Raw genomic sequence first — 144179 nt, 5'->3', positions numbered from 1 at the left:
CCCAAACTACAATGCATTCTGAAACTGAAAAGACACTTTGGGGGACAAACTAAAGGCATTTTCTTTATGTAAAAGATAAAATTTGTCAATCTAAACTACAGTAGGTAGGTTTCATCAGTATGCATGCCACCCAGTAGCTTTATAAATGAATTCAGCTCACTGGTAATGTCCTTGACTAGAGGCTCACTGTACTTCACCCCGTTCCTTGGACTTTGGCCCCAACTACAGTACTCCTCTTCATTCCCAGGTCCCACACTGCAGTGCTGGGGTTGCCCTGTGTTCTCCTGAGCATGATGCTCCTGTTTCTGCCCCTTCTTTCCACCACCTCCCAAGCCTTCAGCTTCTGCCTTCTCTCACCAGACTCCCAGGTGGAAATCACTTATAAATCACTTGTCTCAGAGTGGAGCTAATATACAGTTGCTTATTTCATCAACATTCTTGGTAGGTAATGTTCAAGTTTTGGGAATTTTGTTTGACACCTTTGTTACAAGTGTTACTCATTTTCTGGAAATATCTCCTGAAAACTTTAAACAAAGGGAAGGAGATAGCTTGGCAGATAGCAAAAGAAGTCATTGAATCAAACAATTGCTTGGGTAATCTTCATAATTATTTTAAAATAATGCATACTTTATTTCAGATGATGACCATAAGACCCACTTATTTTCAGGAAAAAAATATCTCTGAATATATTTCAGCAATGCTGTTGAAGAGGCAGAAACTAAGTGCTGGCTGTGATCTCCTACTCTTTTATAAGGACACAGTTGGACAAACTTTCTGGCTATTGATGAGAACTAGAAAGTGTAATTAATTCCTCGACACCTTGCTAAGGTTGGAAGATATAAAAAAAAATTGATACCAACCTAAAGAAGTGAACATGCTCCAGAAGGTTTGAAATGACCTTTTAGATTTCACAGTGAATGTGTAAATAGACTTTGCATAAGATCAGAGTCGTAATATAGGAAAGACTTATAAAACAATAAAAAACTATTAAAAAATTGCTGTCCTCATACAATTAACTCTTTGAGAATTTCCTATTTTACTTTAAGGTTTGGATCTAATTGTGTATTATAAACACAATTAGAACTTTTTGGTGTTAAAATGCAGTATTAACATATTTATCTCATCTCAAGCAAAATATTCCTAGACAACCAGTAGAACTTAAAAATTTTGACCAGCCTTGAAATGCCACCTCAGAAACCCTTGGAAGACAACTATCTTTAACATGTACCCACACATGTTCGTGCATGTGCTTTTTACCAGCAGGCCTAAAGCCTTCATACTAGACACAAGGAAGGGAGAAGACAGATACAGGAAAATGACAGAGTTCCTTTAAACACACTGGGTGGACAAACAACCTTCAAATCACTCTTGAAGTCTAAACTCTAACTCAACAAATAGCTAGAAAAAAAGAAAAAGAAAACACAAACAACAAAAAAAACTTGTGACCAGCCTGGGGACTAAGCAAAAATTAAAAGGCCCGATGCTCTAGAATGACATCAAGGCCGAAGCGAATATATTCTAGCGATACCATTCTTTGTCGTTTCTAGTGTATTGTTAAAAGGACTGAGGGGACATGCTTGCGACTCTTGATGGCCATCTCAGGAAACAGTGGTTACAATCCTTCAACAAATGTAATGCATTCTTGTAAAAGATAGACTTATGGCATATTTCAGATCTGTCATATTTTTTAATTCACAAGAAAAGCCTATCATTTAAAGGACTCCCCCACATTTATATATTCCTATGTTCTAATTTTGGCTTTTAGGATGTCTACAATGTGCAGTCTATCTATACACTGTTCCATTTCAGAATCGGTGAATGGGTTTGCTGCACTAGAATGTCAGGCCTGAGCATATTACTTTAGTATTTTATCTTACATCACAATTCAGATGCTCTTTGTGACTACCTATCCATCTCCAACTTGAATTTTTCTGGGTGGTTTAAAGCTTTTAAGTCCTTTGCCACCAAGTCTTTAAGATGCTTAGCTTAGCATCTTGCATCTCTCTGCCACCCCGGGTTTTATTTGTGCATAATTCTTCAGCACCCCAGGCAGCAGGCTCTGAAACAGTTGTTGGGCTTTGTGTGGACCCAAACAACCTCAAGGAAGAATAAGGGCAACTTGGGAGCATATTGAAGGATCTGGTGCCTGGGGTAATGTGTGCTGCTTGTTTAGTAAATTAGCACCTCAGAGAAAGATTGCAAAGGTGTTCCTGATACCATGGAGTGCAAGAATTGGAAATCGGTCCAATCTGTTTCAGCTGTATCTGGTGCTCTGTCAGCAGTATCCGAATTTGAGACTCTGATTTAAAATTGATAACCTACATGATGTATTTGGACAGGGTTTACAGTATTTGAAGATACTATTTGCAAGATGTTAGCTGGAGCCCATGATCTTGGAAGAGTTTTCAGTAAGAATATAATTTATTTGGGCATGGAGAACCTAAATGCCTTTCTTATTTTTTTGTTTAGAATCTTCAGATACTTCAATTCTCATGTAGATTTTTATGAATTTCATACTTTTGTAATAAGTCCGTGATAACTCTTTTAGGATCTGAATATATGGTACTGGTGAAAAAGACCCTCGTATTATGGTAGCAGCAATAATAGCTATGCTAACTAGGGCACTGACACAAGAACAAGCTGTGTACATGCAGCTGGCCTTTATCATAATGTTACAACTTACATTCTATTACCTGTATTCCAAAGATGATTGAAACTGAGCCTGTACATAGATACAAATACATCATCTTGTCCCTGAAATATAAGTTTTTGACTTCTGTAATGCATTTAAGTGTACTTTGAAAAGGTGTAACAGTCTTTATAAATGTTACATGGTGTTGACACCATGGCCACTGAAAAGGAGTTTGAATCTTATGCATATCTTACTGCTAACATCCAAGAGAGGCAATATTTAAAGTGATGTACATGGTACAGCCTTCCTTGGGAGTCATTTAAGTGAGTGTAGTTATACCTTAGCAATTGGGCACAGTAACACTTCAAAACCATTTTTTTATAATTTCAAGAACTCACAATAAGGGGCCATGTTACCAGAAGCTGCTCCTATCTATTTTTGAGTGGGAGTTGGAAGAGCTTGACAAAAAGTAGCAAACAAAACAACTCCTTCAAGACTGATGCAGGCCTGCCTGGGGTACCTACATTTTCCTGCTGCAGTTACAAAGAGAACGTTTGCATGCAACAACCCTTCAAACTGAGTTCATTGATCTGCTTCTTGGAAGACACATATAAGCTGAGTTTTATAAATAAAAAATTTTTTAAAAAGCTTGGTTCTGTGACACACAAGTTAAAGTTATCTGTTTCCGTTATCCAGGGCTACTATTCTGAGGTGAGATAGTGATTGCAAGTCGAAGGTCAAGACTCCAGAAGCAGAAAATGCAACCAAGTGTTCAGTACTTAGGAAACACTGATACAATCTATACAGATATAACATCTCATAGTTTTAGGTTTATTGTTTCTGATATGTTTCTATGAAATAATATTATTTGTCAGTCTTCTCTGAAATACAGTTAACACCACTATTGAAACATGACATTGCTATTGCTAACAAGTTCATGATTTGGGCAGCAGTAAGTAATTATAAGTTATCAATAATTGCTTTGTTAAGCGAACAGTTTTCAGTAATTTCTCTCCAGTAAAATATTGCTTTCATGACATCAACCTTTAGCTGAAAAAAAGGAATTAATCTGTTGTTGATGCAACCACAGTGATCTTAATTACATCTGTGGATTTGTGGACTCATCCATAGATTAGGAGAATGATTTTGTTGATCTCAATGGATTCTTGACTTTTCAAGCATTCAAAATCTCTCTCTCTCTCTCTCTCTCTCTCTCTCTCTCTCTCTCTCTCTCTCTCTCTCTCTCTCTCCCTCTCTCTCTCTCTCAAAATTATGCAAGAAGCTTCAAGCCTGAGCTTAGGTGATACACTTCTATTCAGGAATTCAAATTAGGTATCCTCACTACCATCATTAATAAACACTGCTTTGGAGCATGAACACAGCAAACAGCCTCTCTCAGTTGAGAAGGAATTAGGTAAGATACCTGTGATCACACACCTTCAGGAGGGAGCAGATGGGGAATGTTGGGGTAAGAAAGGTGAAAAAACAAGCTTGGTGACCATCCAAGCCCAGAAGAACTTGAGGCCTGCAATAGGAACCCAGACTGTAGCTATGGAACAAAGCTGGCTCCCACCGATTTCTATTTTTACAATTTTTATTAGAGAACAATGGAGGAAATGCCCTTTTAGCACTTCTATTTTTCTGTGCCCCAAGGAAATCTAATTTATTGTTGCATATAATTCAGACTTGTGTCATCACTAGTTTGTCTTATTTTATTTTAAATTGACTCTAATTTGTTATAAAGAGGAAACTTTTAAAATTTCAGCCTTTCCAAAGGGACAGTGTGTGGAACATCCATGGTAAGTTTTATCACCTCTATCAGTCCGTATTGAAGGATACAGTTGAGAAAAACCACAGGATTTTACATAAATTATTATCCCTTCTTTAATGAAACATTGGCTTTGAATGATGAATACATACTTTCTCAACTGTTAAACAAGATGGAAAACTCCTTAAAAGATTTCTGACAAAAAGTAGGTAAACCATGGTTCTGTGTGTGTGTGTGTGTGTGTGTATGTGTGTGTGTCTGTGTGTGTATAATTGCAGACAAACAATTGTGTACATTCCTTACATTTGGGATATAAACCAAAGTGAGATGTAAAAATTAAAACAAATAAGCAAAGTTTTCAGTTTGAATCTTAAAAGATGGGACTGAGTGGTTCATATTCTACCTAAAATGGTTTGCTCATAAATAATGAATGATAGAAAAGTAGCTTCTATACCAAAAGTCCCTTTCCATCCAAAAGAAAATTTATGTTCCTTTCAAAATTTTAAATCATTTCAAACCATGTAAAAAGAATACCTCTAGGTATTATTCTTGACCAAAACTCTCAGGTGACTTGCTAGAATTATATTCCATGTGCAGCAGGGTTGCTGTACCTCAGCACACTTTGGATCAGATAATTTATTATTCTAGAGACTGTCCCTGTGAATCATGGGGTGTTTAGCACCATCGTCAGTCTCTATCCTCCAGATACTAGTAGCAACCGCCAGTGCCATTTGTGAGATTCATACATGTCTCCTCCAGGTGCTGACAAATCTCTTCTGGGGTGATAGGGAGAAAATCCCTTCAATTTTGAAAATCACTAATCCAATGCATAACTGTGTAGTGTGAGTGTGCTTTCAGGAAGGCAGAGGAGGAAAGGTTGGAGTTCCTTATTAAAGCAAGTGACCTGAGAGACAAATTTTTACAGTGGTATTGTACCTTAAAAGACATGACCACAGCATTTGGCAATCAACTCCAAAGAGGTAAACTATCCCTCTCCTCTGCCTTGGAAAGAATGCTGGCAAAAAGCGTGTACAGAAATGATATTGTGTTACTTGTGAAGCTAAGCCTCAGAAGGCTTTGAGGCTACAAATGTGTTGTCTTGTGGTGCTTTCCTAAGCATCACCATAGCCTTCAGGGAAGTCATGTTGGCTTCCAAGAAGATGAGACGGCATCTAAAAACAAACCAAAGGATCCCAACCTAGAATGAGCACCAACTGCCAGGTGTGTGGCCACTTGGACTATGTAGGCCTCTGAAACTGCAGCTAAATCAGGCCCAAGAGTGAACCCAGGGGAAAATAGCAAAGGAAATACCCACTCAACTAACAGAGTCACGAGAAATAAGGAATTGTTGTTTTAAGCCTCTAAATTTTGGGGTGATTTGTTACACAGCAGTGACTAACAAACAGATGGTTCCCTGGGTTGGCCTCAACGTGTGTTGCTATTAAGGGATTCCGATATGAAATGTTGAGGATCAGATACAGAGAGGTGAGCCAGAGATTTCATTCAACTTCTCAAGAGCATATTTATGAACAAATTACTAGCTTTTTAGAACCTCACTCAATTCAGTTAGAAAAACATGTATTTAGAGCATATCAACAAACTGGGTGTGGTGGCACACACCTATAATCCCAGCATTTTGATGGCAGAGGCAGGAGGATCACTGCAAATTTGAGACCAGCCGAGGCTGCAAAGTGAGCTCAAGACCAGTCTGAAGTGCACAGTCAGACCCTGTCTCAAAAATAGATGACAGATAGATAGGAAGATAGAGTATATCAACAGTGTAAGAAGTACATAAGGAACAGAGGGGGAAGGCTATGACTTTTTACTTGTTCTTAGGTACATTAAAATAGAATCTTGGCTATTAGTATAAAAATAAAACACAAGGTCCTAGAAAAAATAAAAATATATGCATCAGGCAATCATTATAAAGGCTTTATACTGGCTATAGTGCAAGAATTTCCCCAGAATTTCTCTTAATTTGTCTTCCAGAGTACAGTTGCTTAAAAAAAGAAATTTGCATAAGCTTTTTCAAATGTGGAGTTGAAGCCATAGCTATTATATTTGTCTCTGTGTTTTTGCTTTTGTTTTTTGGCAAGGTCTCTAGATGGCCTTGAACTCACTTGGTAGCCCAGACTGGCCTCAAACTCACAGTAATCCTCCTGCATCAGTTTCCAGTGGGTTGAGATTACAAATGTGCACTGTCATGCCCAGACATAGCCGTTTTATTGTGAAGGTGTTCACAGTTAGACGTAGCAAGGCCTAATGCAGGGGTCTGATGGCTTCTAGCTTGTCCTCACGCTCCCCAGCATCGGCCTTCGACCTGGTGTTCTCCCCCAACCCCACTGTGCTGCTGACCAGCAGCTCCCCCAGACCTGCTAACAAATTAAGAAGTGGTACTATCCGGGATTTCCCTCCCAGTCCCCCTTCCAGGCACAACCTCGGCACTTTGACATGGCTAACCTCTCGGATTTTCCTATAGCTACTGCTTCTCTTCATATCAGCGTGTCATCTGGACTGGTTAGTGGTTTTTACCTGATCTTTCGACTCTTTTGGACTTTAACTCTCCCATATTTGTGTATTTTGCATTCTATATACTACATACTCACAGTGGTTCTGTGTGGTTCACAGTTCAACCCTGACAGATACCACAACCCAAGAGTTCAGAGGACAGGTGCTAAGGATTAAATTTTGTTTTAGCATTATACATCATCACAAAATATTTTGGGGATCCAATGCTAGTTTGATTCCTTAGCATTGTTGATACTGGAAAACATCCTCCAACTATCCCATTCACACGATGCACTCACTATGCCTGTAGTTGTGTGAAATAGCTGCTTAAAAAAACATTAAAGGCATTCCTTACCCTTGTTTAGGACTCAGGAAGTGTTTTTGTTTGTTTGTTTGTTATTTTGTCAATAGCAAGGAAATTAAGGTATTGTCTAAAAGACAAAGATCTAATGGGCAAACAATGGACAGGAACAGTAATCAGGAGCATTTTTTTAAAATCAAAGATAGGACAAAAGTAACATTGGACATTTTGGTGAGACAAGGAAATGTTTATGGCATTTGAAGAGAAATGTATCTCAGAAATAATTTAAATAGCTTTTACTACCTGCCATAAATACCAAAATACCAAAAGCAAAATCCGTAGGTAAATGTAACATTGAGGGGCATAAATCAGTAAAGAAAAAATTTTCTGTGAGACAAATTGAAATGTGCCAGAGAGAAATAAATGATTTGAGCTCCATGTCTGATAAAATTGAGATTTGAACTTCTGAAAGTATTATGTGTGTAAAATCAAGATATAATGTCCATGTGCATTCCATAGTCATTAAAGGAATTTTCAAATTATGAAAATGATGCTATAAGACTACAGTTCTGATCTTTTAAATATATCTGATAAAATACAGATATTTTTAAAGCTCAGTGAATCAAGTCAAACAAACATATGCCACTGAATTTCACTTATTTTTTGTCCCTAAATGTTTAGCCCTGATAAAAATAGATTAAAGATCTAATACTTCTCCAATTCTAAGCACCAGAAATCTCCTGGAGACCTGCTGAAAATATACTCTTCAGATCCACATAGACCCTAAACTAATAAATCTGGAACCAGGAAATCTGTATTTTCTCAAAATGTGGAAGGTGGTCTTCCTGACCTACTTAGCCCAAGATGACATCACAGGAAAGAGTTATCTGGACCCAGTTGACTGAGTTCCTCACAGTTCTGAATGCGCTGTAAGAACTTGTGAAAATGTTATTTGAAAAGTATAAAATTTCACACGCCACTTTGTTGAAAAAGGAAACTCCAACCGAACCGAACCACTTGAATTTATGCCGCTGAGAAATGGATACACACGGTCATTGTCAGTGAGAGCGAGAGTGAATTCGCATGTGAGAACATACAATTACCTTGATGTGGTTGGGAACTTTGCCTCAGATATGAAGATGTGCTAGCAGGCCCAGGAAACAACTCCAGACAAAAGCAAAATTTACTCTCATCCTCCTATGGCCAAGTCCAAATAAATGCATAAAATCGCATTTATTGGTGCAAGGAAAATCTACATTTTCTTTCTAATACAGTATATTCAGAAAATTTTGTTCACTATGACGTTTTCTTCTGGCAAAGCAAGTAATGTTCAAACATCCAACTTTCAAAAACATTTTGTGTTTAAGGATTTCTCAATAATTCCGATGTGAAGTAGGATATCAATCTCCCCAAACTTGGCATCTTGATTTTACTTATTTTTCTGTGAGTGAAAATGGCATATCGGAAATGTCACTGCATTTAACGACGACGAGTGCTTCAAATGTTCTCTCTGGCACCTCTGCTTTGGAGACTTTGTTCCCAAGTGTAAAAGGACCCACCACCTGCACTTGCCCCACCCACATACAATCACTTTCCCTGAGGCTTGGGCTCCAAATCCACCCCCTCCTGGGCACCTCGGAGAGCCTTTCCTGACATACCTCATCCCTTCCTCTGTCCTCCCCTCTGCTAGACTAGACTCCCTGATCGATGCCGTGCTGTGAGGACTCTGTGCCCGCTCTGTCTCTGCAAATAACCAAGGGTGGTTCCATGAGGTCAAAGCTTCATCTTGTTTGTCTCTGAATATTACTATGATGAGCAGATAGTAAGAGTTAAAAATATCCATGTAGTGAATGTAGTTTAAGAATTGAAAATTCCGTGCCTTCTAATAAAGCTTAATAAAGCTTAACTTTAGTACTTGAGCACTGCATGGATTAAAAAAAAATCAGGTCCTTAGTTGTAAGACGTGTAACTATGCCAAGAAAAGCAAACTACCTATCTATAACTGTATCACACAACCACAGGCAGTAAACATGTACATCACCATATAACTGAGAGATTAGCATGATATGCTAGAAGTGTCAGAAGGCTTGTGTGGCTCATGTGTGCTTTCCCCATATACCACTCATGCATGCAAGCGTGCACACACACATGGAGAGGCAATGAAGTTTCCTGACTTTTTTGTTTGTTCTGTATACCACTGGGCACAGAACTGAACAATGACCCATTTCTTTTCTGTTTTATTAATAGACACAACAGTCCTGTTCTCTGAAATAAGTGTACAAATTCTCACCAGAATAAGGACACAAATAAGTGCTTGATTTTCAAAGAAAAGACATTGATTCATTTATTTAAAGTATAGTTCCATCACTGAATTAATATTGTTTATTTGACTATAATTTTACATTTGTTTTGGATTGTTCAAAACTTTTTTATAAAAGTAGGGATTGCTGATTTGCATTGTATTCTTTTCAAAAATCCCTCTGCAAGTTGAGCTATGCAATATCAAACAAACTGTGATTAAGAAAATGAGTTTTCCTTTTAATCAATTAAATTAGAAAGTTGGCACATGAAACTCATAACTCCTTAAATAATGACTAAATAAAGCAGAGGTATTTTAATATTTAGCACAGTGAGACAACAATCAAAAAGTAATAAAAACAGATGTCTTTAAATAGATAAAAGTGACAAACATATATAATGTATAGGTCTATTCCAATAACCTCCAAAATTAATATCTTTAGAAAAAACGAGTGCAAATCATTGCACCTTTTTCAGTGCAATCAAATCGAACCTGTCACCTGACTATAAAACTATCACTGCAGAGACATTTACATCCTCAGCAAACAAATACTGCCCGGATGGAAAAGCAAACACACATGAAAGGGAAAAACACGTACATATTTCACATCTAAACTGTTTATTGAGCTAAATTATTTTTCAAATACTTTAAGCTTGACATTCACTCAGAAATCCCTGTATCACTTTATATAATTCTTAGAAATCAAAAAGCTTTATAATTTTAAGGAGAGAGGTGAATAGATTTGCTTTTAATTGTTTTCATTCAAGTTTCCCAATGTGAAATATAAGGCATAAGTCTCAGATCCTTCTTTCCTTTCTTTTCCTTTTTTTTTCTTTCTTTCTTTCTTTTTTTTTTTTTTTTTTTTTTGTAATGATTGAACCGAAGAGCTTTACACTGAACTATAGCTCTAGATTCCCCTTCTCCACGTTTCTGACACAAGGGCTTGCTAAATGACTAATTATCCAGACTGCGCCCAAACTTGCAATCTTCCTGCTTCTGCCTTCCAGAATGCTGGAATAATTGAAGTGTAATACCTGTTTTTTGATAGATATGTCTTTAAAAAAAAGATTACCTCCATCTTGGATTCTGAGAATAAGCATGAACTAATACACATGAATTAATATAAATTATTTCAAAAGATGCAGTTAGATAATGCTGTGAAAAGAACTTTAGTATATTTGAGGAAACGTGCTGGGGTAATATGAATTAGAGATGTTGAGTAATCAAAAGAATTTGCCAGTTTAAGTGAAAGTTAAATCCAAATTTCCCTATGAAAACAAATTTCCTTTTGTAGGATACTTAACACAATATTTCATAATCATATTCCACAATTTTACCTCCTTCGTGCCTTTGCTTAAATGTTTCTTGCTCAATGAGACCTAATGTGAAGACCTGTTTAAAATTTAAAATTGAAATATCTCACCCACACTAATTATCCCCTCTGACCTGTTTTTTTGTTCTGATTCTTCATGACTTTTTTTTAAACTATTCTGTTTTTCATAACATTTCTTTCTAACTTGGTTTCTGTACAGAGTCACACACTGTATAATATGTTTATTGCTTAATCTGACCCCACACCTCAAGGAACATAAATCCCTCCAGAGAGGCGCATTTTACCTGATTGCTCAATGGTTGTAACTCAAGCATCAAGAACACTGATTGCTATGCAGTCAATAATCAATATTAATTTCACTGAATTTATATATTGCTATATAAAGTTTAAAATGTTTTTATGAAATCCACTTTACTGACAAAGAAACACTGAACGTTAAGTATTATTTAACATCGATTTATGGTACACAGCAATTCTTAAACTGTAACATTCAGAAGGTTGGTCTGAAATATAGTTTTGTAAATACAAATATACATGAAATTTCTGTACATTATACTGTATTTTGTTTGCCTTGCTTATAGACTTAGACACATGTACCTATGGGGAAATACATGTTTAGCAAAATATCTTAACAAATCCCAGAAGTATGAAAAAGCTGAAGACCTGGGTTCATTTTAGAGTCAACTTTTTTTTTTTTTTTTTTGGCCAGCCATAGTGCTGTACACCTGTAATTCTTGCACTCGGGAGACTGAGGCAGAAGGATCACTGAGAGTTCAAGGCCAGGCTGGGCTACAGGGTGAACTCAAGGTCGCCCTGAAGTACTCAGTGAGACCCTGTCTCAAAAAATTTTTTTAATTTATTTATTGGCATACTTTAGATATACATCATGATCACATTCATCATAAGGAATTTGTACCTGTACATGATATAGCTTGATTTTTCTTTTTTCTCAAACATCCTCCCCTCCCTTCATCCCCTGAACCCCTGAGCCAGGCATCAAGAAGCACACCTGTAATCCCTGCAACTCTGGCAGGCAGAGGAAGGAGGATCACAAATTAGTTCAAGCCCGGGTAACTGAGAGACTTAGTGTTCCAGTGACCTTGTCTCAAAATTAAAAAAAAAAAAGAGTGGAATGTAGTTCAGCATAAAAGGCTTTAGGTTTGATTCTCAGTACCAGCAACAAAGAAGAAGGAGAAGGGTGAGAAGAAGAAGCAGAAAAACCAGGAGGAGGAGGAGGAGAAAGAAAAAGAGGAGGAGGGGGAGGAAGGGGAGAATTATCTGAAAACTCAAACTCTTGCTTTAAATCTGACATTAGGAAACTTTTGAAAGAAAATAATTAAAAGCGATTTTCCATCACATTGTTTTACACCCATTTCCTTGACAATCTAATCTATCTCTTTTACTGATCTATTGCTTCTATATTACTTATTCATCCAGATTCTAACACCTACTCTATATCTGTCTGGCCAGGATAGCTTCCCTGGTTTGTCATCCACAGAATTTTGAGTGGAGCAAGAATATTTATTACTTTCACTAGTAAACTTTTATTAAATATTCCCAAGACCTACTTTTCCATCCTGAGACACAGAGAGAGAGACAGTGACAGAGGTTAGTGGAAATATACCTGTCTGATTATCCAAACCGGAAATAGACAGAAGTAAAAAGTAGAGAAAAAGTAGATTAGTAATTTATAAAACTTGGTATTGGAACAGAATAGTCAAGATGGGAGTGATTGGCAAAGAGCAGTATAATGTATTTTTAAAATTAGTACATGTTTATGGTACATGCAGTTTACAATCATCTTCTCGAGTGGGTGTATGTACACACTACAGCTTGGTTTTGTTTTTAACTTTCTTCCCTTCGATTCTCCTCCTTCCTCCTCTAAATCCTCTTTCCCCAATTTCACTCACTGATATTATTATTCACCTTATCTCATGTTTATGACATATAGATATGGCATATACAATTTTCATTCTTTGAGGCTAACAGATTCCTCTACAGTAAGTCCCCGACTCAGGAACAAGCTCTGTTCTGGGAGGATGTGTGCAAGTTGGATTCATTTGTAAGTCTGACAGAGTGAGTCGTAAACACATTTGACACAAATATATAAATATGTGAAGCATAACAAACGTTATGTGTTCCACAATCTTGTCCTTTGTTCTTTAGAATTGTGCCAATGGTTGAACAGCTCAGGTTATAAGAACAAGTGATAACCAGGCGTGGTGGCTCACACCTGGAATCCCAGCACTCGGGAGGCTGAGGTGGGAGAATCCTTGTGAGTTCAAGACTAGCCTGGGCTACAAAGTGAGCTCACGGCCAGCCTGAACTGCACAGCAAGACCCCATCTCAAAAAAAAAAAAAAAAGAACAAGTGATATCAGTCCAAGGATTTAGCTCAGTGGCACCAGTGCCTATCTAGCAAGCCCAGGGTCATGAGCTTGATCCCCAGTCCAAAAAAGAAAAAAGAAAAAAATAACAAATAATATCAACCATCTTCTCACGTTGGCTCAATCTCTGCTACTTTCTCTCTCTTTTCTCATGGTAATTGCATTGCAGTGTCTAGCAGTACCCTCCATGTCACCACTGCCCTCCCTCTTGCTTGAACATCCTGAGCACCTGAGCTGCCCCTGTGATTTGTTCATATCTATGACGTTCGTAATGCAAGGTCCACTTGCATCTGTGAAAGTTCACAACAGAAAAGTTTGTAAACTGGGAATTTACTGTGCATGGCATGTCTTTAGTCTACTTATTTCCCCTTTCCCAGCCCCTCTCCTTTCATATATGTTCTCTTGAATCCTTCCTTATTTGTAAGGGATCCTTATAAATCCTTCTATATATCTTTTATTGTGCTGTTTGTACATTGCTTTACTTAAATAGTAGATACTATATAGTAGCTAAGCTTGTCCATATGATTTATTTCACTCACTATTATATTGCCCAGGTGCATCAATTTTCCTACAAATGCCTCAGGTTTGCCCATCTTTATAGCAGTGTGGTATTCCATCATGTATACATGCCCCATTTTCTTTATCCAGTCATCTGTTGATGGGTACACAGGCTGCTTCCAGGATTTAGCTATTAAGTACAATGTATTTCTACTATGGAATACTATGTAGCAATTTAAAGAACAAAGCTCATCAACATGCACTATACTGAAAAACTCTGCCATATATATTGTTGAGTTAATAAAGGAAAACAAGATATAGAAATGTGTGTGTGTGTGTGTGTGTGTGTGTGTGCACTTGTGTATTTTATCAAACAATGCAACTTCAGGGAGAAAAACTTACAATTATTACTTTACTTTCCTATGATTTGAGAGTTCTACACCTACTATACCTACTACACATTATAATTTAAAACATCTAATAAAACAAAGCCACTGCCATGTTGGAAAAAAGTTATGAATAATTCCATTATGTAGAGATACTACTGCTAAAACTTCTGTTTGTTTTCATCTAACATTTTTGATACAAATTTTTTAACAAAATGGATCACATTGTACAAATCAGCTTTTTAAATCAGCTTTCTCCACCTTTGCCATGGAACTAATATTTTTCTAGTATCATTTGTAATGACTGAATAAAGCCTGGTCATTAAGTATTTATGTTTTATCTGGTTCTTGGCACTGCCAAAAACACTTGCATAAAAATCTTGTAGTTACAAGTTTGTAGACATCTATAACTGTTTTCTTAGCATGCATCTCGCAAAGTAAAAATTCTGGTTTAAAGGTTTTATGCAATAGTCTGTGGCATTCAATAGTTGTAACCAAACTGCCTTCCAGAAAGATTTTAAAAATTTATACTCTCACCAACAGCATACAACAGTGCTTCTTTCTGCCTGTTTTGCCAGTGCAGAGAATATGATTGCTATAAGTCTTAAAAATCTAGGTTTTAGTAGCTGGTTCCTAAATCTGCACTTCACCTTGAAGTCAGCTTCAAAGTTAGCTAAATTACATTTTGTACATTCAAATGCTGTAACTATAATGATTTGAAAGCCATTGGTTCGCTTTTGTGCAATGTCCAAATCAGGAAAATATTTGCGTACCAGTTACAGACTTCCTCCCTACGTTTTCATTCTTTTCTCATTGGTTACAATAAAAGGATTAGATTTGAGCATCTAGTTCTCACAGCCTCCAAAGAGTAAAATTATTAAAATTTAAATATAACTTTAAAAACTGTGCATTGGACCTTTGTGCCATTGGAGGTCAAGTTCAAGACCCTTATTTAAAAAGACCTCTCCCTGAGAGAGCGCGGAAGGAAACCTATTAACATTGCATCTTTCTCATTTCTTTTCTTCTTTGTTCATTTTAAAACACAGCTAACACTGACTGAAAGCTACTGCTGACTCAGAGCAAAAAACAGCTAACTTAAGAGTACATGGATGTGGTATCACACTTGTTCGTGTTCCCACTCAATTTAGTGGACAGGATTATTAGTGGAAATTCTTGATGAGTTATCTGTCTAAATAAAGCCTGTGTTTTGTTTGTTTGTTTTGTTTTGTTTTTTACTAAACAACAATATCGTCACATTAGGGATTTTAGGTTTTTACTTTGAAACAAGAAATTTGGAGTTTGGTATGGTTGGAGTTTGGTTATTAAACATTCGATTATCCCTATAAAAGCCGGAGACTTAGCCAGAGACTTAGCTCAGAGCACCAGCTTCTGGAAAGCATAAGGATGTGATTTCGACTCCAAGTATAAAAAAAGAGTAAGTCCCCAAACAGTAATGTTTGAAACACTGCAATGCTAAATGTTAGAACCATGAAAAGTTCTCAAACCTTTTTAAATTATTTTGAACTTTTAAAAATGTCTTTATTTTGAAAATATATTTTCTCACCATTACTATAGTTGTGCTATATACAAACCAATAAAATACTCTATGAGAAAAAATGAAGGTGATGTTTGCAAATGAGTTTGTGGTGTAGACACAGCCATACTTTCAAATTAATTATAATGACAGCCTTAACTTTTATTTTTCATTCTCTTGTAAAAATTTCAAATATGCTACAAGAGTAGCTGAAAGAGATCAAAGAGGATCAAAAACAGTTGAAATCTCTGGTGTCTTAGTAGTTATCAAAGGAAATCATAGCTTTCAAGGCATTCAATATGTATTTATTTCATTAAAATACACAACTTAAAGCCAAAAATGGCAAGGGGGGGGGGAAGATACCATAGTAAAACAATATTATTGCTCTGGAGTTTCAGCCAGGATCTAAATGATCTATTTATCTTATTTAAATATAATTTTATAAAACCTTAAGACTAAACTTTTGCTTTCTTCACTATTTTCCTCTATCAAAATGTTAAGTTGGTGGTTTCCGGAGCCTCACGCCACTAGAATAATGACCTGGGCACAGGTGGGGCTGGACCTTATGAAATTTACCAAGGTGATGTGCAGAAACTGTTACAAACCTGCTGGAATCCCTTACCCACCTCAGTTAGGAATATGAACGTCAGATTTGGCAGACCAAAGAAGAATCTGTGGGAAGAATAACTCCCTAGGGGAAGGTGCCTCTGTGACCTCTCCCCCAGGGAAAGGAAAAGATTTTCTATAGGACATCTTATGTGGGCGGACCTGGGATCCTCGCAATTGGAGTGCCCCAGAGAGCTTGGCTTGACTCCCACGTGAATGAAGTGGAAGCCTGGGCAGCACAAAGGGAAAGGGTCCTGGCTGGTCCAGGAGGTAGCTACAAACCTAATAGAGAAGATGAGACAGAAAAGTAAGCCAATCAAGTGTGTATTATCAGGCCAGTTACCGCTGTGGGCACAGGGAATACAGAGGAGCCCAGGGAAACGGTGTAAAAAAAGAGATCCCAACAGAAATCAGGTAAGTCAAGCCAGTACTTCTAAATTTTCTAGCAGCCACATTTTTAAAAGCAGCAAAACAAGTGAAATTAATTTTAATGCTATCTTTCACTTAATTCATTAAATCCAATAAATCACAGTTCATCTAATGAATGCAAAACTTATGAGCTATATAAATTATTTTTATTCAGTCTTTGATATCAGGTATGTGTTTTACACTTACAACTCAATTTGGACACTCAATTTTCATCTTTTTTTAATTAAAAAATCTTTGGCCATGTGAATCAACTTTTTAGACTCTCAATTTTATGAAAACGTTTAGTTTTTTATTAAAGAAAAGCAAAACAGAAAAAAAGGTAAAAATGATACAGAATTTCAAAAAATAACATTAAGAAATCATCACTAGTTGATATATTACATATTATCTTAGAAGTAGTTGGTCGTTACAAAATCAAAGAATTAAAAATGAACAGACAATCAAACAATGACAGCACAAACTATTCTGTTTCATGTCCTAACAAAAACCTAGTAGTATGGTTATCTCTCTTGCACACTTTCAAGGTTTTATCAAATATAGTTTTTAAAAGTTTTCTAATAACTGACACAAGTATCATTAAAATTATTTAATTGCTTAAAATTAAGTCAGCTTTAAAGTTTCACCTTTCAGTGACACCTGTCACATTCTACATGCCTAGAAGCCATACGTGGCTAGTGACTGCTGGACTGGGTGATACAGATGTAGCGCATGCCTTAGAGTTATTCCAACATAAAGGGAAAGAAACTGGGCGCTTACCAGCGTCGTGGACGATTGCTAGTTAGCGGCTGTTTCTGGGGCCTTTGGCAGCTGTGCATGTGACTACACTTGCTTACCCCAGAAAGAGCTTGGTGTAGATGGCGCAGGTGTGCACAGTGAGAAGCCTTCCCACAGAAGCCAGTGCAGGGTGTGGCAGAGCACTGCCAGGGTCTGCTGCAGTGCATGGCCTCCATCGTTTCGTGCATTCTCTTTTAGCAAGTGTCTTCCTTTGATCTCTTAGAAGCTTGTGACAAATCAGTCTTTGCTGTTTCAGATGTCTCCACAGCCAGCTTTCTCATCACTGCCATGGATGGTCCTTGGTGAGGCCCTGGCTCACCCTACAGCAGCTCTCTCCCTAGCAGCTGCTTCCCAGTGAGTCAGGCACACTGCTACATCTGGGGGCCAGGATACTCACTGTGTGGCCAATGCCAGCCTGATGTCTAGAGTCAAATCTAATTTGAAGAAGAAAGAAACTCCAGCCTAGTTCTCTATAGGACTTGATGTTTAAATATTTCTACTCCTGGTTAGGTTCAGAGCTTGATCCTCAGACCATAACAATCATAAGATTCAGTCAAATTTCTACCACCATGTGATTGATAATGTTTGATCTCTTCCCAGAGTCCTGGCTTTACCAATGCCCTAAATGCAAGCAGAGTATAACCCAGCCAGCCAACTTCCCAGGTCATTGTGCCTTCCCTGGTAACCCAGCATTCCTGCAGGTAGCTTGAGGCTCTGTTCCTTCCCCTTTATTTCTCAGAGCTCTGCACTCTGTGATCTTCCCAAGGCTCTCTGCCCATGTGTGTGAGGTCAAGGCCCTTGGACAAATCTCTTGTCTGCTCCCTCTTGGCTTGAGCTACCTAAGGGCAAGATCTTATTCAAGAACCCTGTGTCTACCACCTTATCCTTATACCATTGCAGTTAACCAGCTCCAAAATAGGATAGTGTCTGCCTGCAAGCCTAAATTAATGCATATAAGCTATTATTATTCCTCTAATTCATTCTGCACTATAAATTCAGATTCATTTCTTAAAATCCTGTACTTGACATGTCAAAATTTGCTAGAGAAATAATTCATAACTGTCCTACATGGAGTCAGGTGCCAGGGAGACAAAAGAAGTTTGTGACAATTTTCCTAGCTTCAAGTAGTTTTCAAGTGAATTTGAGAAGCAAGATTCATATGCATGATAGTGTTAGAAATAAAATAAAACAAAGATTTAAAGATTGGCGAATCTCATTTTAAAGAACCAGAGAGTAAATATCACTCATTGCTGGCCATGTATGTATTTTCTGTTATATCAACTCTGCTTTAGCACAGATGGCAATATGTAAATGAATGGGCATAACTGTGTTTCAATAAAGCTTTATAGACACAAGGGGGGGCACTAAAAATTTGAATTTCATATACTTTAAATAAGCCATAAGTGCTCTACTTCTTTTGACTTTAACCATTTCAAAATAAAAGGCTAGAGATTTAGCTCAGCAAATGTAAGGTCGTGAGTTGGATCCCCATGCCCCCCACCAATGCAGACATTATTCTTATAGTTTGTGGGCCATACATGAACAGACAGTGGGCCAGGCTTTGTTTGGCTTTTATAGTTTCCCAATTCTTTGGTTGTTGTTGTTTTGGTTTTTAAGATAGGGTTTCACTACTGTACTCCAGGCCAGCCTTGAACTGACTCTGGCATTCAGGCTGGCCTTGAACTTGAGGCAATCCTCCCGCCTCAGTTTTCTAAGTGCTGGGCTCACAGGCGAGCACCACCCTGCTCAGCTTATAGTTCCCTAATTCTCCATGTAGGATATAATTTAGTATTTAGCAGGGTGGTTATCTGAATGAGAAAGAAATGAGAAATGAAGGGAGAAAGAAATATCATTAAAATCCTTTCATAAAAAGTCTACAGTACTTAAACTGAATCTAAAAGGTAGTAGGACAGTGAAAGAAAAGCTACTGCTGACTGGATTGCTGCTCACAATCCAAGAAATAGTCAGAGCGTAGGAGTTGGCCAAGTGATGACATTACCCTAAGTACAGCAGATAGTGTTTACTGTTCAGCTTCTGGCGATATGCATGTGTCCATAAATTTGAACAGATAAAATGTAAGCACTGCTTCTCCACTCTATGCCAGCCTCATAGGATTGCTTCTAGAAAAATACTGCACTCTCTTTCGGCCTTCAAGACTCTTAAATTCTCTGTGCTTTTTTGATATTTATTCTAGATGAGTTTCTCAGATTTGATTTTTATTAATTCTTGTTCTCCACTGTGTCTAATCTACTGTGTAATATTTCCACTGAGGTTTTAGTACCAATAACTATATAGTATTTCTAAAGTTCCAATTTTTCCCAAATCCTTTTCTAGTCTCATACAGACCTTTTTTTGAAATACATTTTAATAATTTCATTTTTCTTTTTAAACAAATTAAGCATAATTCAGTGTATTTTAAGTTATTTTGTTACCTCTGGTTTTTACAGTGCTGATCTTCTGGGTTTGTTACTCATAATGCTTTGTTTCCTTGGTTTATAAGTTTTCTATAATAAACAAGCGTTTTTACCCATGAGACCCTCAAAATTATAAAAACATTTCTAAAAGGCGGTTTTGCATTTGCCCCTGCCAAGCCTTCAGGAGTTTACTCAGTCCGTTAACAATTTCTACACTGGCTTCTTAGCCTCCCTCCGCATAGGTAGTGTAAACGCGGATCTCACAACCATGAAGAGTGGAGGGCTGATATTTACCAGTGACTCCTTTCTCATTCAGGGCCTGTAGTGTGGCACACTTCCCTGATCCCTCTCTGCTCAGGCATTTGTAGTTCTCCTGGTCCTCTGCTAGGAAGGATTGTGGGGACTCTGATTTCACACCTGACCTCACTCAGGACTGAGCTGTGTTCCCTGGCCCTGCAATCACATCACAAGTTCTGCCCCTGCCCAGAGGCCCACGGTTCTCCTCTGTCCAGCTATAGTTGAGTTCATTTATATATTTTGCACATTATTAAAAACGATATTTGATCTGTTATTTCTGTACATTGAGGGCAAAAAGGGATGTCAGCATTCACTTTTATCTAGTGAATTATCTGAAAAAAACTGTTTAATTTTTAAGATAAGGAGATAAATGTGTATGAAGACCTAGAAGATGATGTTTTAAATGTGGGGAGGAAGAGTGTAAAGGTTTTAAAATGGTAGAACATTCAGATTTCTCCAGAGACATTGAAGACTAACAGTTTTCTCTCTATAGATGCTTTATTTGTATTTTTTACTTTTATTTTGAAATCATTTTATATTTACATAAGAGTTGTAAAGATAGTACAGAATTTCCACATTCTATCCACTTAGTTTCTTCTAATATTATCTACAGTGATCAAAAGTATGATATGATCAAAAGAAATTAACATTGTACAATATCATTAACTAAATTACAGCTAAGATTTTTACCACCTTTTCACTAATATTTTTTTCCTGTCTCTGCATCCAATCCAACATTTTACATGGTGTTTAGATGGGTTCCTTAATCTCTCTTAAGGTTAGACAGTCTCAGTGTTTATTATAGCCTTTCATGACATTCTTTAAAATTTTATTTTTTGCAGTGCTGGCGCTCTACCACTGAGGTACATCCCCAGCCTTCATAGCATTCTTTATTTTTTTGAGGAGGAGCCTCACTATGTAGTTCAACCTGGCCTTGAACTTACCATGTAGTCAAGGCTGGCCCTGAATTCACTGTAGTTCTGCCTCAGCCTCCCAAGTACTGGTATGGTACTTAGGTATGTACCACTAATACCTCAGTACAGTATTCTTGAGGAATACTTGTCAGGCATTTAATAAAATACCCCACACTTTGCATTTGTTTGGTGTTTTCTCATGATCAGAGTGTAGTTATAGCTAACAGGAAAGATCCCACAGAGGTGAGCTATCCTTTGAGTGCAATGTATCAGGGGACCTGTTAGTAGGTCTACACATGTTAGTAGGTCTTGTCAATGGTGGTGCTAACCTTGATCCTTTGGTTAAAGTGGTGTCCACTATGGTTTTTAGTTACTGCAAAGTTACTTTATTTCTCCTTTGTAAATAAAAAAGATTTAGGGAGAAGTACCTTGGGGTTATCTCATGCCCATTTGTTCCATAAAATTCTGCTCACTAATTAAAGCATACACAGGTTGATATTCCCTTCCAGAATTTCTACCAATGTTATGATGGTCTAATGATGATTTTCTGTTTCCTTCTTTCCTTTTACACTTATGAACTGGAATTTTTCTGTAAGGAGTCATCCTTTATCCATTATTTTTTGCAATTACTTATTTATATCAGTATAGACTTACTTGATTTTGTTTCATATTCCAATATCTTATTTTGTTGCTGAACTTGTTCTAAATCTTGCTGTCTAGAGATTTCTTAGGGTAGCTCCTGTGTGACCCTTTTTATTGAAGTAGGTATATTTCCTCATGTATATCACAAGACACTGTAGGTTCATCTTATATTATCCTTGCCCTGGACCAACACTCGGTCACTTTTCCCATGAGCTGTGTGGATGATTTAAACCACCGTGGTACAAGTTTAAAACCCTTTACCCTTATCCACAGGATGAGAACAAAATCAGAAGAAACTGAAAGCACCTAAGAATAAGTCCAACTTTCAGACACTAAACAGAGAAAAAGGGTTTGGAGCCAATGAAGAAAGAAGAGAAGGAGGCATTAAAGCCATAAGAGGAAATGCACAGCATGTCTTCAGAGAAAGCAACCCTCAGCTGAAACTTCAGGGTGCCCTCGTGGGCTCTGCCATGACCCTGCGACCTTTGTCTTGCTGTTTGCTCATCGGGAAAACTAGAATCTTCTATCCAGCCACTCTTATTGTCCTGGGCTAACCAAAGCTCCCAACTGCCTGAATTTCCGTAAACACAGCCACAACTCACACTTAGCCTCTGGACTTTTCCTTTACTGCTCCAACTCAATGAACTGTTTCTTTCCTCTTCTACACTGAAACCTGGCTCACCTTTCTAAAAACAGGGCAAGGTGCTTTTTCTTCAGTCTTTTCCCAAACCATCAACCTACATTTATCCTTTCTTTCTATAAATACCTTAGTTCTTATCTTTTCAGTTTAGAACTTGGATTATATTCGTTTTTGAATTTTTTCTATTTGTTTCATATTATTTATTTCTCAGCAATCTACAGTTCCTTCAGGTCAGAGACCATACTACAGACTCTCTTGATATGTTGAGTAGTTAATAATATGTAACTATTAATAGAAATATATATAATTCAGTCTAGTGTTCCTATCAACAAATCAACCACTATAGTCATCAAAGAAATAGCTGCATACTGGGAAGATTCCAAGAGTTATCTTATCTGTGCAAGAAATGTTAAAACCTACTCCTTAAGATACAAAGTTGGAATAGCTATGCAAACAGGTTATGACTCTGGTGGCATTCCAAGAAAACGTAACCCTAAGCCAGAGCAATTATTTTTCACCAGGAAATAATTCATCAGGATATTCACAGATTATCTATTAATTAGTTCACAATAATATTTAACAGGACAATTTTTGCTTTGTTTTAGAACAACTACTTGGTCTACTTCTATGTTCAACTACCTGTTTTTAATTATTAGTATATAAAGCTATTGAATTTCAAAGGACAACAGGAGCATATTAATGGAATTCATTTTTAAAAAACATCAGTTTTCCTTATTATTTGTTGAAAAGTCAAGAAGTTGTAGATAAGCAAAAAGAAAATAACCTCAATACTTAAAACCAGATACTGTTAACATTTATTTTATTACCTACTGTATGCATATATAGAAGGAGTGCATGTGTATGAGTGTGTAAGATTATTTTATACAGATTATTTTGTAATTTACTGTTTTGGCTATTTAGTATCTTACATTATTAATATTATTAAATCTTTTCATTGTTTGGGGTAGTAAAGGAATTTTAGATTATATGTATTATAACTTTTGAAGTACTCTATGTTCAAATATTAATTAGGCTTGAACAACTGTTTGTAAGAGGACAATATGTAATTATCAACCAGTGATTTCTTACTGTTGTTTTTTGAAATTATGTATTTCTACCCTTTTACTGTTTTGTTTTCTTTAAATAAAAAAATTTTAAACCAAATATTAATTAGGGTGTGTCAAAATTTCATTCAATAAATGTTATACTGAGATAAATATGGTTATGCTTAATTGTGAACACACTCATAATTATTTCCTTAGCACAAATTCTTAAACCTGAGTGTCTATGTAGGAAGAGCTTTATGTAGATTTTTTTAAGTGACCATTGTCCACCTGTCTTAAAGGTTATGTTAATCTACTATCCTAACATTGCTGGTTAAAGCAATTTTCAAACAATATATCATTTTATATTTCTAAAGGAATCATAGAACCCTCTAAAGAGTTTCTAAAAAGATGGTATAAAAAAGCTATACTCACTTTTATCTATTATGGAAATATCCCTTTCCTCTACAACTTTTTATTAATTTTCAAATAACTTGGTTCCTGATATAAAAATACAAAACAACACACATTATCTAGTGTGAGGTGCAAAGAAAAAAGGTCCTCTGAAGTAATGCAGTCAAGGGACCATGACTGAAGCTAAGAACAATAATGTGATTTATTAATCAAGTTCCTATTTATAAATGTCTTCTAGAGAAGTAATTTTAAAGAAAGTTCTGTTTTCTTTGTATTATTAGTGTGTACATAAGACTTAAATATAATACTTTATTCTTTATTTGAGATTTGCCAATTTTTCCTTTAAAAAAAGAATAAAGATCAGGCAAACTATCATGTGTATAAATTTAAGATTGACATTGTTGGTACATTTAAAATAGGAGTAATGATTTTTCCCAGTAAAAATGTGATCACTGGTTACTTATTTATATTTGTATTTATTGACAAACTCAGATTTACACAAAACATTCAAGAGTATAATGTATATTTTAAATGACAGAATAACAAAATAATAGGCAAATCTATTATTTTAAACAGATCAAGTCTAAGAAAAAGCAAAATACAAATATTTAGACATATTAGCAATGCTTAAATTTCAAACTTGGTTTCATGAAGTACTTGTTATTATTGGAAACATATGTCTTTACTGCTATGCTGTGTATACATACTGGGCTTATTCCACATAAAACATTAACATGATAATTTAAAACTGTAATTATTAATACATATTTCAAGAGAAATACAAATTTGAGTACTTAAACAAGTAGCCAGTATGTATGCTTTCTCATTTCTACAGATAAAATCAGAAGAACAGTAGAGGCTAAAATAACTTTCAAACAAGTTTTCAAACAGTATGTATCAGGCTGCAGTTTAGAAAAAGTAGCTCCCTTCACCATCAAAGATATAAGAGGATAAAAATCATCCTATTTTTGTTTCTGCTTGCCTAACGTCACACGTGACTGAATCTTCAAGTTTCATTTAAATCAAATATCCCTTTAAACTAATACTGTATTCTTAAAAGGAGATGAAGATGGTATTTAGGAAAAACAAAACATTTTAGTGATTCCTGAAGAGACACTGAGCAAGCCAAAGTTCTCCTAATCAGTCCGTTTGGCAATGGCCATGGCACAAGGAAAATCTATTACCAAACATGACTGTGCCCACTAGGATGCAGGGGTCTGTACACATAATTTCATTTTGTTATCTGTAATATTATTAATATTTTCTGCAAGTTGGACAAAATATATTTGGTAAAAGCAGCAATGTTGCTTCTTCATCAAAGAAATAAATATTGGTAAGTAATTAGCAAAATTATCCAAATTATCAATCTACTTTGGCCAGGACCATCACAACACGAATAAATCACATATAAGATTTTCAAAGTTGTCTATAGGGTTTGACAGTGAGCAAGACGAAGGATTCTACAAAAAGACCGCACAGTTTCAATGCTAAGAAAGTGGCTCTGAAAATGTATGCTGTACTCTGGAAGCTTCTAATAATATAGACTAAGCAAACGCATACCCATATATGGCACTTTATTCTCTGCCTGTGAGATTTTAAATTCTAAAATGTTTTTCTAGCTTAAAGTTCTTTGCTATCATTGTTGTTGCTTCGTATATTAAAAACGTGATACATTGTTTTCTAGGGGCTATAATCATTAGAAACTTTTGGAGGAAAGAACACATTCATATAAACTAATACTCTGCAACTCAGTCATTCTGGGAGCATTAGTTTCTTCTTTATAGGAACTGTTGAGTTTTCCTTTCTAGGAAAGGATATGACTAGGTACAATGATTCTTGTTAGAGATTTAAAATTAAACTTCAAAAGCAGCTCCAGTTCAACACAGCCAATGCCTGGGTAGCCCATCTTGGACTTCATTCCATCTCAGCATGAGTAATAACGTCAGGTTTTGGTTAATGCATTCTTCTTTGTTGACTAGTCTCATCGAAGTATATACTGTTTATTTCTTGTTTTCCTAAACCTCTGACCAGGAAGTGCTTTTCTTTTGCTGAATATATAGAGAGGAAAGGAGATGAGTAAGAAAAAAAAATCCTAAATTCTTCCCATTCACAGAATAGCAGCTTGGCATGCTCTTGTTAAAGAACAGAATACTGGCACCCATTCCAAACCTTCTGAGTCTGAAAAGACCTTGAAACAAGATCCTCCACAGATGCAAATACAAACTGAAATTTAGCAGCATTATCCTATAGCAACTTTAGTCTTCCATGTCAAGCACTTTCTTCCTGCCTAACCTCCTGTCTGGAAGAACATGCAGCATTGTGAACACTGACCCATTTTCAGAGACATGAAACAGAGGTGAGGCTTTTAGTTTACTTTAATGTACTTTCTGGATAGACAGTCACTTGCATTTTCTGGAGACGTGGATGTCTTCACAAAGAGTGACTAGGACTCTTACAGCAAGACTGTAAAGAAAAAAGGAAAGAAAGAGTTAAGTTTCCACCTAAATGGAATCTTAATTAGCTCTGTTTAAAATATAACTTGTTTACATTTAAGTTTGTGTCATTTAATGTTTAATAATGGCTATTTTTAACAGCTGGCTGGCAAAATTCCTGAAAAATGAATGATCGGTTAAGGTATAACTCTGCATTTAGCACTCCACAGCTTCTGGAAAACTGCTCCATTGGCCCAGTACCATACCCTGTGTCACACGGGTATCATACAGCCCAGGAGAGCGTTCCTGTCTCATCATGGCCTGTGTGGAGGATGTGAGGCCCTAGGAGTTTCTCATTTCCTTGTGAAGAATGACAGTGATGGTCAAAATGGTCAGAGCTCCTGTCAAGCAGAGGTCCTGGGACCTCTTTGATACCAGTGGGAATGTTCAGGACCGTGGCAGCAATGGTAAGGACCAGCACAGACCATCCCACAAGATCAGGTGGAGCCTGATTATTTTTCAGTGGTCCCAACGCCAGGGAAAAGATGAACTCAGAGAACTGAGCATGCTTCATTGATGCCACCAGGATCCAAGACCAGGATCCACAGGACCAGATTCTCTATGAGCAGTAAGAAGTGACAAGGAGGTGGGGAATCTGAAAAAGACTACGTCTGTTCCTGGGTTATCCATAACATGTCACTCAGTACGGTCCAGGGATCAGTGCCAGTTCCCAAATTGCTACTGGTCTGAAGTGAGACAAATATAGTTGGGAGTTCATGTTTAGAAATTTTATTTTTGATATTCCCATGACTTTCCAGTATTTGACCATTGGATTTTTCCTGTTGAACAGGCCATAGACCAGTTTAGGTATGCTGAACTGGCAAGGTGAGTTACTTGTGGCACAAGCTAAATACTGGTCACATGACAAAGGACTATGTATTCGGTGGGTAAATGACTGGAAAGATCAATCAGTTGAAGACCGTTAATCCAAAAACCTTTAAAAACTGTCACCTTTGGATGGAAACTAACCTCTGATTAGTATGAATCAGAAATTCTCAAAGCCAGGTCTGTGGACCAACAAAAGCAGTATTACCTGAGAACTTATTAGAAATGCAAATTCTAGGGCCCCACCCTATGTGTACTAAATTAGGAACTGTAAAAAGGAGGGTAGGCCCAGAAATCTGTGTTTTAACAAGCCTTACAATAATTTAAGAAACACTAGATTAAATTTACCAAATTTTTAAAGTAACAGAATTATGCTCAAAGTACAGAAGGATGAAACAGCATTATATGTAAATTATCCACACTAGACTGTAAAGGTGGAGCCCCTGGAGATGGTAAGACTATGTAAAGGAAAAGAGAAGAAACTAAACTTTGCACACTTGATCATATGCAAGTAAGCAAGGCAAGTTAAACACTTTCAGAAGGCAATCACTTTTCATTTTTCTCTATGAACTTACCCCTACTGCTTGTGGCTCCACATTTCCAAGCATAAACCATCTCCCCATCAGATTATAACTGATAAAAATAAAGTCGTGGTATTAATAACAAAAATAGTTCTATAACTTTATGCACACCATACAACTAACTGCTGAGCTCCCGGCCACCCTTACAGTCTGCATGACCGCTCCTGTTCACAGTTCAGGAGGTCCATTCCTGAGGAATTTGTGTCATCCTTCCTTCTTTTTCTCTGTCTTGGCTCTGCTCCAATCTTGGTGCCCCTTTTGGTGCTTCTGCTCCTCCCAGTTAAGGCTGGTTTTAGCGTAGAGTATGTCTGACCCTGGATATTGGCCACATTATAATTAAGAAGAAATTCTCTTCTCTCCACCTGTGCCCCAGTATCTTCCTGGAGGACACTAACCAGGGCTCACAGTATCTTCTAAGGCAGTCATTTGCAAATGTAAAGCACACAGCACAAATCACTCAGGGATTGCTAAGAAGTTCTAAAGTAAAGCTGTTTATTGGTTACACACCACAGTTTAATGTGTAGTTTTGATTTAGAGTAGGACCTATGCAGCTGCATTTCTAACAAGATCGCGGGTGAATCCTATGCTGATGCTTTGTGTACAGTATTTTGAGAGCAAGGATCTTCCTACTTTCATCATGCCTTGTCCCCAGGTCTCAGAGGAGGGTGGACATAGTATGGGGGTAACCAACTGTCCTACTCTGACAAGGACTGTCCTGCACTATGTGGACAGGATAGTTCTTTCTTGAGGACTGACCAGGATGCCTGTCACTCTACAGTCTGGATTGGGGACTCAAACAATCTGAGCAGCTCATCCTTGCGGCCTGCCCATCTCCTCCACAAACGACTTACAGTGCTTTTGTATCTTGATTTTCTTTTGCTTAGGGTAAGTATTTTCCTTGAAACGCTTTCTCCCTTTGGCATCTCCTTGGGCAGATGTGGATCTCAGACCCGAAGACAGAGCTGTGTTTATGGGCAGCTAGTGTAGTTGGTACAATCCTACAGCTGTCTGCTTGAATTAGTTTGGAAGGTTTCTTCACAGTTGACCAAAACTAAGATACCTATACTACTCGCTCTGCAAAGAGTTTAGGGCCATGCCTGACAACTTGCTATCATATTTCTACACTGTCACTCTGATCTTGCCAGCTCTCTGCAGACTGAGCGGGATCCCTAGGAACAGGGAGGAATACCTCCTCTGCTTTGCTTATGTGATTATGTGGATATTATCCAGAATAAAATCTTAAGTCTGTAGCTTGATAACACAGTGTGTTTTCTAATATTTCCAACTGTCCTTTTTATGTTGGAAGTTAGAAAATCTTTCAGGCACAACCTCTTGCTTCAGTATCCTAGAAACATTAATTCTGATTATATCCATCCATGGTTGAAAAGATTAACACAGAATTTACAGCAGAAACACTTTCAAATTTCCTACATTAGAACATAGTGGTGGTTCTCAAACTTCTACTATACATCAGAAAGAGCCAGAGAGATTGTTAAGAACAGATTGCTAGCTGGGCGTGGAGGTGCATACCTGCAATCCCAGCACTCTGGGAGCCTGAAGCAAAGACATAGCAAGTTCGAACTCAGCCTGGGCAACAATGCCTTAGTAAGACTTCAGCTCAAAATAAAAAGTAAAGGGATGGGGAACATCAGTATAAAGGCCCTAGGTTTGCTCTCTAGTTAGGAGGGGCCAAAAAAAAAAGCCTAGGTTACTGGCCCCACCCTGAGATTCAGATTCAGTAGATCTTGAGTAGAGATACAAGAGAATTTTGTACTTCTTAACCAGTTCCTAGGTGACACTGCTTCTGCTCCATGAACCACACTAACAAATGAACCCTTCCAGTCAGCCCCATTCACAGTCCTGATTCCCAAGTCTCATCCACGCTTCCAAGAACTCCCCATTTCCTGTCCCTAGTGCACATCTTCCTAAGGCAAGCCTTTATTTTGGCCACTTATCCACTCATTGTGGATTCATTCAACAGGCGGTTCACTATTTCACCATGTTTAAAGGTCAAAGGCCATCACAGGGCTATGATACAAGGAAGAAAAGAAAAGAGTACCTTTTTCATCTACAGAGTACTTCATAGTTTCCAAAAGCGCTTCCACATGCAAAGCCCCATACAATCTTCCCCAGAGTCCTGGAAGGCTGACAGGGTGGTCAAGGTTACAAGTGAAAAGATGCAATACCAGAGAGAAGCAGCTCTTCCAGAGTCTGGGCAGGGAGAAGCCAACTCATCATTCCAGGCTAGCCAGTGCCTTCCCACCCAGTCACCCAACTGACTCACTGCATCTTCCCTTTGCTGTTCCAATTATCCCTTTTCTCTAAAGCCCAAATATTGCTTCCTCTGTGAAACTTCCCTGGTAATGTTGGTTGAAATCATTTTTCCTGCCTACTGTTTTTCTGCTGGTTTCTTTTTAAACTCCCTTTATAAATTCCAGCATTCTTGAGAATACAACCAATACCTGACTCTCCCTTTTGTTTCCCACTGCACCACTGTGAGTTTATAGTAGAGATCCAAGCAAGTGCTGAAAAATCAATGAAGGCATGATGAAGTGATGAAATTCTCACACTTTCCCCCAAGTCATTCGTTTATTCATAGATTAATTAATGAAGGGCACATTTAAAGAAAAAAGCAAAGTTTATATAACCCCTTTCTCTCTTAAATAAATGGAAGTGGGGAAGACTAGAAGCACTTAATTAAGTGCGTACTATGTGCCAAATGTTTTAAACTATTATATCTTCACTTTGTATCCCATTAGATAAAGAAGAGATAAACACTGTGGTTCACATTTTCAAGTGCAGGTTTTAAAACTTAGAACTCTTTAGCAACCAGTGTAGTTCAGACACTGAGACACGCTGAAGAGGGCACCCCAATTCCAATTAGCCTCATATGGCACCACAAAATCATACCTAATTATATTAAGAATTTGCCCAGTACCTGCCAACATAAGAAATTAATTCATGTTCATACGTAAATATAATTATAATCATCTTGAAATCACCTTTTGATAACTTTCTTTCTCATCTTGTTACCACTGCTTATCATTGACTCCCCACTGGATGTCAAATATTTTGCTCCATTCTTTCAAGAAGAGAAAGGAATTTCATTATGCTCATACTCTTTTTCAAATTCTCCATGTGACCAGTTATCACTGGTTAGAAATGATGGCCTGAGACTTAGATGGTAAATCTGCCTTAACAAGCAGAACTATGTCATGACAGAATGTGCCCTAAAAAATGTGTGAAAGGCTGGGGAAAATGCTGTAAGGTTATAGACATACCCCAAAATTCCTCATGAATAATCTTCAAAGGAATAAAAAATTAAGGAAAAAATGGAACACTAAGTCATTTAGGCAACGTATTCAACATGTACCATATGATAGAACTAAGAACTGTGTTAGGGAGTTTAACCAAAAAAAAAAAAAAAAAAAAAAAACCTTTACCAGTAAATGTCAGGTATATCTGACAGCAACCAGTAAGTGTCAGACAGCAGAGACCTGGTGGACTTACCTAGGACAATTCACATGGGAGTTCTGCAGCTACATTTAACAGAGCGGAGACCTGCAACATTCTGAAAAACACATGCACAAAGGTGCTCTCACACAAGGATGAACTAACAATAGTACCCTTTCTTTCACAGGTACTGCAATACTCCATCTGGTTAAAACCCATTAGTTTAGTTGGCTAGGGTTATTACAAGGTCTTACTTATCATTTCATTAGCCATTAAGACAGCTCATCAGAAAGATTGGCATCTTAACATTCAAACACATCTATAATGTTTACAATTTTAATAAAACAATTTCATGTAATGAGGAAATTCTACCAAAAGTTTGCAAAGGTTTTAGATCTATCAGGTGGGGGTTACAAAAAAAGTTTTAAAGCACTTTTTTTTAGGTCCCCTGGGAGGGTCAATTGAAAAAAAAATACATTCACAGTAAATACCCTACTTTTTAAATAGCTTTCTGTTGTTATTCAGCCTGTCAGTTCAAGGCACTGATGAAACGTCAGGTAAATACAGTTAGGTACAAGTAGGGAAGTAGGTATTTTCTCAAATTCACTACTAATGATGCTAATGCAATACAGGCCTTGATGGACAATGCAATGAATGTGAGCTCAGATATGAGAGATGGAGGAGAGAGCCTGGGCCTCTTTTGTTTGTTCGTTTGTTTGTTTTGTCTGTTTGTTTGTTTTTGACCAGGGCTTCCCTGTATAGTTCAGGCTGGCCCTGAACTCACTATGTAGCCCAGGCTGGCCTTGAACTCCCACTGATCCTCCTGCCTCAGCCTCTTAGTGCTGGGATTAGAGGCAAATACCACCACACTCGATTTAGCCTGGGCTTCTTGAACATTAAGACACATCACATATTTGATTTCTATAACTATTTCTTAGAAAAGTTCAAAAGCAACATTTCAACCAATGGTAGTAGACTGGTTCCTAGAAACCTCTGTGCTGGGGAATTCATAGTAAAGATGAATTAAAATACATATATAGAAACAAAACTTTTGCAAATGCGTGTGTCTCCCGGAGCACCAGCTGGGGTATGTGTGTGTCATTTTGTGTGGTTACCAAGGAGCACCAAAACAATGAGGTGTACTTGTAAAATAGCAATAACAACAACAAAATAATTTATGCTTGCATGTTTTCTAAGTGCCAGAGAATTTCTAGGTAACATTTTAGTGTTGATTTACTTCTCATAATTGCCTTTATTAGGTAGTTACCATCATAACCCTCATTCTACAGTATTTACTTAGAAACAAAAGTTCAATTATTTGCCCAAGGTTACATACCTGATAGGTGATAGCACAGGCAGTCTGATTCCTGTCTGCTCTTGCTCAATGTATTCCACTGCTTTTAAATGTTTAATAATATATTTTTCCAAGATAAGAAATGCATATTACTAAAATTTTGAGAAAATGAGAAAAGAAAAATCTTAGTGATACTAACATTAACCTTAAATAATTGCTGATAGTCTACTGAGATACTCACATTTACATTTTATATGTATTTTTCAATTTTTAGCTCTTGATCTTTTCTCTTTATATCTTAAGCATTTCCCATGCTCCTCAAGGTTTTAGAATGCCCATTTTTAACACCTGAAAAATATTACATAGATTGGGTATACTGTGCTTACTTAGCAGTGTAGAGTTGCTGGTTATTTAGGCGCTTCCAAATGCCTGGAGCAGGTCAAAATGAATATAGAGCCAGAAAGCCCAGTTCAAATTTTGCTTCTTTACTCACAAGCTACATAATCTCGAACAAGCTACTTGACCTTTCAGTAGTTTACTTTTTTTCATCTGTAAAATGAGCGCAGTAATAGTATTACCACCTAGGGTTGTAAAGATTAACTGCATTAATTGAAATGAAGCACTTTGAACAATGTTTGCAGGTAGTCATTACTATCCTAAATAGTATGTGAGTGACCATTTCATCACCTCTTGATGATATATTCACAGAGATAAGAGCAATTGGTCAAGAGACATACATCATTTTTGTTCACATAATTGATTTATGTTGCTAAACTATTTCCCAAATAGTATTGGGAAACTATTTCCCAAACCAACAGTTCTATAAAAATAAGTCATTTTCCAATGCACTAAATTTTCTGGTTCACTGACATGTTCTTTAACTGTCTCTAATGTGTTCAATTTCTGGGTGTTTACCGTAGTTATCACTAATCATTAAAACTTTCCTTTTATTCAATATCCTTAATTTATTATTCCCAATATGATACAGGCTGTTACTTCTCTATCTGGGTCTCTTCTACCTCTGTTTTTTGGACATTTTAACTTATTCCTTGCTTTCTGGGGTCTTTACTTCTCAAGCTCTCTCCAGTGCATTTAAACAAACTGCCTTTAAAGAAATGCTTGCCAGATTTCATTCAGCTTTTCCACTTTTTCTTGGAGCATGAGTTAATTTAAGTGTGATAGCTAGGAGTGTAAGTGCTTGACATTAATTTTTAAGTAAATGATTTAAACCTAAATATAAATTATTTTGTCATAATGTATATTTATTTATTATGAGGGCTGGATATTTTCCTACATTTGCAAATATGTTTCAACTTTTGTTAAATGTGATTCTATTCCGATGTATACTGGTTAATTCTATTCATATCATAGACACTTGTTAGGTATTGAATTTATATACCTATATATAAGGACGCTATTAACCCTTGCTGTTATTATGTTCAAATAACTGCACCTAGGTAACTGTTTGATGTATTATTGTTCTTTAAATACAACAACACATAAAATTTCACTTTGAAATTTGCTACAACATTCTAAGCTTACACAATAGTTACTTTAATTTTCTACAGTTTGAGTTTTAGTAATTTATTTTATGTAGACAAATGTAAAAATTTTTTTCAAGTTAGAACATTTTCTTTCTTTCTTTCAGACAGACTCATGATAAGTAGTTCAGGCTGGTTTTGAACTCACTATGTAGCTCAGGCTAGCCTAGCGGTCACTCTGATATTTCTGCCTCAGCCTCCCAAGTTCTGGGATTCTAGGTGTCCACCACTGTGCCTGGCAATCAGAAAGTACACAGCAAAATATTTTCCTTCGGATTACTTTGTACTTTTGTCATTATCAAATATAAAATTTATTTTGATCATATACCTTGCCTCAATAATCTAGTTTAGTGTCAGTATCACATGGTTTTAATTATATCTTTATAATAAGTTTTAAAATATGAAAAACAGTCTGCTCTTATTACTCTTCCTTCTCAAAACTGAGCTTTGCTAGGCACTTACCTGGCAAGCACAAGATCACGAGTTCAACCCCGGGTACAAAAAACAAAAAAGAAAGAAAAAAAAAATGAGCTTTGCTACTGTTGCCTCTCACTAGGATTTATGATAAAATAATGGTCTCTTCACCATTACCTCAAAATATATGAAAAAAGAGAATGTTATTGGATTTTCATCAAATATAAATTTGGAAAAGAGTTAACTACAAAAATATTGTTTTAAACAAGAAACCAGCGTTCTGAGTAATTTAAGATTTTTATAGTTCTCAAAGTTTTGTTTAGATGGTTCACATATTTCTGACTAAAATCTGTGACAAAGCTTTGTATACAGTATTTCGTTGCTTTGTAAAGTCAGTCTTTTTAAAAGTTCATGTTTGAGTTAAAAGTAGCTGATTTAGGAATACAGTTGGTTTATGTCATATCTTTATTGTCTTTTAATATTCTACTAACTCATTAAAGTTATTCAAATTTCCATTAATTACTTTGGGATTTCAAACTATCTAGTATTTTCCCAGTGCATGAGAGGTTGTATTTTTTTTCTTCTCTTTATAGGTTTTTCTTTTTGGTCTGTTTTATTACATGATCAGGGGTTTAAAAATTATTAAGTTAATTTATTGTGGCAAAATCTTTATAGCAATTTGACAAATTTTAAACATGAACATTTCTAAAAATGTTACATCAATTTTAAATATCGACAGCTAGTGTAAAATATTATATTGATAAAATGTTTTTCTTCTTTGTACCTGTGTCCTTTTTATCAAGGATAGGTATTAAATTTTATTTAATGCTTTTAAATATAATGTACTGAATTATTTTATTTTCTTCATTAACCTACTACTATTAAATATTTCATGTATTACAGGTGGTGCATGCCTGTAATCCCAGCACCTGGAAGGCTGAAGCAGGAGAATAGCAACTTTGAACTCAGCCTAGGAAATTTAGTGACTTTTCAATGCACTTTCAAAAAACAATGCTTTAAAAAAATTTTTATGGTCTAGCTTGAAACTCCAGTATTAGAAGGAAAGAGAGAAAGAGAGAGAAGGAAAGAAAGAGATTCATTAGTACTCTTTCTAATTCTGTAAACGTCTATGTTGGCTTGAATACACATTATTTATTTGGTAAGTTCTATTTACATTAAATAAAAAATATAAAAATTATTACTTGTTTAAAGTTGTGGACATGAGATCATTTCCCGTCATTGTTCCTTCATTGGTCTTGCACTATTAGTGATTGTAAAACAGTCCTTTTCATTAGCTGTTTTTCAACAAAAATTCTGCTTTACTTGATATTCAAATTGCCATATCTGATTTGGATGTGTAAATTTTAGGCTGAAAAACATTCTTTGCCGTTAAAAAATGTCTCTGTGTCAGTCTGACCCTTTTAAGCAACACTGAGACTTTCATTTTAACTTAATTGAAGGACCTTAACATTCGAATAGAAAATTTAGGCCATTGATGCTTGTCATAATTTTTAAGCTTGATAGACTTATTTTATAATTTTTTTCAATAGTTCCTCGATGTTTTCTTACCATCTTGTCTTTCACATGGACTAAATTTAGTTTACTTTTATAGCACCTACAATTAGTGGTAACTAGTATCTGAATGAACTTGTTCACAATTATCCTAAAATGTATTCTATGTAAAGCAACAACGAAAACTTTTGTTTTACTCCTCTCTTCTTTCTGCATTCTGTGGATTACAGACGGTTAAAATTTTACCACCTTTTGGTATATTGAAAGCACTGTTATATTGAAAGTAAAATCTATCTAGCTACCAGCATCAATTCTTCATTCACTTGGATTTAGGTAATTTACTCATTTATTAGCCATATATCTTCAATGTTTAGCATTAATCTATTAAAATTTCGCATGAGTTTTTATACTATCACACACACACACAGCAGTGATCTGGACAATATCTCTCTGCAACTTTTGGAAAAAAGATTCTTAGTTGTTATGCTTTCTGATATCTGGTCTATTTAAAGTTTTATTCTGTTGCCTTTAGAAATCAACCAGTAACTAAGCACATAACATGCAGAATCACACTAGTTTCTCTTAAAAGTAAGGGAAATTTAACGTGAAGTCTTTTGTTCTTGTTCTAGGAAGTATGAGGGCAATTAACAAAGGCATGTATGTTTTTCTTCACATATATATGCAAAAAAAACATCTTTCCTCAAAATTTAGCTTACTAGCTTATGACCGGTATTTATCTCTATTTCTTAATATTGATTGGTGGAAACCTTAAAATTCTGACGCAGTTTTTAACACATGGACAGTTTTCTTCTGTTCTAATTTTGACTTTTTCTTCTGATCTACTGTCTATATTCTTAGGGAAGAACATTATTTTACTCATAAATTCAAAATACATTTATTTATTTAATGCTAATAGTATATGTTACATGTGAAGTCTTTGGTTAAGGAAGGATTATAATAATGTTGATTTCCCTTAAGGAATTTACATTCTAAACTGGAAAACCTATAATTTGATTAGTCATTTTATCTTTTATCCTTTTTCACTTATTTCTCTAGGTGTTACCTTAAGTGTTCCTTACATAAGCTCTTTCCCTTCTGTATCTCTTTTTATTTCTACAAAACAAATTTTATCTACATCTTTTTAATCCAGTCATTACCTATTATTTTGACTTGTTCTTGTTTAACTAAAAATAATAAAAGTCTCTCCTGCTATGTTGTTATCATCAAATTCCTAAGAAAGGTCATATTATCAGACGTTATTATAAAAACAGTTATTTTAAGAGGGAAAGGGGTTAAGGGCTAAAGCACTTCAAAAGTGCACTAATAAGATTTTTTTTTTTTACTATAATAGTCTCCAGGATAACTGTGTTTTAGATCTCTAACTGCTTTTAATTCAAATTACAAGTAATAAATTTATCTATTAAAACCAGTAAATTAGTTTTAAACATTACTGATTAAATAATGTAATACAATGTAAAGCAAGAGCAGTTCTTACACAAGGAGTTTCTAGGACCATAAGGTAAATTACACTGTAGTTTCCGTCTGTCCACGGTAAAGACTCTAGTACTAACTGAGCAAGCAGCCATTTTACCAAATCTATTCTGATATATCTATCTGCTTATCTATCTATCTTGGGAGCAATTTTATTTCAAAACAAACAGTTCTAGTTCTAAATATGCCATCATATTAAAACTATTAATAGCCAGTACAACGCAAATGATTTATCATCATGTATTTATAGTGTTATCTCCAATTCCATCTAAAAAAAACCTCAGGTAGTAGATGAATTCTCTTAAGGAAGCACCTACAGTTTTCAGTCCACTTCATATACTGGGAGATATTAACTATTTCAAGCTGAAAAGCTGCGAGGAGATCCCACACCATAGGAACCCAGGAGGACAAGCATTCCATGCTTTCTGGGTACTTCCTGTGAGCGGGACAGTCTTGTAATTTAGCACCAGAGAGCTAAGGAGTAACCAAAAAAATCAAAAAAGACTTTCATGGTGCTAACATCTTTCAACACTGGTGCATAACTCTAAAGAATGCATCAGAGGAAGATTCTGTATTCAACAGTTAAAATATAGAAATACAGTATGTTCAGAAGCAACTTTTCCTCTGGTGACACAGGAAATTCCCAAAGTGTGTCAGGGTCAGAAGCACCAAGACCATAGCAATATATTAGGTGGTAAATGGAATCTTCATTGCTTCTGAAAATGGGATTATACTTACTTAATATATTTATTGTTGTTGGTACATAAAAATTAAATTTCAGATGGTTCCAAAAAAAAAGTAATTCAGTGGAAAAGTGTTCATAAATGGTCCCTAAATTGGTGTCTTTCAGAAGCTCCTCAAATTGGAATATTAAAATATGCTTATTGGGGATGAAAAGACAGATTAAAAAGAGTTTTGTCAAGTGAGTCTGTTTTTTAATTCAATGAATGATTTTAAAAATTAGCTTCATTGTTTTTTAATTTACCATCTGTTAACTCAATAAATACGAGTTTTTAAAGTTAACCTAATTGTCTTGGAATTTGCTGGTTTTTGAAGTTGATTAAAGTTATTTAAATTAATTTTATTGTATATACAGACTAAAACAAACCATGTCTGCATTTGTATAGATCTTGGCTAATAATTTACAAATAAATGTGCCAGCTTGTAAAATGAACCATTTATGTTTATGACTCTTAAGAGATATTAGTCAATATGTGTATATGCAAAAAGAGACACTGATATTAGGTCATCAAAGAGGTAGTCTTATCAACACCAAAAACAGTATCTATTAGAAACTGTGACCAACTCTAAAATTTTCATTAACTATGTCTCTACCTATTGGTAATATAAAGTAGAGTGCAAGTTCTTTTCATTCTACCTCTTCATCCATGAAAGGAACTACTACGTTTCTTTAAATACTGTCCTGCCTCTGGTCACAGTGTTGGACTGAGAGTGGACCTAGACCTTAGTGGTCAATCAGATTCTTTCCTGAAAACTGTGAAAGACAGAAAAATGGTCCTTTCTCCAGGTGGTTGGAATGGTACAGCCAGGCTCAGGAATAGCTGGCAACCATGATTCATCATGTGAACTAAGAGGAAACTAGACCATCATGAAGAATAAAGACCAAGATGAGCTATGGAAAGACTGACCAGGTCCCTACAGTAATCTAATCCTTCTATTCCTGAAGCCTTGTTGCATCCTTGATACTGGATTGCATGAAAAGCCCCAAAGTATTTTCCCTCTTCTACTTAGGAACCAATGCTTGAAAATATAAAGTGCATAAGAAAGCAAATCTTTCTCATACTAATAACAATTTAATCATAGATTTCTAGGCTTTACTTCTCACCCTGCTCACCTTTAGATAACTTTTTAACTGGTAATTGCACCCCCCCTTTTTATTTATAGTTTCCCATGGTTTATCTAAAAATGTTTGTCTCCAAGTTATGTTACATTTTCCTCTAAAAGCTTTGTGTTTTTAGCTTGTTTAATTTTATAATCCACTGCTAATTCTTTTTGTGTGTGTATGGTGTGTAAGGTAGGGAATCAAGCCCCAACCCCACGAATATCTACTTCTTCTAGCATCATTTGATGAAAGCACTTTCTTTTGCACACTGGGTTGCCCTGGTGAGGCTGAAAGTATGGTGGTGAGAGAGGTATGGAAAAGCCTTTGGAATTTAACCCAAGGCTTACAGTAAATTGAAGAGGGAGATATACTTCACTACTGAGTTTAAGAAAGGGATAGCAGCTTCACTTAACAAAACAATCACTTAAGGATTCACTCATAAAATTCACCTTCCCCATAAATTCACTTGTAATTCACCTAAAACATATCTGATAGTAAATCAGTGTTTGGTTCTACACTGTGGCCCACAGTAACCCTCTTCACTGTCTGCATAACGTGTATTCATTTATGTCCCCAACATTGAAAGGAACCAGGTGTGCTGATATCCAGGCTGGGGCTGCATCTATTAAATATAATAGACCACATCTGGCCAAGATTTAGTAACTAAAACTAAACCAATGATCAAGTTTGCTTGTTTGCCTCATTTCTTTGTACTATAGCTATAGCTTTTGTTATCTTTTTGACTGCAGGTTATCTCATGAAGATACTTGAATACTGTTATTATGGTATGTTTGAGATGACCTCAAATTGAGAATGATTCTCAAAATCCATAGACTGGCAAAGCACAAATCATCTGCATATTAATCACCTTCATGATATATACAAAATGCTTAATATTTGCCCTGAAACATTAAACAGATGAGACAACTGGATCAGGGACTATGACAATTTTAGGAATTTCCTAGACCCTGACTGGCCTAAAAATTTCAGCATACCGTATTTTTGTAACTGCATTTTGGGCCATTTTTATTTAATATTTTTAAAAAATGGAGATTTATAGTTTTGGTTAACAAGCATCCATTTGCCAGTTGCTGGAAAAATTCACCCACTTTATCCTGAAAAACTACTCCTCATTCACATCCAGCCTTCCTGTTTGGAGTATTGGGCTTTCCATAATTCATGGGTGGGCATTTGATCCAAAGCTGCTGAGTTACAGAAGCACGGTTGCTGCCCATGGAGATGAGTGCAGGTAGGGATATGTGACTCCACCTGCTGCAATCACAATCAAGGTGCCGTTCTTGATCTGGAAAAACAAAGATATGCTCTTGTGCTGGTGTTTCCGTGTCAGGGGAATGAAAGCTGGGAGAAACTTCGGACTAAGAGTAAAGTTTAAGACTTCAAAGAGAATGAAGTTCTCAAAGGTAACCCAGACTAAGAATAAAGTTAAAACACAAGTCAGCGCAGAAGGAAACAGAACCAAGAAATGACTGCTGACATTGGTTAAGCAGCTAGATCCAAGTATTCTTTAACTTGTAGTTACATAGTATTTTTCCAACTTATGTGGGGAGAAGGAAAAAAGGAGGAACAAAAAGTTAAACAGTAAATAAAACTTTCTTTTTTGAGTTGGATTTCTGCCCCTTTACCACCTGTCTTCCAAATCCACTTGGATGGGTGGATCCCATCTGGTTCTACTAAACCTGAACTTCTGGGTATGAAGCAAGGAATCTGCATTTTCAACAAGCAGTCTGTTTAAAAACTAAATGCACTAAAATTTGCGATCTGATGCAATCTATTTATTTTATGGCTGAGCAAACTGTAACTTACAAAGATTAAATGTCTTGCAAGATCACTGCGCATCACCTATTTAAGTGTGCAAGCATAATCAATGGAAAGAATAAAAATCTTTGCTCCCATGGACTTCACAGTCTAGCTATGAAGAGTATTTAGGTTTAGCTCCTTTCTTCATGGTGACTTGGTGTCTCTAAATTCATTCTCTAAGTTTTCTTCCTTACTGCAATGCATTTTTGGCGTAAAGTGGGAAAGTAGCAGAAGGAAGTAAATGCAGTACCCACCTACATCCTATTCTCAAGCAGCCAAAAGGTCGTTAAAGACACTTGTTTTTGTTTAAAATGGTACATTCAATTTCCCTGCATATGTGTTTTAATAGAAAAATAATTTATTATAACATTTTAAGTAAAAAATAAATATTCCAGAAATAAAGACAATCATTATCGTTTGACTTGTGTACTCCAGTGCACCATCAACTCATCCAGGAAGCACTTACTTCTAACCAACTTATATTACATTCATTTTTCTACTCTTATTTATATCTTACATGTCTTTTTATTAGAATAATAATGACAACTGTAACATCAATAACAAAAGAAACAACTGTTAGTCTTTACTGCGTACTAACTCATGTGCAAGCATTATATAATATACTAACTTCCGGAGATGGGTACTATTATTACCCAACCACGTGGATGAGTGAAGTGAGGCATGGAGAAATAAGGAGACTTACTCTAGGTCACAGAGGTACGAACTAGTTGAACTAGGATCTGAATCAAGGCAGCTGGACACCTAAGGCTGTTATGGCTATACATATTTACTTTAAAGTTCACTTGAAATATAACTTTCTGCCCTTTTGTATTCAAAACTCATAGAACACATAAAATGGATGAATTTCATTGTACATAAATTACACGATAAAAGTCCAATTTTAGTGAAGAATGTTGAATAAAAAATTATGGTCTGTAGAACCAAGTTGTTAACAATGTAAAGACCTGACTGTCTAGTAAATTGAATGGCTTTAAAAATACGGATGTGTCCATGAGACTAAATGTACAAGATGTAGTTCCAGTTGCCTTATGAAAATATACCTAATAATTCCAATATTTAACGTTTATAAAACGTGGGGTCACCTCTGACTGTTGAATGACACGCAAATATGGCTTCAAAGCAGACTAAAAAGAATAAGCAAGCAACTAATGGGACTCAATTTTTAAAAAACAGTGAACAGTAACTCCCGTACAGTGTAAGGACATGGCTGTGACACAGATTGAATTAAAATATTCTATTAATTGTATCTGTAGTTTGGCCCTCACTACAAATATATATACGTAAGTTACACAAACCATGCCATTGATTGAAAGTTTAAGGATACTTAAAATGTGGGCAAAGTGTCAAAATTTAATTTCAGTTTTTCACATAAACCCAAAATTTCACTTTTTATCTAGAAACTGGAAGACCTGATATTTGGCACTATTGGCACTGTCCCACATAGACACAGACACATTTTTCAGATTGTGGTAGTCCCTGGCACTGCCTATGGTCTCACACTGCGCTGCTCACTTACACCCATGTTCCGGCCAGAGTAAATGTAAGTCCGCAATTCTTGGTGTGTGGAACAATGTCTCAATTACACAGAAGGTCTTGAAAGTCCTTCCCAGTTTGGAGTTTGGTTTGAACCTTTATGAAGACCCTGTGATCCACTCTCACTGAATCCCCTTCAGTGCCTTAATCGATATACTTTGCCATTCTCAGTGTCTCTGTCCATGCTGGACCCTTTTCCTTTCTGCCTGGCGGAATCTCTCCTACCCTTAAGACTTAATTCAAGTGGCAGTTTCTCTATGGAACTTTCCTAATTCCTGCCAGCTAGCTATTTGCATCTTCCTAACCATAACACTGCCTTTCTATTAGCATTAGCACAGTGGTAACTTTTTATGTCTGCATATCCGCAAAATTTGTTCCTTATGGAGAACTCTGACTTATCTCCATATGTCCAGACTTTTACAGTGTCTGCTATCTAGATATGAAAGGAATATTTACTAAATAAACAAAAATAGCCAATAAATGAATAAACAAGTGCCTCAAGAATTTCTGTATTACAAAACTATATAAAGCTTTTGATGTTTACAATAAGGGAAATAACTACTCAAAATCAACTTTCAAATTTTGATAATGATTGTAATGTCTTCAGATAACAGTTGTTAAAAGTTCCTGTTTGTTGTACCCTTGTAAGGAACACATGCTTCTCAAGAAAATAAAATGTATGTAATATTAGTAAATATGAGTAATTGAAAATTAACTGGGTCACAAACTTTTGTGGGGAGTGAATATTGTAGTGCTGTATTCAAAAATAGTAGATGGTGAAAGAAGTTACATCATGTGTCCCTGTAGGCTGGTGGCCGTCTTGGCAGTTCACTCTGGAATATAGAAAAATTGGGCTATGGATTGGCAGAATATACAGTTTATGTGGCAAGCCATCACAGGACAAGGGTTTACCCTGTAACCCTATACTTTGGCACAAGGTAGGCTGTACTATCTTATGATGATTAGGGGTTGCCTGCAACTAATCCTGGTATACTAGTTGTGAGTTCAAATGATGTATGTCTCTGCTTAGCCCAAGTACTTAAATGCCAGCAAGAAACCTTTCAGACTGACCTTTATTTCTGCAAGAGAACATGAAACAATAAATACAGCCTGAGGCTTGGACTGAAAAGATATGCAACTGACCTGCTGATATGCCGTGGACTCATTGCATGACCAAGAAAACAACTTTGCTGTTGCAGGCCACCAAAAACTGGTACTTATTTGTTGCTTCAGCATAACAAAACCTATCCTGATGGATACAACGTATTTATTCTGTTTTGATGGAAATGTCAGAACTAAGACTTGGAATTTCAGGAAGACTGGGCCTGTGAAACATTAAGAAAAAATGTAATGACGTGCACAAAGATGGAATGAACTACTCTGGAAATTATTCACTCATGTACAAACTACACACTGAACTCTATTCTGTGGTTAAAATCTCCATAAATAAAAGGCCTACTATAGTGCAAGTAAGTAGTAAGTTCCCCTTCACCCAAGATTTCTATATTGAATGGCCCTAAAGATCTCCCTGGCACAAAATAACTTTTAAAAATATCTTTTGTGTTACCTCTTTGGTTGATTGTGTCAACTTGAGTAAGAAATGCCCAACTAAATTAAATCAGCATAGTTTTTAGTGGCTGAAGGATTTATTGAAGACAGAAAACCTACCCTGGGTGTGAGTGACACCAACTAGTAATACTGGCTTACAGCCTGAAAGGCATACAAGGGAAATGAAGCTCCAGTCTTTGTCTTGGATGTGCTCTTCTGGCTTCCAGCGCAAACTCTACAGCCTCCCAATATTGACTCCCATGAGACACTGCGGTGTGCTTCCAGGCCTTCAGCTGGATCCTTTGGGTCTCCAATGCGCAGACAGTCTCTCTGCATGCTTCCTCACCTGACTATGGGAGGTGCTTGTAAGCCAATCTTATAAATCCTTATATATTTGTGTATCTTGCATTAAATCTGTTTCTCTTAAGCAATGGCACCCATTCCAACCTAGAGCTTCAGGACCTCTATTCCTGCTCTAAAAAGAAAAAAAAAATCTGTTTTCTCATTTCAAACCCTATATTGACACACTGAGTTATTTTTGCACATTTCAATAAGCTCTCCTAAAGGCTAATACTATTTTATCCCACTCATGGCATCTTATAAGACTTAACAGGCAACACTCTATGTGTTCTCTTAGCGTAGCTTTTGATACTAGCCATTATTGACTATTTGATGTATTTCAGATTTGTCACTTAGCAATTTAAATTACATTTAAAATCTAGTAGCACAAATGTTATTACTTAGTCCATTCTGGCTGCTATAACAAAATACCTTAACTGAGTAATTCATAAGCATCAGAAACTTACTGGTCACATTTCTACAGATTGGAAAATCCAAGGTGCCAGTAGAATTGGTATCTTGTTCTCTGCTTCATAGATGCCACCATATTGTGTCTTTATATAGTGAATAGGGTAAGAAAGCTAGCTGTAGAGTTTATATAAGGATGTTTATCTCATTCACGAAGGCTCTACCTTTTAATATTGTAACACTGAATTCTGTGGGGACACCAACATTCAGGCCATAGTAAATAACAACTTTTATCCAAGATGCCCTAAACTTCTAAAAAAAAAAAAAAAAAAAAAAGGCCTTAGCCTTGTGCTATTGAATATATGGCCAACTACAATATTTCACAAACATCTTCATTTGGTTAAGTACTTAATGAATCCCTACTATGTGCCGGTGGAAAGGCTTAAACAGAAATTTACCAAACTGTGATATTTAATACATTAATAGAAGCTTTCTGTGTACGACCATCGAGGGTGGGAGAAGCAAATTCAAAAGGTCTGGAGCACAACCTTTGCTTGGTTTAATCCAGGGAAATATCACACACTAAATTATGGGGGTTTAGTTGATGATAATTTGGGGAAATAAATATGTAAGCATGTAAAGGAGAAAAAAAGCAATCTTTTTTCTGAATTTCAAATTTCTGGTAAGCACCATCTCATACTTTCAGAACGGGAGAATCATTGCCTACCTCAAGATATTAATGATAAGCAGTAATTAAAGACTGAGAATGTATTTTTCCCTAAATCTGAAGTCTTTCTCAGATGGAGACACTGGTATTGGTTAGGCAATTCAGCGTCTTAATAAATTAAGGCAGGAGAATGTGATGACTCCTCAGACCTGTAGGGGTGCAGAGTGGATCAGAGAACACTTGTGTTTGACTTAGTTTTGCCCACTGCAATGATTTATATGCTTTTACTTTGCGTTACAGAACTGGGAGTTGACATGTGCACGTGTATCTTAGTGGGGGAAGGTATCTCTTAAAAGAACACTAATTGAAATTTTTTTGTATCTTTGGAATTGTCTACATTAATTATCAACAAGGAAATGCGAGGGGAGGGCATGTCAAAAGCAGCATAAATACACAGCTATTCTCCTTTATTCAGAAAAGCCATACAAAAATACAGCACAGTTGATGTTTGTTTCGAGGACTTGAATTGTGAATCAACTATCGTGTAAAAGATAAAATAAGACTTCACGGATATCAGGATTTTCCCAGTGTGTTTTATTCATAGACATCTGACAGAAGAGGACCCAATAGAGCTTTTAGGAAAAACTGAATTCTCAGCCCACACTCACTTTCCAGGAACTCCCTGCAAACCATGCTCTGCACTGTCGGGATGGAAATCTTAGCAATCTTTCTCCTGTTTCCATATTTCCTTCTCTCTAGATACAATTATTTATGGGTCTTGATGAGAGAGCAAGCCTTGTGTGAAAGGAACTCAAGAAAGTACACTTTCTAAAAATATACACAAGCAGCTTCACAGTCTTTATTGTCCTAAACGGACCTTGTGCAGCTTCATGCTATGAAGCTCACAACTTCACTCCTTGCCAAACAGCCACAAGGAGGAAAAGTAAAAATTGTTTCTCTTCCTGCAATCCCTTTGAGTGAAGAGTAGAAATTTTCTGGTTGTAACCAATGCAAATTTCCCCAAAGCGACAGAATACAAACAAAAGACCTGTTAGTTCCCTTAGAACTGGAGATGGGGGAGTGGGGGTGGGCCCGGGGGCGCATAGGATTAAAATCAGTTCCAATTTTTCTTTAGCTTGGAGTCCTAACCTTTCAGGGGTCGCTGGAGTGTCTCCATTTGGTAAGGATGTCTTGGCCCTTTTTTCCTGAGTCCACTGTTAATGATATCGGCTTTCTTTTGCCCTCTTTGCCCCCAGCTTTTTGGGGGGTAAAACTGGACATTAGTGTAGGCATCTCCTTTCAGTAGGTCGAAAAGTACAACTGTTGTCATGCAGATGAGCCAAATAGGCTGGGGCACAGAGTCAAGGTCTGCAAAGGAGGTGCCCTCGTCCTCCTTACCCCTGCGTGCAGTTCAGCTGGGGTGCAGAATTCCTCGGCAGGGGGCTGAAAGGAATGCTCGTGGGATGAAAACAGTCCAGGCTGAAGGGAACCGGGCCCTCTAGGAAAAAAGATCATCTCCAACGGAACACTGAAGGCAAAAAAAAAAAAAAAAAAAAAAAAAAAACCCAAAAACATTGGCCCACATGCCCCTAGTGGAGAGTAATGCACCCCCAAGCAGGCTAGGGTGTATGTGTGGGGGTGTCTCGAGGCCTCTCACCTGACTTCCTTCTACGCTGGCACACACGACAGACTCCCCATTGTTGCCCCCCTAAAGGCAAGCCAAACAACGAACAACAAGAGGAAGCCGCAGGCGGCAAGAGGAGGGGTGCGCGTGGTGGGGGCCCAAGAGGTGAGGGGGCAGGGTTAGCGGGCGTCGCGCCGCGCCGCGCGTCCCCCGGCGCACTCCCACGCGCCACACTTACCCTCGCGGCGCAGGGTCCGGTCTTCCGCGCCCGCCCCAGGCGCGCCCCTCGCCTGCCCTCGCGGCTCCGGACCGCCGGCCCCCCGCCCCGGCGGCGCTCTCTGAAGAAGCCCCGGAGCGGTGGCGCAGCTCGGGCTCGGCTCGGCTCGGGCGCCCGTGCGCTTCGAGCGGCCAGCAGCCGCCGAGGCTCCCACCGCCAGGGGGAGAAGCCGGGCGGGCGCTGGGGAGGCGGGCCGGGCCCGGGCCGCCCCGCCGGCCAGTCCTCGCCGCACTACCGGACCGGCGGCCGCGGCGGCGCGGGGTCCGCAGAGCCCCCCGGCGCAGCGTGCCGGCCCGAGGCGCCGCGTCTGGATGCGCGCCCCGGCGGCTGCGGGCTCCCGCGGGGGGCGCCCGGGCCGCTGCGGTGCGCCTCCAGACTGCGGGCGCGGCGACCGCCGAGCGGAGAGCAGCTCCCGCCGGCCCCTTCCCCCGCCCGCCCCCGCCACCGCCCCCTCCCTCCCCTTAACATCTCCTCCCTCCCCTCGCCTCTTCCTTCCCGCGGCCCGGCGCGCTCGCTCGCTCGCTCGCTCCTCGTCTCGCTCTCCCTTTAAACGCCCACTTCGGATGGGGAAAGAAGACAAGTTGAAGTCAAGTTGCAATTAACTTCCGCGGCTGCCGCAGCTCGGCGGCAGCAGCGGCAGAAGAGGCTGTAGCCGCCGCCTCGGAAGTCCGACGCCGGCGCGCCAGCTCGGGGAGCCGAGCGTGGTCTCCGGCCCGCGCTCCGACACCACCGCGGCCCCCAACGCTCATGCCTGAGTGAGTTCCGCTCCTTTGCCTCCCTTTGCCTGTGCTACTCAAGCTCTTTTATCCCTGTCTCTGTCTCTTTTTGTTTTTTCGCAATTGATCCAAACTTCTCGGTAGCACCCACCCTCGGCGCCCCTTGCCAGAGCGGCTCCCCTTTGCCGCTCGTGGGCGCCAGGCGCAGGGGTCTCCGCGCCCCCTCTCGCGCTTGCACTTGGAGCACGGAAGGGTGGGTCGGTGGAGTGAGGGAGAGCGGCCGGGATGGAGACGTGAAGATGCCATTCATTCTCAGGGTGGGGACGCCCTGGCACACCTGCCGGACAGACCCACGCTGAACAAACTCCTTTGGGTCACCGCTGTGGTCCCTTTTAGAAGATAAAGAGGAATGTAAGGGGCCGAAGAGAGCAGATGGGCAAGGGGGTTCTCTGCGCCCCGAGCCGGGCCGGCGCAAGGTGCCCAGAGGAGCGGGCTGAGGGGAATGGAGACTTCCCCACCCGATCGCGAGTCCGCTCGGCCTCCCTTCCCAGCTCATCTCCGCCTTCCTCCGATCCCTGCCAGCCAGGCTGGTGGGAAGCGGCAGCGGAGAGGGGCCGGCAAGTTTGTGACAACTTCTCCATCCCGGGAGCCACTCGAGCGCTCAAGGTGGAGCTTAGAGTTTTGCTGAAGCACTCTATGTTTGGGTTGATGCTTGCTATTCCGAGGTCGGTCTCAGATGGGCTCCTAGGGCGGACGCGGGTGCAGAGTCGGGTTGGAGGCCGGAGGTAGAGCTGCCCTCTTAGGAGATGGGACCACACAGGTGCAGCTTCGGGATTAGTCCCGCGTTCCCCTTTTGCTGCTCGGACTTGAGCGCTGCGGCCTTCTTAGGGAGCTTCACCACTGCAAAGGCCCCCTGGGCGGCGGAACCGGGTTTTAGGCCACTACCACGAGGGCAGGTGGCAGGTCAGGAGAGGGACACGTGCGTCTGGGGAAAAGCAGTGAGCGGTACGCTTTTGGAGTGACCCTGAAGAGCGAGAGGGGAGAACCCTGTAGAACGCTCTTTGGAGGTTTGAGCTCTGGCCTCCATTAGGGCCAGACTGTGCTTACTTACAAAGTGTCAACCACAGGGTCATCTCTGAGTGCCCCGGCTGGCAACTTTGATCTCTAGGCCTTTCTTGGAGAACTTTCTCGGCGACAGTCTGAATTTCTAGGCACATGATGTAAGACTTGGGCTCCACGCGGGTGTAAAAGAGGAAAAAAAGGAAGACACCCAGTTTCCTGGAGAGATCCTTTCTGCCCCAACTGCATGGGGTTCCATGTTTGCATCCTTGGAGTCCAGAGGACTTGCCTTTCCCAAGAGAATAGAATGCTCCCAGAGTAGAATGCTCCTGTCAGGTTTTGTCCTAAGCTGACTCTGAAATTTACAGTGGGCTGCTAACAAAGTAAGTCACCCGTCAAAACTTTACTGAAATTTACCCTCAGTCTAAAGAGGGTTTTCTGAGAATGTGAGGTTTATTCTACCAAATATTGCTGCAATAAATAAATAATCTATTACTTCAAGTCTGAAGAAAGCCAAGGCTGAGGTGTTTGGTCTAAAAACCTTTACTAATCTCGTATGTGGTACTAGTGCTATGATTTAGCAGCAGTCCTATATTTCTATTGCATATTATTTTACTAGAACAGTAGTACATTCATATACTGGCTGCTCCAGTCTGCTGGCAAACATTAGCATTCAAGCTTACATTTTTGACAAATGTGCAGACAGGAATAGCATGAATAGGCATCTTAAATATTAACAACCTAAGCATCTGTTGTGAAACAAATTTAATATATTTACTCTGTTTTTTTCACATTGTTAGAAAAGGTTATAATAAGTGCATAATTTCAACTTTAGCTAGCAGAAGTAAACTGGCTGTATCTTTCACTACCTCTCCAAGTGTTTAACACAATCACCAGTCATAAATACTTTAATTAACTTGGTTAAGCACGTTATAAAATACACTTTAGACAGAATGCATACAACGTAACAAGTAGTAGCAACAAAATATGTGTCCTATTTGTGCACATTTTAAATGACTGCATTTTATAAATATACCAAATATGTTTATTCTTCATCTCCATTTGACACTTATTACTTCATGTTTTTTCTAATGGAAACAATATTTTAAATGTAGAGTCCTTCAGTCATTTGTAATATATAATAGGTAAACAGTAGCTCTAAAGAACAAAGCAGTGTTAAATTTGAATATGACTACATGTAACAAGATTATGCAAGAGAAATAAAATCACTCCTCAATTTTGTATTCAGTTCTGAATAATGAATACAAATGACGGATGAAACAAAAAAGAACAAGTAGGGATTTTCCTCCTAAAGTACTAGCTCCCTAAAATGTGTTTGGGGGGGGAAGGGAGGAAGAAGACCCAAAGAACTTCCAAAAAGTCTGAGTAGTAGTTATTACCAGAATCAATGCATTCCTCACTTTCCCACAAGCTGAAATATGTAATAAATAATAGTTCTTTGTATGTAAAAGTATTCAAAAGGAATGTCTTTTGTTCAGTTGTTGTAATAAATAATATATTTTCTGGTTGATAATCTACAAAAGTAGTTCTTTTGTTTCCCAGCATCTTAAACAAGAAAAACAACCAAAAAGTTGGTTTATTTCTGCAAAGAAGTCCCTTGCTACCTATGTGAACCCGTGATTGAATAAGACACAATATATGAATGATGGTTAAGAAATACTATATTAAATTAGAAACAAATGAAATATCTAGAGGAGAATTTCAGGGTTTTTTTTTTTAATGTGACAGCTTATGGATTGTAAATTAGGCCTAAAAGGTCAGGTGACAAGCACCTGTTCCTCATTATTGTAAAAATCTTTTGGTTACAAACACTATTAAGCTAAACACAACATGGATATACAGTAGGGACTCTATAAAGCACGCTAGTGGTTTTTCATTTGCTTTGTAAATTTTCAAAAGGCCCACACCTAGATACGCCCTTTACGCAAATGTATCATTTCTCCCATACATTGTCTCAGATGATGGCAATTAATATTTATTAATACTTGGAATTGATGATGTATACATGTGTAGATCATGAAACGAGACTCCAGGTTGTGTCTAGACATATCTGTAGTTGAATGGGAAAAAACATTCCTTTTCAGAACTCCCCCTTTCCCTTTAGAATCTATTGATCAGTTATCAGAATATTGGTGTGTTAATAGAAACATTTTAAAATTTCTGTTTTATACTTTTTAGATGTGACCCCTTTTAAATGATACCATGAAATGTTTTGCTCAGTCCCTAAACATAAGGGAAAATTAATTGCTATATGTCATCATAGCTTTATGGCATTTACAGCATAGGAGAAAACCCACATTTTATGTGACTGCTTTAGGAAGCATATCATCTTATGATCTTCAGACTTGCTGCCTTTCTCAGGAGCATTCAGAATTCTTTTCTGCTAGAATTAGGGACTATGTTTTGATTTTTAAAAATAGTTTACCTTTAGATATTTCAGAAAACAAAATAAGCATACACATGAAAAAGTGCAAAGTTAACACAGGCTACAAAATAATAAAGGTGCTATTTGGTGGAGGAGAATTTTGAGCAAATTAGATAATTCATATTATTGAATTCTATGTTATTTAAATATATTCTTTGTCATTTTTGTTGTTAAATAGTTTATGCTTATTGTGTTCATTTTTAGCATTCATGATCAGATTACACAACAGCCATTACCCTTGCTTTTCAAATTGATTTGGTTTTCAAACTCCAAAACTCTGATGATTTTAACAAATTGGTTTACATTTTGACAGAACAGAGTTAAGTTAATTAATAGATCAGGCACAAAAAAATCATCCATGGTAGGGTATATTTTCTGGTAAAATGAAAGTTATGTTTCAGCATGATGAGCATCAGGCTTCAGTAATCTGTTCCTCGTGTGGAATGAACACTTCCTACTTCAAGCTAGCAGGCACCTACTGTTTATTTACGCTGCATTAAACTGACAGCTCAGCAATCAGGGGAAAAATATTACTTACCTTCCTGAAGTAAATACCAGTTTATAGGTTAGTGCATGTATTTATATTCCTGTCACTACTAAATAACGGCTCTGTCTCCATTTTAATATCTACCTGTGCTATAACCCAGGGCTTCTAACTCTTCTTAGTTGGGAGTAAGGGTCTAAAGGAGTTTTTCTTATCATTTCCCAGTGGCAAAACTTTAAAGAAGAGTAATTTCATCTCATTTCTGTCGTGTAAGAACCAGTTGAAAGAAATGTTATGCACTTGTACTTTGCATACCTCAACTATAACATCAAAACTCCAAAAGAATTTGCATGCCACTTAAAATAGTCATCTTGAAGCAACCTTAGGACAGATATGTTCAAACACATTCAAGTGTGTGTTTGCTAAATTAACTTTCTGCAAAGTTCTAAATAAACTATTTGATCCATAGATTATAACTGTGATAAAGAGCCTTCCCTTCCAAGTCTCAGGTGGAATGCTTCAGTTTTAATATTCTGCAAATATGAATACAAAGTGGAACTCATGGGTTGATTGAGCCTTTTAGCTTTCCTCTGAAAATATTCTCGCCTCCCTTGTTTGCCTTTTTGTTGATGTGCATCCTTAAAGTAAGTGAGACTCCTACATTTTGGATACCAAATATATGTGGTTTTTTTTTAAGGTCCCTTCTTTTTCAAAGACCCCTTGAAACATCTAAGTCCTGTTAAAGTTGAATTCCTGAGCTCATAATTAACTCTAAAAAACTGCTTATTTCACTTAAATTATTTAAGAAGCTCTTACGCTCACTGTCTGCACACAGTTGTCAATCTGGAATCATGCACACACTGACATCAGAACAGAATATGGTCTTAATATAGCATATAAATCAAATCTGTTACACAAGGTTCTTTTGCTTCATTATACCAAAGAAAAAGTGTCTACTATGGTAATTTATATATGATTTCTAACTGCTATCCTCAGTGGTAACTCTGTTTAAACTTGATGTCTTCATAGAGTGTGATCAACACATTAACACATATTATTTCGTACTCTTGAACTTATGCCAATGGTACCTTTTGCTGTTTATTTTTTTTAAAAGTCTTTTTTAAGATCAGATATTTCATTTCAGAGTAAATAGATACAGCTTGTGTGTATATATATTCAGGATGAGATTTAGTAGTGTAGAATTTCTCCAGCATATTGGCCTATTTTTATTCTTTCAAGTTATTCTGTATTACTTCCACAGTTGTTGTCGTCTGGAGGTTTATAATAGAAGTTCTAATCACCTGTTTCAGTGGACTTTCAAAGATGTAATTCAGTTTATGCAGTGATGCAGTTTAGTTACAAGAGAGGAGAATTGGTTAACTGGTACCCCAGAATTTATGTCCCTGTTTTCTGCTGAAATCAATTCAGTCCAATTATTTAACATTTGGTTGAGAGGTTTCTTACGATAAAAAATAAAGAGTTGGTTCTATTTCCAGTGGAAAAAATATCTTGGCTGGATAAAAACATGCATGTAACTATGCAATATTTTATTACAGGTGATCATTCATGTTAGAGGCTTATTGCTGCGTGCACGTTTTGAGCACCTAGAGGTACAGGTCCCTCAAGAGGTTGAAATTCATGCCAAAGAGGCAAATGTCAGGCTGTGCCTTTACTGGACTGCCTGTGGAGGGCAGCTAGCCCTCTTCCTCTATACCCCTACCCCAAGGTGAGCAGGAAGTAGAGGGCGTTGTACCCAATGAAGTGGGTGGACTCTACTCAGAGCTATGACCTGATTTGTGACGCACCCTCAGAACTGCAGTAATGGTCCAGCTGCTTCACAGGCATCTGGTAACCACCTTGTTTGGGGATGCTTCTGCCTTGCTAGCAGTGCCAGAGCGAACTTCGTCATTGTCACCTCATCAGAGCCTACTTTTTCAGATCTCTTCTGTAGGGCTAGATTCCGACAAAAGCCTCTGATACTGAGAGGGTAAGTGCCAGAAAAGTTCCTACAGCCAGTGCCATGTGGGCAATCAGAGATACAGCCATAATGAGAGGAGGACATTAGCCTGGCTGTTAATGTCTGGGAGGTTTATAGGTTGAGATTTGCTTTTTCTCATTGATAGATGATTTGGAACTAGGTACTAAGAAAAATTGTTCCATGGGCATTTTTTGAATGTTGAGATATGGTAACAATCTCCCAGAGGAAGTCAGACTTCTTTTCTTGAGATATTTACAGAAAAGTTAGTAATCTATATGATGGGGAATTCTTTAGATTCAATTTTCCTAGAAGCCCAGCATGTAATGAGTAGATTGGTAGAGATTCCTCTGTAGTTTACTCCATGGTTTCTCATATGCTGTTAAGAGCATGTAAATGACAGTCTGCTCTTTAAATGTTTCTAATATTATGGACTTTAAAAGAGGTTTTATGTTATAAATATTTTATAATAATTACTATATAAGATAGAAGCTAGTGTATGTAGATATCTTTTAAAATAAAGGTGGTCTTGAATATAGCATGCTCATAATTAGCTGTCCGATGTTGAATGGAATTGAGTTTTCCTGCTTTAGTGAACCAGACGGTGGGACTCATTTGGGATTAACAGCAGGGCTATGTGAATCTTGATATACGGCAAGCTTTTCTTTCCCCAGAAAATATTTTATCAGTGAATGAAGTGCTAAATCAAAACGTTTACAGTTTTAAATTTTAAAATAATCTGCAATTGATTGATAACCTAAGTGTTTATCTTTGTATTTTTACCATCTGAAAGTATACATGTTCTATACAGTGGTAGACAGATTCTTCAGACTGTGGGAAGAAAGAGCAATATTTTAGTAAGTATGGTTTTTAAAAAAGAAATCTTAAAAGGTGGGCTTCTTTTTGGGTGGTTTGAGGATTTAAAAATAATTTAGAACATTATCTCAAAAGTTTAAAAATGACAGCTTTAGTTTGTATGGAGTCATTGTGTTTTAGTAATACTGTATGCTTATTAGTGTTATTAGAGAAGTAGACAGTTAATTACAGCCTTTTCTGAGACATGTTAACTGTATATTAACAATCATGTTAAAAAAGAATGATGTGTACTCTTGCACACAAGCTGCTGCTTGCTAGACTCCTAGAAAAAATTCTTCCAGAATGTATGGAGTCACATTTTTGGTTCAGAATCATCAAAGATTTTCTTCTAAAATGACTTAATCTTAAAACGTTTGCTAAGTTAATAAAAATTTCTTCTGGTTTTTCTTTTTCTGTAATTAGTATTGGCTTGATGGCTTTGCGAGTGGCATTTGAAATTGTTGCCCCTCAGCAGTTTTAGCTTTTCAGATTGTATTTTGAGATGCCTACATTTTCCTATTTTTTAATGACTTTGGCCAACATAAGCTACTAATTATTGATGTAACACCTCTTAATAATTATTTTGTGAAATATTTGTCACTGGTTCTTTAATCAAATCATATTTTCTCACGATTCCATATAACCTAATATTTTCTTGTCCAAATGTCAAACCTGGGTTCTAGCTATGATTTCTTTTATGGCACAAAAACAATAGACAATGTAACTACAGAGGTAAAGCTAGATTTACCCTTATATAGATAATTCTGTCAAATTTGTTGACTAGTTTGAATCTTTTGACTAACTTGAATTTGTATGCCTTGTTACTTTGTAATATGGCACTTATAAAAGCCTTAGTGTCCTACTTTATCACATTTATGGATCTTGCTATTATTAATTTGAACAAAGAAAAATTAAATATATGTACTGTATAAAATAGAACTTCATTTACAACATTCTATACTGTGTATATTGTGAACATTTATTAAATAAGTGCTAAACTCATAATAAATGCTGCATGTAACTCACAAAGATTTATTGGAAAAGAATTTTCCTTCTGATTTTCTGTTTATACAGAGGTCATCTACACAGTTAATCTATTCATGCCCCAGTGTTCTGTATAATTGGATGCTTTTCTTTAACAACATATTGTCATCTCTTCTTTTCTTCGTTTTGTTTGAACAGTAACCCTAGGGTTTCTATTTTATCCTCATTGTCTGACCTCCAGGATTAGATTAACTGTCTCTGTTCAGGTTCATGTTCCTTTGATATTTGATTGTGGTAACAAACTACCAGAGTCAACTGGGAACTCTCACCTTAGATTTCTGCAGTTAGGACAGTTTTAGGGGCCTTTCAGATATGGGTAGTCCAAGTTTGATTGACCTTTACTGTTCTTTCCTAATAATGATTTTTTTTAAAAAAAATCCCAATTGTAGCTATATTTGTATTGTTTAAAAAATATTCTAAGAGTCAGGGTACTTATGTTAATGAAGATTTCACTCCATTCTTTGAAACTAATACTAGAGTTGCCATAGGGTTGAATTAACTGCATGTAAGACATTCCCAAAAGTTCCTGGCAAGTTACCTAAAATGATGCTTTCTTCTGAACTTTATTTTTAAAACATGTGGGGCTATTTGTAAGACATTCCTATTTAGTTACTCAAAAGAAAGTATTCCTTAGGTGGTGCACTGCTGGATGACCTATTACACTGTCATGCACATTCTGTCTCTTTAAAAACACAGTCTCCTCTATTTGCCCTATTAATTGTTGATACGTTGCCATCCACGAGACAAAAATTAGAGCTGTAATTAAATAATCATGTGATGCTCCTTAGTGCCAGTGAGAGCAAACTCATTTTTCCAGGCCCTGATGGTCACTGATTATTGTATTACTACTGGCTGCTTTATTTATTTTGTTTCTTTTTAAGGATTCTCTATCTGTAGCTTACCTAACTACTCTCCTTCTTTTCAAAATTAAAGAAAGTAGAAAACATTCAGCCAGTTAATTGCCTGGAGGCCTGCAGGGATGTAAAGTAGACATACCTTTTTTGCTTTTGGTCACCTGGTAGTTCTTTGGGGAGACTGCATCAGTGGTGTGGTTGCCTGCCATTTAATTTACACTGGTGTTTTGGCTGGGATGGAGGCATATGGGGAATGCCAGGAGAATTACAAAAGGAGCTGGGTATTAAAATTCAGAAATGATTAAAATTGAAATAAAAGGATGCTGCTTCTTTGCCAGTACTCTGGCAGTCATAATGACACATAGAGATTAGTTTCTACCTTCATCTTTTCCTTATTTCCTCTTGTTTATTGTTGACACATTTTCCTTATGTCTGTCTCTGTGTCTTTTTGCACCATTATGCAGTCCTACTTCCCTCTCTTTCCTTAAGCATGGAGAAACCTACTTAACCTTATTATAACAATAACAGAATAGGTTATTAATATTTCATATGCACATGATTAAAATTTCTTTCCCTTAAACATAGGTCAGCTGTATTATTATTAACCGGCATGTAATTTTTCATTTAAAATATTCTTATTCTGCCTTGCTGTTTCTGAAACACAGTCTACTTTAGTAGTGATTTAATACATAATGTTTAGAAAACTGTGGTCGGCTAGTGAGAAAAGAACTTACCAGTCATGGATAATCAATTATGCATGAATTCAAATGTAACAGATGGAATCTGGTGAGTTAAGTTTCTCTTTGCCTTAGTGGTTTTTTTTTTTTTATTTGTTTGTTTGACACCTGTCTCTTACATATAGATAAACATCTAGCTTAGCATGTGAGAAATTTCCTTGTATCTTTATTTTCTCTTTGGAGTGAACTTAACTTTTTATATGTAAAGTCAGAGAATTTTTCTTTCGGGCCTTAAAGATTATCAGGCTTTGTTCCCTCATTTTATAGATATGAAACCAGATCCTGTTTGACTAATGCAGGATCATTCAGCTTGCTAGTGGAATAAGAAAAAACCACCCGAATTTAGTTTCTCTGTCTTTTCTCCATTATTTTCCTCCCATGTCAGTTATCCTTTCTTTTGTAATAGGGGTGTTACATTAACTGTGGGATTTAAAGGATTTCTCCTTAGGACAGTAGTAGATGAGTTGTTAATTATGTAATACTGCCTTTCTTCAGATTCACATGTTATCTGGGTGTAACATATCTCATACACACATTTATTCATACTTGGATGCTAGGCAAACAACTGAATTTCTCAAATCTATTAAAAATGCTATGAGACTTTATAACCCAAATTATGGCATATGCTAGTATGCTAGCTTGAGAAATGCACTTAGTTTGCAATGTGGTAAATTTCTAGTGTCAGATACCATTTGTGCAGAGTGAACTATAAAGTTACATTTGAAGGCCTTACTACCTCCAAGAGAGATAAGAAGTTTAAATTTTCATCAAATAGAACAAGATTATGTAGAGTTTGTTCAATTGCAAAAGAAATAGAAAAACAGTAGATATTGACCATCTTTAAAACAATGGAGTCTCAAAACACACAAGCTGGTTCTCATCAGTTTTTCATGAATATGATGTTTGTTTCTCTACTACCTGTATATGTACATAAATATAAGTACTTTTTACAAAATAAAAATCAATGTTTAAAAAATAGACTCAGGCTCTCTAGTTCTTTTTAAAAAGTTATTTGCAGAATTATAAACTTTTTGCTTCATAGCAGCTGGAATTTGCATGCATATTTACAGTCCATGTTCATTTCCTAATGAATTAAGTTTTACAGTAAACACACTAATGAAGAGGCACAGATAGCGCTACACTGTAAAGCTATTGTTTTTTGCTTTTACACAAATATGTCTTAGTTTGGCTTTATGCAGTATATTAATATTCCTTAGTCATGCAATATTATGCAGATACCTATGTATTAAATCTCCAATATAATATATGTGAATTTCTATCTCCATTTAATATAAAAGACCCTGATACAAAATCAATAGAAGTGTGAAACAGAACACTGTACAGCGTGGAAGAAAAGATATTCCTAATTGTTGAACAAGACATACCATCACTAAAGAATAACAGACTAAATTTGGAGGCCTTTTAAAAATGTTATTTTATTTGAAAATAGAATTTTTTTAAAGCCTTCCTATGTAAACAATTTATATGTTATTAGGCCACATTTCTACAGTTGTTACAGATGCACCTGTTTTGCATATAAGTGTGTGACATTCTAAGTACCATTTAAGTGGGAAGGTGTCATATTTCATGAATGTAGTTAATTTTTACTGCTTTGAAAAACATTAAAGGAATTTTTGGATGTAATATAATTTTTCAGTTTTTCTATGCTTCCTTCTCTCTGTCAAGTTACATTGACTGTGACCTTCCAGCACTGGAGGACCCTCAAATTGGGTGAGACCTTGGTCTCTAATGCCAATCCATGTTACTTATTTTGGAGTCAGCTATTTGTCATATGTATTAGTTGTCTTCACATAGTCTGGACTGTGACTGTTAGCACATACTGTCAAACATTAGAAAGTTGGGATGAGGAGGGGGCTTATTGTAGGTTATTGTGTTGCTCATGTTTGGTGTGATATGATATTTTTATCTTAGGAATAGGTAAAACATTGTTTTGCTTTTATAAAATTCATGGTAAAATATATAACCAAATATACCATTTTTATATTATTAAGTGTACAGTTCAGCGATACAAGTTACATTCACAGTATCAAGCAACTTTTATCACAGCTGTTCTTAAACTCTTTTCTGTCAGGTCAAATAGAATACGCCATCTTTTGAATTAAACTTGCTTTTCACTTCAGCAAATGTCAGGCATTATAGTTATGTTGACTGTCCACATGCAAAGCGCGTGTCCCTAGTGTTGGCCTTTACTCCCTGGTCTTGTGTCTTGTGCTATTTGACATGGCGAACACTGTGATGTCTCATATTGCCTTTGGCGGATGGTCCCACAAAAATGACCTGGACTAGGATTTAAACTCATTGTAACCTCAACTCTTTCTCCCAACATCTGTAACAGAAAAATTAGGATAATTTTCTCATTGCTGAAGTTAATGGGTTTTGATAAAGGTTGATTGGGAAAGGTTGCTGTTTGACTTCCTTGGAATTAAAATCCCCTGAGCTCACCAGTGTTGAAGGCTTACCAGCTAGGACTCAGATGCCCTGCAGCTCGCTCCAGGGCAGAGACATTGTGAATGCTTTGGTTTTGCTCAAGTGCAGTGACTTAGTCTGGAAATAAATCGAAGTTTTCAAACATTTAAGGAAAAGCCTGCTCAAGGTTCAGTAGTTTGTTTGTTTGTTTGTTTGTTTGTTGGTTGGTGGGGAAGATCACATTCAACTGTGTTGAAAAAAAGAGAGGAAACTTGGATGGTTCTGGCTCCAGTAAATAATAGACTGGATTTAGAATGTACTTCCATGTGTAATTTTGTGGTTAGTCGCTTATGTCTGTGATGATAAATCACATACCTGCACAGGATTTCTGGCACCCTGGTAAATCTCAAGCAAGTGCCCAAATGCTAATTTATCATGGTTCCTCAAATAGCACACCTTTATTCGCCAAATCAGTGATCTAATGGCTTGTCCTCCCCTCTTTTTTTTTTACCCTTTTTGTTTGTTTGAACAAGGGGCTTCCCTACACATACATTAAATTTTTGATCATGTATGATTCCTAGAACAGATTTGTCTTTTCTAAATGACCTCAACCATAGGATTGGATTAAAAATTACCTCAAGGGTGACTAGCAGGCATATTTAATTCTCTCTCTCTAAAACAGGACCTAAAACAGATGCAGAACCTGGCTGAACCTCAGAATCACCCGGGGAGTTTTAAGAAATAGCCTCGCTTTTACCCTCAGCTATTCTGTTTTAATTGCAGTGGGGTGCAGCCTGGGCATCCTGTTGTGATCCCTGCACCTGGCTTCACATCCTCAAGAAATTAAGCGGCATTCTTAGAAGCACCAGTTCATAAAAACAGTTCTCGACTTTCTCCCCTGTAGCAGCAGACACAGTGAGATTCCCTAAGTGTATACATTAGAAGCCTTAAGATGCTTACTGTTTTGCAGTTTGGCGGTGCCAACATATAAATATGGAATGTGACATTGCAGGTGGGACAGGTAGCTGTGATGGAGCATCAGAGGGAATACCAACAGCTGGAACAGGCTGTGGACCAAGGTGGAAAACCATCTGCCTAGGAAAGGAGATAGCAGAAGGGAGGTCTTCAAGAGAGAAGGGGTGGAAAGGCTCTCAGAGCCATGGAACTGAATGAGGCACCTTGAAACTGTAAAAAAAGCTTCGGTGGTGATCTCCACATGGGTGAACTCAGTGGCTTTTGCAGGAATCATTCCTACTCACTGTTTAGTTTTGAACCTGGCTTAGGTAGAATAGCAGTTTTGGTGGAATTGTTACCATTGTGCCATCTCAGAAAAATGATCCATTCCAAAACTTATGGAAAGAATAGTCACTTTAAAAATTTTTTTGTATAATTAATTTTTGCTGATAAAAAAAGTAGTATTTCTGAGTAAAAGGACCAGATGTCTTGTCTATTTCTAGGAGTCAACTACAATTGCCATTGTTACCCAGATTTCTTAAACTAGCATAAATACTGACCTTTCTTTGCTTTGTCATTGTAATGACCTTTGTCTGTTAAAACTAAATCGTAAACTACCCATGGGTTTCTACATCCAACCCAAAGTAATTAGGAAACAACTTTTGAGCACTATCACTCAGGGTTGTAACTGAAACCCTATTTATTTTGGGAAAAACAAAAACAAAACCCTTAAAACCCTATATTTAAAGTTCATTATCATTACTCTTTTATCTTTCTAGCAACGTTCCCCAGGCTTTTATCATTATTTTTTGCAGTATCCCATTATTTGTTTGGTATCTGGAGGCCCTCCCAGTTTGAGTAGGTATAGTATCTGCAATTAAAGCTTCCGAAGAGCCATTTCTAAGGCCAGCTCTGCTAGCTTAATGTGAGGGCTCGAGGTAAGGTTAGGAATGACTGTGGTTTTTAACTTCACTGAGGAGATGTTTAAATGCTCATGCAAAGCAACATTTGGAGTAAAAGCATATTATTCCAAATGTATTACAGAACCCTTTCAAGCACAGACATGTCTAGAAAGTTGTCTTGAATTTGTGTTCAGCAGTCTACAAGTCTCGTTCCATGCAACTTTACAAATCTATGGACTCATCCTAAAATGGAAAATTATCTTGGTTCAGGCATCATTAGAATGTCTGAAAGCCATTCACCATCTGAAAGATTCCTGATCTGGTCCTGGCTTCACTTAGCCTTTTTATAGAAGTTCTTTAGGTAAGTACTGTGAGTGGAACTTTCTGCAAAGGGGCGAGGTTCTATAATCTCTGCTGTCCTTTATGATATCAACTAGCCACAGTAGGCTATTGAGCACTTAAAATATGATGCAGGAACTAAGTTGTGCATTTCATTCAGTTTTAATTAATTCAAATATAAATGACATAATCACTTTCACCAGTTCCTGCCTCAGTTTTGGAATCTATGAAAAGTATTGTTACCCCAGTTAGTAATGGAAACTGGTTGTAAGTGACACTATGAACTTTTTATTCCTGCATAATGTAAATATTATTCCTAATGTAAATATAAGGATATTGTGTTAAGTTCTTGGTAATATGACAGCAAACAGAGACTTCTCTCATAGGGTTTATAGTCTAATGGAAGTATTTATTAAGACATAATTATCCAGATTGTTAAGACTGTTACAAAGAAGAAATATAAGATTCTATGAGAATATGTAAGGGAGGCCAGAACTTTCTTGTAGGATTAATCAGAGTTTAGTTAGAGAAAAGTAGAAGGCAACCTCCTCTTCCATATTCAGGGCTGGGTCACAGCAAGGCAGCTAGCATGTGCCATGTCATGAGTGCCAATTTGTATGTAAAAGCCGTGTGTTCACATGTACTGCAGACTTTTGAACAAGTACATTCTTTCCTAAACTGTATGCAGTTGTACTGATGTCGGTCATAGATAATATGTGACAAGAGGCTGCAAATGTTTACAGGATATTGCATTTCCTCTCCAGTATATGTTTTGACAAAGTTGTTAGGGCTGCAACCCCAGCTGCCATTTTTCTCTACTCTTTGCTACAAATTGGTATTTGGTCCATTCGAGAAACAATATGGAGGGTGGGAATGTAGCTCAGTGGTAGAGCGCTTGTCTAGCATGAACAAGGCTCTAGGTTCAATCCCTAGTATTGTGGGGTGTGTGGGGGAGGTGTAAATGAGTACTGACATCCCAGACAGACAAAATGAGGCACACGACAGCAAAACATATGGCTTAAATAGGCGTCCTTATATGGCCAGAACAGACCAGATTCCCAGAAATTCATATATGGAAAACACCACCTGCAGCTAAAGCCAAAAAATAGAGTTGACATGACAAAAAGAGCAATATGCTATATAAATTTTGCTGCCATTAAGAGATAGCCAACTGTATTTGAATTTAAAAAGATGAAAAAATGTCCTTAGAAAGTGTTATGGTGGTAAGCATTGCTTCAGGAAGACACTGGCTGATTTGCTATATCTTAAAAGCATTCAAATTCTAAATGCTTTCACTGTTTATTACAAATGTATGTGCTATTGAGAACTCTGAATGTATTTTAATGCTTTCAAATATATGCCTGCATATTTATCTTAATACGTTGCTATCTGAAACATGCAGTGGTTCTCTAAGTTTTTAAAAAAATCTTGTGTATCTGTTACAATAGTTTCTCTTTGCTTTCTTTATATAGGCAGTTTGAATGCCTCCTTCTGTGAGAGAAAATTGATATACTTCATTTTAAGTGTATGTCCACATGTTAAATGAGTTGAAATATTTCAAATTTCTTAAGTTTTCTATTTTGATAGGAAATTTATAGTTTTTTCATTACTTTGTTTCATCATTATACACAGAAAAAAGATGCTTGTGTAGAATCAGTTGATGCTCCTTGCATGCCATGATAACTTATATATGTCTTAGAAGGTGGGGTTTCTAATTATCTTTCTTTTATATTTTGACTGGAATTTATAGTGGCCAATACTCAGTTGCTATGATACAACATTCTAAAGTAGTAGATAATATATGGTAAGTTCAATGTGTATTACTAGGGTATAACCCTCTGTATGCCATTTTTCTTATATTCTTTCTCATGGTCATACAGTTGCGGAATAAAGAATGTGCTTTAGGAAAAATTAATATGTACAATTGATTAATAGATTCATGATCCAATGTTACTTTTTATAATAATTAATTGCCTTCATGCTCATTTATTGTTTATCATTTTTCAAGACCATGCAGTTCTTACTACTTTTATCTAGTTATGTTTATGAATAGGTTTGTGATTCCTGTATAAAAGGTGCTATTCAGATTTAAAGGCTACTGTTTAATATTACATTATCATTGACCAGGTCTTTCAGAAGCTAAGAAAATCAAGAGGCATTTTGTCTTGTGTAAAATGATAAACATATTTACAGCATTTCTGATGTGTCTTAATATATTTTCAGTAACTTTTTTTAGTGTTTTTCTCTGAGCTCAAATTTTGCTTTGTGTATTTCCTTTTCTCTCTCTCTGCCTCTTTTCTGTTGTTAAAGACATTTAACTTGAGGTTAAGTTGGGTGGGCAAGGAACATTCTTTCACGTTCCTTGTTCCTAGCCTATGTTTTCTGTTCATGTTACCATTGTTTGTTAATTTGTCCAACATGCTATTAGAATCCACTGTCCCTACTGACAAGTGATATTTCAGAGAAGCATGTGAAACATTACCAATGTGGATCAACTACTAAAATATCTGTATTAACTTCAAATGTAACATATTAAAAATATCATTATTGAGGTTTTTGTTTTGTCTTTTATGTCCTTTTTTTTTTTTGTTTACGTTCTGAGACAGGGTCTAGAAGGCTAGCCACAGTGTAGCCCACGCTGGACTTAAACTCACCAGTATCCTGTTGCTTCATTCTGAGTGCTGGAATTACAAGTGTGCGCTACCATGCCTGGGTTAAAGATAATTTGTTTTTTTAATATCAAATTTTTTAAACATTTAAGTATCTCCCTTCAAAGTACAGTCTCACATCCACGCTATATTTTATCATACTTGTTTAACTGATATTGATTATATTTTTTTATAGCTTAGTTAGAAGTCCCATACTTCCACACTGTAGCTTTTAAAAAATAGTGTTATCAAGGTCTTTAAATAAAGATTGCCTTATGTTTCTTGTTTTGGATGCTATTTTGAGTTTGATCATCAAATACTCTGTTTGTATGTGCCAGGGTAAGGTTGCTGCCCTTTATTTTGACTTAACCTTTCAGGTTTGTAGGTGAAAGCTGGGTGTTATTAGAATGATATATTTTTACTGTTTCTCCTACACTTGTCCTCCCCCAGGAGGCCATAATTTCCTATACTTTATCTTCCACTTTACCTTCTGCTTTTCTTAGATTTCTTGTATAAACAGTGTGTCTAAGTGTAGTGGTAGTTTTAAAGAGCTTAATTTGCATATTTCCCTCTTATCTTACTACTTGTGCTAACTTGTTGCTTTTTTATGTGCAACAGAATGTTTATCTGTCTGATTTTTCTCTTTTTCCTACAAGTGTATTTTGTAAAGTAATTTTTTGAACGGTTTGCTTAGAGTGCTAAAATGAAGATACTAAAACTTAAGCAATAAATAATACATTTCTACTTAAGGTGAGATCGTAATGTTCACCATTGTTATGTAAACTACACTTAATAGATTAATATCACACTGGTGTGATTAATTAGTATTGATTTAACTGAGAATTTCCCTTATAACTGCAGAAGTATTTACTGTTGACAGATTTACCAACTTAAACTTGTCTTTCACTCGGTATAAATTATTTTTAAAAAGATGACACTTTTTTTTGTAACAAGAAGACATAAGTCAGAGGACCCAAAATTTGTTGAATTCTGCCACTATGGGCCTTGTATTTCCTTTTCCAAACTATTCTATCTCTGACTTGGACAACAAGCTCTTACTCCGTCGTTTTTAACGTTCGCTCTTTGACAGTTTAGGGACTACTCTCCTCTGAGAATACTTAGGAGAGCATTTTCTAGCTCTTGGCCTTTATAGCCCAGCAAATGATTCTGCGCCTTCCGCGCGTCTCCGCACGATCACCTCCCGACTGTCCCTCCGGCCACTTCCTGGAGTGTCCCCCACCTCCGCGTGGGCGCCGGCCACCTGGCGTGCCAGCCCCTCTCCCGCGGGCCGCGCCCCGCCCGCTCGCCCGTCCGTCCGTCCGTCCCTCGGTGGCCGCAGGCGACGCTCCCGGCGTAGTCCTTTCTGCGGCTTTTGTGGCTGTGGGTGGCTGGGTCGTGCCCCACGCCCGGCTCCGGCCCCTTCCTCCCTTCACTTTCGCCCCCGCCCCCGCCCCGCGGTGCCGCCCTGCCCCCCGCCCCCCGCACACCTGCCCGCCCCTCCCGCGGCGGCTGCCCCTCCCGCCGCTCCCTTCCCCTCCCCTCCCGGCTGCTCGCTCCGCTCCTCTCCGCGCGGCGCTGCGCTGCGTGGCGGCCGCTGCCAGGGAAGCCCCTCGCCTCCTCCCCTCCGCGCTCTCCCCGGCGCGCCTGGCGGCGGCCAACACCAACCCCACTCGGCGCCCTGTTATTCTGGGTATTGTGTGTAATAAATGTCGGGCCGCCTCACTCTAATCAAGCTCATTACAAATTCGTGCGCGCCCGGGCCGGAAGCCGCGCGCCTCCCCACCCCCAGCCGCACTCATTCACGAGTTTCTCGGCGGAGGCTCCGCTCGCCTCCCCGCCCCCTCCCCAGTCCCGGCCTCCAGCCCGGGTTTTAATCCCCGTCCCTCGCCGCGCCGTGCACCCTGCCCCCCGCGTCCTCCGCCGCTCGCGCCCCTTCCTCCGCCTCCGCCTCCCCCTCGCCGCCGCCGCTCGCTCCCGCTCCCGCTCCCCGGACGCGACGGAGCAGCCGGCCCCGCTGGGGAGCTCCGGGCGGCGGCGGCGGCGGGCGGCCGGGAGGAGGCTGCGTGCTCCGGCGGGGCCGCGGCCGGGTGCTCTGTATTAAAATGAGGAGGAGGAAGAGGAGGCAGCCACAGCGGCGGCGGCGGCAGCGGGAGCAGGCGCGGCGGCGGACCGGGCTGCAGCCGGGGCGGACGCGCGGAGCCGAGCGGGGCCCGGCGGCGGCGGCGGCGGCGGCAGCGACTGCGGCCGGGATGAGTCAACTCCGCGTTTAATGGGGCCAGAGAGGCGGCCAGGGCCGAGCGAGGAGGAGGCGGCCCGCGCGCCCGCCGCCAGCCCGCCCGCCCGGGACTCGCGCTCACACGCACGCACACACGAGCGCACACTCACACCTCTCCCTGTGCCACCCGGCAACCACCGGCCTCGTCACAACAACAACAACAGCAACTGCCGCCCTCCGGCCCGCCCGGGACCGAGCGTGGGGCAGGGCGCCTCCAGGGGACGCTGCCCGCCTCCCCTCTCCTCCCGGGAAACTCCTGAGCAGTTTGGTCGGCTTTCTGGGCGCCTTCCTGCCCCCGTCCTAGTGCCATTGTGGTGCTCGTTGTTTACCTCGTACTCGGGCTGAAGGGGAGCCGGGCGACTTTTGGGGGGAGGGGGCGGGGAGCGCGTCGCCGCCAGGCACGGCGGGGGCTGGGGGCGCCCCATCTTCCGCCCCTCCCCCGCCCCAGACCCCCGCTCCCCCCGCGCCCTGGGCGCCCGGGACGCGCGCAGCCCCGCGTCCATGGGCAGGGACGGGGTCCTCCGGGCTGTTGTCAGCGAGGGCGGGAGCAAAAGTGGCATTTTAGTGCCTTTCCGGGGCTCTTTTGGCGACCCTGTGTCCCAGACTCCCGCTGTCCCCTGGTAGATGCTCTCGGGGGTGCGAGACTGTGGGAAAAGTTTAAGGTTTGTTAATATTAGCCGCAATTGTCGGGGAGGGGGTGGGGGTGGTGGGGAGGGAGGCGAGGTGGCCTTTCCTGCTCCGCGTTCTCCGGGGTTCTGGAGGAGAATACTGCAAGTGACAGCCAGAAGTAGACTTTCTGTTCTCGCACCGAAGAACCCTAGCAAGCGCGAGGGAGGACAAGAGAACCCCTTTCCCCCCCTCTCCTTTCTGGAGACCTTGTCCGCAGTGGTTGTTTTTTTTTTTTTTTTTTCCTTTTTAAGAGATTCTTCAGTCACCACCTCGCCTCCCCAGCACCACCATAGTGCACAGCTCCTAAAGCGTTTTGCTTTGTTTTTGCTACCCCCCCCCCACAGAATCACTTGTCAGATCAATTTTATCTTCTTCCTCCTCTCTACTTCCCACTCTCCCCTCCTCCCCATCGAAAACCTTGTTCTCTGAGGTTAGACATTTTACAAACCCTACATATGTTGTTTTTCGAACTGTGATTTTTTTTTTTTTAAAGCCCTCTCCCATGGCTACTCTTGTAGACGTTTATTTCTGCCCTTCCCCCGCTTAGGGGGGGCGGGAGTAGGGAAAGAGAAAATAATACAATTTCAGGGGAAGTCGCCTTCAGGTCTGCTGCCTTTTTTTTTTTTTTTTTTTTTTTTTTTTAATTAAAAAGAAGGGATATAGAAAACATCAGTCTTGAACTTCACTTCAAGAACCCCGGGCTGCAAAGGAAATCTCCTTTGTTTTTGTTATTTATATGCTGTCAAGTTTTGAAGTGGTGAGTTTCAGGTCGGTTTTGCTAATTTCACTCAGTAAAACTGCAGTGTTTCTGTTTCTAGATAGTACTTTGCTTCTTTGTCTCTTTAAAAGGTCACAGTGAAAGCTTGGCCTGGATCACGCTGGCCATATGGAATGGATAAGGGCACCGGCTCTTAAATTGTGATTATGGGGCTCAGTGGGGGCCAGAGAAGAGATCTAGCAAGGAACTCATTGAAAAGGATCCCACTATGCAAAAATTAGGTTCTTGAAAACGGAATTTCTTGTTTTTCTTTCTTTTTAAGAAAATAATTGCTGAGGCTGAGTTCACTGTTTTATTCAGTAATTCTCATATACGGTCTTACTTTATGGACAGGGAAATGGGATTTTGATAAAATAGCCTGCACTGTATGTGCCAAACAGACGTTGCACTAAAATGGGTTGTAAAATGTATAACTCAAAAGAAACTCTTCAGTTTGGCATCTGTTGAGACCACAGTTAGTTCCTGCTGCTGCTGCTGTCAGTCCATGCAGGCCTGTTGGGAGGTTGCTTTTCTCAATTCCAAACTGAGATTGGTGAACTTTAGCCTTGGGCATAGAATTTAAAAAAATAAATTGGGTGTTTTATGTGCATGTAATTTTGCTTTATAATGTAAAGCTTTTTACAGGATGACTTAATGTTAATAGACGCTTATAGGTGGGTATTCAAAGGACAATTCTGCATGACCTATATGATGTTTTGTTTGCCAATACATTAGCTAAATTATACTCTATCACTTTCATTTGCTCTACAGTTTATAGTGCTGTTAAAGCCTGGTGATTACTTACTATGTTTTGTGGTGTTAACTTTGATACTGTTGTGTACTTTTTCCTCTTTTCTCTTGTGTTGCCCCAAGGGTTAAAGATTTTTCTTTGGATATCATGTGTTCTAAAATTCATTGCTGTAAGGCAACCAATTTAGAAAAAGCAGTTCTCCATTATAGTCCACATGAAACATTATAAACCGTGTTTTGAATAAGTTAATAATCATCTAATTTTGGCTTTAGACTGCAGTTTAATATAATGGAAAAGAGTAATCTTGATAAAAAGTGGTTTAAAAGGGTGCATTTATTGTTAATGAACCTCATAACCAAAAACAGATGGGACCCCCGATCAACGGTAAACCTTTGGTTCTCAGTGTGCCACCCTGAAGTACAAAGATAAATAGCATTATTATTTCTCAAACTTTATAGTTCTTCAGTTGGCACTTCTTAAGGTTGCTTTTACCTCCAGATTAACCATCACTCTTCCCTTGCTTGATTATGTAGGATGAAGCAGTCTGTAGTTAAAAAATGCTCACAGAAAGCCATGTAATACAAACTGACTTTCAACAAATCAAGTGTAAATAGTTTAGGTATAATTTCTTTAATACAAGATATGTTAAATTAATAGACAGCTGGGAGAAATTGGTAATTATCAGTGTCCTTTTTCCTAAATATGTTCCCCTTAGTGTTGGTATTCCTAAATTAATAATTCTCACCTGCTCTTGTCAACTGTAGTTAAAACTTATTTTAGAAGTGACTTTTATATTGAACTAATATCACCTTATAAACAATGTAAAATATTCACTAAAACAACATAATTATGTTTTTTCCCGAAATTACAGTACTACCTTCATTGCATAATGAGATTATTTTTGAATACTGGGAATGATGTTTTACCAATATCAAGGTTTTTTGTTTTAGCGTGAACTTAGCACATCCCCCTATTGTGATATAAAGTCTTTTCAGGTTTTGCTTTTTAAATGGAAGAACACATTTTATTGGTAATGCACAAGTAAATGTTAACTTTGAAAGACAAGTTGGCTTGTAATTCTTCAGCACCTAGAATATTTAAAGAAACCCTCCACTTCTTGCTGTTCGCTTAGGGATGAAATGACCCAGTATCATGTGTGACCCAAGACTTGACTAGACCTTTGGTCAGCAGACCTCTTGAAACTTTGATAATAGAAAACTTGTCTGTGTTAGTGTGGGAAGCCAATTGGGAATCTAAACAGTATTTAAAAATGTTCATTGCCTTTTGAGATGTTGAATATGTTTTTCTCAATTAAAACACGTGTAAAACATGAACATGCACCAGGTTTAGTATTTTAGAGTGATTATTCTATCTTATTAAAATGTTGCTGTTGTGGTATGTAATGGGTTTGTAGTTTTTAAAAATTACAACTGCATAAATACAATTTGTTACTTTTCTTTCTAGCTTGTTCTAAAAGCAAGCCGGATTTTGTTCACTTTAGTTTTGTTTGTAAATAACAAATCACCTTTTTATTAATGTTTGTTGATACAGGTGCCACAAATTATTCATTTGAACAGAAATGTGCTACTATCTAGAAATATAGTAACACCTGTATAATAGATGTGTAGCTTTACAAATATATTTGTAGAGAGAAAAGTCTAGTAAATGTTTTTATGGGACACATACATAGCTAGAAACCCTCACCCAATTGTAACATGTCTCTCTTCTCTTTAAATACTGGCAGGTAATCTTTGTAGAGAGTGACTGAGTATGGATCATTTGAACGAGACAACTCAGGGGAAAGAACATTCAGAAATGTCTAACAATGTGAGTGATCCGAAGGGTCCACCAGCCAAGATTGCCCGCCTGGAGCAGAACGGAAGCCCTCTCGGAAGAGGAAGGCTTGGGAGTACAGGTGCCAAAATGCAGGGAGTTCCTTTAAAACACTCTGGCCATCTGATGAAAACCAACCTTAGGAAAGGTAAATATTTTTGAGCCAAACCTAGATTGCTACATGCAAGTATGGTGTCTTCCCCGAGCCCTGTTTTATGGGGTGGAGAGACAAGACCATGCTTTGTATATTCTTCTCCTAGATTCTCCTTCTGCTGTGAAATTAGTTATATTCTGGATTTCAGTATCAGTTATGTTTTCAGTGTATAGCCTGTGTTCTTGAGAGGGAGATCTTACTCTATTACAGACTGGAATGATTGGACTTTTTGAATGATAAAGATTAAGTACAGTGGTTATAGTTTATGCCTGGGTCGGTTCAAAAGGTGTAATTATGGTGAAGAGTAGTAGGTGACTGTTACTGATCCTTGTTAAGAATAAGACAGGTTGTTTGTAAATCACCTAGCTATTTTATTTTTTTTTAAATGAGTATGACTTGTAAGGTAATTTCAGAATTCATGAAAATCTTACCTAAGGTGATATAAAAGTTTGGTAAAACAGTTTTTCTTTTCTGAAGAGCATATTCATTATTTTGCAGTAGAAAATCTGATGATGCTAGTTTTTTAAGTTTTGCTATATTTGGTTATAGGAAGGGAAGATTTAGATGACTTTATGAAAAAAAAAGGCATATAACTGCTTTTTACCAATATGAAACTTGATAAAGTTTAACAACTTTGAGTATGTGTGATATAAAGTAGGGCCTACCTTGTGTGTGCTTTATAAGGATTTTTATTTTGTTTCTGAATAACATGTATAGAAATCAGATTCTCCTTTCATTTGCTAAGCAAAGGATAAAAATGCCATCTTTTAGCAACCAAGAATATTAAGTAGATAAAGTTAGAAGGCAGAGGAATTTCATTGTGTTTGATGCATAACATTTATCATACAATCATTTATTTTTTCCTTGGTTTGGAGAAAACAAAGAATATATTGATCCTGAAATGAACAGACACAGCAGTCCGTATTGTTAGATCTTTATCTATTAAAAATGGAAAAACAGCACTTCAGCAAATTCTTTGGCCTCTACTCATGATTACCCTATTTATTGATTGTTTGCCAAGAATGTATGCATCTTAAGAAAGCCAGGGTAAGAGCATTAAAAATATAATTTATTATGGCTTTTCAAACAGAGTGCATTAATATTGTACTGTGAAGCACTGGGGCTCTATAAAAAAGACTTTCTGACGCCTGCAAACATATAAGTTCCATAAATTCCTAAATAGGAGATTTCAGCTGTCTCTGGTATTATGTGATATTTGCACAGCAAACTTTAATGCCAGGACAGTTTTAGACAAGGATTCTACAGACTTCACTGCTCCTTATGGCAGACGTGCTGTTTACACAGGCTCATAAACCTTCAGCAAAAGCTCCTAAGACTGCCTTCAGGTTTAAATCATGTGGTATTTTTAGCGTTCAGCAGTGACCAGTACTCTTCCCCTTTTAATGCTGGAAGATTGTGAAGTTGCTGTAGTTGGAAGTCTCACCAAACATTAGGACAAATAATCAAACATTCTAGAAGGCTCCTGCTTAGCATTACTCCCAGTAACAGCAGGGCAACTCTGACAGTTTGCTAGAAAATTTAGCAGCTGGATCTATAATTGGATGATATTATTGTTACTTTCTCTGTTGCTGCCTTTATTAGCTTATAAGGTACCTTTAAATTTGATCAATACAGTACAAAGTAAATTCAGTATATTTCAATAGTTTAAAAAGCCTACATTGTTTCATAATCTGAGAAGTTATTTCATAGGCCTGAGAAGCAGTATATAATGGAACACATCTGTTTCATCCCATAAGAAGAAAAAAATCATTGTATATGTTTTTGTTGTACTAACCTAATTCTTTGAAGACATCAGTGCAATGGGAAGAAGAACCAAAGTATAGTAATTTCACTTTCTGCTGAAATTTTTTTTTTTTGAGAAAAAATTTTATTTATGATGACATTTTTAGGAATACAGTTTATGTAGAAAAGTCTCTCTTTAATCAAAATATAGTGTCACTAAAGCCTTTCAGTGTTTTGTCCCTCTCATCTTATTTTTTATGAGTATGGTTTTTGTTTGACAGGTGCTAGATAAAAATTGTAGGTAAGCTGAGAACACACTACTAAGAAAAAGGGATTGAATGTTTTTTTTTGTTTAAGAGATTTTGCCAAAATACCTTCAAGCCAAGGAAGAAATCACCAGTTTGCATATTGCTATTTTTGCTGTAGTCTCCCTAAGTCATCTTCTGATCCGTGATGGGCTCTCTCTCTGGTATACAACAGCTGAATGAATGACAAGAATACTGGCAAGCTTCGTAGCTTATTTTTCATGCCTAGTCTGTTGGTACTTCTGAATGAGTTTATAAGCTTCTCTAAAAACTAAAGGGGTTTGTCAGAGCTAGAATCTCTTGTAAATAGTTCACTAAAGCTTTGGTGAAGACACACATGTGGAAAAATGTAGCTATTTTATCACAGGCTTTTGTTCAGAAGAAACAGGCAAATAGAGAATTTGTAAAGGGCCTCTCTGGTGTCAGTAGGAAATACACATTTTTGGAGATGGTTGGTATGCACTAGACATCTTCAGAAGTTGGTGGTTCTTGAGTCCAGAGAATAGATATTACACTGGCATGATGTTATAGGACTAACTGGGGATCCTAAGTACCCCGTTAAAGTAACCCTTGTCATCATGATTCTAAAAGTGATACCCTTCTGGCAGTTTGCCATGGTACAGTTCAGTTACATCTGTTTTTAACCCTTTTCAGTTATCACTGCAAGTATGGCAGTATGCTGGCTAAGCACCTTGGGTGCAATAGCAGTCTGTGATTTCAGTTTCTAGTCATAGCCTCTTTTCTAAGAGTGGTGTGACCTGTCCTTATTAATCATCTGGTAACTGAGTTATTACCTTGGATTAAAATAAACCAAGAGAGCACATCAGATCCATGTAAATTCCTTGATTCTAATACATCCTGAAAAGGCCACTTTATTTTTCTCTCTCATTCTTATCATGTTATATAATGGAACTTGCTCATGTTAAAGACTGTGAACAGTGGTGTGACCTATGCTTATTAATCATCTGGCTACTGAGTTATTATCTTGGATTAAAGTAAAGCAAGTGAGAGCACATCAAATCCGTGTAAATTCCTTGATTCTGATATATCCTGAAGAGGCCACTTTCCTTTTCTCTCTCATTTTTATCATGTTATATAATGGAACTTCTTCATTTTAAAGACTATGGCCACTATGATACCTTTTTAGTTGGGAAGATTAAATGAGTAGTTTCAGAAATAAGTGTTATTTATTGCTACATTATACACATTGAAATTGTGTGTTAGGAACATCAGTTTGGTTTTTTTCCTTGAATGGAACCATTAGAGTAAATATCTCAAAAAGAATGGTAATTTTTTGACCAAAAATAATTTGTTTAGACACAAACAAGAAAAGTTTATCATTAACGGAAGCAGATACGCAGTGAGAAGGTGGGTTCTGAAGACAGCTGCAGTGCATTCTGTTGTGTATGCTGTATACTCCTCAGCAAGTCGGATAAGACACATTTCTCTCTTGTCAGCATTATTATTGGATCAAAAAAGGTAATTCTGCATTGGAAAATGCACCAGTAAAATTAAAGCAGAGCTCATGTTATCTTAAGACCAACTTCATATTCCATTTAAATATTTCTCTTACAACTTTAAAAAATAAAAGATTGCATATATTTTATATTTGTGTGTGAATGTCTGCATCTCTGTGCCCTGTCTGGCTTGGAAGCAGTCTCTCACAGTTATATTTATTTTTATAGCTTGATTTTTCCTGCCCCTCCAATGGTATTTCTGAAGATTGTTGTTTTCCTGTCTTTTTCTCGGTCTTTTTGATAGGAACCATGCTTCCAGTTTTCTGTGTGGTGGAACATTATGAAAACGCCATTGAATATGATTGCAAGGAGGAGCATGCGGAATTTGTGTTGGTGAGAAAGGATATGCTTTTCAACCAGCTGATAGAAATGGCACTGCTGTCTCTAGGGTACTCACATAGCTCTGCTGCCCAGGCCAAAGGTAAATAATGCATATGTGGGGTGGGAAAAATTGCTTGGCATCCTTTGTTTACCTCGTAGAGAAAGCAGTGAATATCTTTATTCAAAGAGCTGTAGCCCGTGTTTTACATTGGTTCCTTATAGACTGTGGCTTTAAAAAATTGGCTTAATTCAGTTTGGTTTAGTTAACACACATTTTGCTCATGTGGAATGTTGAGGTAAATTTTTTTTTTAAATTACTTCAGCTGAATCATTAGTATGCTTATTGACCTTAATAATCTGCTCCACTGAGGACCCACAAGGAAGTGAGGAGCGTATTTGAGCAGATGGACTGTTGAGAGTCAATTTGCATTTATGACTGAATATCTAGTTCTGTTTCTTTTATTCTGTTTCTGATGGTTTTATGGGCTGTAAAGTATTTTTCAATGCTGATTCCCACTGCAATAGAGAATCTTATCTAAATCGTAAAGCCATTTAGAACTGGTTCTGCTGTCTTATTAGAACTTTCTGTAAGTTAGGAAAATGTGGCCTTACGCATAGGTTTTATTGATGAGGTTTTATTTCCAAAATAATAAACAACCCTATAGTCATTTACATAATTTCACAATTTGGAAAGCTAAGCTGTGAATATTTTCATTGACCTGCCTTTTAGAGGAAAGGAAATCATTCAAACAGAAACAACAATATTGCTTGTGGTGGGGGCAGTGGAAAAAAAAAAACCTTCTATTAGATATATCATGTGAGAGTAAAATAGTCAGTGACATATTCTCTTTATCTGGTAGGGCTAATCCAGGTTGGAAAGTGGAATCCAGTTCCACTGTCTTATGTGACAGATGCCCCTGATGCCACGGTAGCAGATATGCTTCAAGATGTGTATCATGTGGTCACACTGAAAATTCAGTTACACAGGTGAGTCAAGGCTGTGGCTCTGGGATGAAACATTCTCCTTGCTAGGTCTGAAATAACATGTCATTACCCTGTGTTCCGGAAAGGTTAATCCAGATTTATTTTGTTACCTTACCCCTTCTGTTCTTTTACCCTAACTTCAGTATATAATTTAATGTCCCTCAAATTTGTAGATTTTTCTAGGTCATCAAAAGACAAGACTTTTTATACTCAGTTAAATGATGCATTATAAGGAGGCATTTTACATAAAGTTTACTTAAGAAAAAATATTTTTGCATATCATGAACAGTACCATCTGTGTACATTTTGTGAAAGAATGCCTTATTCACTATTGCCATGATCTTATTTATTTACTGTTTTTTACCATTTTATTTCATATGAACAGAGTAACGAAGGGAAATCAGTTAATACATTAATGCTTTTCACAATGGCTTCTGAGAAAGCAGTACACCTTAAATTGTCTTCCCAAGCGCATCAGAGCAGGAAGGTAGAAGTAACATGAAAAAATAGCCACCACAGGCAGCTGATGTATAATTCATGCATCGATACAGCAGATGTGTTGTATAAAGTAATTAACTAATCGGAACAATCAGGAGACCGAGAGCAATCTCCAGATGCATCTGTTTGATGCGCAAAATGAAATCTGTCTGTCTTAAAGGAATGTTCTGCAGCGGGATGCAATCTTGTAATAATCCCCTTTCTAATCTATGTCTCAAATAGTTGCCCCAAACTAGAAGACTTGCCTCCTGAACAATGGTCGCACACCACAGTAAGGAATGCTCTGAAGGACTTACTCAAAGATATGAATCAGAGTTCATTGGCCAAGGAGTGCCCCCTTTCACAGGTACTTAGCATAGCATGTAATAAATAATAAGATATCGTGGGCAATTTGGGCTTGAGGTCTGATGGTGCTCTAGAGTATAAAGCAACTGGTATCTGAAGCAAGAATTTTGCCAAAAATGCACAATTACTTGACCACTGTTGACCTTTAAAATGTGCCCAATTCATTCTGAATAGTCTTTACACTTTTCTCCCTTGGGGGAAAGCATTAAGGACTGTTCACAGGAAAAACAGTTAAGCAGAAAACTGTGCTGGCTAGTCTTAGATTTTTCTTAGTGCTCTGAGCATGGTAGCTACAGTCTCTTTAGTGACTTCTTGAAGTAAGAGGCAGAGTGGTATAACTTGCTCAGGGGTTTGGCACATGGAAATAGCAGTGTTAGTGTTAACATGCAGAGTTTCAACATGTTGTCCAAATAAACTAAGAATATAGTTATTGGCTACTTTGTTCATTATGGGGTGTGGGTGTATTTAGCAGAAGAAAAAATAAATACAGGAATTTCTTGTCCAGATCAAAGATTGAATAGTTATTATTCATTAGGATTCTGTGAGCTGTTTTATAGCATTAGTTTGTTGGTGTTTTTATGTTTTTAAGTGGAATCTTTTTTCTTTTGAGATGCCTGTTTTATCATTAGGGATTTCTGAAATGAGATTTATTACTGTACTTCATTCTTTGGATGAATTTTGTTGAAGAACTACCAAAGCTTTAGATAGAAACTGCCATTGTTTCCAGATTTAAAAACCATGCATCATTTTTAAAAATGCTCAGTTGATCTCAAATAAGAAAGAAAAAGGATGCTGTAGACCCACTCTTGGTAGTCTGCTTATGTGGTTACAACGTAACATGTTATTATGCTGTCCCTTATTACCCAAACCCATAATATACTGTAATTGAGGTATAAGTCTGTTAGATTTTTGTTAAATTTTAAAGTTTTCTTTTAATTCAGGCTGAGAACTGTGATTCAAATATTAATCTGTCATTTAAAATTGTATCTAGGACTTCTGTAAGCATTTCTGTAATTGAGAGATTGTCAAATTTATACTGTATTCTGGGTAGTAGATACTCTCAAATATACTCTCAAGGAGTATTTTGTGTAAGGCTCATGAAAATACGTACCTTAGGAAGGAACCTTGTGGGCTTTTTTTCTACTTTTCATGAAGCACTCTTTGCAAGTCAGGTTTCATACATTATAATCCTATAGCTTCACTTTTAGCAGTTTTAGGAGTAGAGAAAATCTAAATTAAGCTACAGCCTCAAATTAAATATTCTCTGTATTGTTAAGCACCAGTTTCTTACAATTTAGGGCAAATGGTTTTTTTTGTCAGTTCAGTTATCCATGCAGCTAATTTCTATCCTGCTTCTCTCAAATAGAATCTGAAATTATAATTGTCATATAAAAATTTTAAATTAACAGAGGTACAGCAATAGAATTACATAAAGATAACTTATTTACTTTTGGATTTTGTGTTTTGCAAACAACTCCAGGTAACATGTTTATTAACATTTTAGGTATTTGGAATGACCTAGAATTAAATGATTTTTAAATTCAGAGTTTAAGAATATGAATCTCATATATCTTCATGTTACTGAATGTCCCGTTGGTTTCAGAAGTGCATTTAAAAACATACTGTATTTTTTTGTCTTTTTCATTTTTCTGGGTACCAGGGATCGAACCCAAGACTGCCTGCTTACCAGGCAGGCGCTTATGCCACTGAGCTAAATCCCCAGCCCCTAGACATAATGCATTTTACTATGACCTGGAAAAATGTATACTACAAATACTTATTGATACATTCAGTGAGAACTATTTGTTAAATGGTATCAACATTCAGCCAATAAACTACCACACTGTAGCTTTTAAATATAATTGTGAACTTAATGTTGTCATGCAAAATGAATGCTGATAATTACAACATTAAATAAAATGATTTAATAAAATTTAGAACTGGGTAGAGTCATACATAGGTGAATTTCTTGTATGGAGGTCTTCAGAGGAACACATGACCTTGTGTTGATGAAGACCTCACCATAATTCGATGGAACTAGACTGTGATTATAGCATGTGTTATTATTACAATATTCTTTTCTTAATATCTTTTGAAAATAGTGTGCATATTTTAGTGGCAGCAAACTTTTTAATTCAACTACTATTTTTAAAAAAATAACCTTTCAGTGAGGGAACAACTTTATATTTTGCTGTATCATCTTCTTTAGAATGAATCTATAAATTAAATGCTCAATGATTTTATTAGAACTTTTCTACTTTTCCTTCATTTTTTTCCCTCAAGATGGAAGGGGCTCCCTAGGGGCCTAAGCCTAAATAAATATTTCTCTTTCTTCTGTGTTTGAGATTCGGTGGTGTAGACATTGTACTGAAAAATGCCTACTAAATAAATACTGCCTTACTTTTATACAGAATGGAGCTTAATTCCAAGAGATTCTTTATTGAGGTTGTACTTCTCTCATGAAAATTTTGTTTCATTCATGTGAGAACTGTTGATATATTTTTCAACATATACATTTTACTGTATATTAAAGGTTTTGTTTTCTTTAATATGATGCAATATTCCAGTAGATGATTACAAGCTCCCTAAATAGTGTTTAGCAGAAAATCTACCCTGTGGGCAAATAGTGGCCTTCTGCAGAGGCTAAAATGGAGAAAGAATAGCAAACCATCAAGAATTTGCCTGGGGTATTTGACAAACTCTGTGTCCAAAACTCTTAGGAGGATTGTCTAATATTTGCCAAGCAAATGTCTAGTTGTTCTTGGATTCTTCGATTTAGAAAAGACCATCCCTTCCTGGCTCCTCTTTTGAAAGATGAAGGAACTAATGTCCCTAGAGGTTTAAAGTCAAAGTGCCAGGTAATGACTAACCCAGATGTCCTATTTCCTATGTCCTTGCCCAGTGGTGGATTTTAGTGTCGATATTAAAATAGTTCCTTAGGTTTTTGTGCAATAATGTTTTCTTTGATAATATTTGCAAAGTTTTCTCCAGCTGCAGAAATTCCGTAAGTGGGTACGTGGTTTGATTTACAACTCGTACTTTTATTTCTGTTATTAGTTTCCTATCATAAATCTGCCCAAGTAGATTGATGTGTGTTTATTAACTTCTGTGTATCACGTGTTTGCTTATTTTTGTAAAATGTTCTAAGACATAAAAATGCTTCGCTCATTATAGATCTGAGGTGGTTGGATGTTTTGTGGCTTTTGTTTTCTTTCAGTGGATGTGGTTAGATAAGTTGGATGTTGCATTCTAAACTGAGACTAAGTAGGAGAAAATAAAGTCTGATTTAGGGGTAGGAAAGCTTGTAGTCACAAAACTTCTGAGGTATGGATTTAATAGTAAGTTGGGAATTAAAAAACATAACAGTGAAACATTAAATCTTGATTGTATTTTCCCCTAGAGTTTTAGAAATTTAATTTAAACATTGGATAAATACATACATTCTGATACAGGGACAGATAATTTTGTTAAAGTTACCTTAAGTAAAAGGTCAGTTATTATTTCTGCCAGTCTAATGTTTTCTTTTTAAAAATGTTTGAGTCAAATAGTACTGAAAGATTTTTAAACTGCTGCGTGCATTTTTACCTCCCTACCTTCGCCATACATGTATGCTTGTGTGAATACACAGGCATGTACGCGCAGAGAACTTGCACGTTTTTTAAAGTCATTGAGTAAGACATTTTCTATTTGATTTCTCAGCTGGGGAAAAGGTATCTCCACGTCAAATGCAATATAAAGTGAGTGAGAATTGTCATTTCTATTTTCAGCTAGTAAAACATATTAAGATAAATTTAAATTTGAACATCTTATTTAGAAATAAAATTGAGAAAGGTGACTTAAAATTTTGCTTTTTCTGAGGACATCTGAGGATCTGATGGGCATTGGAGTTTTCATTAGGCACTAACAAAACAAATAATCAGAAACTTTCCCGCCTTCCTGACACTTCATAGTTAAGGAGGTTGATTCTCTAAAATTTGACAGTCATTTCAATAGGTGTTTTAATAAACTCGAGTGTTCAGCTGATTTTCAGTATGTATTACAAGAATACATACTGGAAGAAAAATTTTTAAATCTATTCTATAATAGTAATTTTCTTAAAAACAACTGCACTATGGTTTTTCCCTTAACATTTTTTACTGTAATGACACATTTCTTAAATTTTAAAATATTAATAGTCACACTCTTTCAAAAGAGTATCAAACCTCAATATTAATATATTGTATTTTACAATATATTAATTATTAATGAGAGACTAATCTATGTATTCGCACATTCATATGTTTATTCACTCAAAAATATGTATTGAAACAGTAATTTTAAAAAGTGTATTGATTGTTTGGTTTGTCCCAGGCATCCTATTTCCTGTCGCAGTAAAGATAGCACATCTTAATAGCTGAAATAACACATGATTAACTTCATTTAGTGCTTTCCATGTGTCTCATGCTTCTGTCTCCCTAAGTAGTAAACACTTTTATACCCCTTGTTCAAATGAGAACCTGCATCACAAAAGGTGTGATTGTCCATAACTACGCTGCTGGTGAAAGAGAACACAAGAACTGAGAGGCCCAGAGCCAGGGAACTTAACCCAGTGTCCTTGGCCACATATGTAGATAAGGTTTAAAAAAGAAAAAGAAACTTCATATTAATTTGCTGTGTTTCATAATGCTCTTGAATTTCTCAGAAATAGTGATACTATTTGCCTTTTTCCAGTTGTGTTTATTTTCACCGTCTTTGATTTTGTTTGGCAAAGGTGTTTTTGTTTGTCTTGCTCATATATTGACTTGTTTTAAAAGTCCCATCGTTCCTCGCCCCCTTTTCAAGACATGTCAGAGTAGTTAAGACCACTGGGACTCTGCTGGATAAGCTGGCACTCAGGCTGTCACTTGTGTTCCCTACTCTCTTATTTTCTCAAGATGAGTAGGTATAATTGTACTAATAGCCCTTTGTTTGAAACTCAAGGTAATTTTAAGCTTTTTTGCTAAATTGAGAATGCTGAAAATTAATTTCTCAAGTCTCTTGGAAAGTACAAACCTGTGTCATCAAACTGATCTGGTGAGCAAAGGATACAACTGGCATTTAAAACTATGATGTGAGGAGTTTGTACTTGCCACTTTCTAGCTTAAAATTGTAAGTCTTGTGGTTAAGCATCATATGTTTTGAGGAAAAGCTCCGTAGATTTACTTTCCTTTTTAAAATTACAAAATATTTTCTCAATTCTTAATCTAACCATGGGAATCTGAGGTAAATATTTGCTTTTGTCAGTTGCTGAAGTACTTGATAATAACTAACTGGATATTATTACCAGTATTGTATTATTATCAATTTTTGCTATTGTATTATTGTATTAGTTTATGCATTGTATGAAATGCATAAAAGAAATGCAAACCATTCTTAACATGAGTAGCTGTATGAATTTCAGAAGTTACATCAGACAATTTGCTTCCTTTTCTTAACAAGACATGGCATCATTCCAGTTCCTCTTTCAACTTTTTGAAATGTCTGCTCCATGTTAATATTATGATATATGTAACCTACAAAAAAAGTGCCCTCCAAAGTGCAAATTTTCCTTTTTCAATCTAGTGTATCAAGCTCATTTTTAGCTGGTTCAAATAACGTAAGTATTTTATAGCAGCTTGACCCTAGGTCCCTGTAACCTTTCAGATGTGTTAATCAAAAGAAGTCAAACTTTAAACATCTCATTTAAAATGGATCATCTCAATTTTATAGCCATTGTCTTTTCACAATAATCAACCATAAGAGTTTAAACCATGTCAATTTAGAGTGCTTAAAGAGTGCAAGTACTTCATTGTCACTTAATAGATTTTTACCTTGTCTTGTTTTAGATCTTTGACCTCAGAATCCCTAACACAAGGAAAATTACCGTTTCATGAGAGCATGTACCCTCTTTTTTTCCTGTTGCATGGAGTAATAAATATTCCCAAGGTTTAACAGTAAACGTGGTCCTATTAAATGCTATTTTCTAATTGTTTTTTAAAAAAACTTAACTAAATCATACTAACCAAACTAATTTTCTTGTTAAACAGAACTAGCTCTAGAGTGCTGCTTGAGCATTTTCTCCTTCAGTTCACTACTGAAATTTGAAATTGGGATCTACTTGGATTTGCTTTTTAAATCTACTTTATTTCAATGCCAGATTTGTCCCCCAAACAAACAAAAAAACACAACTAAGTTCAAAATATTCAAAACTAACAGATATACAAACCCAATTTTCCCCTTTTCACTAGAAACTGCTTGATGATAGCATGCTGTGAGTATAAAAAAACAGAAGAGAGCCTGTAACATAACAGGAGAGAGCCGCAGCCCTGGTTCTGCAGCTCACTGCCAATTGAAGTAAGGAACGCTCTGACTGTTGGGACTTTTAAATCTAGACTTAAAAGTTATTTGTTCTGTTTAGCATTTTTAAAATGATTCTATTAGGAATTGTATGTGCTTCAGTTTTAATTTTAACTCATAATGATTGTAAAGCACCCTGGGATGCTTGTATGAAGGGCGCTACAGAAATATAAGATTGTATTGTGTTCTAATATGCTGTTTTATTATGGAGTGCTAGAGTTTCATCATGGACATTGCATAAGGTTGCAGAATTCCTCATTGTGGAGAAGGTAGCTGACCTTTGTTAACAGTCTGTTTTTCCTTCTGTAATTCTTTAAAACTTTATTCTCTTTAATCTTTTTTTTTTGGTGGAAAATATTGATTATTTTGTATTGCAATATTTTCCCATAGAAATGCTAATCTAATTTAGCTTACTCAGAGGGGCTAAAGATGTAAACCAGATGATACCTTGGAAATAAGAAAAGATTAAAGCTTTAATTGTTCTATCATTGGAGATTGTATTCTTACTAGATAATAAGACCTGGTCCTTCATTATTGGGTACCACTGACTGTCAGAGACTTATACCATTTTTCTGTTAGCTAGCTATTCCAAAACAATCAAAAATGTGGAGCTAAACTGGAATTACACACTTGGAATTTCCCCTGAGTTATTTTACCATACAACAGTTATTTCTTGAAGCAGTGCATTTCTGCAACAACTTCATTCTGGCACCTTTTACATGTGTCTTTTTCGTTGCTCTTTATCAGTTGTGTTGGTGAGGTGTCATCATCATAGCAGTTCAGAGTTGAGCTTCGTCATGACCAGCTGTGCCAGCTTGTGCCATGTCTCAGTTTTCCTATCTATAAAAGAAGAGAACAATACCAAGTTTTCAGTATTACTGTCAGAATTAAATGAAACTTTTAAAACATTTAAGATATTTCTCAATTGTGAAGTGTACACTAACTTTAGTTTTTGTGAAATGTGGGCATTGAGAATCTGCAATTATACTTGTGCATGCAACATGAATTAAGAAACAATTGCTATTTAGATTGTAATACAAGCTTTTTTTAATTAGTGGAAAAAAGATTGTTGTGTTTGTTAAAAAGAGACCTTATAATTGATTTTCACCTTTAATGAACACTTTTATAAACAACCTTACAATCTATATAAAGTTAGAACATTTTTAATGGAAATGAGGGAAGGCTTGGCATTATATTTAGAAGTAAATTCATTTACAATTAAGCAGATGTGATCCTTACAGTAAACAAGGTCATTAAACTGTCCTCAGGATGTGAGTCCACTTTTCCTTTCTCAGTACCCAGTGCTTTGTCCTTTTTGTGCCCACCAGTTATCTTACTACATTTAATTGTAGATTTATAGCTTACCAAACTAAAAGAAAATAACTTGTGAATTTCTTTTAAAAAAACCTACTGATACTCCAGGTTGTCACATTTTTTGTATATTTGAGTATTCTTCAGTATGTATACAAAACTTAAATGTTTATAAGCAGAAAAAAGTCTTGAAGGTAAAATGTACTAAGCGATCAAAAAATGTTTTAAAAACACTAATTATATCACAATTAAGCACTTTTTGGTAACTTTTTTAAGCATTTCTATACATGTTTTATATTTTTCTTTCACAACTGAACGTGTATTTTAGCTTAGCTAATAATTTTCATTGTCACAATTGTGTTATATCTGAGACACAATTTAACTGTTACTTCCATGTGTCCATTTTCTTTTCATATTCAAGAAAGAAGAGGGAAAATGTCATTTGACAGAGCCACATGATTTATATACAAAGATGGTATTGGCAACATGGAAATGTTAGCGTTTGTAGTCACCTGATGTTTGTTCATAGTATCTGATCTTTGGTTGATGTTTTGAAGTCTGTTATTTGCAGTGGAGACTCCATTTAGTGCTGCTAAACATACAATGTTTTAGAGTCAGTGTGTAAGAGTCCAGAATCACTTGAATTTGAAAAGAACCACAAGTGTGGATAACTGTTCATCCATTGCAGAAGAAGCCTACAGGACTTGGGGCACCCTCCCCTCTGCATTGGCACCAGTTCAGTCAGTGCTGAGTGGAGCACTTTATTTCATGATATGCAGCCCATCCCATTCATTCTTACTGTTTCACTCTAACTCCTGAAAAGGCGATTACCGGAGAGAAGATGGCATTTTCCTGAAATGTGAAAGATTTTCATAATATTGATAGAGAAGAAACCAGACTTTCTTTATATCCTAATCCAGATGACATTGGTTTATGTTTATCCTGGAGACATGGGAAATTTGTGGCTAAAAGCTCATGGTGATGAATAAAATACAGAAGTTAAGGTCCTTATTGTCCAATTAAGTGTTAGGTCAGATCTGAGTGGAGTTCATGGACCTCATGGGGGACTTCTGATGGTTCGTGCAGATCCTCTCTTTAGGGATAGCTGTATCAGTTTCATGAGACTCCCTGTGATATAGCTAAAGGCTGGGGCTCCATCCCCACCCCCACATTTTTAGGCATAGTGGTTTAAAATCAAATAGTGTTCAAATAATGAAGGAATGCAAAGAGGGAGTATGAGGTCTCTTGAGAAGAATTATCAAGCCTAATTGTAATATTTACTTTTAGAAAAATGAATTGTTCAGAGTATTTGAGTTTTTGTTTCTACTGTGCATCTTTTCAGAAGTCTGTGTTTAGGACCTATGAAATGTACCATAAATTTGGTATCTCTTTCTCTCTGCCTCTAAGCATACATACTAGAAATTTTAATCTGTATAGAGGGTGAGACATTTGTCCACCCAAGGGCATCAGAGAAGGAAAAAGCATTCCCTAAATGTAAGTTGGTGTAGAGCACCTTAGATTCAGAATATCAGAAAATAACTTCTGCCATAAATATCAAATAAAACTTGATCAGAGAAACAATGTGAAAATTGTATTTGGTTTAGCATAATGCTTAATAATTATAATTTATAATACTTACAATTTATCACTTCATAAGTACAATGCTATAGAGTTTTAACCTTCCTAAAAATAGTGTAGTTGAAAATGTTTACAGAGTGCCTGAGAATGATGTGTCCTGCAGTCAATTCTTCTCCCTGTATCTGAGAAGACTTTCGTAGTCTTCAGACTTTCAGAAGACTATCTGAGAAGCATTTCATAGTCCTGTAATTCTATTAGAAGGGACTTTGAAGATTATCTAAATTCTCTTTATATTATACTCTGTGTGTAGTTAATTTGTGATATCACATACCCTAAATAATATCTGTTAGCAACTACTTTATAAATTAAGTTCTATTTACTAACATTTTATTTTGACTAAGAAGATATCAATGTAGTTAGAAAGATCTACCTAGGTACTTACACACAAGCACAAAGAATCTGGTTAAAAGATATTATGTGGGGATTATATAAAATTACTTTAATTATGTGAAGGAGCCATCATCTGAACTGTGAGCCAATGTTTTCTTTAAAAGTTATGAATTGGGTTTTTAAATAATTAAATAAAATTTTCCTGCTTTGAAATGATCACATTTTCATCTTTAGGAAATGTATTAGGGAAATTAAAACAAAATTGGATGTGTCCTTTCTTTGCTTCCTTTTGTATTTCTTTGTAGCTTTGCAGAGTTTCCATTTTTAGTGGTATGTCTGGGTTACTCTGTGCAAAAATGCCATTTTCAAGGCTCTTGGCTGGATCAGGATGGCAGGAGTCACAAATCTGACAATTGAAGTTTAAGTAAAATTGGGAAGTGATTAGTCTCTTCTCAACAAATTGAGATTTCAAATAAACCCCAGTTGTCTCTCCCAAGAGAATAGTTTAGAAAGCTACAGAGGATCCAAAAGAAAAGATATGGATAACATAAGCTAACAAGCACAAACAGATATACTTAGAAATCCTGCTGTTCACTTTCATAAATTGAAGCCCATCTCCTATTCTTTCCATCCACAGGTACCAGACAGAGACTACCTGTTAATTTTCAACAAATTTATTCCATGTCAACATCTCATGGGATACCTCTTTAGAGACTGTAGTATTTGATATATTTTGGGGAATAAAAGAAAACTCCATTTAAAGAGGATATCTCCTAAAACTGTTTGAATGTGGAGTTAACTCAGTTGTGTTCCAATGTAGAGTTAAAGTTTGACTTCTGAATTTTCCTCTGATGTATAAAAAACTGCTATGAAAATTGAGGCCATTGGAAAACAGGACAGGAAAATACAAGAATGATCAAAATCCTGTAAAATTGTACTTACCAAAACAATATGAAATAATGTAAAGCTGGTAGTTTTATAGTTGTTTAGTAAATGCACACTTTATTGAAAATTATAAAAAGATACTTACTATCTCTGTACCACATAAAATGGTTACTATCAAGATTAGTTTTCTAGTCCAGAAATTAACTGTCGGTCTTTGTAACTCACTTTGAGTAGACTGAGTTTACTTTTTTTAAATATGCATTCTGCATGTATGGGCATTTATTCAAAAAATAATTACTTTAGACTTTACACTGAAGATATTAGCAATAATGTGCTTTCATTTAAACATGGGTATAACAAGATACATATTACAGACAAAGTTAGAACCACAGAATTTGCCTTATAGAATTAAACCTGTGCAAGAATATTCCCCTTGCTGTCTCTCTAGAGTATTCTAATTCAAAATATACCTTCCTCCTCACAGAAAAAGATATTCAGATTCCTTAGTTGAAATTAATTAGCATTCAGAAACCAGATAGCATGTTTTTGGGTATTCATGAGATCTCTGTTTGAAAAAAATGTTTTTAACTTGTAGAAATGTGTTGCAACACACAGATGGGAAGAAAAAGAAAAAAAAAATCTCTTTAGCAAGCACTGTGTGTAAAAGGAATATTACATTTTGCACGCTCCTGATTGCTCTGTGTAAACAGTTTTTGACATCTGTCTTTATAGTTTTCGAGGAGAGGAAGACTTTGTTAAAAGAATCATTTTTATACAGCAGTCACCATTTCAGTCTTGCTTTACCTGTATTATGAAAGCAGATGGTCTGCATGTCTTTTGAATATTTATAACTATCAAAAACAATCTCTTGCTATTCACCCTTAGGCTTATGAGATGTCAGGACTGTTCTGGTTGAAAAAAATCATCTTGGGTGTTTACAGAAAGAGGATTACATTAAGCTGAAATGACTATACATTTTCCAGTTTAATATTTGTCCATCAGCTGTTTAATCGTATTTAGATAATTGTGTAAATAAGATGTTGTAGCCCTTGCCCTCTCTGCTGAGGAAACCTGAAAGCTTTAAACATGGGTAAACCACCATTTTGTAGATGCTATTTCTACCTCCTCCTACCTCAGTTAACCCATCTGCAAGTCCTTAGTAAGTTTGGATCCTGATATCACAATCCTGCTTAAAGAAAAAATAAATGTGCACAAAAAGCCAGTATGGAGATCACATGAAATGCCATGGAGCTGCTGGCTTCCGGTACAGGCTGTTTAGTTTATTAGAGTATATTGTAATATGCAAATAAGGTACAGCACTCCTATTACCCTTTAAAGATGGCATGATTTTCTCTTTATTCTCTATGAACATGCAGTGTTTTGAGGGTATTTTAGATAACTTTTGGTATAGTGGGGGTTAACTGTTTTTTGACTGGAAGCTGAGCAATCAGAGATAACAGATTTTGCTGTGGTTGGTTGATTTGGCAGAAAAGCATGAACAGTTTTGGTTTAAATGATTGAATAACCTGATTAGCATTGTTTTGGGGTGGGTTTTTTTGGTTGTTGTTAAAGGCACAACAAAGCAATTTTAAGAGTAATCAGATCACTGCCTTTCCCTAGTGATGAATCTTTTTTTGAGAAAGCCTCACTTCTCCAGAGCCGATTTCAATAACTATTAAGGTGATCATGTTAAAAAAAAAAAAAACTACGTCCTTTCCTTTTGTGTTAGACATATCTACTTACAGAGTCTATGATATCATGGCAGAGGTTGGAAAATATAACATTCAGAAAAATTATGTAACTTCAGTGAATTCCACGTGGTTGTTTGTTTTGTTTTCAAATTCTGAAACCTGTGTATTTTAGTGCAAAGGTTCTGAATGTTCTAACTATATGTAAGTCAGGCTTTAGAAAAATTCCACCCTTACCTTTTCACAATTAGAAAGGTTATAAATAATGTATTTGGCTGAAAAGGAAGCTCAGCCTGTGGCAGATGGTATCATTCTAGAGGACTGGGGTTTCTGTGAAGATGGCATTCTTTCAGATCGGAACTTCAGCAGACACAGAAAGAACTGAAGCTCCTCATGGGGAGTAGACATGTGCTTTATGGATCTTAGAAAAGCTTACAACTTGGCTCCTATGATGAGAATATTGTGTCACACTGAGGTTATGAGACCCACAGCCAATTTCTGCCAACTTTCACATTGTATTTTCCCACACTGGAAGTCACAGCCTGTTTATTCATTGGTGTACTTTGTGGCATTTGAACTTGGGATTTCTGCTTCTTAGGTTTTGTCAGTTGGATTATTTTATTCTCAGAACACTGGTGTTTTTATACGTACTGGTTACTGAGCAAAAAACTTGCCATACAAGTTGTGTCTTTTTTCAAAGTGATTTGAAGAGCTCATATAAATAGATACCAAGAGAGAACTGGAATGACTTAACCACTGAGCACTGCAACTTCCGAGACATCTGTTTGGATGTATTTTGAAAAACCTGGGAAGGGATCTCTTGCAAATTAGTGAACAAAGGTTTTTGAAACTATGATTTCTTTTGTGATAGCTAAAAGTGGTGGATTTTAAAGGTTTATGTAATGATTCAACTGCCATTGTCTGTGATGTTTAAGGAAAGAAAAAGGGAAGAGATGTGTTGGTGGCCTGCAGTAGTTATTTCACTGGTCCTTTATGGATCATCTGATTGTGCCCAACACTGTGGTGAGTCCAGGCTGTACCAAGATAAGATTTAAGGTTTGGGTTGTGATAAGTCTGGTAAGTGAAATGGAGGCAGTGTGCATAGGATGTTTGGCAAGTCAAGAAAGGCCCTACAGAAGCAGAGTCTTGAGCTGTATCTTGAAGGGTAGACAGCTGCTAACCTGAGATGGAAGTGAGCACAGGACTCCACTGCAGGTGTGCTGTGTGCAGACTTGATGTTAGCCACCAGACTGGCCAGCTTCAGAAAATACCACAGATCAGAATGTTGGCCGAAATGGAGATACTTCCCCTTTTTATGCTTAAAAATAGTACATTATTCACCCTGCCTTAAGAAAATGTGACTTCAATCATTTTCAGCATTTTATCTGATACCTTTCCATTATTTATAGTTGACTGATCTATATAATCATGTAATAAAAAGCCACTGAGGAGGAGTAGGCATAAGGGTTGTCATAGTAATTTATAGCATAAGTTCATATTTGATATCTGTCTTCTAGGCTCTGTGTCCTACTTGTATCACTTCTGTTTTATTTTGTGTCTCTTCAAGCTGTTATTTTCTAGTAACTTGACCCACGGTTGACATATAAAAGGAGTTCAGTAAATATACGTGAAATGGGGAAGGGGTTCTCTCAGTGAATGAATTTAAAAAAAAAAAAACACCTTAATCTGAGTGCTCCTATTACTCTGGTTTAATATGGAAAATTGTGGTCAGTTAATTGACTCAAGATCCTATTTCTAGTGTCTGACACACCTTGCATTTGAATACAGGTTTATTCCTATTCCATTTCATCAGGTGCAGGTTCAGTGTGTATTTAATGCATGCCAGGTGCTGGGGTGGGAAATAACATGGAGCATCAGTCCTATGTGAATTTTTTGCTTTACACAATATTTTAAAACCAGTGTCTCCTTTTAACTGATGTGGATCCCAAGCCTAAAAATAAAACAAAAAAATGAATCCTGAGTCTTTTTTATTGAAGACACAGAACTTGACCAACTCTGTACATCCCTATCACCCAGAAAAATATTACCAGTGTTGACTTTCTGTTAGTTGTATCAGTGCAGTAAGTGTTTCTGATTTTTTTGAATTTAAGATTACAGTATGGATTATGATATTTCAAATGACATGTGTATGTACCATATGATTTTGTAATTTCTCTTCTGCCATCAAAAGTCACTAATCTACTTTTTATGTAGTATCTAAGCCTACAATAGGGACTTTACCAGAAGAAAAAGAAAATTCCATAAAGTGGGTATATGATAAATTTAATTAGATGTATTTATGTATATTGTGTCAATAAAATAGAGTTGATCCCAAATTCTCTAAATTATGAAGTTGTGCCCTGTTTAACAGTGCAAAATGGTTGCAGTGGTGAAAGTTTTCTTTGAGGTGTGCTGTATTACCTGTGAATTAGCCTTTTAATCATGTTTTGCTTAGGCTAATATTTATGGTAATCAGTTCACCAAGCACCTACTACTTGACAGAGTAGACAGCACTCAGAAAAACCACTTGACACATACAGCTACCACTTTAGGGTTAAGCAAGGGCAAGGGAAGCTTTGACAGTGATGCACAGATGGATATTATTTTCCACATATGGATAGTAATGAACTACATAGCACTGTTACATATGGGCTTTAGTTTTATAAAAATATTCCAGAGTTTTTTTCACATACACTATAGATTCATTTTTTTTTCCTCCTGTATATCTTCATGGTTGATAGAATGAATCATATCAGGATGGTTTGTTTACACTATCTGTTTTCCTAATAAATGGTAAGCATCTTGTAGCAAAGACTTTGTCTTATCCATCTTTGTATCCTTAATACCAGTGGTATATGTAATATAGGTCTGCATCTAAGAGTAAATTTCATAGTATAGAACTATTGGCAAACTGAAGTAGACTGGATGTTTGTCAAAACCCTCAGCAAAATTTAGATATTCCATGCATTTCTAAAAAGCGAGACATAAACTATGTCTCACACATCTATGTTCTATTATATTAATATATAAGAAATTGTCAGGATGTCTTGGTAAAGAGTAATAATTTTTTAAAAAATTGTACCAAAGTGGAAGAACATTGCCTGTCATCCATTTGCAGAATCACTGTTATCCATCAGTGAGCTCAGTAGTTTTATTAGTGTCTGACTTTATTGATCCATCATTACAAGAGTAAGTGAGATTGAAGTTGACCGATTGTTAACTGGATCAGGTAATCTTCTGGCTCTGGTTTTGGCAACCTTGCTAAATGTCTTTTTGCACTGTGGACTATGGGAGGCTCTTAGTGAAATTATGAATTATTGGATTAATGGCCGAGTATCACCAGCACATTAAGAATAAAATGTGAAAATGACTATAAAGTAGAAAGTGTCAAAAAAAAACCATCACAGTGCCTCTTAGCAGAGATAGCTGTATTTTACATAAATAATGCAACTTAAGCTTATTCATTACTCCAAATTCTTTAGATCTCCCAAATTTACACATTGCAGAAATGTGTGCATGCTGCAAAATTAACACTGATATGGATGTCAGGAGAGTTAGTAACAGCCAAAGAGCTTTCCATTAGGAGCAGCTTGACAGAGATAATGATATAAAATACCTTTGTCCCCCAAACTGGCTTTTCTGGTTGTTCACTGCTCTTGAACAATGCTGCCTTCTATAAACTATTTCCTCATAGAAGAACTGAAGTCTGAACCGTATCTTCTTGTGTTTCTCCTCCTGAGGACAAGGGAGAGCTTGGTGATAATAGTCTCATTCCTAAGACTCAATAGGAGATTAATTTAGCTGTTACTAAAGAATATGCATAGTATGATATAAAAGAACTAAGTATTAAGTCACTGAAAGCACCAAAACCAAACTTTTCTGGGAAGAGAACACTCTTATTTATTGAAACATTTTTCTTTATTGGGGTTTTTATTTTTATTTCTCTTATTTATACATTAAATCATTTTTATTTTATGTATTAAATAATTGAATATTTCCAGGCTTTTATTTAAAGCCAAAGTGACATAATAACTCATTTTCTTTTTTTGTGATATCCTTGACAAATTTAGTAAATATGAAATACAAATATTAAAATTTTTTAATAGCTAATTGAAATTCCAGAACTCAAGCTTTACTGTAGGTAAATTCAGTAATTAGATTGTAGTATGCCTTTTTCTTCTGATAGAGGATCTCTGTGATTAGTTTTGTTACTTCTCAAATGTGATCAGTTAAACTTTGAGTAGTGTTAGCACTCCTCCAGTTGAAATCCTAATAATAAAAGGAAAGTGTAAGTGGTATTTCTCAAATTTTAAATGCACGTGAATTAGATCTCCTGGATCTTGGTAAAATACAAGTGCTGATTGTTAGAGGTCTGAGGTAAGGCCTCAAATCCTGCATTTCTAGCAAGCTCCTTGGTTGATACCCATATTGTTGATTCCTGGAACATAATATTTAAAGTAGTATGGATGTACAGCCCAGTCACTAGTCCTCAAAGGATTTTCTAATTGCTTTTCTAATGTCTTCATGCATTTGATTTCTTGGGATCTGTGAATTATATCAGGATAGGAATAGATGATTTTGGTGGAGATTGGATAAGTAATGGAAGGTGAAAGTCTGTGAGTTTGATTGCTTTCTACTGGTCTCAGTGGGCTGTTGGCCTGGTACTTAAATAAGCATTTGTTGGTATACTCAATGAATTTGTAAGAAGTTGAAGTGTTAAGCTGAAGTATGAAACAAAAATGCATTGGTCATCAGTTTGATTAAAAACAGTTTGCACAACTGAAATTATTTCTGTGTTTTATCTTGTGATGCTGTGTGTTACAAATGTTCTCCCCCTCTTCACGCAGAGTATGATTTCTTCCATTGTGAACAGCACTTACTATGCAAATGTCTCAGCAGCAAAATGTCAAGAATTTGGAAGGTGGTACAAACATTTCAAGAAGACAAAAGATATGATGGGTAAGCAAAAAAATCATTGCGGTGGAAACTACATACCATTACTTGTCATTTGGGGGTTTATCAAAGTCACATCTTAAACCAGGTCTTTTGATTGCCCAATTAGAGATCAATTTAGAATGTTTCTTTGAGGGTAGGGAGTGGGATATGAGTATAATGAGATAATTAAATTCAATAAATGTTTGTGTTTAAATCAACCAAACTGACTTGGTTGTCAGACATGCAGGAAATCGAGGCGTGAGGAAAGGAGCTGTCATTTTTTTTAACGTCTCAGTGAAGACCTAACCAGGCCTTGAATGACTAATATTAGCAGTAATTTCTCTCAGAAGTAGAATATGCTTTTAGGGTTTTGGTTTTTGTTTGAAAGAAACAGGACCTGTTTTTAAACTTTTTTTTTTTTTTTTAAGGAAACTAAATAGTAATGTTCTTTTTTTTTTTTTTTTTTTTTTTTTTTTTTTTTTTTTTTGTCTTTTTCCTTTTTACCGGTACCAGGGATCGAACTCACGACCACCTGCTTGCAAGGCAGGTGCTTATGCCGCTGAGCTAAATCCCCAGCCCCAATAGTAATGTTCTTAAGCTGTATTTATAGTTTGTACAATTGAGATCCAGTAGTCCCAGCCTCCACACTCCCATAGATTAGGCACTTTGGTGAGCATATTGGTTTACCATTGCATAATTTCTAAACTTTTCAATGTTGCATCGTATCTTGACATGCAGTGCTAAGTCAGTATTTGTTGTGCAAGAAATATGATAAAATTATCCGCAGTGTAAAATAACAGATAAAGACTGAGTGCTGTATCTAAGCATTTAGATTGTGGTATTTTCTCCATACTAAGTTTATTAGTGCTCACAAAAGCAAACACTATGGTTAACGTTAATGTTCTAATTTCTATTAATGAGTTCTTCCACATAGTTGTACCAAGTGTATATTTTAAAATAATATAAGAATGGGATGTTTAGTACACATAACATGCTTTGTTTAATTCTATTTCTTATTTCTATTACATTCATTTAATAGGAATAACTATAACATTTCCTAAAGATTTTAAGAGACTAGGGAACTTGTATTTTGAGCATGCTTTAGCTTTTAATATTTGAAGAAAAGCTATCTATCTACCAAAACAGATTCTTTGCCTTTTATAGCTTAGAGCTATAATGAAGACTATGCATCATTTTTGGAATAATTGCTTGAATTACTATTCTCTGTGAATGGCCCACTTGGGCTGATATCACTGGTAGAAATTAAAGGTTTCCTACTTCAATTCTTACTTATATTTTGCATCTGTCAGTGACTATAGCAATATGGTACGTTCCTCTAAATGTAAAACCTGCATATTTAATGACAAGAGAAATGATGATTAAAATCAAAATAATCTATACATGGGAACTGTGGTGTAAATTTGAAAAGGTTTACCTGTTCAAATGCTTAGCCTTTTCAGTCAAGAACATCAAACTAGTGTCCCTCTGTGTAACAAGTATTTAACACACTTAGACCTGACTTTTGCCAATCCATGTAAGCGACCTAGCTGAAGAAGAAGCATTCATCCCGGGTTAGTGGAAATACATTGCAAAATAGTAACAGTATCACTGTTAACAGGGAAATGACCCCCTTGCTCCTTCCTTGCAAGATTGCCTTTAGCATCTGAACTTACCATTTATCCCAGGCTGGCCTGGAACTCACTGTGATCCTCCTGCCTCAGTCTCCCAAGTGCTAGGATTATAGCTGTGCATCACCATGCCCCGCTATCAGCATTGGCTTCTTGAAAAAAAAATTGGGTTTTGGGGCTGGGGATTTAGCTCAGCGGCATAAGCACCTGCCTTACAAGCAGGCAGTCGTGAGTTTGATCCCCGGTACCGATAAAATATATTTAAAAAACAAAAAAAGTAAAAAAAAAAAAAAAATTGGGTTTTAACAGGATATACTATCTTACTATACAATAAATCACTTGCTTTCCTTCAAACAAATGCTGTTTGCAGAAATATCTATTGTCCATGATGGTTAAACTTGAACAAGCTGTGTAAGATACTCAGCTTGACATTCAGTTGTAACACTTGGTTGTTTTTAAGCCCAGTTTTACGATATCTTCATTCTATAGACTGTGTCTTTGTATTGTCTGCTATGTAAAAATGGAATGTAGGTAATATTTTAGGTCATCTTTTTTCTGTCACACTTTCTGACTAAATTACTGAAGTTAATATATATCAGGAGAAAATGTTTATAAATTTATTTTCCTTTTCACATACTTCTGAGCTCATGATAAGCGTTTAAGCAAGTGAAATTTTTCTACAAGCCATTTTAAAGTAAATCATTGCTTATAGAAACTTACTTGAAGCCATAAGTGAAAATGAGTAACAGTTTGGCGCTGTAGCTACTCACAGAAACAATTTGGATAGAGTAGATTTTATCCCTTCATCTAACTACATTTTAAAAACTGAGATCTGGAGTGTTGCCCCACTTTGAAAGACTGTGGAATTGTTAAGAAGAAGAAAATAAAACTATAGTCCGGTAAGTTCCATCTTGAAATTTTCTTGATTTCTTTGGCTCTTCAGCGTGCCCTGTGTCTACTGTCCTTTTTTATTTAGGAAATGATCCAAAAGCTCTGTCGGTGCCCACCGGTGATGACTGAACATGATTTTGCTTTCTGTCCCCTTCAGTTGAGATGGATAGTCTCTCTGAACTATCCCAGCAAGGGGCCAACCACGTCAACTTTGGCCAGCAGCCAGTCCCCGGGAACACAGCTGAGCAGCCTCCGTCCCCAGCACAGCTCTCCCATGGCAGCCAGCCTTCTGTCCGCACCCCTCTTCCGAACCTGCATCCTGGGCTTGTATCAACACCTATCAGTCCTCAGTTGGTCAACCAGCAGTTGGTGATGGCGCAGCTGCTGAACCAGCAGTATGCAGTGAACAGACTCTTAGCCCAGCAGTCCTTAAACCAACAATACTTGAACCATCCTCCCCCTGTCAGTAGATCTATGAATAAGCCTTTGGAGCAACAGGTTTCAACCAACACAGAGGTGTCTTCCGAAATCTACCAGTGGGTGCGTGATGAACTAAAACGAGCAGGAATCTCCCAGGCAGTGTTTGCACGTGTGGCATTTAACAGAACTCAGGTCAGTTTTGCTCTGTTTGTAAACTGTTTTGCTCTCTCTTCCTTCCCCTGCCTTACTTTCTTCAGTTCCGTCTAGGCTCATGTTTATTCTTTGACTCTGCTAACGTTTCACTTTTCTCTTGACATGATCATATTGCTTATTCTGGTAGAACCTAAATTTTTTAACTCCGTCTCCCTATAATAGATCTCCTCTCTCAAAGGATGCCTGTGTACAGATTTATCCCAAGACAGAGGACTTGCAAGAAGAAATTAAGTATGAAAACATCTCACACGGGCATTACCCATATTCTTGTATGATAGAATCTTAAACTGTTAGTAATAGAAGATTGAAAAAAGCATCGTGAGTTGGTCAAGGCCTTGGATAAGATCCTAGGCTTCAAGCTTAGTGTATTTTCCATTTCCACTGATAGCAAACTTAAGTGTGTAGATGTGCTTTGTTAAAAGTTTTTTTTAATAACATTATTTTTGACTCCTTGGAACTCAATAACAATTTACTGGTATTTACATATAAGCAGTCATTTAAAGAAATGCTTATTAACATAAAATGTTGCTTAGCTTTGTCTTCTCTTTCATGTTGTTATTAATGTTCTTCCAAATTATTCTTTAGACCAGAGATCAGCACACTTTTGCCTGTAGTAAGGGGCCAGATAGTAAATATTTTAGGCTTTGAGGGCCATAAAAGCTCTATTGCATTGTAGGATGAGCAGCCATAAACAATACACAAAAAGGCAGTCTATCTGCAAAACAGGCCATGAAGCAGATTTGGTTTGCTGGCCTTGCTTTACAGACCCATCTTTAGACTTCCTATTGAGATATGTGTAAATCTCTTAATATTTATATCCATGGATGGTACTTAGAGGACATGGAGAAAAAATGATCTATGATCTGAGAAGTCACAAGATGAACGGTTTTTGAGAAGCTCTAGGCAAATTGACTCTATTAAACTGTAAATGAAAAGGTTTTTTTATTTGTTTGGATATCAACATCATATGTATGTTTATCGTTGGCCAAGGCACACTAAAAAATGAGAAGAACATGTAATTTTGATGAGCTTGAAGACCTTTTTTCTTTTAACCTTTAGCTGTTCTTTCTTTGGTGAGGTTATTTTTTATTATTTTCCTGACTGAATTTTTCTTGCATTTTAAGTTGTCTTATGATTATAAGAATAAAATTCTAGTATAGAGATTATTTAGTATTAATTCCTTATTGGCAGTTTCCATACTTAGGAGAACCCTAACTGTGTCTAATTTTTGGTTGCCTCTCTAGATTGGGAGTTAGGAAAGTGAACAAAAGTGGGGTTTTCTTTCAGTTGTCTCAAATACATATGTGTGTGTGTGTGTGTGTGTGTATTATATATATATATACGTGTGTGTATAATATATGTGTGTGTATATGTACATATGTGAGTATGTATATTATATATATATAAGTATATTGTATCTCAGGTCAATGCGATAGACCTTTTATAGTCCTGAGTTTTTACTTAGTTTCATATTTTTACAGCTTAAAGCTGTTCATTATTAGCTAGTAATTTTAATATGACGTTTAATTTTAGGTAGGGACAATCATTTTTTAAAAAATAAATCCAAAATCGGCTTTCTAAATATTCCTGTTTCTGGTAACATTCTTTTTTTTGTAAACACAGTACTAGTAATTCTCAGTCCTGGGCAAAAATAGGACTCTCCATAAAAGTACAATAATGCTTGTTGAATTCAATTAAAAACCCACAGACAAAGACAACATTGCCGTAGACACAAATTATAGATTTATTGATAAGTGTTGTAAAACTTGAGCAGCTAAGCTCACAGCACTGTGGAAAGTGCCTCTTATGTTGTGCTGAGTGCCTCAGGACCGAGCCGAGCTGAAGAAGGCCGATGACCACCATCACTGACGTTTTCCTGGGCTCCCGCCCACTGTTTATGCTTTTGGTTCTTACACTGAAAAATGTCACATATGTCTATAAGATTTATTACTGGAGGAAAGGTAGAATTTTTCTCCTTTTATACCAACTTAATCTCCTTGAAAAGATAGGTATCTCTGTAGTTGACCATTAAATACATTCTTGAGGATGATAAAAGAATGAAAACCGGGTATAGCTTCATACAGGAACCACTGTTTAAACAGTCGATTTAGAAAAAATTACTACCAAAAAATTATTTGGGGGCCTGGGCTATAAAGGGGTTTGACTATAAATCTTTATATTGATAATTGATGCTTCTTAGTAGAAGTAGACACTGGGGCCTATTTGAAGCTGTTTGATTTAAATAGGAGTGATTTTATATGTATATTTAAATGTTCACTGGCTGATGACTAGCTTTTGCACACGCAAGCATGTATGTATTTTCAGCGGTCATACTTAAAAATCACGCACACACAGCTGCATTTAATGATTATACATTCATATGAATGCATGTAGTGTGTTTATTTCAGAGTGTATGCATTTCAATAAAAGCAGGTGCAGAGTGAAAGTATGGTGAGTGTGGAGTACGAAAATACACATGCTAATGCATATGTATAGACAAGGAGCTCTGCAGAGTTAAACTGCACATCACACATTTGTGTGTACTTATTACAATATGCAATTCCAACTCCACGTTTTAAACAATTAATGTAAAGTATGTATATAAGAACAGTTATATGATACAGTTGGATAAAGACATACCCTATAAACAGTATGCTAAGCATTATTATAACAGTATAGTTTTGAACTGAGAATTGTTTTAGTCATTGACAGCTCAGAATAACTTGAAAATCTGGATTTCATGTTTCAATTCTTGAGAATTTTTTGCTCATCTTAGTAGGGTTTCCTAAATTAAAACACAAACCTCTCTTAGATTTTTACACATGACTTTTTTAAAAGTCTACCTTTACTGAAAACTTATATAATTACTTGTTTTAAGGAATTTTCACCTTTCTGAGTTGATGGACATGTGCTCTTTAATAGCTATTGAAGATTCCAGCTTTTAGCATATGTCATTCATTCAGTTATGCCTACTTGATGTCTTTTTAATGGAAACCTATGGCAAAAAGTAATTGCCAAAGCTAGACTTACACTTTCCAGTACACCTCTCTGTAATACTGCTATTTAAAGTTTGTAATACAAGAAAATGCATTCTTTAATGCCCCCTCCCCACAAATAAAATGTAAGTGTTTAACTGATCCCTCTGTATGGCTTTTTTCTCTTTCTCCCTCCTCCTCTTGTCTTTGGCATACTTTATTTTCCAGTAAAATAAAAAATGAAGATGGATTATTCAAAACTGATAACAGTAATGGACCATCATGTAATGTTTTATTGAATTTGAGTTCTGTAAATTATGTGGTGGAGAGAAATTTGCCTGCTTAAGTATAACAGAAATTGCTACTGTATTCCTATAATTCTTCGCAGTGTAATTTAAGAAAAGTTCACTATCCATATCACTATTGAATAAAAGGTAAAAAGGTGCTATTACCCCAACATGACAGCTCTCAGCCTACTAAAGGACAGAGATAAATGCGTCTACTTATAACTTACATGGGTAAGAGTTTAAGGAGTAGGTGGAGTTTGAAAGTAGTCTTTCACCTGGAAGTGTGATGAAAAATTCAGCAAACAACACAGGCAGGTAGTGCTGAAGAATATTCTGTGTATTTTCTTTTTTATGAGGAAGGTTTCATCAAGTTATATTTTCTTTCTGAGGGCTTTGAAGTTCCATGAAGCTGAAGCTGATACAATCTGTTTGAATGAGCGATTATGTTTAAAGAGGAGACAAACAAGCCAGAAAGGCTTTTTGTTCAGATTGGAAGTTTCTTTTGCTTATCTGCCATTTTAACAAATTCATTATTAGCTTTTGGAAGTACTGATCCTATTTATTGAAGATTTTTCATTATGAATTTTACTCGTTTATAACTTAAAAAGTCTCGTTGGAATGTAAAAAACAAGATTAGGAATTTATCAGTGTATTTATTCTTTAATTGAGAAGAATTAGGATTCTCATTTAACCACTATGTAACAACAATGTAGAATAGTTTTATGCTTTCATATATACAACACACATCTAATTATCTGTAAGATGTGATGTTCCAGTGAACGACAGCTACTCATTTGTAATAAAATTAATTGCTATAACTTCTTACATAATATTACAACTTCTCAAGTTCTTTTTAGAGACAAAACCATGAGTTTGGCTTAATTTAGCTCAGCAAATTTATTGAGTACCTGTGGCACACCACGTTGACATGTTAATCCTAGTATCAGCATAATTCTGGTATAACAAATGAGACATACGAGGCCTTGTCTGTCTTCTTTGTTAGTATGAAGGATTTCTGGTGTGAGAGCCTTCTGTCAGTCAGCTATGGGGAATTACCACGCAAGATCTGGTCCTAACCTGGCAAATCTGTACTGTTTTAAACTATAGAAACCGGGAGATAAGGGCCACAAAAGGTTCGAGTCCACGGACACATCAATTTAAATAACAAGGATCTGAAATGGGAACAAAACATGCATTCTGTATCTTAATTCTGATAATTATTTTGCATCTAGTTACTCTAAAGTGATATTTATTTATTTATTTATTTAGGATAATTAACATTAATCAGAACATTTTCTAAGAATATTTTTAAGCATTTCCACCAGGGGGCACTCCCCTCATTGAAAGCTCTGGGAAAAAAAAAAATTTTAACACGGGATTGTCTACACTGGCTGTTTTAGATCTTGGATGTTCATAAATTTAAAACATTGCATCAGACTATTAGCATATTCCAGGCAGAAAAACTGCTCTTGTTCCTGTAGGATAATTAATTTAAGTGGAAATAAAATACTTTGCCCTGTAACACTTGTGTGCTTAAATGGGAAGGCACTTCAAAATACAGGCAGTGGGTAAAGAATTTTCTAAATTCTCTCCCAAAGGACATGTTTTCTTCTATCTTAATCTATAGCAAAATGTCTTAGGTTCACATTAGCAAGACTCAAGAGACAATTAGGTGTTTTTCCATGTGTTTCATTTTTCTCGGTAGCTCTGCTACTTAAGGAAGAAATATGTGATATATTACTTTGCTATTTAAAATTTTAAATATCTAATTTCAGATATTTCTCCTTAATACCTATAGGTTATCTTTTTCCCTAACCTTTTTTTAAAATTACTGAACAATTGTGTAGATAACATCTCGAAGAGTGCCACATAACTTTTCAGTGAAGGTCCACTCCAGTAAGAGTAATTACCATTAGAATTTACCCATTGGGTTTTGTTCATGTTTTTATTGCCTATTTGAATTTCTTTGTGATATGTATAAGCATCATCAGTTGAGTAAATATTTATCAAATACTTAGGTGTCAAGCATTGTGCTGGGATGACAATACTGAATTTTATATTTAAGGAATTTATAACATTGTATTTATGTGTACTGAGTTTGCATCCCTATTCCTGTGTAGTTGAGATAGGTTGCTTTGCCAAGGACATTTAAAAAGACATAACACTTGGTGAGGAAGGGCTCTGTTAATATACCACTTTTCAGATTTTCCTTTATAATTGTGGTGCGTGTGTTTGTGTGTAACATGTATTTTGGTTTCAGTATGACACATCAGAAATTCTTGAATCTAATTTGTTGGCATTGTGCGAATTAAATAGCTGGATGATTGACTACCTGTGTGACTGAATTTTAGTTAAATTGACTGGAGTTGTTTTGTTCCTGTGTAGATAAAGTTGGAACATTACTCACTGTTAACATGAATAAAAGGACCTGTGCCCCTCATTTTTCAGTCACATTTCTAAGTTGAAACTGAAAGTTCAGGGCCTGTTTCCAGGCTGTGATTGCAATAGATCACGTGAGAGGTTTCTTTAAAATTGATTCTGTGAAGGCCCCAGAGACTGCTGGAAGTTCTTGAAAACTAGCTTATAAATCATTTACAAAGTGGACCGTGCTTTTACCCTATCTGCACCCAACTGTTCTATTTAAGCAATGTAGTACATTATCTTGAGGAATTGGGCACAAACCTCAGTTTGTATTACTCCACTATTTTGACATCTTACTATCCTTCATTCTGGAGGGTTATTTGGAAGGTGAATTTGAAAATTACGTACTAATTTTGATGAGATTGTATTCTTGGCTGTACTATGAGAAGCTGATAATCTGGCTAAATAAAGAAAGCAAATGCATTTTGATATTTCAAGCATTATTCCATGTCCAAGATGAAAGAGTCACAGGCTGCTCAGCCCTTATGAAGTTATCAGTTTAGTATTTTTGTTTCACGTTATCCCATAAACAAATTGGGAATAAAACAGTTTTAAAGAGTTCTTCCAAAAGTGAAACAGTTGAACAGTAGTGTCCTATAATTTGGGGGAAGAAAGACACCTTCAAAGAGTTTCCAGTAGTGTAAATTTCTTCTGTTACTAATAATGCTTTTTATTTCTTAAGAGATTTGGTAATTAGTGATAATAATTCTGGATAATATTCGAGAAAATATCATGATGGATTTTTGTAATATAAAAGTGATTATGTTTTTCAAATTTGATCGAAGTCCAAAATTTTAACTTGTTAGCTAGTGGTTATAATATAGCAAAGTTGTATTTAGAATCTTTTGGGATAGTCAGTGGTTCCTTGAAATGGCAAATTGAAAGGGCTACCTGGTGTCGTTTACTTTGGCAATTTGAAGATTAAAGAGTAACTTAAAACATTGCCTGTAAAAATTCACATAATTCTCAGATGATGAAATAGTAATTCTGATTTTCCCCCTAATGTGTTGCAGTTCATTTTCTGGTGTTTTCTTTAAAAGTTCTACCTTCTGCTTTACATACAACTTTTTATACTAAGCTATTACTTTTCTATTATTTTTCTATACTAAGCTACTGGCATTCCACTGTCTTTGTCTAGGCAGGTTGAGAACTATAAAGTCCGATGCTAGTGTATTATGAGGATTTCATTTATTCTTAACTTCCCTCCATCGTCTGTCTGCGAAGGATTTTATGGCAAGTTAAGCTGCTTAAAGGAAGGAGACCATTTAGGCAGTTTCAGTTTATGTTGTGTGTAAAGCAGATGCTTAATAAAATTAAGAATACAATTGAGGTGTGCTCTTCTTCACTCCAATTGTAACTAATATATTCCTATGCAGAACTAATACTTCTGACTGTTAATTCTCCAAGCAGAGTAGAAGAGGGGAAGAGATCACCTGGGGCTGGCCAGAGCCCAGGAGCAAACTCACCATGTGCCTTTCCTTCCTGCAGGGCTTGCTTTCGGAAATCCTCCGGAAGGAAGAGGACCCCAAGACTGCATCCCAGTCTTTGCTGGTAAACCTTCGGGCTATGCAGAATTTCTTGCAATTACCAGAAGCTGAAAGAGACAGAATATACCAGGATGAAAGGGAAAGGAGCTTGAATGCTGCCTCGGCCATGGGTCCAGCTCCCCTGATAAGCACACCTCCCAGCCGCCCTCCCCAGGTGCAGTCTCTTCTTTTCCTAGACTAACTGACTGACTTTCTTTTAAAAAAGGATTTCAGCAAGAAACTAGATAGATACAAATTTTTAAAAATTCATAGAGTTGCTTGAGGAAAATTTCATCCCAAATCACTAGTTCTGATATGAAAACAATAAGCTACTAATTAGCAAGAAAAAAAAAATTGCTTTGTGCTGCTCCATTCTTTGGGTTTTTGGGGGTGAAAAGAATCTTTAAGTGGGATATTTACTTCTACTACTAATGTTAAATAAAAAGTATATTAAACTCTAAGGAAAAAAAGGTCAGTTTTATGCCTACTAGTTTTAGAACTGCCATTTGAATAGTAAATAAAAATAAATAAGCAATTCCATTTGTATTTATGCTTTCCAATGCGAACTGCAGCTGGTACCAATTACACGTCTTCTCATTTGTAATCTTTCATAATTAAGTTTAAAACAATCCTTAAAGGCAGCTTTAAATGGGGCTGATAAGGAATTCAGTCCATATTCCCAGAAATGGGCACATTTTCTGTTTTTAAGTTTTTGGTCACTTTTTAGGAGAGAAAAACATTACCTTCCAAGTTATTTTGTAGCTGTCCATTTGTGTTGTTATTTAATTTTTATTTTTGTTAGTACATGTTCATAGTACATAATGAGTGCATGCATGGTGGGGACTTGGTCCATGTATACAGCACATCTTAATTCCTTTTATGTTCCTTTCCCCTCCCTCTCTGTTTTCCTTCCATCTCTTACCCTTTTCTCATTTGCACATTTATCTCTGTGCTTCCTATTGTAGTATTATTTTAAAAAGTCAAGTTTAGAAGTAACCTTACAATTTTTTTTTTTATTTTAAAGAGAATAAAACAAAGCAAAACAACAAAGCAGAGCAGTGTAAAACAATGAAAACAACACAGGATTTCAGAAAATGACAACAGGAAATTAATAGTGGCTACCGTGATGTCTCTTACTTTCTTCAAAATACCTGTCCATACCTTCACACATAATAAATTAATATAAATCAAAATAGTATAAAAGCAACCAAAACACAAGAATGAGAGCCTTAAGGACTTTCAAAACCAGACACTAGGAAATCAGTAATGGCTACCATAATGTCTCTTGTTTTCATCAAAATAGCTGTCCATACCCTTCATACATACTGAAATCAAATAATTGAAAACAGATTAAAGCCAATCAAAGCCAAGAATAAAAGCATTATTGGACTTCAAAACAAAATGATAGGAAGTAATCAGTGGCTACCATGGTGTCTTGTTTTCTTCAGTGTAGCTGTTCACACCATCACACATACTAAAATCAATTCTTGTAAACTCTTCAGGTGTAGTTATAGGCATTTATAAGCCTATATATAAATATACATCTATCCTTTCTGAATTAGAGGGAAAAACAAAACAAGTAACTATAAGATAACAATAACAATGTATAGCCTTGTAATTACTCTTAAGAATTCAATAAATTATGTAGTACAAACTATTAGAGAAAAATTGAGGGTGAGGCTCATCTGTTTTCTACATGTTTAATCTTTGGCTTGCCCAGCCCTTAAAAGTAAGGTCAACTAAAATGAATAAAAGTTGAATATGAAACACAAAGTCAAGTATTCATATAACATATAGTGTTATGAAACTATGCATTGAATTTTATTTTTTCGTCAGTAGTTCAAAAAAGCAAAAAGCGTGTATTTCTAAATATAAAAATCTAGCAAAAGCCTATTTAACAGTAAAGATGCAACTCCTATAGGCTCTCCATAAATGAGAAATAGATATACTATCCAGCCACTTGTTGCGGCTCTTAAAACTTTTTCTAGTCTTGATACCTGTGGGAGCAGACTATAAGGAAGTCATTGCTGAAGTTGTGAATAAGAAGTCCTGTTTCTGTAGTGGAGACGGAGAGTAGCAACTGCATACACAGACACACACAGCCACCTGCTTTGGTGTATGCCACATACACAATCAGGCTGATCTTTAGTAAACCCTTATTTAAAATAACTTTCTAAGAAAAACTCTGTAGTTGTAAACATTTACATATACATATCATTTTTGTCAGAATGATTAGAAATCTTCCTCCTTGGCCTTGGTTTAACACTTATTTTGCAAGTTTGGAGTTAATGCACACACTATAATGAGTTACCATTGCTCTGTAGTCCTCTCACTAGCTTCTGGGCAGTTATTTTGCTTATCGCTTGTTCTGCAATTGTAATGAAAGAATGGCTTACTCAAAAGGAATACAATTCAACACTGAACACCCCCTTTTTAGAAAAAATCTGCCAAAATATCTGACGGGGTGATTTCTTAGTACAGCTTTTGTTTTCATATTTCTCTATAGGATTTTGGATTTTTTTTCCAAATGTAATTATGATACTCGTTCACTTTGTTTAGCCAAAATGACACTAATTCTTATTAAATGATACTTGTTTTATGCACTCTTAAGATACTACAGTGCTTTTCTGTGTGTATGTATGAAGGCATTATCTGCTGTAGAAAGTGGAGGTAGAAAATATTTGTATTTTGGCCTGACTTATCAATTACCTAGTTAAGCCACCCTAGTTGTACAGTGAATTTGTTTGTTCTCAAGACAAATACACTGAGGATGTAGCATAATGAGCAGTTGTTTAGCATGCACAAGACTCTGTTCCATTCCCAGTATTGTCAAAAATATAGACTCAAAACCAAGCTTTTAAGCTGTACTATTAATAAGTCACTGATGAATGTATTATGGAAATACACTAGATTTTTAGTGACCTTTCAAAGGAAATGCTTCCATCAATGTAGTATTACTGGCCATTTAACTAAATTGTGAAATAATAGGCTGATACATATATGCATAATTTTGTTTTATACACATCTTTAAGGTATCTTCCTTGCTTCTCAAAGAATCCCTTTGTGTTACTCAATATTATAGTAAAGCTCACTACCAAACTGTTTACACTTTATCCATTATTAGTGATTGAGTTAAATGTTGAGAAATTCTTGTGGGATCTGGTGGCATATGGCTATAATCCCAGAACTTGGGAGGCTGAAGCAGGAGAATTACTATGAATTTGAGGCCAGCCTGGGCTTCAAAGTGAGTTCAAGGCCAGCCTGAACTTGCATAGTGAAACGCTGTCTCAAAACCAAAAAGAAAAATTTATCAACAGGAATTCTTGTTATATTAAAGGTATGAGTACTTTAGCTTTGGAACAAACATGCATAGCACAACTGAATTTATACTGTTTTACAGCAGCTGAAATTGAACTCTTAAACTGGAGCCAATGCATTGCATTAAGAGGGTTTTAATATGGCTAAAAAGGGAGAGGAAAATGGAATAAATCACAGATACAAAAAAATAGTGCAAATTTAATTTTGTGTTTTCCCAAGAAGAGTCTATGTAAAATCACTGTGCATTTTATTTTACACACAATGAAGAGGTTTGAAAGTTATTTTGAGACAACTTTGGGCTTGAATTAGCCTAAACCCTAATTTTTTTCTAGAGAATTACAGATTGAAGAATTGCAGTTCAGTGGCTCACAGAAGATCTAAGCCACCTTTACTCCTGAGAGGCTAGATTTTCTTCCAGCTCCTTAGGGGGTGCTGGATGAATTTAGAAAGTGCCTGGGGCCATATCAGACCAAGGAGCTGAACTGCTAGAGTCTTGGATTCCAGAGGGACTTAAATCTCTAAGAACGTCCCTTGGGAAGGGGGAGTTTCAGGTAGAGATCTTACAGATACCTCACTTGGGGAGTCTTAGACAAGCCTCAGGAAGCGGCAGATGCTTGGAACCTGTGTACATGACTGCCCCTTGCCCTCCATTTGGGGCAGTCACGCTACAGACTTCGTGCTCTGCCTGGGGCAGTAGCTCTGGACCAGACCTGATGGTGAAAGTGTATTTTCACAATCTATAGGTTCTAATTCAAGAAATAAGAATGTCCCCTCTTGAAAGTGATTCACAGTTTTCTAAACACCTTCACCTGTATTAATTTGTTGACTCATGCCAACCTTTTGGTAAGAGAAAAATCAGGAGCTCTAATGTAAGTTTGAATTCAAGTTGTCAAATCCCCTAGTAAGTCCTTTTAGTTCTTTTCTTTACCTCAGACCACTTCATCAAAATACAGACAACTTATTTTTGAAAGGGGAAAATGAAGCCTGGGGACTTTGTCATATGAGATTATATAGTTAGCTAAGAAAAAGGAACATACCAGAAAACATTGACCTGGTGGAATAAATGAAATGTTTGACAAGTGATCCACATGGAAAGCGCTTGAACAGTGGGGTTCTGATGTTGTGGAGAAAATATTCCTTCCAAACTGCAATAATAGGAAAATACCCAGGAGCTCCCAGTCCCCTCAAACTTACAGGACCTTGAAAGTTTCTTTTCTCACCATGCTTTACAAATTTGCCTTATGGGTTTACTAGAAGAATTCTATTAATAATAATGAGTGATTATTTTTTCTTTTAATGATTTTTTTCCATAGCAAAGTCAATTTTAATTTGAGAATTTCTACCTGTTATTATTATAGTTATAGTTCTACTTGTTATTATTATAGTTTCTATTTGTGTATTTTTATACATGTGACTTTGGAGTCAATTGTGTAAGTTCCATTTTCGTAAAGACTCTTTGAAAGCATATAATTATCAAGTTACAACTTTTACATGAATTACATAATTTATTTGTTACATTGCTGTATGATTCTTTAGTTGCTTCTAAAGTAAGGTTTGATATTTATAACAATGCTTAGAAAATGTCCAAAGTTTATACATATATATATATATATATATATATATATAGACATTTTCTAAGCATTTCTAAGCATATATATATATATATATATATATATATATATATATATATATATATATATGGGCTGGTAGCTGCACTGTGGTATCTCTACAACAAATCCCTGTGTAAAAAACTGTAGGCTCTTTTGATTTCAGCTGTAGTTATAATCATGAATTTAACCTTTGATGAAATGTTTGTTATGGAAAACATTAAGATCATATTTGTAAAATGCTTCTCATAAATAGTCGTTTCTTAAAAACTAAAAGACCTTTAAAGTCTATATTTGGAAAATAATGTTTCTGCAGAATAAAGAACGTCTAAAAAGATCAAACCATGTTATTAAAGATAGTTTTAAATATATAAAAATTTAAGAGCAGGACTATATTTTATTACCAATAAGCATCCCACAGAATCACACATTTCTTAAACAACTGGACTGGGAAAACACTTGTAACCATGCGTGGTGGTACATACCTGTAATCCCAGCACTCTGGAGGATGAGGCAAAAGAAACACAGCAAATTAGATTGGGCTGTATAATGAGTTTCAAGACCTGCCTAAGTGAGAACCTGTCTCAAAAATAAAGTGGAACAAAACAAAAAAGTTTATGGTTTCCATAACTTGAAAAATTAAGTTGATATGTAGCATCAATTATGAAACTGCTAATTAGATTTAGCAAAGAGCCACCAAAAAGCGGGTTAACATAAAATGTTTCTGAAAAAGCCCTCACAACATGAATTCCATGCAACTCTGCGATCTCTAAGAATGAGCTTTAGACAAACTTACAGTCTTAACCTTGAGCCATGAAGAAATTAATCTTTGTTAAGACAAAATTTCTTTTTCAACTTAAAAATAGTACCTATTCTGGGCTATTATGAGGTTAAGTTAATATTATACATTTACAGAATGCCCAACACATAATAACCAACTAATAAATGTCAACCTTTATTATCATAATTATTAGAAGTACATAAAAACTTAATTTTGTATATGTAAGAGCTGTGTGCTTGCAGGCAGTTCTTCCTGCATCAGAGAGGGGCACATTCACCAATCAGTGCCAAAGGACAGTTTGTTTGTGTAACCTTGAAAACGTGATTTGATGAATTTAGCAATCCATGAAAAAGCAAAATACTTTTTTATGGGAAATGTGTGTTCTACTGGACAATTTCAGTGAAATAAAAAGCAGTCCCCAGTGCTGCACCCACCCCTGTAAGAGAGGGTAAATCGCAGAAGCTCCCAATCTTAACTACTTCCCTGGCGCCGCAGTAATAACGGAGTAGTACACCTCACCTTGATAAAAGCTATTCAGAAAGCAACTGCATTTATTTTACCTCCTGTGCTATTTGTGGAGAAGAGCTGAAGAGTAGTTTGTTTTGCCTGGAATGAACTACTTTATGAATTTTAATGTGTGATATAATATTAAAAGCTAAACCCAGATTAAAGAGGGTTTTTTTTGTACTAAGCTAAAATAATACTTAGTAGAGTGAAGTATAAAAGATTTTTGTTTCCATTTTTACCTGGGGAAAAAGTCAGCTTTCATATTTTGAAAAGCTGTCCAAGTCAGTTACCCTTAAGCAATAGCTTGAGTTTGCAGGGAGGGAGATGTAATTCCAGAAATCTAATAGCTTATCTATGATAAGATGCATATCTGGGCCAGGAAGATGAGAAAGAAGAACTTTTCTAAATATTTTTTAAGTGAGTAATCTGGACAGATACTTTTTTTTTTTTTTTTTTTTTTTTTTTTGCTAATGTTTCATGTGTGTTTTCCACTTGGTTTGCATTGCCACTTAGAAAACATATTTAAATTTTTTTTAATTTAGAATTTTTAGCTTGTTCAAGTTGTATTTGTTTTATTAAAAAAATTAAAGAAATTTTTAGAAACAGAATCCCAGGCTTGAAACAAATGATTGTAGCCCACTACAATGATAAATTTTCCAATGTAATTTTTACAGAAGAATAAAAATTGTTTTAAAAACAGATCACAACAGTTTTGCAAATCTGATCTTAACTATTACGAAGTAGATTGCTACTCAGGAACTGTTTCTTTCAAGGCCCTGGACTTTATTCCTCAATTAACATAACATTCAATTTTCAAAGCAATTGAAATGACTTTTCTTTTTCTTTCATTTAAGCAGTGAGAAAATAGGTATTAAAAGAGACCCCATGGGGTGATCAGATATATCCCTTTACCTCACGGCAAGACCACCCCAGAGCAAGATTTCAAATCTCACCATAGCTGACTTTGTAGGCAATTTATGGTAATGCATTAATTCTTCTGGCTTCTAAAGTGATGTTTAGAAGATAATTGCTTCAAAGCGCACTTCGCAGTGGCCTTGTCATGAATATTGAGTGCCCCTGCTTTACTGGACTCCTAGAGATGAAAAGGGAACTCTGGCAATGTAACCTAGATTCTTGTCATCCATGTCTAGGTGATGTAGTCTTCAGGCTGGTGGTCCAACCATCAAACTGCCTTATCCTTCCCTGGCTTACAGGGATAATGTCATGTTAGAATGCTCTTCAAGATGGACAAGAGGTGAAGTATTTTTCTGACTAGAAGTTAGAGAAATTCAGAAGGATGGCAACAAAAGGGGACTTAAATTTACTCTTGAGAATTGAATTTTCTGAGGTAACCTCTGTGCTATTTTCTTGCCAGATATTTTGAGGATAGAGTGAAAAAAACATGGAAAACTTGTAAATGTGTCAGTACCAAAAAAATTACTCTTTTATCATAAAATGCACTTCATTTTCTATTGTTCCTCCTTAGTCATTTTGCTAGGAAATGCATGGTCCTGAATCTAGTAATTTTTCACTTCCACTTTCATGAACTTCTCAATTAAAAAAATGATTTATATAGTTGATATGTAATATTTAGGGCCAGTTTGTGTAACTGCATAATAAAAATTAAAAGTTAAAGTTAAAAAATGCTAGTGCTAAAAAAAAAATACTATTGCTATCAATAAATTTTGGGGTGATTTCATTTTCTCACTAAAATTTTGTGAAATTTTTCTGCTGATAACTTTTTCATGATTATGCAAGGCTAGTACTAATCTTTCACAATTATACATTTGGGCTATATTTGTGACGTCACTGATATATTTTGTTACATTAATGTTGTATTAAACGTTGTAAAACATTTTCTTATTGTCTGGTTCCACAAGTCAAAAGGAAATAGTTGTATACAAAGGTGCCAGGAAAAGATGAAATAATTATATAGAACAGCTTGGACATGCACATGTAAAATGCAGCCAGGCTTTATGATGATTAAGCAAGGCACTCTACCTGTTTCATGGATGGATAGAAGATTTAAATATGCAGTTCTGCAAATGGCTTTGTTATGGAAGATTTTTAAAATGAAGCATAAGAGGAAAAGGCATAAAAGAGTCTAAAATTAAAAAGGCCATATTATATAGTAGCTATTAGTGATGCAGTGGTCTATCAGGCACCGGGCACCCAGTGAAGATACAGCATTGTGCATTATGTTTTTAATTGTGAATTTCCGTTGTTAGGATTGCAATGGAAGATAATTGGGAGACAATTAGTTTAGGGTTTTCAAGTCTTTCAAACTATTCTGTTTTCCAGAAAACTTACTTTATGACATTATAATTCCTGGTTGTCAGCTGGCAGTTGCTGTCACATTATAGATGCAATCACCTGTGACAATGTGACTTTCTTAACTTAACCAATCTGATCTCAGGGCAATAAGTAATGTTGAATGACTGCACTGTTGATCACCTTGATCATAAAAGGAGCAACAGTGTCCAGTTTGGATGCTGAGCCTGAGAAGCTTCAAAACAATTTGGCCAATGAAAAATGACAGCTGTATTCAAAATGTTTTGTAGGTGAAAACAGCTACGATTGCCTCTGAGAGGAATGGGAAACCAGAGAACAATACCATGAACATTAATGCTTCCATTTATGATGAGATTCAGCAGGAAATGAAGCGTGCTAAAGTGTCCCAAGCACTGTTTGCAAAGGTTGCAGCAACAAAAAGCCAGGTAAGAGCCTCTATTAGGTATTGAAAGTATTTTTCTGTGATGCCTGTGAAATTTTTATTAACAGGGCTATCTGCTCTGATATGAACCTGTGTTAGTGAAGGGTCACAACCTCTAGTGTTATGTATGACTTCTCAGATAAACAGTGTTCAGTTTCAGGTCAGAGACACTTGGTTTTGTTTCCTTTTCACAGCCACTTCTAGATCAAGGATTTATCTGTCAATCAGTTAAGAGTTGCTTTCAGAAAAATAACAGTGTAGAGAAAGTTTCATAGAAAAAATTACTTGTTTTCGTGTGACTTAAATCATAATTTTCATTCTAAAATACGACATAGTTTCTTCTGTTTGAACCTGTTATTACAACAAATTTCACACGTCTTTGCATATAGTGATAGTTTTTACATAGATACAAGATGTTCAAATTGAATTACTATTAGAAAACTTGAACAATTTGGATGAATTACTGCATGGCCTTTAATCAGAAAAGTTGCAAATCTATCAAGGCAAAGGATAATTACTGTAGCCTTTGTCCATATAACTGTCATATGTTGATAATTTTTGTTCATCAAAAGTAGAATCAGTCGTCTGTAAGAACAAACTCCTAGCTGCCTATAAATCCTTCTCCAAGAATACTTTTTAAAGGAGCAGAAGAATTCTAAATTTTCTTCACCTTGGCAAAAGATTTAATAACACTTTCAAGGTGAGATTTAGAGGCAATCAAGGGCTCCAGGTGAGATTTGAACAACTTGAATTGGTGCACAAGTATATTTTCATTATCATTAGTAAATCTTCTTTTACATAACATCCTGGCTGTTGTCATTTTGTGAAAAAATATATAATTGTGGGTGTATTTATAACCCAATAACCTTTTTAGCTTTTTAAAACTTTTACTTGATCAAAATTAATAGTGGTATTTAATGGGAGTTTAACTTTAGGAAAATGTTGTTCTTGTTTAAGTTATAGACTAGATGAAATACTTAAGGGATATCTTAGAAATGTTATATAAAAATGATTAAACCCAAGCTGTGGACTGTAAAAATTATAGCTTTATAGGCCACATGCCTGCCTACCCTTCAATCACTGTCAAAGTGATAATTTCTACAATAATATGTTTCTTTTATTGTGAGATTCTAAACATCGAGTGCTGTTTAAACATTAAACTGAATTGTTTATGTTAGTGCTGTACTCAGCGTGCCATACATCAGGCCACCGTAATCTCTCATGGAATGTAAAATTCTGTCATGAATCATGGCTTGTATATCGGAAATTACTGTAATTTTGATTGGAAATTACAGGGCTCTTGAAATGTTTCTAATTATGATAGAATGTTAGAGCCGCTTCAAACCTGTGTGCTTCTTCAGATGTCTTCATTTACATGCCAAGACTATGCATTAAGGAGAAATGTCCTGTTCTCACTTTCCCACCCACCCTGAACATTCTTGTTTTGACTATTTAGTCTAATTATGATGAGAATCTCTTATTTAAATATATATTATCTTGCCTTTCTTCGTGATCTTACATCTTTTTTTCCTGACCTGTCTAATTATCAAGAATAACAGACTGCATTCCTACAAGAGCCAAGCGCTTTCCCCAAATCTCCAAAATGGAAAAATTAGACATGCATTATGATAATCCAGGTCAGCCTTAAAAGCAAAACAAACCCAAATTAATATTAAAGCTTTTCAGTGAGTACTATCAGTTACCCATCACTTTCATTTAATCCACTGCTCTCCCCCAGTTTCCCTTTTGATTGTAGTACAGCTCTTTATGACTAACAGTCCTTTGCTACCTTTGCTTTTGAATGATACCCTGGATTTTTCCATCTCTGAGCTGATTTACTGATTTTGTAACTGTTTAGAAAACACCAGCAGTTGTCTGATACTGTCATGTAAGTGATGTTCTGAGGGTTTTTTAACACTTTTGTGATTCACAGTTCTCCTAAGTCCCTGTTTCCACATTGTAAAAGGATACTTTCTAACACATGATAATGTGTTTCTTAGGATTCCCAAACTTCAAGCTCCTTATTACTGGTCGAGTGAGAATCCAAGGGACTAACTGTGGGGTTCTGCAAACTGCTTTCATTCTTTTGGATAGTCATTCCTGATTTTTAATGTATTTCAACTTCCGAGAAGAGCATTTTTATGGTCTTCTCATAGCTGTTCAGTTTAAATGTTAAGCACTATGCTCCTTATGAAAATATGTACAAAGATTGATGATTACTTCAGACAGGTAAAAACTGTGTATGACACTAACAGGATATCTAACAAGGAAGAGTGGTCTTTTTCTTAGGTTATGAAAGGAGCAAAAGCTAACAAATCAATGAAAGTAGACTCTTAAGTCAGATTGACCTTTCTTGTTGAATTTCTCATGGTCAAAATTTGTAATTTCTAGAATAGTTAACTAGGTCTCCAGATTATATGTGTTGGAGCTTGTCAGCATGAAGCAGTGCTCCACCGGGGTTAAGTCTGTCTGGAGTGCGAGCAGAGCACTTCCGTTTCCCTCTGCCTGCTTCTGTGTCTTCACTCGGGTTGTCTAGGTCAGCTTGATAGTCACCACCTCTTTCCCACTAGATCCCTTCACACATTATGTACTAACTGCATTTATTTTGTAGCCCTGTTAATTTCCTCAACTTACACATGTGGGTCACTCAGCTAGTAAATAGTAGAGCCAACTCTGAATTGTATCCCTCAAGTTGTATTAATAATCTCTTTAGGTTTCAAGGCAGCATCAGTACTAAAGTTTCACCTGCTCTGGAGAAGAAGAATTTAATGATATTGGAGTAGTTGATAAAGGTAGCAGCAAGGGCTTTCTTTCCTTCATTGACTTGTTTGTTGAACACCAGGTTTGTTGCAATCCAGATATTTTCATGGCTAGTAGAAGTGAGGATACGTGATTGAAGGGCCACAGGTGATCAGCTATGCCTCTTGTACTACAATATCAAGAAATTGAACCTAAGATTCTTTTAATTCAGGAGGAAGTCACGTGTTATAATGTATAAGAAACATTTTAAGATCATATAGCACTATGCACAAGATTGTATTTGGTAAGTGCTAAATAAGAAGTTCAGTCCTCCACATTGATATAAGTGATTTATCATGTATTTATTTCCAATGCCTTCCATTTTTAAAAGTTAGAGTGCTCTGCAGTGCTAACGTACAAGGTATTTTCAGTAAAAGAAGCCAACTTGTGTAGATTCTACCATTTCACGTATATTACATTCTCTTCAATGAATAATAGAAATGAGATTTTTTTTTTTTACCTCTAATAGAACTGTCTGAATAAAATATGCAACTGAAAACTGAAGGTAGGCTACTTCTTTGCTTGGTTGAGAAAGCAGGCTAATGCAAACTTTAAATAGATGATGTGCTTTAAACATGCGAAGAGCTACAAATGAATATACTTTATATTCTGGGTATTCAAATAAGCAGCAGTTTTTCCAAGTGAATCATATTGGAATTTTATCAAACATTTAGTCTGATAACATTCAAATAATTATGAGAGCAAAATTTGCTAATTTTACTGTTTAAAAAAAATAGTTGATTTGGGTAATAACCATTATGGTATCAAGGTTCAGTTACTGTTCATTGGTTATAGTGTTTTCATATGGGAGATGGAAATGGAATTTTTTCCTTAATAGTGGCAGATGTTAGAATCTAATTTTACTCCACAGCAAACCCCTTGAGAGCTCTGAGACTTAAGGTGTGTGTCCAGCAAAGGGACATTAGCAGCGCTGTTAGGCCCTGCCTGTACACTAGATTGTTACACTGATTTTCATGTTCTCAGGAGTGGATTCTACAGAGACAGCAGCACAGTAAGAGTCGAAGGCTTTCACAGAGCTGCACTGCGGCACAACCTGTATTTAGAAAATGATTCCTCTCTGGTGCTTTATTAAGCAGATTATTTCTTTTAAGTAAAATGACTAGATATGAAGATTTCATTTGACTGATTATATTTTTAGCACAATCTTTTGTAAAGTCCTGAGTTACAGGACTCTAGCCATTACAGCTTTGGCTGGATTGACAGGTATGATGTTTAGCACTAAAATTACAAAATAAAACAAAAAAACCTGTCTGCAAAAAAAGTACAGTTGGTGACTGGTAGAAAAAAACAATTAATTTAAAAACCTTTTGTGTTTTTCTATCCACTTTTTATATACTTCTGTCTTTGAAATTCAGGGCAATTGAGAGAGGATGGCTGAGAGGTAGGAAGGGAGAATACTTCAGTATTCCTTGAGTTTGTAAGTTTGAAAAAAGAAAGCATAAGTCTGACTTTTAGGTTTGGAAATTCCTAGATGGTGATTGGAATGTTTTAAATAAAGTAAGACATATTTCACAAACTGGTGAAATTTGCATTTTTCTGATGCTCTGAAGGTATATATGCTACATGATTTTTTAAAAGAGCAGGTTAATTTTGAGATTTCTGTGTCCTATAAACTTGGGTATATTTTAGGAAGTCTAGGGTTTAGACAGGGAGATTCAAAATTATTAGATAGAGCACTTAGTTATCTATTATATTTTTGGCTAAGAATTATCTCCTGGGCATTTGGGGATAAACTTTAACAAATTGATTAAAAGATCTTTGGCTATCTCGTTGTTACCATCAAATTATTTATTTTTCTTTTATTTAGCTTTATATTTAAAATTGATCCAAATGAAAGCCATAAATATTCTTCTTCAACCCACTTAAAAACATTACAACATACAGTCTTAATTCATTGAGCACGTTTCTTCATTTCTTGGAAATATTACAAGAAAATTCCAGGCAGGAAAACCAGTGAATATATATTGGCTAACATCTCGTGGGGAGAACAAGGCAGGTTACTGCAGGAGCACTTCACAGCAGTGCAGTGCACGTTTGAAACCGGCTCACAAATGACACATTCATAGAAACTGCTGTAATTGTAGGTGGTTTTTGTACTAAAAGATAGCACAGGCTGAAGAGTAAGTAGGAACTGAGAATATTTTACAGAGGCTTCTCTTTTTGGAAGCTCTCCTATGATCAGCATTGAAAACTGAATAGTCAGTTCTGCAGAACAGGATTTGGGACCTGGAAAAATGGAGTAAAGAACAAACCCAAGGAGTTTACCTTGTGATAATTGTCCTCAAAACTTAATATCATTCAGTTAAACAGAATGCAGCTGTAACACTGATAAAATCCCTTAACAAACTATCAAATTAAAAGACAGTATTTTCTAAGAAGTCTCAATAGTTGTCTTTTATGTTTCTGATAATGAAAGGTGGGTTTTATTTTAACTTTTTTTCTTACATGAGAAATGAAAATAAAGGCACTGAAATGAATGAGCTATGAAAATGCATTTATGCAAAATGACAATAGAAAAATAGCTTCTGAAAGAAGCTGTACTATTAAAATTTCACACCAGTGAAAGGTACTGAGAGAAAGATGGAAGAACTTACATTAGCTACAGTAATAGAAATTTAATGTAAAATTTTTTCCTTCCTATGAAGAGTACTTTAGGTATCTGAAAAGGTGACTTTAGAGAGAACTCATTTTCTAAGGGTATTTACTTTTACACATGCAGTTCTGTACTTAGCAAAATGACACAAATAATCAGACCACCTTTTAAAAAAATAAATGTCCATATTTCAGAGCTAGTGGAAATATAATCGTTCTTTATCTTTAAATATCTGATAAAAAGACGAGCCCCAATTTGTGATATTGGCTACAGTTGCCAAGTGGATGAAGTTGTTGCTTTCCTCTAAGTTTTAATCTATTCTGTGTGTTAGTAGAAAATCTACTCGTTTGATTCCTTGATTCAACATTTCCAGTTGCCTTTACATTTTTTTTTTTTAGCAATTTCTTTTTCAACCAGTATGCTTCAAGAATTGGGTTTAACCACACTGTTTTATAAACCACCAGCCTCCTCAGCCGCCCCAGTGCTCTGATCTGTAAATCAGATCATAGGCAGCACGCTGTCATATAATAAGGTGTCTGATCCTTATTACCAGTTTGTTGATGCACAGACTCCTTCAAATTGACCATTGCAACACATGGTTTCCCCTGAAACTAGCTGTGATAATTAGCGTGGTTCTAATGAGACAGAATGTCACTGATCTTGTGCTGAACTGTCGAGTATCGACGCTACGGATGGGAACTGTCAGAGCCTGCCATCTGTGACAGCGCTTGGCATATTCCAGTGGCAAGGTAGAGCATGCTCAATAGAGTATTTTCAAACAAATGGCTCTCTTCTTGACGAATGCTCTGTGTTCTGTGCAACTGGAAGAATGTATGACCCAACTTTGTCCTGTGCGAAGCCCTTTTTGAGATCCACATGCAAATAAATATTTAAATCTTTGTTACATGTTACGTAAAAGGGAATCTTTTGTTTAGCGGGTGAATTTTAAGTGGCATTCTTTTCTTCCTGGTTTTTGTTTACTGTTTTCCTAGCCTTTCCCTAATGTCCCATATTGTTGGTTAATAGTAAAGCAGTCATCTAAGATACGTTTCCCCAAATTTAAAATTGCCTTGTTTAGAAGAGATTTGTTGGAGAGTTGGGGATGGCTCTTACTGGTAAAGCACTATGATTTAACTGAGGGAAGAAATGAAAGAGTGAGCATATGCGTAAGAATATACAAGTTGATAGAAGAATTAAAATGGACAGGACAGATCTGTGGACTCCACAGAGAAGTAGAGGTTTTGTGCTGCCGTAAAAGTCCAGTGCTGCTTATCATTCCAAAATATGCTTTGTTGCTTTTTATTTCCTCCTCTCTGGCAGACCACACAGGGCTTGTTCTGAAGAACATTTTCACTAATCTGATCAGGCAGCCAAATACGCCGGGAAAACTGCTTTAATGATCCCACTAATTACCTCAAGTCAATATGAACTGTATTATTAGACTGAGGGAAAATATTCCATTAGGTCTCCCCCTTGGGAGTTTCTCCGCTTTGTGATGTCACTGAAGCCTTCACCCTCTCGCTTGTAATTAATTTTATTTACACACGCAGGCACGCACAAGGTCACACCTGCACAACCGGCGCTGGCCAGGGAGCTTGTGGCACTCCGGCTTAATCAGATCTGTCATAATTACCATTCTGCATGTTTCTGACACACGCTGTGAAATATTTCAATTTAACTGCCGCTACCAGCACAACCAGATGTAGTGCGAGTGTGGCTGCATTGGAAATATTATTCCTCAGGATAAACTAACTCCTCCGCCTCTCCCCCCCCCCCCCTTACAGCTAATGTGGCACAGAAGCTGATGTATCCTGTAAATCTTGAATGCAGCGCTAGATTGATCACAAGCGATTAGACAGTTTAACCACAAACAGCTTGTTCATTTTTCACAAATGAAAACCACATGTGGTGTAACTAAAATTTCAGGCCCTTTTTTTTGTTGTTGTTTTGTTTTTTGTAAGGGTTGGGGTATATATGTGTGAGATGTGCTTAAATAAAAATAAAATGCAAGCAAAAGAAGTTAAGTATCTAGAAAAATGGAGAAGTTGCTTAGTTTGTTCCAGGTTATTTTATCAAAACCTTCAGGAAATTATTTTTATACTTTTACCCAAACTCAAACGAGAAAAAAATTCATATTCTCCATTGGGCTTTCTGTTTTTTCTTTTCTTTTTTTTTCCGGTAAGATTTTATTTCAGTGGAGAGCATAATAACTCTTTGACCTTTGTTTTTTTCACTGTTAAACCTTTCCATTGAAAATAAATTCTCAAAGGATTTCTTAAGACTAGGCATACATAATTTTCTAAAAAGGAATTTTCCTTTTTTTGTTTTTAGTAAAAAGTTACTACTTTAGTCTTTATGGTCAAATACCAGCCAATTCCAAAACAAAAAAGATCCTAGTGGGGAATTTTGTTTTGTAGAGATATTTGTTGATGGAGGCATTATTTTGGAAGAAAAGTTGACTAAAATTCTGTTCTTGTAGAATATTGGAGATACCTGACAGAAGGTACAGACAACAGTAGGTAACTATAAAAAACTGAAGTTATCACAGTCTCAGAAGAATCCAGCCATAAAAAAAAAAAAAAAAAAAAAAAAAAAAAAAAAAAAAAATTCTTAAAGCATTGCAGCCATCAGAAGGCAAATAAGCTGGTGAAAAACTAAAGCAAAGAGAGGAGAGGGAAATAAGATCAGTGATGATTTAGAATCATACCTCTGCAGAAGTTCACACAATCCACTTTAGAGAACATTTCAGGCAGAGCTATCGCATAGTTAAATGTCTTTTAATGCCAAATAAAACACACTTTTCCTTTTTATCTTTATTTTTTGTTTTACTACCCTAGTTATGTAACTAGCTAAGGAGCTTCCTCTGATAGTTATTATCTGGTGATAAGAAAGCCATTTCTCGTAGAATAGTGGATCTTTGCCTTTGTTCTTATTTTCATTTTCATTCTTGCTTCGTAGTTCGTTTTGTCGCACTGTCCTGTTTAATCTTTGGTAGTTCTTCACTAAACTTTTCTTCTAACCTGGTTGTTTTCTGTATGTTTTGTGTTTGCTTCATGTTCTCTTCCAACTTTGAAATCTGACATTTTCTGCCTATTCATGCTTTCTTATTGGCCTGGATATCATTTTAAAGGGAACATAAAATTTTTGCTTTTAGTTGGAATCTTTCTGTATAAACTGCTATCAAAGTTTACGTAGTTATTTTTTCTTCATCTGGTTTTTTCCTTGTACAATCTTAACCTACCTTTGCCAAGTTATTGGGTCATTTAGCTTTTTATCATTCTATCCCTCCTTTGTGGTCTTTTTTGCAAGATTCGGTGATTATGGAAGATTTCATTCAATCTCCTCATCACCCCTGTGTTACATTTTTCTGCTGAATACAGGCATCGCCTTCAGAATCCTTCTTAGCATCAAAGTGAAGGCCCCTATTATTATGTAGTAAGAAAGAATTCCCTGCTACAGTCACTTGTATTTTTGGATTCTCAAGAAGAATTTCATTTTCATAGCCTAGCTGTGTGGTAGATGAATCCAGGAAATAAGAGGAAGTAAATAAAATTATGACTTCATTACTCTTGCCTTTATTTAATAACTCTGAAGGTTTTGCACAGCTACTTCAATATACTTCATGGATAGGGATAAGTGGAGTCACATTTCATCATCACTGGTAGAGGTCACAGTTAAATGAAGCCTTGGATTATTTCTTTGCAAATCAAAGATTTTACCCATAATGTGAAAAATTATTACTAGTTTTTAATGTTTGCAAACTTTCGTTTTTGTTTATTTGAATTTCTTCATCCTAGTGATGCAAAACGGAGCAGGACAAAACAGCAAGTGGCTGTTTAGGGATGTCACAGTATTTATGGAGTTTGAGATTATTCAGTATTGTGAGTACAAGGGAAGAGTTTATCTTTCCATTACGTTTTCTTAAAATACAAGAATCTCACTTTTCAAGGAAAACATTTTAATTTTCTGAATGGACCCTGCTAGGTTCCTAATAACTGCATAATTTCTGTGCGTCAAAAAATGACAGATGACAATTTGATGGAAATGTAGTTAAAGAACTTTAATTCTACCCCACCTCAGCTGTTCTTCCCAGTTTCTTAGATTTTTCTCAATATGTACAGGAAGGAAAACTGGTTTCTTCTAATATTTTTGATATTTTCTGGACCTACTATCTTCATGTTTTAAATCACCTTCGTTGAAAGTGTCAGTATCATTTATGCTCACATTTCTATTTTGAGCTAAAAGGAATTAGAGGGCAAAGTTCCCTCTTGATCTGCAGCAAATACAAAGAGAGTAACAGTGGTTAATTTGCAAACGCACAAGATGATTTATGTCATAACTTGTACATGAACTTCATCTTTCAGGGAAGACTTTGGGATTTGCAAGTGGAGGTTGCAAATCCACTGCAGAAATGCTGTGTAGCTGCAGGCACGTCATTTAACTAAATTTTGGACTTCTTCAGGAACACAAAATAAGTGTACTTACATTATGGATAATGTCCGTTGGAGTTCTAGGTCCGGGGAGTTTGTGACTAAGACAAGTGTACCAGTGTAAAAGAGGACATATTTTGATTGAAAATACTGCTGACAGGTGTTTGAGTCTGGGAATGAATCACAAAGGAGGTAAGGGGCTAAGTAATGGAAGTTTAGCTTTGGGAGTGAGTTTATGCTGCTTTTGGGTCTGTAGGCAAGAAGGGTTATTTATGGGTGGCACTTAGCAGAACTGTTGGGATCTAGTATCTGAACTCTGTATCTCATAATAGAAGATGAACTCGAGCTTGCTCATCTTTATCTGAGACTTGCTAATAGATGATTGGAAGATCTCTTTTTTATATGCAGGAATTTAGCAGAGTCAGGCCAGTTTAAAGAGTGAGATGAAGCTGAAATCACTTGGGGAATGGATCTAGCTTAACATGTGGTAGGAGCTAGCATGATATGACTTGAAAAGTGCTAAAGTGTCTCCTTAAATATGTTGCCTTCGTTTTTTAAATAGTGTCTGAATGTCCACTCTCAACTGCTTGTGTTTTTTTGTTTGTTTTGTTTTGTTTTTTGATGGATACTTTTCTAGGAAGGATAGCACATTGAAGAAGGAAAAACAATGAGAATCCTAAATTTTCCCATGAGAGGTCAGAGGTTTGCAACATGTGATCACATCTTATTTGAGAACAGATCTTGAAACCCTGATTTGCAAATTCAAGAATTGGTACCTGTAGCATTTAACAGCAATTGAAAAGTGTCCATCCCAAATGTCTCCTTTAAACTTATACCTGTTTTATTCATGGTACCAACATGAGGACAACTTGTCATGGGTACTACTGGCTCCATAATGGAGTATTTGATAATTTAAATGAAATGCCAGTTAGGTAAATATACATTCACAAACATACAGATGTTATTATGAAATGCATCTCAGTCCATGCCAAGCTCTTACTGTCTAAATTTTCTTCTTTTTTCTTGTAATTAGTTTTTGCTTGTATGTTTGAAAATTGGGGGAAGGATAATAGTCTAATGGGTAATGATTTTGTTTTAGTATTTTGATTAAAGAGAGTAACTTGGGCCTTGCATAACCATAAGGACAAAAAGCGTTTATTTCCAGACAAGTTTGTTTGTATTTTTGGTTAAATTTAGCTTGATCTGTGGTATGATATATAGTTACATGCTTCATTGTTTTCTACCTGTCTTCCCTTTACCATCTTTCCTATTCATTTTCTTTCTTTCATCCTCCATTTCACTAGTTCCCTTGTGCCTGGTCCTCTAGTCTAAAAGGTAAATACTTTCTTAGCCACTTGCTCCTTGAAAAGTTGAGGAGCAGAGACTACTCTCCTCAGCTGCACCTCACCTTCCCACATACTGGCATGTGCCACTGTTCTCAGTCTGCCTGTGTCCTCTGTCTGCCCTGTCACCCTACCCCTCCTGTTTAGAGACCCCATGTGTCTTTGAAAACCTTGACAGTGTTACTCTTCTGGCAGACACTCTTCACCTTTAGAGTTACTTCATATAAAGTTAACCAAGTTAACTTGTATGATATGAAGTTAACCAAGCTAAAATGCTGATTGTTTTAGAACCTTTCTCTGTGTTTGTTAAAGAACTAGAAAAAGTATTATATGTATGTGCTAGTGAAGCTGTCAGTATTTTAATATACAAAACTGTTTTATGAATGAAATCTTACCCCAAACTGAAACATATAAATCAGATAAAAGTCTTTTCTCATTTCGGTTTCCCTGAGAATCGAGTCGGCCCACCCTGCACATAACACAACCAGGGTTCTCCTGAACACCCCTGATGAAAGCTGGGCACCCAGGGACACAGCTGGGAACCACTCTGCCAGGGATTAACGGTTTGCCCCTGACCTATCTCTGAGGAAAAAAAATTGTTCCACAAATCTATTAATACCAAGTTTCTCTAATCTGGGAGTTTACATCGGTTAGTCTTAGAAAAGTGATGCATATGCAAATGGGGGAGGCTCCCCATCCAGGAATACCCAACCTGAGTCTTGCTTTCCTCAAGGGGACCATGAACTTTGGAAAAAAAATGCATTTCTATCTTCTGTAACCATTTAACTGAGGAGTTGGCATTTTATTCAGTTTTCAACATAGGCAACAATAAAATTTCAAGTATTTTCATATCACATTAGATTGTTGCAGATACCTTGAGAACTCAGGTTTGCTCATCACTAAAAATTAGAACAATGATTAGATCTGTTCCTCAATCTTATTATTTACTGTGTTAATGAAGAAGCACATCTATTACTGATCACAGATTTTTGATAGATTGGTTTATTCTCATTCCCATCCTCCCCCCCATCCAAGTTGTATGTGAAACAGTGAGAGGAGGAGTTAGAGGGAACTAGGGACAGAGTAGGGTCAGACCCCATCTCTGCTGGTCTTCCCCGGGGCATCTCTGTGTTGCCCCAAGGTGATCCTGACACCACTGTTGAGAGCATCAGCCTCCCTTGTCTCCTTTTATTGGTAAAATTATAACCCAGCCATTACCACCAGGACCCACATGACGCTTCCAGAAATATTTATGCTTTCTGTTTTTAATGCCTACTTGTGAATCACAAGATTTGGGTCTCAAATTAAGCCAACTTCTGATTAGCAGGTTTGCATAATGGATAAAATGATGTGGTTTTGGGCCACAAAATGGGTGTTACTTTATCAGCACAATCATAAGCAAGTTGAGAGCACATAATGACCCTGCTTGATTGTTCCTCTTAGGATATGATTCCCATAACTTCTACAATCCCAGATTGCCTTCTTGTGGTTTTGAAAATTCTTTGTTATCTCTCCTAGAACATAGAGGGAAGATTTAAATTTTTAATTCCCAGCCCCTAAATATGCATAATGGGGAGTATCACTCATTTTAGAAGATACTTGCAGTGTTGAAAAGTTGTGTATAAATTAATTAAAACTGCAGTATAGAAATAGTTGTTTAAAACAATCTACGGTGGTAGTAATTATTTTTGCAAACAAATCAGGTAAATCATCACCTAAAAATTCCTCATTTTAAGAGTTCTTACTTTTATGTATTTTTTGCACTTAGCATACACAAATTTTCAGCCACATTTTTTCCTTAATGATCTTTACAATTTTGAATAGGAAAATAAATATTCCAAATTTTTACCAGTGACTTTAGGAAGTAATGTGATACGAAGTTTGCTTTGTAGGAGCACATATTATTTGAATGGAGGGATTTGGGGAAAAAAGCTTCCTGTTCAGTGGTGAGTAAGGCTCAAACTCAAAGCCTCGTGTACACTGGGTAGGCATTCTGCTACTAAGCTGCGTGCCCCGTCCCTTCAGTTATTTGTCTTGACAGAACTCTGTTGGTATGACACTGCTCTTAAACTTAGGAAACTGTGCTCATTTTGAACTGTACTTCTTTAAAATGTAGCAACTTCATTTTGAGTTTATGCTGTTGGACTTTGCTACCATATACGCACCGAGCCCTCAGGAATTACAGAAATGTATACAATTTTTCACCACTATACGACCCAGAATATGCCGCTTTTATATCTGTCTCTGTTCCTTCAGTTTACTGTTCTTTCAGTTTTCTGTGCTAAATCTTAAACCATGTTTTTATACTCATTGAAATAAAGAGTTTCAAGGTGTTTTCAGACCTGCTTGGTGGAAGAGAGGGAAGATTTTGCTACTCAAAGGATTATTCATACTGACATTTGTTTGTGATAGGAGCGTAACTCAAATGGGACAGTTGAGGATGGGCTGAAGCATGGAGGATGGTGTTAAAGGACCGAACCAGTGCAAAAGGAAAGAAGGAAAGGATAGGAGGGGACAAATCCAAGAGAAGTTCCGAAGTAGTACTATTGATAGGAAATTGTGATTTTTTTTTTTATGGATGAAACAGACAACATTTTGATTTTTAATTAAAGCATTTGCTATATATTTATTATAAAAGCAGTACACAGTCACTATAGAGCAATCAGAAAATACAAGCATAAGGAAGAAGATAAAATTATCCATATTCCTAATCTAAAATTAGCTACTTTTAATACCCTCATTTAGGCTCTTTAATGCACACACATACACTTTGTATGTATTTATGAATGTAAAGCTGTATGTGTATGTGTCTTACATTTACTCTTACGCTTTATCATTAATTCCATATTGAGGTATATTTAGGTTACATTCAACTTTTGCTGTTATAAATAATGACAATGTAAGCATTACTATAATTATACTTACATATGTCTATCACTTAAACTTTTGAAAGTGGTATTATTGGATCAAAAAAGGCATTTGTAAATAAAAAAAGCATTTGTGCTTTAAAGGTGTAGATACTTCTACTTTCTGCATTTTTACATCACACTTCAGAAAAATTGTATCAATTTATTGTTCAAATAAATTTCCAGACTCTGTGAATGATGGTTATTAAATCACCAAAGGTAAACATTATGTGGGAGGAAAATGCCAGATCTAGATTGAAAGGTGCTAACTGATTTATTTTCATTAACTTCTTAGTGAGCTGCTTATGGGATGAAGCAAGTGTCCTAATGGCAAAAATAACAGAAACAGTTATAGCTAATATTCGTGGGACTGGTACTAAGTGCCAAGCCTCTTCCATAGTTTTTCTCAGTTTTCACTAGACTGTGAATTAGGTAGTAAAATTAGACCCTGTTTTACAGAGGAGATAATTGAGGTCTAGACAATTTGAGTTACCTGCTCAAGATTACAAAGCTAATATGTGGTTGAGCAGATATCCAAATTAAAAACGCAGGATTTAAATAGACCATTGAAGTATAGTAGATAGACAAAAAGTTACAGTAACTAAGTCAAGAAAAAAGTTAGTTAACTAAGCCAAAAAAAAGTGACATAGTCAATCCAAAATCAAGTGGTTTACTTCCTAATTCATCCTTTTACCCCAACTGTTCTTCTTACTTCTTAAATATTGCCTGCTGTTCAAAGTCAAGCCAGTTCTTCTCTTCATCAGTGAAGACTTCTGTGACTAGCTTACCCCATCAGTTCTTCCTCTCCATTTAAGAGAACAACCTTTCCTATGAAAGCTATGAGAAGAATGGAGAACAGAATTGGGGTGGGGAGGGTTGGTGGGCAGTACCTAATTAGAATGGATGTGCAATTGGGAGGAGGCTTAAAAGCAGCCTTGGAAAGGGTGAACTTTTTCCCTTTATTGGGAAGCCAACTGAAAGTCAAGTTGAGCAGGAGACCAAGGATGGGCGGTTGAAGGTCAGTGATGGGCACAATGATTTATATTTTGGAGTCCCATTTCGACCAGCATCTCAAAGATGGTTAAGGAAATTCAGAAATTAATGGAACTCTATATTTACCTATCAGCAGGTTACACAGACCAAATTAGGCATAAGATTAATTTATTTTTGCACTAATGGCATAAATTCTTGTGACAACACTGCTCCTGTGTTCATCAAAACTGTTCTCATCATTAATATACCATACTTTACCCCATAAGTTAAGAGTGCATGCTTAAAATCTTTTCTGTTCAGAAATCAAAACAAATTCCTGTTGGGAAATAATATAAAAGAGTGTTTGATACTTAAGAGGGTAATTCAGGGAAGAGACACCCAGTTTAGTGGGCAGAACAGAAAGAAGTGAATAGTTCTTACTGACAGGGTAGAGGGTAACATTAATAAAAAGAATATGGTGGCATGAAACTTGGGAGTTATTTTTTGCTGTTGAATGGCACCATTTCTGAAGAATGAGTGGAAAAATGAGAATTTACAATTTTAAGGCAGAATGTGTAAATGTTAAACAGACCATATCACCTAGATTTATATCATGTCAAAAATACATGTTTGGTAGAAAAAGAAGAACAGGTAAGACATTCTTTATTAAAGCACATGTTCAAATATCAGACACACAAGCTAGATTTGTATTTGCTTCACCTTTGAAGAAACTATCCTAAAGATAGTTTTGAAGTATATGTAAAAATGGCACTTATAAATTAGGTATTGACAAATACTAATGTTTGAAGATAAATTAGACCTTCTTTGGAAATTCTTTTTGAATCAAATTAAGTGATTATCTTTTTGCCTGCTAGCTTAATAGATTATCTAGAATTTCATACTTTTGTTTTTATTCTTTTTTTTTCTTTTTCTGAAATTCTGTCTGAGAATATCCTCTAAAATATCAGATTTCCCTTTCTAACAGACTTTTAGATCTGGCCAGGTTGTCAGTTAATAATCTTATAATGAGCCAAGCAATTTGTAACAAAAGAAAGACTACAATATTTATGTGTGCCCTAAAGTCAGTGGCTCAGAGGAGGTAGAAAAGAGGTAAACATAAAAATCATAGAAAGCAAATGATTTCCATTTTTTATCTCATTAAATTTTAAGTGAAATTGAAACATAAAGATCATTTACCAGTGTAACTTTTCACAAAATTTTGATGGAAACTTTCCCCTGTGTTGTGTAAACATTATTTTTTATGCTAATAATAAATCTGCAGAAACACTGCTAGAGTTATTTAACCTTTTACTAACAAGTGACAAAATTTATTCCAATGAGAAATTTCTGGAAACCCATTTCCTATTAAATCCCCAATATAGAAACCCACAGAGTTCTGGCTTAAATATCCAGTCCTTTAAATAAATCAAAGAATCTGAGGAGAGTTTATAAACAGTATAGGAGTTTAAAGCAATAACAATTTGGTGGGGATGTAGCTCAGTAGTAAAGTCCTTCCTAGCATTTGTAAGGCCCTAGGTTCACTTCCTAATGCCAAAAAAAGATAACAATTTAAAACATTTCTATTAGCTTTTCTTCTTTGTAGAAAATACAAGTATTAGAAACCATACTTTGAAAAAGAATGTATTAGGAGATACAAGGACATATATATACACACACATGCTTTTTAAACTGTTTCTCTTTAAGACCCATCTTTCAATAGAGTATTAGATGTAATGTGTTACTTTAAGAAAGGAAATTGCATTTATTGGTATGTCTCTGTTCAAATTCATTTCCCATGTTTTCTTTAATAAGACCAGTGTTAACTTAGCAGGAAAAGTTAGTTGTAATGCCCACTGAGATTTCTTCCACTTTATACAAAGTAGAAGTTATTAAACTGGAGAGAAAGATTAATGCATTTCCTACTAATTCCATAGAAAGGAACATGTATCTTTATTAATGTTAATGGTGGGGGCCTCTCATTATGTTATAGAATAATCAACTTTCGCAAAGGTTTTCCTTCTGAAGAACTTCATAACATTAAAGGTTGATACGTTAGGTAAAGAACAATATCGTAAGACAAGTGTTTTTATTACAGAACATGATGGGATCATTTTTATTAGATTATATGATTTGAATGTGGAAGAAGAGAAAGTACATCACGTCATGTCTTCATTTTTAATGCCTTTAATCAAATAATAACCTTCTGGAAAATAGTTAATTTTAAGCATTTGGAAAGATCAGTACCACTTTGCCACCAAAAAAATGGCCTAGATAGTGAAATTTGATGTATTTAAAGTATAATTTCACCCTTTTAACCTAGTAAATAATTTTAAATGCTTTGGTACTGTTTTGCCAGTGTTTTGTTTCTCACCATTCTGAGTGTCAGGATTCTTAATGAAAAAGGATTGAAAGCTGGATTCTGAAGCACTCAGGCCTCACACCCAGAAGTGGGCTTGTTCTTCCATGAGGTCTGGACCGCCTAAAGGCTCCCCCCTAATAATATGTTTAAATGCTACATTTCAGGTGCAATATGTATAAAATATAAAAGATGGGAAAATGGCACCCTTCGATTGTGTAAAAGGGGTGGTTTAAAACCTCGTTAGTCACTACATCTTCTGTGATATTGTTAAACAGTTATGCTAAAGGTGAGGGATTCGGTAACTGACAATTAGAACCCATTTTCCCTTGGTTTATAGAACACTGATACAAAATTACCCTTGAGTGCCGACAGCTTTGTAAATAAAAAAAAATTCCCTCTATTAGCATGTTTGTGGGCAGATTAAAAACTATCTTCATTAGCATAAGTAACACTTACAGATTCTTTTAAAAGTAGAAAATTATTTGCTGAATAATAAATTGCTAGCTTTATGGTTAGTTGTTGAAAATGTACTCATTCAAAATGCCTAGTGTGGTTCAGTCTACAATACTGAATTTTTGTCATAAGTACTATTTAATGGATTATGTACTTAATCCTTGTTCCTACTACTTGCAAAAATGTAATTCATGCTTTCCACTAAAATGTTTGTATCAAATACTTTCCTATTTAGGTTGATTTCTTTTAATATCATATATTATTATACTAGATATCCTAGAGATTGGAACAAAATACTCCTGCAAATAACACATAAAAGATGAGGATGAGGGGGAATAAATAGTCTATATAAAATGTTGTGCTTTTTAGAACTCAAATTACCATTCTGTTTTTTAAAATGTGTTTTTCCTTCTCAGTTGCAGCCAGAATTGTCATTTTCTTTCTGTTTTAATAGCTTAGTTTTAAAATGTATGTGTGCATAATGATGATGTATACATATATGTATATTGCATTAGATGACTTTCCACCTCAGAGAATATTAACGTCTATTTCCCCTGGAAGACTGGTTGTCTTGCAGCTCTGTCACAGACTGGCTTGTAGGAGTTTCTCTATATGTGTGAGAGGCTTCATGGATACAGCAAAATGCTAAAGGACCTTACTTCCCTAATTCGATTAAAATCACTATGCACCCCTTATCTGATCAAATGGTAGAAGCGAATTGACTGGAATTAACTATTCTAAAAAGAGTAGGTTGGAAACCAGAGATTGAGTTTGGTTGGAAATTAACAGCTGAGAGATGAAGGTGCCAGGATTTTTATTTAAATGTGGTACAACAAGATTCTGTCAGTAAAGCGCATCATTAGAATATTGAGTTTAGAGCTGCTAATTTTTCCTTCAAAATGAACATACAGTCATGTGTTTCATGGACCATAATAAATTGCCATTGTGTTGTCATTGAGTTTGTTTTCCTTTTTCCGTACTAGTTTGGCAGTCGCTCTGCATTTTCTCCTTTCCTTTTTTTTTTTTTTTGGTCTCACAGTTCCTTACTAGAGCCCTAACTATAGCCAGTCAAAGAAGCATGCTATTTATTTCAGTCTTAGGGTTAGCATCGTTTGCGTCACTTTCTTGCTTACGGTAGCAAGACATTTGCAGATGGTTCTTGGTTACTGTAAAGTACATAACAGTATTTCCTTTGTGGCAGATGGATTTAAGACTTTTAGTTCTCAATAAATGTAGGTTTACAATACATAACTTTACAGGATTTGTGTTGTATATAACAGGTTTGAACATATTATCTCAGAATTCATCTGCATGGCATTTTCAGCTTATTCAGGGTCCATGCCAGTTTTTTTAAGTAATAGAGAGAGGGCTGTGATTGATAGCAACAGCTCAAGGCGTGATTTTGAATAAAAACAAAGGGTTTAGAACAGAAGGTGTCAAATTAAACTTTGTCAGTTTGAAAAGTAGTAACATCCTGAAAGTTTTACTAATTTATTTACATGTGGCTACTGTTTATATTTTGCCCTCTTTATATGCAGTGTAACATTGCTTGGCAAATTCACTACACTTAAACCTTAGGTTGTTCCTTGTACCATTTTAGTTTTCTGAGAATGGTCTTGTTATTTTAAGGCTATTCAAGACAGTTCAAGACAGTCGTGATGTAATTTAATTTTCAAAGTAGTTCCCTACTCTTCCTGCGTGTGATTTTAAAGTACATCAAGTCCCAGTGACTTCTCTTAAAAATAATGATGTTCACATTTTGTAGCAAAGTACGTATTTCACTCCCCATAGTTCTTATCCCAAGTAAATCTATAGTTACCCTTTTAACTCTGGCACGGTGCTTTGGGGAATTACTTTTATTGGTTAGATACTGCAGATGTTCTGACCTCTGCATTGTCTTTCTGAGTTTATTTGCTTTAAAGATACTTACAGAAAATTGACTTAAAAGATAATGGGGAATTAGCATTTGGTATTTTTAGTCATTTCCTGTATATCAGAGTAATTACTTATCATCATTAATAGTCACAATTGGTAGGATTTGAAATAGACAATTGCAAGGTGCTTAGTATTAAACTGAAGTACTCTTTTGCCAGTGCAAATTGGGAATGAAACAGTTTATTCCAAGCTGACAAAGAACTAATGTGTGAAAATACTTGTTCTCCGTTATTTCTAAAGAGATATGCCTATCAAGCCAAGCACCCCCATCCCGACTTTGGTTTTTTGAAATATCCTTGTAGAACTAACAGTTCCCAGCTGCACCGTTAAAATTTTTTTCTAAGAAGCATCTGATTTCAGTCTCTTAAAATCATCGTATCTCTTGAAAGACTAGCAGAGACATGCTTCAACTTGTAATTCATCAAATTATTTTTAGATAAGGAATTAGAAGTATTATTTAAGGGCAGAGGTTAATAGCAAGCTACTGAAAATGTTATGTTAGTCATGGGCAATTAATAAAAATAAGAATTTGTCTTATAAGTATAGAGATGCAAAAGTGACAATATAAGCAAAATATTTGTCGAATGAGTCAGGGCTCTTTTTCTGAAATATTTGTTAAACCAGCATGAGTATGATTGTTTAGGAATTAGCTGTCATTATTAACCATTTTAAAAGAACTAATGATTTTCTTTTCCAAAGAACATCTGTGATCCACATGTTTTTTCACATACATCCAAGTGTTAACTGGTCTCTACATTACTTTTAAAATTCTCTAAAGGATGTGAAAAAATTATTAAAAATTTTCAGTTCTCTCCACGAAGCTTTTCTTATGTGAATCGTTCTTCATTTAACTTTTAACAATTTTTAGTTACAACCATTTATTTCTAAAAAAAATTTTGTAGAAGCTCAATGTTTAGCATTTATTGCAATAGTAGAATACCAAATAAGTTTAAAAATCCTTTCTGCTCTGTACTTGATGAACCTTCTAACTTCTCTTGAAACATAAATAAAATTACATGATTTGCTGTGTTGTGGCATATAGGAATTCCATCAGTTGTCACAGCCAAAGGATGCAGAGAAGGGGGAAAGAGAAAGTACCCTTTACCACCGTTAATATTCAAGTCTACAGGAAGAGCTGTATCTAAAACCTGCACAGCAATAAAATTTAGAAGTATAACAAAATAGCCTAGATGTATGAAAATATATTTTCATTGCTTAATCCAGATAGCAAATATTTACCCATAAAAGCTAAATAAATGTCTCCAGGGCACCATATGCAGGTGCTTCAAATATTCAAATACTATTAAGTAGATAATGCTATTTTCACATAAATTGAGTTTATTTACAATTTTCTGGGGATAAGCATAGAATTGCTGTGGTTAGAAGAGAAGCCTGCTAGATGACATTGTCATCACAATGATTAAAAGCAATTTTTTTATTTAGCTGATATTGTTTCAGAAAAATCTTAATTTTATGGCCTGCTCTCTTCACCTTAAATAGTACTTTCAGTGGCATTGAATGAATGCGTTATGATATGACCATGCCCATATATGTATTTAATTAAAAGACTTGTTGATTGGAGTCTCATAACACTCTTAGAAAAATTAGTAGATCTCCTAAGTTTTAGCAGCAGTTTCTATTAGCTGGTTAGCAGTTGGGAATGTTTTGTGTCAGTCTCCATGTTTTCTTTTATAATCTCTCAACTTTGCCATTTTGTGGAGAACAGACCTGGATTTTTTTCATTGTCTATACAATCAGAAGAATATTCTAGTGGTTCCTTTGGAGGAAGAAAGAAAATTCATGTCATTCTTTGGTCTCATCACCCAGTAATTAATATTTAAATAAATTATATCTATATATATTATATATATTATATATAAATATATATATCTATAGATATATACATTAGATCTTAAGATGATACAGTTGAAGACACTAACTACTCTGTCTATTCACATCAAATTAACTTACTGCAATGTCCAAGAAAACTCTTTATCTTAGGTCAGGTTCCCTAAGATCAGACCCCTGGATAGGGAATTCGGTCCTTATGATTTGATGAGGGAGAAAGGATCACGAGAAGGAGAATACAGTCAGATGAGTACAGCCAGTAAGAATACAGCCTGAGATGAAGACTAGGTCTAGAATGATGGGGAAGGAAGCGAAAGAACGATGGGGTGACTATCTCTAGAGACCGACCTGCAGACAGAGTGAGTTGCTCACTTAGGATGGTTGTACACTAGGGCTAGCCTTCACTGACCATGCTGGGATTAGGGAAGGGAACCCAGGAAGAAGCAGAGCAGCTTCCGAGTGGTCTGTAGGGAAGGCAGCCCTGTGATATTTTTCCATAGCAGAGCACAGCTCATAGCTGTTAGCAGGAAGCACACCAACCAAGGGGTGACTGCCTTGGCCAGTGAATACCTGGATGGGAAACCTTCCTTTTTCTTCTGGACTGTGTGTGTCCGTCATGGCAACCGGAATGAAGGTTTGAGAGGGTGTCTGAAAAATATGCTTCCTTGATCACTCAGTTGTCAAGAATCCTAGGATCACAATTTGGGGCTTAGGATGTTTTAGAGAGGTTCAGATTTGGCATTCATTGGACATTTCCTTCTCTTTTAACCCAGGAAACCTATTAAAATTCTTACCTCATAAATCCTGTGCTCATTTTGCAGCAAGCAAAAAAGCCGAACTCCCAAGTTTTCTTTTGAAAACTCTTCCTTGGAGATGATTTTTAAATTTAGTTGATATTCATTCAGGTAAATGGCCATTCTTCCGATGCTTCTGATGATTGTGTTGCCTAAACAGAACATTGTTTTTGCTCACACCATTGCACATGTCCCTCTTCCTCTTACACACACACACACACACTATAAATGCAAGTTTTCATGCAGTTCTTTTTTTCTGTTGCAAAAAGTATACAATTAGAAAAGCCTTTTAGAAAAGTTTGTTTCTACAGTCTGTTCTACCTCTTATATACCTTCTGTGTTCTTATGTGGCCACCATCAGAGAAGAAAGTTTGGCACAAGTAAAAGTACACGTCTTTGCTCTTCTCCTGTTCCACATCCGTGGTTAGTATTCTCATATCTGGAGTATGAAAAACAATGTTTTTCCTTCAGGGTATAAATCAGCACACTCAGACATGCTGCCTGCTTTCTAGACAGCCATTGCTCTCCTTTCTAACAGATTAAAAGAAAAACTTTTAACGCAAATTGGAATGTTGTAAGCATACAGAAAAGTTAACTTAGAGGGGCTTTCCTGCTTAGCTCCTAGGGAACAATGCCAGCCCCAACCTCATAAACATGGACTGACCTATCATCCCTTTATCCCAAAGGGATGGTTGTGTGAGCTGTTACGCTGGAAAGAAGATCCTTCTCCTGAAAACAGGACCCTGTGGGAGAACCTGTCCATGATCCGGAGGTTCCTCAGTCTTCCTCAGCCAGAGCGGGACGCCATTTATGAACAGGAAAGCAATGCTGTGCATCACCATGGTGACAGGCCGCCCCACATCATCCATGTTCCAGCGGAGCAGCTTCAGGTTGGTTTACCCTGGCCAACTCAATAAATGTAGCACTAAGTAGATAAAGTTTTCAACTTAGCGGGAAGTTAGCGTTTCTCTCCTTCCCACCAGGCTAAAAGTAGGCTTTTTAGTGAAAGGTAACAATGTGCTACCATCTTGCTCAGGGGAATAAAAGGAAAATCAACATACCTTTCGCAGCATGAGTACTGTGTGTTTTTCCCCAGCCCTAAAGTGGCAGAAACTCTTTTCCTGCACTTCTTGTTTGGCAAGTATATTTGTCAGTGTTGGGATTTGTCTGTGAATGCCTAGAAATTTTTTTTTGTTTTCAAAAAGTGAAACTTAAAACATCACCTATTTCAGTACCATACTACTCCCAGGGAGAGAAATTATTGCTGTTGTGTAGAGGAAGTTTGTAGAATCACAGTGTTACACCTTGGGTTCTGTCTGAAGAGGGGAGGAAAACCTAACGACTCCTGCTTTAAACTCTTCCACTCTCCCTTGAGCTTATAGCATCTCCCTGTGCCCCCAAGTGCAGCTGGGGAGCGAGTCACATCTGTTTGTCTTTCCTTGAGAGCCCTTCTCCCCCATGCTTGGGAAAGGAGCGTCTAGAGGCCTTCACTTACCAGGTCCGCTGACTCCTATACCATAGCTTGGTGCTGATCCTTAGGTGAGCAGGCACATTACCTACGCCAACAAGAAAGGAAGACCAGGGTAGGAAAAAGATCTGCTCCTTGGTGAGCATTTTTCAGACATGCACAGATGTGCATTAACCAATGCTGTGGCCAGAGACCCGTGTGCTAGCAGATCTAGCCTTGTGCTTAAAGTGTCCTGTCAAGGGGTATGTCTCCATCTGTCTCCTGAGGGACCGTCCTGAGAATACATTGCTGGATTATGGACCAGTCAGTTCGTTGGGAACTCCTGTGGCCTTGGTAGCTTAGAAGGCATGTTCCAATTGAATGTGAGCTGCGTGACTTATTTGTGTCAAATCAAAGGGATGTAGGGATGTATTTAGCTTTCTCCTTCCTGAGCCATTAAAATACTACTCTTTGTTCAGTCACCTGCATTATTTCTTGGTATTGCTGTGGAAAATACATAAATAAACACACAAACACACACACACCATCCCACACACATGTCTCTGTCCTCCCCCTTGAGTTCATATTAAAGATAAAACAAATTGGAATAGAGAATCCTTGAGGATATCAAGCACTAAAATAATCGTGAAAGCCTGAAAACCTTACTGTTCTAGCAAAAAACAAAGAAGACAAAGATATATGTTAAATAACAAAAATAGTACTTGTTTGGAAATGTAAATTGTTTTTAATAAAATTGCTTCTTAGCAGGATAAAAGAAAATGCTGAGGCATAGTACAAATGTAATATTTTGCCACATACTCAGATTGATTTACTTTGCTGATAAGAATTACAGATATCGAGTATATAGTAGATGGCTGTGTCACATTTGTTATGTATAATTGTATATAGAAATTACGGCACACACACATACTAATTATGAGACAGTGTATACACTAAATTTAAATCCTAATCACATCTGAGTTTACTGTAGACAAAACAATTTGCTAGCCGTCTTTTGGACTGAACCTTTATTTTTGGTTAAGAAAAATACATGAAAGTCAGCCTAGTGCAATTTGAAAAGGAATTGTGCATATTTAATTGGAAGTGTCTGATAGAAAATTCACAGTGTGCTGGACTTGTAAGCCACAGAGCTAAACAAGAGCAGGTGCTTCTCTTCTGTTCCTGCTCTATGTTTTAGCTATCTGATGAAAGGGGGCAAAATATGAGTTTCTTTCCCCACCACTCTGTAGCTCACCTTTCTACAGTGTCTTTGAAATACTTGTTTCTCAATCTTTGCTTCAAATCTTTGTTAATTATTTACATCATAGTTTGCTTCGCTGTCTTTGTCTTTGATGCGTATCTCCCGAAGAAGTTTCTGGGTTGCATTTCCAGAGCGCTGAGTTTTCTCCTCATGTGCTGATGCTGATAAGCAGGCACAGTAGCTCCTGAAAGCTGTACTAATTTGTGTGTCGCCACTTTGTGTCATTTTGATTTTTTCCTAAATGCTGCGGGCCACTTCAGTGGCCTGACTTTTTAACCCTGAGTCTGTGCTCCCATTAAAGAAGCTACTGTATACATGGGCTCATAAGTACATGTTTTCCAATTCTAGATGGCTTTGTGCATGATGCCAGAGCAGAGATCTGATTGCTTGTTTCTTTTCAGCAGCAGCAGCAACAGCAACAGCAGCAGCAGCAGCAACCACCGGCCCCTCCGCAGCCGCAGCCGCAGCCGCAGCCGCAGGCACAGGCGGGCCCCCGGCTCCCCCCACGGCAGCCCACCGTGGCCTCCCCCGCGGAGTCAGATGAGGAGAACCGACAGAAGTCCCGGCCACGAACCAAAATTTCAGTGGAAGCCCTGGGCATCCTCCAGAGCTTCATCCAAGATGTGGGCCTGTACCCAGACGAGGAAGCTATCCAGACTCTGTCAGCCCAGCTCGACCTCCCCAAGTACACCATCATCAAGTTCTTCCAGAACCAGCGGTACTATCTCAAGCACCATGGCAAACTGAAGGACAACTCCGGGCTGGAAGTGGATGTGGCAGAATATAAAGAAGAGGAGTTGCTTAAGGATTTAGAAGAGAGCGTCCTAGATAAAAATGCTAACACCCTTTTTTCAGTGAAACTAGAGGAAGAGCTCTCGGTGGAAGGAAACACAGACATTGATGCTGATTTGAAAGACTGAGATAAAAGTATTATTTTCATTCAACAGTGCCACTGGTATTTACTAATAAAATGAAAGTCCACCTTGTATTTGTTCAAACTATCTTTGTTGTTCATGGTTTGGCCAATGAATCTTCAGAAACTTGCACAAACAGAACAGCTGGGAAAGGATAGTACAGACTGCACTAAATGTTTTACTCTGTCTTATAAACTGGTTGGCAGTCCCAGGTGAAGCAGCGAGGATTGTTTGGTATTAAAGTTTGTGTTCAAGGGGTACAAGGTGTGTACCCCATAAGCATGATACCAGAGATTTTTTTTTTAAATATTCTGGAGCCTCAAATAAGCATTATAACTTCTGTGATTATCATTTCCTGTCCTTCAATTATTTCTGTAACACTTCACACTGACCTTTAAAAACTCGCCCCTTATTTTAAAAAAGAAAAAAAAGAGTTTGTTACTCTATTGTATGTTACAAAAGAACTGTAGACTGTGGAATGCAGTTTAAAGATGACATATGCCAACAAATGCCTTGTATTATATGGCACTGCCGGAAGTCAAATTTGTTTTTATTTTGGGAATAAAGGTTCACTGTCATTTTTTTTCGTTCTCATTGTTATGTGATTTTTTTTAAAGAAAAAAAAGGAAAAAATGTGAAACACAGTTTAGTCCTCATTATTTATTTGTAGATTCTGCAGCGTCATGTTGTAATTAATTTTTTGGAAGTTTCCGTTAAATGCAATATTGCTTCTCTTGTTACCATACTGATTCTTTTCTATTTATAAATGTATTTTGATGGGCAGTAAAACAAAGTGTCTTAAAAGTTTTAAATAGAGAAAATGTGCTTTACACAGTTGCCTATAAAAAGTGCTCTATGTTATCCAAGCAATTCATACTGTAAGCTTCACTCTTATTGTTGTATGCAATTTTTACTATCATGCAAATAAGCTTAGGTAAATAAACTAATAGATCACCTTAGAAAATTATGCAATTAATGTGAAAATAATCGATGTTTGCAACGTGTCTTCCTTTGGTTTACAATCAATTTTAAAGCTACATCTGTATAAAATTTCTGTATAAAGGTGTATTTCTTTTTTATGAGTTTATGGCTATGAAAACACCAGCTATTTTGTTACAGCTGGTTGTTTTTATAAGTGTACCACAATTTTCTTTCTGCAGAAATGTTCTGAATAGGAGTGGTTATTGACTGTAACTACACAATTAAAACTGTTTGTATGGTATGACATAGTAGGGTTTGTCTGCTTATGTGAAGTAACTGACCCAAGTCAAAGGGTGGCCCTCATTTAGGTGCATGTTAATACTTGAAGCTATTTTACTGCTTTTAAAAAGAACAACTGAAAAGTCACTTGGAATACTGTAAATTTAAATCACAAACACATGCTCATTTTTTAATAGGTGTGAAATTTTACAGTGATAACTTGTTTGGGGGTAACATTTTGCTTAATAAACAGAGATAGGACAATGAAGACTCCAACAAAAGCATAAATCTAGTCTTCAGTAGTTACTTAGAAATGGTTCATCTGCATTTATTTCACAATCCTTCAAGTATGGCAACACTTCCGTAAGCTAAGGCGTATTTTAAAGGTCATTAAATAGTAACAAAATAGGTGGGAAATGTGTGTTAAAACCTTTTAGGGAGCATTGTTTTTCTTTTAAGAAGAGAAAGTAACTCAGTTCACTGCATATGTCATAACTATAAGAACTACATGAAGAAAATAACAGCTGGAATTTCATCACAGTCTTTAAAATTCTTGCGAGGTAAACATCACAAAGGATTTGGGCCAGTGGTGCAGTTCTTGATGTTTCTCATTTGTGTTTTCTCTCTACCTTTCCTTCCTCGTCCCGCAGCTCCCTCGGTGGTAGGGGTGTCTGGATTCTGGAGACCTGGATGGGGTTCTGCAGTTGCCCTTTCTTGTTTTGCACCATTTCCACAGGCCCCTGTGAGCTCGTTAGTATGTAAGTGGGCACCTTTAACATTGAGCTTTTACTTAGGAAGCTCAAATTGGATCATTGAGAACTCTCAATAAATCTTTAAAATTTCATTTACTTTTGAAGCACAGCTCAGCTACACTGAAGGCCGCTGGTTTGTTGCAAACTACTTGGATCCTTTTTATGAGAAAACTGTAAAATTTTTTTGCTAGAGTTCAGAAGAGTAATCTTTTGAGCCAAAGGAATTTGAATTAAGAAAATAGCAACCAAATTTCACATTAAACTAGAATGCATCTTCTTTCCCCTAAATTCAAGAGAAGAGGCTTAGATTAGCATCAAGTCGAATTGATGTCCACTTGTAACCAGTGCAACATTCAATGTAAGTTATCAAATAGGAAGTTTAATAAATTTTTGGAAGAAATAGGATTGCAAGTACAATTTCACGTTTTTAATAGGCTGAATTCTTTTTGAAATGTTTTCAATGAAATAAAGACATTTTGATTTAAAATTAGCTACTTAGGTAATTTTTTAAGATTTTAAAGTCAGCCAAGTTTTTGCTTACTAGTGTAAAAGTACATGTTAAACAACGATGGTCATGAGCAAGACTGATCAAAATTGAACAGGATTTTCAGGGAAGACAGCAGGTTTCAGAAAACATGTCCAAATGGTCCTTTTCCCCCAGTGTCACTTTTTGGCCTTGCCAACCTTCTTGTTTGTTGCCCATGACTATGGCAAAATCCCTTTAATAAGCTTCATTGTGTCCAGGGATTCTGGAGACTTAAAAGTTGGGCCTATGACATAGTGCTTCGTGCTGTTCAAGACCTTAGCAGAGTCAGGTAGTTTACGGGTAATATGCAACCTTGTGCATCTGAATCTGTCATGGATTCCTTCACTCAGCACTTTGCCACTAATTTGTATTACACTCTGTGGCCATATAATACTTGCACATTATGCAAAAAATAATGTTGGTAGTATCTTCTTGCCACACAATATGCAGAGTTGACACATAACCTTTGAAAACCAAGGTTACTAATACGTGTGCCCTAGCTGTGTGGCACTTGATAACAAAGGCTGTACATATTATATATAAGATGTGTATTGAGTAGCATTTAGTCTTCAGGATTTCTGAGCTTGAATAGTTTTCTTTTCCTAAGTAGTAGTAACTGTACTTAACTGTGTTTACTTAAATACATAGCTTGAGTAGAAAACATTTAAATGGATCAGTAAAAATGAGAACCCCATACATTCCATTATAAATCCTGCACTATTACCTATTGTTAACATCTGGCTGATATTAAGGTCCTTGATTGTCACAATATTTTTAATAAATGAGATATTCTGAACTGCCTGGTGATATTTTCGAAGAGAGCAATTAAAATGTGTACACCATATAATAATAGTGACAAAAGTGGGACTATTGTGTTAAGGCAAGCCAGAAATTTGCATGATAGTGTGGAGACCAACAGAAGTCCAAAGTGTTAGTCATCTAAAATACAAGTATTGACAATAGAATCTACCTTACAAATATATATATTTTTTACTCTTTAAGGGGAAATGTGGACTGGATGTTTCTTCTGAGGCAATTCTTTTAATGTAAATAATAAGTAGTTGCATGTCTTCACAAAAGCCAAACTACAATCTATTATGCACATTTTGATAAAATATAAAATATCCTTATTAAATGTGGAAGGTGAATGTTTAGAGTACTATTCCTGTTCAACCATAACATGTTAATAAAAACATCTTCGAATCTAAATGTCTAAAAGAAGATCAACATTTTTAAGCCTTTCTTACATTACCCTACTCATCTGGAACACATATATATTCCAAACTCAGCTTTATCAAATGAAAGCTCGCTCTCAAAATTCAGTCACAGTTCCTTGCCTTGGACCCTTGCTTTGGGGTAAGGCACCATCTTTCAGTTACTTTCAGCTGCTTAGGGACCTACCATGCTCAAAGTACTGACTTTAACTGAAGGTGTGGTTGATGAAGCAATGCAGTAGAGCAGTATATTGATTGCCTTGCAAAATAAACATTTTCAGAGCAACTCTAAAGTGACATTTTGCCCAAAGTTAAATGTTGAGTATTATTTTACTATTGAATCATAAATGTATTCAAATGTTTTCATTAGTCACTGAGTTTTAGTTCACACCTTTACACCTTCAAAAAAAGAATGATGTCCCACATGCTGCTCTAATGTTCCACTCATGAAAGAACCAATTGTATTTGCTTAATGAGAATGCTGGAGAAAGTTTTGAGTATTTAAACATGTCTACTAATTCACTGCGTATGCAGTAATTGATACAAATGAGCATTTGTCTGGAGTGCAAACCTGTTGGGCAGCATCTCTGTGGAAACAAGTTTCATGGATTCCACTTTTGTTTCTAGTTTTAATTCCTAAGTATAGTATTTGTCGTTGGCCTACCTAGTACAAAGAGGGTCCTAACTTCTGAGGCCCGTTCCTAGCACTGTCTCCTTAACATGTTTAAATAATAATAATAGCAACATTTATATGGTGCTTTATTTTACCCTGCTTAAAGCTCTCCTTTGTAGTATGAGGTGTTTAAGGCAGACACTGAAATTCTTAACTTCAAAGACAAGGAAAGAGAAATTCAAATAGGTTAACTGGTTTGTTCAGCAGTTAAATGACCACA

At 36.5% G+C, this 144179-nt stretch overlaps 2 protein-coding genes across 8 annotated transcripts; one reads left to right on the top strand and one right to left on the bottom strand.

The window, feature by feature from the left end:
• Positions 1-24274: 24274 nt before the first annotated feature.
• LOC101787570 (collagen, type I, alpha 1a-like) lies at positions 24275-48248 on the bottom strand. The gene is made up of 9 exons (XM_063257792.1): positions 48103-48248; positions 47461-48056; positions 43780-43961; positions 32705-32811; positions 32506-32615; positions 31227-31287; positions 29776-29861; positions 27711-27768; positions 24275-26281 (listed from the first exon to the last, which is right to left on the bottom strand). The coding sequence occupies exons 1-4, from the start codon at positions 48246-48248 to the stop codon at positions 32782-32784; spliced, it is 954 nt and encodes a 317-aa protein (XP_063113862.1). The 3' UTR covers positions 24275-26281; positions 27711-27768; positions 29776-29861; positions 31227-31287; positions 32506-32615; positions 32705-32781.
• Satb1 (SATB homeobox 1) lies at positions 47273-142868 on the top strand. Of its 7 annotated transcripts, none has more exons than XM_063256992.1 (11): positions 47273-47387; positions 71136-71372; positions 75188-75364; positions 76125-76251; positions 76969-77092; positions 94145-94256; positions 96909-97363; positions 104556-104768; positions 113368-113523; positions 136659-136862; positions 139082-142868. In XM_063256992.1, the coding sequence occupies exons 2-11, from the start codon at positions 71162-71164 to the stop codon at positions 139598-139600; spliced, it is 2298 nt and encodes a 765-aa protein (XP_063113062.1). In that variant the 5' UTR covers positions 47273-47387; positions 71136-71161; the 3' UTR covers positions 139601-142868. The 7 variants fall into 7 exon arrangements, with proteins under 7 accessions (XP_063113062.1, XP_012999434.1, XP_063113061.1 ...); XM_013143980.3 differs by lacking the exon at positions 47273-47387 and adding an exon at positions 48061-48254; XM_063256991.1 differs by lacking the exon at positions 47273-47387 and adding an exon at positions 54045-54191.
• Positions 142869-144179: the final 1311 nt, after the last annotated feature.

This window comes from Cavia porcellus, unplaced genomic scaffold (assembly GCF_034190915.1).
Source record: "Cavia porcellus strain 051 isolate PalLab524CR breed Dunkin Hartley unplaced genomic scaffold, mCavPor4.1 scaffold_10, whole genome shotgun sequence".
In the NCBI taxonomy this organism is placed as follows: domain Eukaryota; kingdom Metazoa; phylum Chordata; class Mammalia; order Rodentia; family Caviidae; genus Cavia; species Cavia porcellus.
Note: the sequence above shows the minus strand (reverse complement) of the source record. Positions and strands in the feature narration are given on the sequence as shown.

What these genes read in the sequence shown, in the direction of transcription:
- LOC101787570 (XM_063257792.1), bottom strand. Translation starts at nt 48,248, where the DNA reads ATGAGCGTTGGGGGCCGCGGTGGTGTCGGAGCGCGGGCCGGAGACCAC. An exon ending in GAGCTGCGGCAGCCGCGGAA is followed by an intron (nt 48,057 to 48,102) that starts GTTAATTGCAAC and finishes CCCCATCCGAAG; the next exon opens with TGGGCGTTTAAAGGGAGAGC. An exon ending in AGTCCACGGCATATCAGCAG is followed by an intron (nt 32,812 to 43,779) that starts GTCAGTTGCATA and finishes AATATTTTTCAG; the next exon opens with GTGTTAAAAATGGGCATTCT.
- Satb1 (XM_063256992.1), top strand. Translation starts at nt 71,162, where the DNA reads ATGGATCATTTGAACGAGACAACTCAGGGGAAAGAACATTCAGAAATG. An exon ending in CTCTGCTGCCCAGGCCAAAG is followed by an intron (nt 75,365 to 76,124) that starts GTAAATAATGCA and finishes TTTATCTGGTAG; the next exon opens with GGCTAATCCAGGTTGGAAAG. An exon ending in TTCCAGCGGAGCAGCTTCAG is followed by an intron (nt 136,863 to 139,081) that starts GTTGGTTTACCC and finishes GTTTCTTTTCAG; the next exon opens with CAGCAGCAGCAACAGCAACA.